This window comes from Neovison vison, chromosome 10 (assembly GCF_020171115.1).
Source record: "Neovison vison isolate M4711 chromosome 10, ASM_NN_V1, whole genome shotgun sequence".
NCBI classification, from domain to species: Eukaryota; Metazoa; Chordata; class Mammalia; order Carnivora; family Mustelidae; genus Neogale; species Neogale vison.
The window spans coordinates 9,493,812-9,637,183 of record NC_058100.1 but is presented as its reverse complement, the minus strand read 5'-3'; the positions used below and the strand labels follow the sequence as shown (position 1 = coordinate 9,637,183).

The following is a 143,372-nucleotide window of genomic DNA, read 5'->3' as shown; positions in this document are numbered from 1 at the left end:
GAGTCTCTAGAAATGGTCCTAAGGGCATAGAGCAAAGAAGCACTTGTTTAAGAAAATCTACTTAATTTTGGTAAAAAAAAAAAATGCAAGAATCTACTCTACACCACTTATGAGACAGCTTGTTCCTTCTCTCCCCTTGCCCCCAGTTCACTGTGATGGAAGTTTCATTTCAGGCAAGTGTGGTCAGGAGGATGAGGTTCTCTCTCCCTTAACCTCCCAATCAAGGGCTTGATATCAACCCAGGAGGAACAAGCTGTGCATTTCACATTCCTGTCCACTACTCTCCCCCAGTCTATATTACAGGGGCTAATCTAGGCAGGTAAAACCAAGAAGTCAGAGACTTCATTTCTCCCCCAGCCTGTACTCAAATGCTGAAGGCTCTACCCTATATGCCGCCAGATGAGAATAATTGAGGACTACCACCCCAGCTCACTTGTTGCGTATAGGTTCTACCAGGAGAGGCAAGCTGAGAAGACCAGAAGCTACCACCTCTGACCAATAGCCTGTTTGTAAAGCAGGAGTCATTCCAAGAGAAGCAGACTACATCCCGGCATCCAGCTCCAAGAAATCAACCCAGAGATCTTGCCCAGAGAAAAAGGTATGTCATAAAAGAGAAAGCTCTGAAGCTCTCCACAAGAGAACTGATATGCAGACTTATAACAAGAAAAGAGATTGCTTTATTAATTGAAAAAAACTTCCCACAAAGAAAAGCCTTGACCCAGAAAGCTTTAATGGTGAATTCTACCAATCATTTAAATAATTCTTTGCAAGCTCTTCCAAAAACTCAAAGAAGAGAGAAACTTTCCCAATTTATTCTATGAGCCTGTATACCAATAGCAGTCAAAGATATCACAAAAATCTATAGACTAATTTATCTTAGGAATATAGATGTAAAAGTTCCCCAACAAAATACTAGCACATCAAATCTAACAACATGTAAAAAGGATCATATACTATGACAAAGTGGGATTTATCCCCAGAATGAAAGGTTAGCTAATATCCAATGTTTAATTAATGTAATACACCATACCAGCAGAATAAAGGACAAAAATCATGTGTTCATCTAAACAGACTTTGAGAAAGGCATTTAAAAATGTCCAACACACATTTATAATTTTAAAAAATCTCAGGAGTGCTTGGGTGGCCCAGTCTTTAAGCCTCTGACTTCGGCTCAAGTCATGATCCCAGGATCCTGGGATTGAGCCCTGCATTGGGCTCCTTGATTGGCAGGAAACCTGCTTCTCCCTCTTCCACTCCCCCTGCTTGTGTTCCCTCTCTCACTGTGTCTCTGTCAAATAAATAAACAAATGAATAAATAAAATCTTTTTTAAAAAATACTCAATGACTTAGGAATAGAAGATAACTTTCTCAGCCTGATAAATGGCACTTATGTAAAATTCACAACTAACATCATATCTAATAGGGAAGGACTAAAAACTTTCTCCCTAAGATCAAGAACAACATAAGGATGCCCATTCTCACCACTTTTATTCAATATGGTACTGGAGGTCCTGGCCAGTGCAATTAAGCAAGAATATAAAATAAAAGGCAACCATCCCGAAAAAGAAGGCATAAAACTATCTCTTTTCACAGGTAATATGATGTTATACATAGAAATTCCTAAAGAATCAAGATACACACACACACACACACACACACACACACACACACCATTAGAGATAATGAGTGAATTCAGCAAAGGTTCAGGATACCAGATAGACCCACAAAAATAATTTGTATGTCTATACACTAGTAATGAGTAATCAAAAAAAATGAAGAAAATAGTTCCACTTTCCACTTTGGAAACAGTTTAGCAGTTCCTGAAACAATTAACATATACTTACCATAGGACCCAACAATGCCACTCCTTGGTGTATGTGATGGTTAATGTTACATGTCAGCTTGACTGGGCTGTCCAGATGACCACTTAAACATTATTGCTGGATACTTCCAGAAAGGGTGTTTCCAGAAAAGATTGGCATTTGAGTTGGTGGACAGAGTGAAGCCGAGGGTCCTTCCCAATGCAGGTGGGTATCACTCAATTCATTGAGGGCCTGAGTAGAATGAAAAAGCCTAAGAAAGTTGACTTTGCTCTGTGCCTGAGTGTTTGAGCTGGGGCATCAGTCTCCTGCCCTTAGTGCCCTTGCTTTTTGGGCCTTCAGACTGAAATCTGTACCATTAGCTCTCTGGCTTAGGTCTTCAATCTACCACTGGTCTACTGGGACTCCAGCTGGCAGAAAGCTGATCGTGGGATTTCTCAGCCTCCATAATTACATAAGCCAACACCATCAGATAAATCTATTCATTTATATCTTGATTCTGTTTCTTTGGAGAAGCTTGACTAACACAGTACGTATCCCAGAGAGTTGAAAACAGAGACTCAAACCAATACATGTACACCATGTACAAAATAGTACTATTTACAGTAGCCAAAATGTGGAAGCAGTCCAAAGGACCACTTAGGGACAAACAGAATGTAGTAGAGCCGTTTAGTTGAATATGATTCAGCCATGGAAAAGAGTAAGGTACTGATACTTCTTATGCCATGGCAGAGCCTTGAAAACTTTATGCTAAGCAAAAGAAGCAAATCATAACAGACCACATACTGCAGAATTCCATTTCTCCAAAATGCTCAGGATTGGGAAATCTATAGTGACAGAAAATAGATTAGTGGTTGCCTAAAGATGGAAGGTTGGTGAGAAGTGAAAAGTGACCACTATTGGGTATGGGGTTTTTTTTTGCAAAGAGATAAAAATGTTCTGATATGGGTTGTGATGACTGCACAGCTCTGTAAATATTCTAACCACCATTGAATTGGTTTCCTCAGAAATACAATTCCCAGGACATAAGAATACACACCCAGGGATTCTTATTGCAACATTATTCATACCAACACTGTATCAATTACAATTAGAATTACAATTAAGGTCATGAAAACAAAGTGACTGTTCATCTATAGGGGGTTGTGTGCATTAATATAATACACTCGTGCCATGAAATATGGTGCAGCCATTACAAAGCATGAATTCTTTCCCTAACAATGGCTCCATTAGTTTTTATGAGCGAACAAGACAAATGGAATAACTGTGTCTATAATGGGATCACATTTCTGTAAAATAAATAATGACCCAAAACCTGTTTCCTATGCATATATTTGTGTACACACACACGCGTGCGCACGCACACACACGCACACACACTGTACCTGATCACCTCAGCAGAAGTGTGATCATGGCAGAAGTGTGCAAAAATGCCCCAGGAGTGGGTGGATCATTGGAGCTATGGAAGAAAATGATATTTCTTGGGTTTCCCAAACAGATACTGAAATCAGCGACATGTCTGGCACCTGAGCTTAAGGACAGGACATTTTGAAACTACTGAAACATAAGATCTGTATAATGACATGCATATTCCACAGGATCCAGTCTCTGCCACTTTCTAGCTGTGTTGTTTTGGGCACATTACTTCTCCTCTCTTGCCTCAGCTTCCTCAGTTAAAGGGGAGATAATCAGGATCTGCTTCAGAGAGTGGGGGTGAGGGCTGAAAAAGTTGGTGTGTATTAACACACACATCCTATTGTTTGCTATTTATTATTATCTGTATGACTTGTTCTTCACTGCAAATTTTGTACAAAACCACAGCCTGTTCCTGCTCAGGAAGTACAATATAGTTGTTTTTCTTCTTGTTGGCTTTTTCTTCCTCTTCTCCCCACCTTCTTCCCGTAATGGAAGGACGCGTACTCATGGCCTGCTCTGTGGTCACTCTGAAGTCATGGCAACACTGAACAGAGAAATAGGCCAAGCGTCAGGCAAGGCCAAGTGATAATATAAATGGACTTAGCAGACTAGAAATATGGACAGCACCCAATGAAAGGAGAGTCATCTTGGGAGGCAAATGCATACTCAGCCTGAAAGGGAAGAAGAGCATCTTCAGGGAGATGGACACAAGGAGCAGGAAGGGAAAGGACTCTGACAGGGCTATGGCAGCATCCCTGCTCTGCACATGATGACCCCAGGGAAAGGAGATAATTCCTTATGAGACACCCCCTGACAAATATGTCCTCATCCTATGGACTGTTTATTTTGCTTCATTTGGATTTTCCAACTCAAATAGAGACCAGTGGTCAAGTGGTTGATGTCATTTGTTCACCAAAAATATTTTTGTCAGTTGCATTAGTCATTCTTTTGGCAGCTTTAACAACCAAATTAGAACCATCGCACATAGTCTGAACCACTGCTGGGCACTGTGCCCTCATGAGAAGCTCAAATACCAAATCTAGTACAGAAGCAGGTCTCCGTTACACTGTATAGACACAGCCTTGGGCTCCAAAGCTAATGCCCCCAAATATACTTGGCACAGAGCTGGTTCTGGGTGCTGGGAGGTCACTGCTGTGGCTGTATCTCCCCATGGATTTCACCTGGAGCCTGCCTCTCTTCTCCCAGTGGGGCATGTCATCTCAGGAGGCTTCGTCTGTAGACAGGAGAAATAGGCTGCTCTTAAGAACTATGAAGCATTAGAGGGCAACTGACTGATTAAGCTGAGAGAGAACCTACTCATTGTCCGTTCAGCAAGTGCTTCTGTAGTTCTCTCCCAAAGCACCAGACACAACGGGGTTGCAAATAAGAGACAGGCATGGTTCCTTGTCTTGATGAGTTTACACACTTTCAGAAGAGACAAAATGGGATGTAAATAAACGCAGGCTTAAATAAAATATAATGAGGAGAGAAAATATGAAGAAATTACTTGCAGCTTGGAAAGCTCTCAGAGAGCTTAGTGAAAGAGAAGTGCCTCTCTCAAGGCCCAGAAAGAGAAGTGCCTTTGTCAACTCCCAGAAGGAGTTCAGTAAATGAACATGTTGGGGAAGCAGGAAAACAGAGATGCCAACATTCCAGGATGAGCAATCACGGGAATAAAGGCTGAGGGAAGAAGGGGGCTTTCCTGGAGAGTGGGGAGTTGTGCTAGAGTGATGAGTCTGGGAGTGGAGAGAGAAATCCCAGAAAGGAAAACATGGAGACAAGGCTTGGTAGATGGAAGCCCAATCCAATGGGGGCTGGCTTACCTGGTTCAGGAATCTGGACTTTGCTTTGCAAGCAAAAGAGAACCAATGAAGGTTTCTGGTCAGAGGAGTGACATGCTAATTGCTGTGCACGAGATAGATTCCTCTGGAAAGAATGGGCAGTAGAAAAGATTAGTATAAGTGGCAGTGAGGAGAACAAGGAGGAAATTGCACAATCCTCAAGTTACAGGTCTCAGCCAGGGCTGTGGCAGTGCGGATAGAAGGGAGGGACTGAATGAGGAGACATCAACTCTGTGTAGGCTGGGAGCTCAGGGGGGTGATAGCTTCTCACACGGGTAAGAATGGATCAGTATCTGTCTGGCCTCTAACTATGACAACTTGGACTAGTTCCCTAGGCTTCTCTGCATTGGTTTTTTTCTTCTGCAAATTGGGGACTATAACTCTGGCGTCTGATACAATCGGCAGAAACTGGAGAAAATAAGACCCATTCAATCTCATGAACTGTTTACAGCTCCCTGGAGTAAAAGGGCCCTAAATCTACAAAAATCTTAGCAAAGAAAGCCAATTGTTTTAGAGTAATAGGATTAATGGGTGGCACTTTTCAGTCCGTACAACCTTCTTGTGGTTGAACTGACTCAATTTCCTTTTTAAAGAAACTTTTTCTTCTCAAGGTTGAAAACAAAAAGATCTGAAGGTCATCATAAACTAAAGTGAACATCAAAACAAGAATGTTTCTGTAACTAATGACATCATCAACACACGTTGGAAATCAGTCACAGGATCTGTCAATAATGGGTTTCATTGTCAAAATCTGCTGATTTCCTTTATGGATGTCAGATTCTTGATTCACTAAAAAAATGTATGAGAGCATAATCTCCATCAGGGAAGCAAACAGCGCTATCTTGTTCACCTGTCAAACCATCATCATCTAGCTCAGGCACCCTATCATCGAAGGAGTGAATGATATGAGCAAGCTACATGGTCACCCCCAGTTAGTACATGGTACGTTCTCCTACCAACGAGAAGTTGCAGAATTATTTCAATCAGACCTCTCTAGCATAGCAGCACAAGGGAAATGTCAATGGATCCAAGCAAACTTTTTCTAGGGGAAAAACTTATATTTAAAAAAATTATATATATATATATATATATATTTCTAACATTATGAACTTTATTTCCTGCAGACTTAATTCTTTCAGTCTCATTCAAATTTTTCTTAAGGATCTCTACACGTATATCATGCTAAGGCAGAAAGTGGTCATCATGAGCATCATCATTTGGGTCAGGGCTCTAAGTTGTAAGTGAGAAATACCTATTTAAACTGGCACATATCTTAGAAGACTTCTTGTCTTCAAGCATGGTTGAATGCACATATTCCAATGATGCCAGTAGGAGTTTGTCTCTCTCCATCTCTTGGTTCTCCTTTCTTCTGTGCTGGCTTAATTCTCAACTGGGTTCTCCTTTGTTAATGGCAAAGAGTCCAGAAACTTCAGGCTTCAAGTTTTACCAGTCTAAAAACCCAGGAGGAAAAAGAAAGACTCTCTTTCTCAGTAATTCTTCCTAAAGTCCCAGAACGGCCTCTCATTGGCTGAGCTTGGGTCTCATGCCCATCCCTCCACCAATCACTGGAATTCTAATTGTTCAAGGCTAGCCCTGGAGCAAGGGAACTGAGATCAGTTCCTTGAACCTCTGCTTGAACCACAGAGACTATAAACAGAGGAGTGGGAAGAGAGGTAGTTTCCCAAAGGAAAATCAGGTGCTGTTAACAAAAAGGGTAAATACATATTTATATGTAGAAATATATACAACAAATATGTAAATATAAATGTAAATATATGTTAACATGTATGTAAATGTATATATCAAGTAGGTTCATGCCACAAAGGCAAAAATGACTTGATATCTTTAAAAAAAATCTATCATGTGATTTCAACATAATGATGAATCAAAGGAGAAAAATCATATGATCATATGAACAGACACAAATCAAGTGTTTGTTAAGTTCAACTCACACATACCAGTATGTTTTTCAAGAGGCAACTTCTTTGCGTGACTTATTTCACTCAGCATAATCTCCTCCAGCCCCGTCCATGTTGATACAAAGTTGGACAATCATCCTTTCTGACGGCTGTGTAGTATTCCATTGTTTATATGGACCACATCTTCTTTATCCATTCGTCTGTTGAAGGGCATCTAAGCCTGGTGCTGGGTATTAAGGAGGGCACGTATTACATGGAGCCCTGAGTGTGGTGCATAAACAATGAATCTTGGGACACTGAAAAAATATATTTTTTAAAAGGATAAATGGATGGTGGGAAGACTGGATTGGCAGGTGTCACATCTCCATCCATCTAGAATGGGGATGAGTAGGGCCACATCTGATGGGCTGTCAGAAAGAAAGTGATGAAGCCCCTCACCACTATGGATGCTATGCATGTGGTTAATGAGAACAAATGAGATCTGGCTCAGCCAGCAGCTGCAGAAAAGGAGCCAGCAGGGTTGGGAGTGGAAACCAAGCAGCAATCCATCTTACAGCCTAAGAGTTCCCTCAAGTCTGTTTTAGTACATGAAATGCCCAGACTGACTCAGGCACTTTTCAAGTTGCAAAACTTGCTCTCATGCTCAGCAGATATATTTGAAGCTGTTTTATGACCAACAGTTAAACAGGAGGAAATTAAGGGAGAGAAATCAAGGATACAGCTTCATGCATAAAACTCAGCCACACAATTAACAGAGCCCATGTTAATCACACGTCAGTTAGGCCTCAGTGGTTTGATGGTTTTTCATTGGCAGAAATACGCAAATCCTGATAGGCAAAGAGGGTTGATGCCAACATAACTGAAAAACCTAAACATGGGGGCTCTATCATTAATTAATCAAGTAATCACTCTTTGTGGTATTTGTGTGATATTTGGTAATTAAGTTTTTTAGTGTTTCTCTCCTTTTAGCCCCAACTCTTTGTCATACCCAGCATTCCTTTATCTAGACGTTCCAGTGGAAGATGAGATGTGTTTTTAATAATAATAAAACCCTTGTATTTGTAGATCACATTGTACTTTATAAAATGGCTCACTAGAGTCTTCCAGCAGCCTTCGAAGATAAGCAAGACAAATATTATTCTCCCAAGTAACTACCAGAGTGTCAGGGTTGGAGTCTGGCTTGAAAAATATCAGCAGAACCCAATTCTCTTGCAAGCAAGTAAGATATCGTCTCGTTCTGCTGGTGGAGTGTTCTGGAACCTTAGTTCAGGGTGAGGCACAGACAGATGGAGCCTCTTAGAACAGAACCACCCTTAGTACTTGTAGTCCAGGGTCCCAAGGAAATGCTACACAAGAGGAAAGGGATGAACTATCCCTGGACTTGAACAGAAATATCTCAGGCCAGAGAGCAACAATTCCATAGACAGGGAAGAAAAACAATCATGTAGAAAATCCAGAGAGATGCATTTCATAAGATAATACAAAGATGCTCTAGCTATCTCCTTACTTCTGGTGTGGTTAAGAATTCTTTGTACTTCCTTGAAATGTACTATCCTGTTAGCTCTCAATCTCTTAGACCAGAAGTATCAGCATCTGCATGTCTTTAGGAAATCTTGAGGAAAGAGTTGAGTTCCTACAGCTAGGGGACTTCTTGGGTCTTTCAGATGCATCCCTCCAAAGCTGATAAAGTAAGAAATGTACTCAGACAGTGGTTCCTTGTTTTAATAAGAAAAATAGAGGCACGTTGAATTAATGTTGGTTACTTTTTTGCATGACCCTAAGGCCCATGCTTGGAACTACTAACCCTAAAAATGATCATTACTAAGATCATTATCTTAGTTCTTCTGGACACCTGCTGTCTTAGGAATCCTCTTCACTGCCTTTCTGAACCCTTTTATAGATCCCATATCTTCCTCTTTTTATTTGTTCTCTTCTTTTACAGGAACACATGCCGGACATCTTCCTGATAAGTTATAGATTTCTAAGTCCTTAAATGACTCAAAATGTTTTAATTTATCCAATATGCTTCATTGATGAGTTGGGTAGATAATAACAAATTCTAGAAGGAAATCATAATACCTCGGAGTTTTGAAAATTTTAATCACTCAAATTGCCTTTTACCATCCATTGCTGCTGATGGGGTATTTGGGTGATCTGGCTTGATTCTGGAAAACAGGATTGCCACATTTAGCAAGTAAAAATACAGAATACCTGATTGAATTTCCATTCCAGATAAACAAGGAAATATTTGGGACATATTTATTCTAAAAAATTATCCTTGTTTATATGACTTCAGATTTAATTGTGTGTCCTGTGTTTTATCTTTTACCCCTGTTGGGAAAGCTTTTAGGACATTCTCATTATCCTTGATGTACTGGAATTTCGTAGTATATTTTATTTTATTTATTTTTTTAAAAAAGATTTTATTTGTTATTTATTTGACAGACAGAGATCACAAGTAGGCAGAGAGGCAGACAGAGAGAGAGGGGGAAGCAGGCTCCCTGCCGAGCAGAGAGCCCAACGTGGGGCTCGATCCCAGGACCCTGGGATCACGACCCGAGCCGAAAGCAGAGGCTTTAACCCACTGAGCCACTCAGGTTCCTCTCGTAGTATATTTTAAAAGATTTTTATCTATTCATTTATTTGAGAGAGTGTGAACAAGGGGGGGAGGGGCTGAGGGATAAGCAGACCCCTTGCTGAGCCGAGAGCCCAACCAGAGCTAGATCCCAGGACCCCAAGATCACAGCCTGAGCCCAAGGCAGATGCTTAACCAGCCGAGCCACCCCTGTTCCCTTCACAGTATTTCTAAGTGTGCGTCTTTAAAAGAAAAAAACTCATCATATTAATCCTAACTGAGCCCCAAGAAAGAGGGTATGGTTTTGATGACTTGTTTAACTGGTGAGTCACGACTGCTTCTATGCTGCAGCTCTCTGTCAGCTTGGGTTTGAGGAAATGGAGCAAGGAAAAAAGTTTCATCAAACATGGAGTTTAAAAATCCTTAGAGAAGGTATTATCAAAAAAAAAGAGGCATAGGAAGACTCCAGTGTACTCTGTACAGGGCCTGGTCATCTAGTTCAATTGTCTGGTTTGCAGCCCAGCCACCCAATCAGCATGTCACACAGCATCAGTATACAATCTTAGGAAAGGACCCAGAATTCAGGCTGAAGAGCCTTGCTTTGTAAAAGTGACTCTTCTGAACACATCCTGAATTTACCATGTAATTGCTCTGCTGTGAACATAGCACAGAGATAGACTATCTCCAACCGAGAAGATGATTTGCTTGTGAGATGCATATTTCCCGGGGTTATCTTGGAGTGAACTAGCCAGAAAGTAAGTGAAGAGGCAGAGAGATAAGAAGTAATCACTTTGGAAAGTAGTCGTAAAATCAGGCAAGGTAAAAACAGGTCAAAGAAATTAGAAGGAGAGCTATAGAGCCAAGAGAGAGGAGATTAAAAAAATAACTTCAGAATCATTGAACTGGGCATGACCTTAGAAATCACCTGGGCCAGCCCCTCCTCTCACCAGGGACAATACCCAGGCTGCGGGAGCAGGAGGAGCTTGCCGAGAGTCGCAGAACCAGACCAGACCAGTTCCCCTGATTCCCAGTCCAGTGTTTGTTGATTCCACTCCATGGACGGTGCCCGTTTGGGACCTCTTGCACAACAGCCCTATTTAATCATCTTGACAGCCCCTGAGAATGATAAACTTACTCCGCAATGATCTGACTCAGCTCAGAGTAGCAGTTTCACCAAAAGCCCCATTAAAATGCAGTCAATTCCATAGGGGTGGTGGATTGCAAGGGGCTTACAGAAGGTTCCCCTGACCAAAAATATTGCCTGCACCCACCTGCCTGTGTGTCTGGAATTAAACGTTGAAAATGTCTGTTGTAATGCAAATGACTACATTTAACATTTTGCTTCTATCTTTGTAACAACTCCTTAACAAAGATGAAGGTCTTGATGGAATGTGACATGGACAAATATGTCTTGATTGGACGGGGGTAGAATGATTAGACGATGGTCTGAAATGTATTAGGACCCATCAGGTACAAATGGCAGCAGGTGCCTACTTCACCATCATCATTTCATATCAGACAAAGCAACAGATTGCTTTGTGCTCTAATCATTTTCCTGTCATCAGATTTCACTTTTGGTGTCTGATGTCACAGTGAGATATTTTAGTAGACCTAGTTTCGTTGATTACTTGAATAATTCACATTTTGTATCTGAATATGGGATGTTTTCAACAGAACAAAGTCCCTTTAAATGGCAATTTTGATTTCAGCAACAGGAATTGCTATGTCTGGACCACATGTGAAGGTCATTTACCTTCTTCTCCTTGTGATCAGAAGTTAAGGAAGATGAAGATTGAAAGATGGCCACTGGTTTTTGCCAACAAAGAGCAGGTGTAATACAATGATATGGACCAAGGATAGATTGCCATGCCTTGTTGAGAAATGAATCCCTGCTGAGCAGAGAGCCTGCTTCCCCCTCTCTCTCTGCCTGACTCTGCCTACTTGTGATCTCTCTCTGTCAAATAAATAAATAAAATCTTTTCTAAAAATTCTTTAAAAAAAAAAGGAAGTAAATTCAGGTGAAAACGTGGGGGAAAATAATGTAGACAGTCTTTAGAGAAGCTTGACTATGCCACCAACAGAAAATGTTTTATTAAAATGTTTGATATTGATTGGTTGGTTAGTTTCAAAGGTGGGAGATCTTGAGCATTTCTACTATCTTAGGAGAATACGGTAGGGCCTCAGCTTCTTCAGCTGCATATTGCAGAAATGCTAGTACCACCATAAAAAAAAAAAAGTCTGTCCACGATCACATAGCCTATTGGCCAAAGCATCAGGATTGAAATTTGGGTCCTTTATCAGCTTGTTCTCTTGAGTCCATGGTGTCTCTCCATTTTGCAAATGTTGGATTTTCAGTGGGTCATGGGAGGATATAGGTGGTTATTTCTGTACAAATACATTTGGAAAGAGCTGTTAGGTCCTCTTGGGCATGGCAGGGACAAAGAAAGCCAATACTTGGCTAAGTAAATGCATTCCATTTGTCAGACACCAGGGTAAGCACTTTACATATAACAAGTTATTCAATCCTCATAGCAACTACACAGAGCAGATGAAGTTACTATCCTTATTTTACAGAGAAAGACACTGAGGCTCAAAGATATTGAGTAGCTTACCCAAGATCACACAGCTAGTGAAGTCCAAATCAAAGAGCCCATGTCCTTAACCACTAGACTATACTGTCTTTCATGGGAATGCAGAGTAATACTGATTTTTAACACAAGCTACCAAATAATATTTTTAAATGTCACAACTCCGTTTTTTCTAGGCACAGTCATATTTATTGCCCTATTTTACTTTATTTTACTTTCAGAGTAACCAGTTGTGAGACAGCTAAGGCAGAGAACACCATCTGCATTTGAAAGTAGGGAGACACTGAAGCATATTCTCTCCCTCTCACTCTCCCCCTTCACCTCACCCCAACCAAACACACACACACACACACACACACACACTTCTATCAGGAAACAATGGAGCCTGGGCTGGCTCAGTGCCCAAAATTGCTGCAGAGTTGCCAGGACCCTTAAGGGAAGAGATTCGGTCCTCTGCTGTTTTTAGCAAGTAACGCCTGGTGTCCAAGGTAGAGAAAATAAACCCATTCCATCAAAATGCCAGAACACAGGCCCTTGAGCTGCTTTATCAAAGAACTAGATGAGAGGATTCATAAGTAATAATCAAGGAAACGATTCCTAGTAATAGAAACTCTTTAAAAAATAAATGTAGCATGTCTTGACCCCTTCTAGACTTCTCCCCCCTTCCAGGTGACCTGCAGTCACTTGGCATCAGGGAGTCTTTGGTGAGATGGTGATTTGCAATTAGCTTTAGGAATAAAAGAGGAAACACATGGAGCACTGGGTGTGGTGAAAAAATAATGAATACTGTTTTTCTGAAAATAAATAAATAAATAATAATTAAAAAAAAAAAAAGAGGAAACACAAGTTCGTCCCACATGCTCTTGACACATAGCAGATTATTTAGAAAGGTAGTATTAATCAGTTATGGAAAGGAATCACTAGTGTGAAGAAGAAAAGTCAGAGTGAGCGCAGGTGTGATTTGTTGATAATTTGAAGGAAGGGCCATGTCTTATTCATCTTTCCACCCCCAGCAGCCAGAACAGTGTTTGGTGCACAGTCAGTGCCCAATAAATTTTGTTTAATGATTGATGAATATTAGCCAGCATATAATGATGGTCATGCCTGCCACCGTGCTTTGATTCTCAAAAACCAATGATTACGCTTGTGAAATCTACTTAGTTGGGCAGAAGGAAAATCAAAATGGCACAAAAAAACTGAAATTCCTGGCCTGAAATTCCTAGGGAATTGTCTCAACTTTTAACTTGCTTGACTGGTAACATTCTGACCTTTATGAAAGCAATTCTATCATTGGTGGGTAAGTTTCTAGACCAACTATAAGATTCTTATATCTATGTTCAACAGCAGCATAGAACCATATTCCCATTGTAATTATGTTTACTTGGCAAGATTTATTTGGACCTCCAATCTGAGATGGCAGAAAGAGGCATTCTTTTGCTGAATCCCAGTTTCAGATTCAGGAACTCCTTTTTAACCCCCTTCCAACTCTGCCTCTCTCCATTACCTGGCGAACCTAGTCATACTGCTCTGTGCCCTGACAGAAGCCTCTCTCTTTCTATTTCCTGAAATCTCAGCCTATTTCCTGAATCTCAGGGACTCTAGTCTGACACTTTGGAATCACCCTTACTCAGTATGCCCCTCACCCTTAACAGGCTACCAGGTACCAGTAATTCTACTTAGCCATTACTTTATTTCAAGACATTATCTTTCTGAACTACTGCAAAATATTTCTGTGTCCCAGGGAGAAGAAAGCTATAAATGCTGTAAGTCTTTTTGCCATTTCTATGCATGGAAAATTAACTGAATTCATAGGTTTATATGTGTACTCAGGTCATTACAACACTGGGGTAATAGATGAGACTGTAGGAAGGGATAAAACTCTCCAAAAAGGGCACACTCATTCTTCAGGACCTTGGAGAGAACCAGCAGAGGCAGCTGATGAATAGATACTGGCAAGTGCGGTCAGAACCAGCTCGTGAACAAGGCCAGTGCAGGAAAGAACTCAAGTTAGATGTCCAGTCACAGATTTTCCTTCTGGTTCTTGAAACTTCGAACCCGTTCCTGTTTCAGGGCTTTTGTGCCAGATGTTTCTCCTGGCTGGAACCCTTTGCTCCTGTATATTTGTATTGCTCTCTGCTCCTCCCCACTCAGGTCTCAGCTCAAATGACTCTGCAGTAAAGCCTTTCTTCAATCATTCTTATCCCATTTCCTCATAACAGTGACCACTATTTGCAACTGTGCTACGTATTCATTTGTCTACCTGACTGTTGTCTCCCTCACCTTCACAGAAAGTAAGCTCCGTGAAAGAACAGACCATGTCTGTCATCCCTGTGGTGTTGAAAACGTACCTGACACCCAGAAGGCACTCTATAAATATTTGACAAATGAGCAAATGAAATAAGACAAGCAGTGAGAGCAGGCAATTAGATTTGAGGCTGAGGAGACTGTTGAGGACCTTGAACCCAACGGTTTGAGCTAATACCAGTCACGTATGGTTGGGTTTGGAAAAGGAGGATCTGAGATGCCATGTGTAGGCTTGTATTAGCATGATTCATGTAGAAACGGGCATCTAGCAGACTCATTGGGTGACCCTGCCAATACTACATTTTCATTTCTAGAATAACCAACACATTTTGAACTAATAAAAGTGAAGCAATTCCATATTCTTCAAAACCAGAAGGGAATGAGGAGTGTTTCCCCATTTACTTCCTCTAATTACATACTTTGATTTTCTCAGTGACATCAAATGGAGACTGACCAGGCAAATCACTGAATGGGTTGTTGAACTACTCCATAGAGGTCAATGAGTAACAATGGTTGCCCCTTGCGCACCTAAATGTTTATAGCAGCAGTGTCCATAATAGCCAAACAATGGAAGGAAACTAGATGTCCATCAACAGATGAATGAATAAAGAAGAAGTGAGATATATATATATATATATATTATATATATATATATATATATATATATATATCGATCTATCTATTTATCTATCTATATACTGGAATACTGTGCAACCATCAAAAGAAATGAACTCTTGCCATTTGCAACAACATGGATGGAACTAGAAGGTTTTATGTTAAGCAAAATAAGTCAATCAGAGAAAAACAGTTATCATATGATCTCTGTGATATGAGGAATTTGAGAGGTCGTGGAGGGACCAGGGAGGGAGAGGAATCATAAGAGACTCTTAATCTCAGGAAACAAACTGAGGGTTGCTGGGGGGGTGGGGGACAGGGGATAGGTGGCTGATGATGGACACTGGGGAGGATATATGCTATGGTGAGTGCTGCCAATTGTGTAAGACTGATGATTCCCTGAAACAAATAATACATTATATGTTAATAAAATTTTTTTAAATGTTGCCCCTGAACACTTACCTTTTTTTTTTTTAAGATTTTATTTATTTGTGAAAGAGAGCACAGATAGGGTAGGGAGAGGGACAAGCAGACTCCCTGTTGACCAGGGAGTCTGATGTGGGGCTTGATCCCAGGACACTGGGATCTTGACCTGAGCTGAAGACACATTTAACCAACTGAGCCAGCCAGGTGCCCCAACCCTTACCTTTTTTAAAGGACTTTATTTATTTGAGAGATTGTATGAGCAGGGGAGGGGGAGGGGCAGAGGAAGAAGCAGGCTTCCCGCTGAGTAGGGAGCCTGATGAGTTACTCAGTTCCAGGACCCTGGGATCATGACCTGTGCGGAAGGTAGACACTTAACTGACTGAGCCACCCAGCGACCTGCTCCTGCACCCTTATTTACAGAATTCTTAGGAAATGGTAGAGTCTTATGGCCAGGAAGCTGGAATCCTGCCATTTCTGCTGATGAAGAAGGAGCACTCCCAGGTGGTGGGACCACCTGTCTGCCCAGAATTTGTATTTGGTTAACAGGTTTTATTTGGCCCACATAGTGGTTTGAAGTTTTTAAAATTAACCACCAGCATTTTATTTTTATTTAATTTTATTTTTATTTTTATTCAAGGAGGTTGCACACTCAGTGTGGAGCCCAACATGGGGCCTGAACTCACAGCTATAAGATCAAGACCTGAGCTGAGATCAAGAGTTGGACATTTAACCAACTGAGCCACCCAGGTGCCCCCGCAGCATTTTAAAAATCTGAAGAGTTCACTTAAAATAAAGATTTCCAGCCTGTCCTAAAAAGGCAGAAGTTCAGGCGCCTGGTGGCTCAGGCCTTGGGCGGCTGCCCTGGACTCAGGGCATAATCCCAGGGTCCTGGGATCAAGCCCCACATGATGATCCCTGCTCAGCAGGGAGCCTGTTTCTTCCTCTCCCCCTCCCCCTGCTTGTGTTCCCTCTCTCTCTGGGTCTCTCTCTGCCGAATAAATAAATAAGGTCTTTAAAAAAAAAAAAAAAGGCAGAAGTTCCGGTAACACCAGCCTTTGAGTTCCCACATGACAAAAGTCGCCGGACACTGAGTAGCAGCCGCACTCTGTAAGCGGGATTCATGGCTTCGATGCCATCAGGGTCCCCAGCACCCTCCCTTTGCACCGCTGAGCCTACTCTGCTCATTGACCTTAACCGCGTGGCCCTTGAAGGCGTCTGAAGTACAAGGATCAGATGGTTTTGGCATTGGGAACATGAGAGTGATTAAGAAGACAAAGTATCTATAAGGAACTAATGTGTCCATTTTTCCAAAAAAGCAACAAATCTGTGATCCATTGCTATGGGCATGGACTTTGTAATACTATGCACTATACAGACATTTATGAGGACACCGTACGCTATTTTGCAGTGTCCCCTTAAGAGAAGATCTGGTGAACTCTGCATATACGGGCACAGAGGCGTGTACGCAGGAGATACTCAACAAATATTAACTGAATAAATTAATGAGGGGCTCAAGAGAGTTCATCAAAATCCTAAACCCTAAGGGCGCTTGTGAGGTTTAGTCAGTTAAGCATCTGCCTTCAGCTCAGCTCATGATTTCAGGGTCTTGGGATCGAGCCCTAAGTCAGGCTCCCTGCTCAGGGTGGAGTCTGCTTCTCCCTCTCCCTCTGCCTCTCCTTCCCTCCCCCTCCCCACCCTTGCTCGTGCTCTTTCTGTCCCTCACAAAATAAATAATCTTTTTAAAAAATCCTAAACCCTAGGGGCGCCTGGGTGGCTCAGTGGGTTAAAGTCTCTGACTTCAGCTCAGGTCATGATCTCGGGGTCCTGTGATCGAGCCCTGCATCAGGATCTCTGCTCAGCAGGGAGCCTGCTTCCTCCCCTCTCTCTGCCTGCTTCTCTGCCTGCTTGTGATCTCTGTCTGTCAAATAAATAAAATCTATTTTTAAAAATCCTAAACCCTAAAAAATATTGTGAACTACTGCTATACATCTTCCAGCTTCTGAATCCACTGTGCTGCTTTTTTTCCCCTCTTATTCCCCTCCCCAGTATTAATCCAGAATTAAGACTAAAGATGTAAGTAAAACCCATTAATTAATTATAAAGAGGCCTCATTGATCAATCATCTATTAGTCTGCTTGCATTCATGTGATGTGGTTTGATAGGGCCTTCATTACATTAGTGAAGCCAGGACTTCTTAGTTGGGAGAAACAAAGTCCTGGCCTGGCTCTACCACTAACTGTTTGGGGTTCTTTGAACAAGTCACTTGGCTCTCTGGCCAAAGTTTGGTCATTCGTGTAATTATGTGATCTCTAGGGCTCCTCTCTGCTTTACCGTCTCTCTTTGCCTGAAAAGCAGACACATACGAGGTAAGAAGCTGGGAAGACAGAGCAAACAGAGTCTAGCAAGGAAAGACCAAGAAGATATTTTTTTTTCTTTCCTGATAATTAAGGCAAGGAGGTCTCCGAATGCCTGGGCAGCAATCCATGGAGGGACAGGAGTGGAACGTGAACTCATTAGCAGGATGTTGAGTAAAACTCAGAGAGGGAAAGAGTAATGGGGAGGGAGTTCAACTGGAGACTGAGAATTCTAAAGAAAGAATGGAAAAGTACTGCTAATTAGGTCATTTAGAAACTGAACAACTGAACGTAATTCTTGCTGAAGCAATAAGAAAACACCGAGGGGATGCACATTAGGAACAGGAATACATGCTAACAGACAAAAACAGGATCCCCAGGATCCCCCAAGTAACTCAGGAAAACAAAGCCCCAGGCAAGCCAATAGATACCAGGTAGAAAATGGCCCGTGAATTTCAGCACAGTTTTCAAAAATATATAAGGAAGCACATAGTAAGTGCTCAGAAAATATTGGCTGAATTATATTATTAAAAGGTCAGATGTGTTTTATTATGTAAGAATTCTGACATGAAAAATTTGAAAAGTCTCAGAGTAATTATTCATTTTTACAAAAGGATTCATTCCTGGGGCACCTGGGTTGCTCAGTGGGCTGAGCTTCTGACTCTTGATTTTGTCTAGAGTCATGATCTCAGGGTTGTGGCATGGAGCCCCATGCTCCAAGTTGAGCTCCATGATCTGTCTGCTTGGGATTCTCTCTCCCCATCTCCCTCCCCCCTGCCCCTCCCCTGCCCCTGCCCCGCGTGCACATGCACGCATGCTCTCTCTCTCTCAAATAAATAAATAAAGTCTTTAATTAAAACAAGGATTCCCCGCATGGATATTTTCTTGAAACAGAAACTTTCACCTTTAAAATGTAAAATTAAAATATTTCTACTTAAGATTTTTCATTAGCAAATAAGAGTTCAGAATCAATGTTTTATTTAATTTAGCATCCATGTTTCCTAACACAGCATCAGGCACAGAGGGAGAGTTAAATAGCTTGCAGTGAATAAACACATGGGTTTTGTTTACCTGCTGCTGCATATCATGCCTCCCTAACTGAATAACTTAAAACAACAGCCTTCTGTCTCACAGTTCTCTAGGTTGACTAGGCTTGGTGAGAAATTCTTCTCGCGGTCTCACTTGGGTTCTCTTGTGTGTTTGCCGTCAGATGGCAATGGAGTTATCTGGAGGCTCCTTGCCTTGTTGGTGTGGTCTCAAGCTTCACCCTCTGCATGCGAGCTCTCCCTGTAGTCTTTGCAGCAGGGCAGCCAGACCTCCTACAGGACGGTGCCTCAGGGATCCCCAAAGTACAAAATCAGAAGCTGCCAAGGCTTCCAAAGACTTGGGTCTGGAGCTAGAAGCATGGTTTCCCTTCTGCCATAGCCTGTGGGTTAAAGCCCATCGCAGAGACAGCCCAGGGTCAGTAAGTGAGGGAACTCAGAAGGATAGGAAAAGGAGGCAGCGCTGCTGGAGGAGTTTTTGTAACCTAGTCACGCAGCTGGCCCTCACTCAGGGCAGTTAGTTCCACTGAGGCAGGAAGCAGGCTTAGAGCCACATAGGGGCAAACATGGGCCGTTCTTATGGAAAAAGGAAGAACGACTCAGAACCAGAGCCCAGAGGATGAAACCAGGAGCCAAGAAGAACCATTCCTAAAAAAGCAAAATTGTGCCTTATCAAGGAATATTCCCTGCCTGGAGTCAGAGAAATCGGGACATGCGCCAGGCTGGATTTTTCAGAATTGTTATAAATCAGTGACTGCTTGTGTCTCCCTTTCTCTCTCTTTTTACACAGGGAAGTCAATTGTAGTTTTTCTCTCTCTTTCATTTTTATATGGTGGGTGGGTGTAGGGCAGATAACCTGCCCCTTGCTGTTCTCTGCACTACAGGAAGTGCACGTAAGAGACTGCCTCAGGGAGCCCCATCCACACCAGCACCTGATTTATGGACGACATCCTGGGTTTCAAACTGATGCCATATTGGGCTGAGATTTGTAGGGGTAAGTGTGTTTTTCACATAAAAGGGACATGAATCAGGGATGCCTGGGTGGCCCAGTTGGTTAACCATCTGTCTTCGGCTCGGGTCATGATCCTGGGGTCCCTGGGTCAGGTTCTCTGATCAAAGGAAAGTCTGTTTGTCCTTCCCATGATCCCCAGATCATGCTCTCTCTCTTTCTCTCTCAAATATATATAATCAGAAAGAAAGAAAGAAAGAAAGAAAGAAAGAAAGAGGGGCACCTGGGTGGCTCAGTCGGTTAAGCCACAGCCTTCAGCTCAGGTCATGATCCGGGGGTCCTGGGATCAAGTCCCACATTGGGCTCCTTCCTCAGCAGGGAGCCTGCTTCTCTATCTGCCTCTGCCTGCTACTCTGCTTGCGTTTGTTCACTCTCTCTCTCTCTGACAAATAAATAAATAAAATCTTGAAAGAAGAAAGAAAGAAAGAAAGAAAGAAAGAAAATGGATCATTAAAAGTCAGAAGATGGTAGCTAGTCTCCCAAATGGCTCCCAATGAACCACACCTCCCTGCATCACACCATTGTATGGACCCTTCCCTCCCTGAAACTGGGCTTCCCCAAGACTTGATTTAATTAACAGAATAAGGCAGAGCTGACACTGTGCCAGCTAGGACTTTAGTTCCATTGGCCTGGAAGCTTCCACAATTTCATTTTTGGAAAGCTTGAGCTTTCAGATAAGAAGTCTGGCTCTCCTTCTGGAAAGACCGCATGGTGAGATGACATGGAGAAGCTACATGGAGAGGGAGAGGTAAGACCACTTAAAGAGAGAAGAGGTCCAGCTATGCCAGCATCCCAGCCAAGCCTCCAAGTAAGTACAACTGCAAGAGAGACCCCAAGATAGACTAGCAAAAGAACTGGGTCTCTGAACCCAGTCAACCTACAGAAATTTGAAAGATAGTAAAATGGTTGCTTTAAGCCACCAAGTTTGAGAGTGGTTCATTCGTGCAGCTATAGGTAACTAAAACAGCATCGATGGATGAATATGGGCAAAGTATACTATCTCAGGAAGTTAAATTTTCATATATTACCCATAAGTTTCTTTTCTCTAAAAAATATTTGTTGAGCCCTGACACTGGTCAACACATTCTTCTTGTGCGCAGAGGAAAATGCTGTCTCCTTTGTCCCACTCATGTGTTCGCTCTTCAGAAACCAAGCTTAGATTTAGATTTAGGGAAACATCTTCAGTTGAAAGTCGAAATGTTTAGTAAAAAATTTTTAAGTCTGTTTGTCACTAGCTAGAGTGTCCTCAGGCCTGAGAGGAGGTGGTTTTGATGCACTAGCAGCAGGAAACCATCACAGATGCTAGGGGGAGCAGTGACATGATGAAGTAGTATTTGGGAAGGTTCATCTGGCAGCAGCATGCAGACAGGTTTCAGGGTGTGCAAGTGGGATAATGAGGCATAAGCACATATGCAAGCTGACCTGCATCCAAACCAGGGTAGATGGGAAAGGAGAAAACTTGATTATAGAACTTAGTGAACAATGGAAAATGAAAGAGATCATGCCAAAGATTACTGAGACTGGGAGAACAATAATGTCATGAAGAAGAAGAAGAAAAGGAAAAGAAGAAGAAGGAGGAGGAGGAGGAGGAGGAGAAGAAGAAGGAAGAGGAGGAGGAGGAGAAGGAGAAGAAGAGGAGGAGAAGGAGGAGGAGGAGAAGGAGAAGAAGGAGGAGGAAGAGGGGAAGGAGGGAAGAAGGGAAGAGAAAAGGAAAGGAAAGGAAAAGAAAAGAAAAAAGAAGGAAGAATGTGGGATAATTGGAATAAGAGTCGTTCATGTATGGGAAGAAAAGATCCATCCAGATTTCGACATACTCATTTGGACAAGAGGACAACTGAACACAGCTATTGTAGAAGCAGTTGATGGTAAAACAAACAAAAAAGGCTGGAGCAGCAGACTATGGGTAAGAAAGAGGAAGATAGGGATTCAGGTCTTATGCTTGCCCCACTTGCAATGAGCATGGCTTTGCCCCACCAGCCAGTCCACGGCTTGGCCCAAGCCACAGTTAATGTCTGGGTCTGAGACCTGGAATTCTGGAGTCCTTTCCAGTCACCCTCCTTTCTGAGAAGATCCTAATACATCAAGGTGCTTGCAGAAACCCCAGTGGAGAGTAGAGTGTTGACAAGGGGAGGTCACCAAAGACCACCTCTGCAGAGGGACCCATGATTAAGCTAGCAAATTTGATTCCAAAGCAGACAATTTTCCAGCTTCCCCACAAATTATCTTCAAAGCAGCACTGTGTCATTACTTACTGTTATGGACCAAATGTTTGTGTCCTACCCCAAATTCATTCATTGGAGCCCTAACCCCAATGTGATGGTATGAGGATGGAGGGCCTTTGGGAGATGATTCAGTTGTAGTAATTTCACCACTATGGAGCCCCCATGATGGGAGCAGTGCTCTTATAAGAAAAGGAAGAGACAGGAGAGCTTCCTTTCTCTGCCATGTAATGATATAGCAAGAAGACAGCTGTCTACAAGCCAGGAAAAGAGCCCTTACCAAGAACCAAATAGTCATCACCTTCACCTTGGATTCTCAGCCTCCAGAACTTTGAAAAATGAATGTCTGCTGTTTAAGCTTCCCAGTCTATGGTATCTTACTATAGCAGCCCAAGCTGACTAAGACACTTACCCTTTATATAGATGCTATCTTCTACATGAAAGTGAACTTGGTGAACTCCCAGTAAACTCACGGTGGTTCAGAATAGTTCAAGCTCTCCTGGAGAGCAGCTTGTGTCTCCAATCTCCATGGTACTAGATATTCCTGCCTTAAAGCCATAAAGTAAAAATTAATAATGCCTATGAAGACAACAAAACAGAACAGTTTTGTCACTCTATGTGACCACTTGGAGTTTTTTATTCATGTTTAAAACTTTTAAACTGTGAAACACAGTTGCTGGAGTGATTATCTGAAAACATGCTTAAGTGAATCTGAAATCTAGATACCTCTATAATATATTCTTTTTTTTTAAAGATTTTATTTATTTATTTGACAGAGAGAGATCACAAGCAGGCAGAGAGGCAGGCAGAGAGAGAGAGGAGGAAGCAGGCTCCCCGCTGAGCAGAGAGCCCGATGCGGGCCTTGATCCCAGGACCCCGAGATCATGACCTGAGCCGAAGGCAGCAGCTTAACCCACTGAGCCACCCAGGCGCCCTATAATATATTCTTAAATCCAAAGTGTGTGAGGGGCTTATGCATTAGGACTCAATCATAGCTATGTATATCATTAAATCTCAATATTAACAGTATTTGTTCTTCCAATCCATGAGCATGACTGTCTTTCCATTTTTTTTTAAAGATTTTATATATTTATTTGACGGAGAGGGAATACAAGCAGAAGGAGTGGGAGAGAGAGAAGCAGGCTTCCAGCTGAGCAGGGAGCCCCATGTGGGGCTTGATCCCAGGACCCTGGGATCATGACCTGAGCTGAAGGCAAACGCTTAAAGATGAAGCCATCCAGGCACCCCTGTTTTTACATTTCTTTGTGTCTCCCTCAATTTCTTTCATAAGTATCCTATACTTTTCAGAGTACAGATCTTTTACCTCTTTGGTTGGGTTTATTCCTTAGTATCCTATGGGTTTTGGGTGCCATTGTAAATGGGATGGATTGAACTGGAAGGTATAATGCTAAATGAAATAAGTCAGTCAGAGAAAGACAAATATCATATGATTTCACTCATATGTGGAATTAAAGAAACAAAACAGATGAATATAGGGGAAGGGAAGGAAAAATGAAATAAGATGAAAACAGAGAGGGAGGAAAAGCATAAGAGATGCTGAACTCTAGGAAACAAACTGAGGGTTGCTGGAGAGGAAGTGGGTGGGGAGATGGGGTAACTGGGTGATGGGCATTAAGGAGGACATGTGATGTAATGAGCACTGGGTGTTCTGTGCAACTGATGAATCACTAAATTCTATTCTTGAAACTAGTAATACAGTATATGCTAAGTAAATAGAATTTACATAAAGAATTTCTTTTTATTTTATTTTAAAATTTTTTATTTATTTATTTGACATCAGAGATCACAAGTAGGCAGAGAGGCAGGCAGAGAGAGAGAGAGAGGAGGAAGCAGGCTCCCTGCTGAGCAGAGAACCTGATGTGGGGCTCGATCCCAGGACCCTGGAATCATGACCTGAGCTGAAGGCAGAGGCTTTAACCCACTGAGCCACTCAGGTGCCCCTACATAAAGAATTTCTTAAAAAATAGTAATGCCACCATTGTTCAGCACTTAGATAACGATTTTTATTTAGGAAGAAGTATTTTATTATTATTGGTGCAACATGATGATAATTCAAAATAGGTTAACTTCCAGTTAATTTTGTAATTTAGAAAAGACTCCACAGAAAATGCACTAAATTATGGGCAGCTGGTGGTTCAGTTGGCTGAGCATCGTACTCTTGGTTTTGGCTCAGGTTGTGATCCTGGGGTCCTAGAATAGAGCCCCACATTGGGTTCTGAGCTCAGTGTGAAGTCTGCTCAAGATTCAATCTCTCCCTCTGCCCACCCCCCACTGTCTGTCTCTCTCTCTCTCTCGCTAAAGATGGGTAAATAAAATTTGGGGGAAAAAAGAACAACTTATTACCTACACCAGGAGGGGACCGTTCCCACTGCCCTGCCATTGGTATGCCAAACAGAGCCTGATTCTGGAAAACAACAGCATAAGGATGTAGCACTCAACGACCTCAGTTCCTCCAGTCTGAATGACCACAGACCAGAATGCAGAGACCCAGATTGGAGCAAGCACCTTCTGCATAAATTGCACAACCCATGTGGAACAAACAGTTTCACAGAAACAAATAGTTTCTGACTTTCAGAGAAGTCAAATAACTGGCCCAAGCACCTAGTTAATGAGTAGCTACATGAGGCAGATTTCTGGAACTCACCAACATCTGTCTTCTTTCTTTCTTTGGCACACTGCTAGATCAGGTTCTCATCCCTTTGTATTTAGGTGGGGTCATGTGACTAGTGCTAGCCAATCGAATAAGGGAGAAAGTGGTCTATGCCCCTTCTGGCCCTGGTCCCTACAACAAGTCCTAACCTCCAGATGCTCCATGCCCTTTCTCTTTTCTTGTCTCCTGGCTGGATGCCAAGGGTCCCATGGAGGGCTCAGATGAAGCACTAGGTGGAAGGAACCTGGGCCCCCAAATCTCTATGTGGACACATGCCAGTGTGATGAAACACAAGCTAGCCTATGAGGGGATGAGACGCCACACAGAGCAGAGACAAGCCATCCCCCCGCAGCCCTCTTAGACTAGCCAACCCCAGCCAGCTCTGCAGATTCTCACATATGTATGAGACACCCTGTATATAAATATATAAATAGGTTATGACATGGGGGAGAAATGCACATTTATGATGTGAAGCTACTGAGATGTTTATGTTTTTACAGCTGTTACACCACAGAGACACAGTGCCATAGTTTGAGTCAAGGCCAGTTTGACAACAAGCCTGTAGTCCCAAAGGGCAAAGAGCATGATTGAAAACAGATCCTACCTCCTATAGCCCAGATTCCCCAAATTAGACCCGGCTGCAGAGAAAACTATCCCTAAAATCCCATCACACACAATTCCATCCGTAGTACTAGACTCCAGGAGAACTCGTAGGAAAATATTGTGGAGCTTTTGCTACATAACAAAGCACTTCAACACCAAGTGGTTTACAGAAACAATGAAAAGAAAAAAACAAAGAAAAACGTAACGGCAGCTCACAGTTTGGAGAGTGTGCAGTCTGGGGCCTCCCACAGCTGAATGGTTCTTCCAATCTGGGCCAGACTGTTAATATCAGCTGGGCACGCATGCCTCTGTCTTCAGCAGCATAGTGGCGCAGCAGCTGGCTAGTCCGTCATGGCTTGGGCGAAATGGCTTACCTCTCCTCCATGCAGTGTCTCTTCCTCCAGCAGGCTAACCTGAGCTCAACAAGGTGGTGGCAGCAGCCAAGGTCACAAGAGCAGCAAGAGGAGAAACCTCAGCACACAGGTATTTCCAGTCAAATCAGGACACGTGGCTATGCCAACAGTGGCATGGGAGGGCATTAGCTAATGCTTGGATACAGGAAGTGGGAGCTAATGTGGTCATCGTCACCATCGATCTACCCCAAGAGGCAAGGATCACTGTTGGGGTACCAGAGCACAAAACAACTGTGTCACCGACTCTCCAGCCCTGACCTCCAAACCTCCACCAATAGTAATACGATCTGGGTGAGGGGGTGGGGGCAGGCAACAACATCAGTTGGCGTTTTTTTGGAGTTTACTGGAAACCAAGCTTGGGAGGAAATGACCAAGTCATTGTTCCTGTGGTTGGTTTGGCAGAATTCTGGAAGCAGAGAGTCGTCTCCATCTGACAGAAGGATGGTTCCACTGGGTGTGAGATATCTTCTTCCTGTAAAAAGTGATTCATGATAAGAATAGAGTGCCAGACCTCCCTCATACTCGTCAGCGTGGCAAAGGAGAATGTGACCAAATCCATGACGAGTGCGCTCCCTTTCCTGGGAGGCAAGGAATACAAGAACCTGGCAGGAGAAAGAAGTGCTCCTGGGGCGGCTGCCCCAATCTGCTCTCTGCTAACGTTTCCTTTTGTCTTGATTTCTATGTTCCAGATCTTCTCCTTGTGCCTTGCTGTTGTTTCTCTAAAAATGTCTTTTACTTGGCAACATCCTAACCAAGAAAAGGAAAATATCTAACAAGAAAAAAACACAGCTTGCCTGTCATTTCAGGGACTTAGGGACAGACCAAGAATTCGTTGTTGAGTTATTACGGGTTGAATTGTAGCCCCTCAAAATTCACGTGTTCAAGTTCGAACTCCCAGGACCTCAGAATGTGACCAATTTGCAAATAGGGTCATTGCAGATGCCATTACTGAAGATGGGGTCATGCACACAGAAAGAAAAAACTTGAGATGATGGAGCAGAGATCGTGGTGATGCAGCAGGAGCTAAGGACCCCAACAATTGCCAGCTAGAAGAGGGGCATGGAACAGCCTTCTGAAGAGCAAACCCCACCAAAGCCTTGATCTCAGACTTCTGGCCTCCAGAACCGAGACGATACATTTCTGTTGCCTAAGCCACTCAGTCTGTGCTAATTTTCGTTACAGTAGCCCTAGCAAAACAACACAGGTGTGAGTAACTACCTATGTCACGGGCCATTTCCACTCATTTTCTGTCCCACTCCCTTGCCCCCAAGACTGTTGGCTCCACTTCCAGATGAGAACACTGAGGCTGAGCCAGCATGGTCAAAAGCCAGGCTCAAGCCCAGGGGTCCTGACCCTGTCCATGCATTTTCTTTTACACAATGTTGCTGCCTACTGGTTGCTGGCAAAAGGCCGATGGCAAGCAATTCTAAAGGTAGCTAACACCCCCATTGTGCCACAGAATGGTTGCTGAAAAAATTAGTTCTTAATTGATTCTTCATAAACTTGATGATATTTTAAGTATTTCCAGGAGTTCCCTATTGAAAGGAGAACCTTTTGTATTGCAAAGGGTCCTTCTGGGTTGTGAATGATAACCTTGCTTCCCTCTTGATTCATTTGCTTTGCAAGTGTAATTCGTTCTCATAAGAGAGGTTTTTGAGAAAGCAGGGCTGCCTTCAGTTCCGCACCTCTGCCTTGGCTGGCGGGGGCTCAGTAAATGCTTGCATTTGCCATTGTGGTATAGCAGTGACGGGCGTCCACCGGTGGCACTGCCTTTTAAATACAGGGCCCGTCTGCAATGATTTCCTCCCATTTCAAGCTGTTTTCAGCATCCTCAACTTAAAATCATTGCTTGGGTAGAAAAAGGAAAAAAACATCATTTTGCTAAATGCCAACATTTACCTATTAATTACTCCCTAACTATTAGTGAGCTTTGTGTTAATTACTATTCCAAATTCCTAGGTGCTGGTAAATTAGCAGGTGCTTCGTTTCCTTTCCTGGGTCTGTCTTTAGGCTGCCAGGGCAGAAAGAGTCCCCTCAGGAGATGCATATGGCCCATCGGAGAGGGGCTGGTGGTCGCGAGAGTGGCTACAATCCTCCTCCTTTAATGACAACCTCTATTTGGGAAATATCGTTTGCCAATGTTTTAGATAACTTTCAAGGTTCTTTCCTGCAATCACTTTCATTATTAGTTAGTTAATTCACAAGCATCAAAGGAGTATCTACTAAGTGCCAGGCACTGTCCTTGGCCCTGAAGATGCAGAGATGAGCAGAGGAACTCCAGCCCTGCCGCTCACTCCTCGCCATCTAGCAGGAAGCCCCGTGGGTAAGTCGGAACCACAGCAATGTGGTGAGTGCTCTGTCAGGAGGCTAGAGAGCACAGAAAAGAAGCGCTACACTTCACGGGAAATGGCAAAAACCATTTCCCAAAGTTGGCGGCATCCTCACTAAATCCGAAGGCTCAGTAGGAGTATGCCAAACGCATAATGTGACAAAGGACATTTCAAGAAGAGAGAGGAGTGTGTGTCAGAGCAGCTCTGAGCCCCTGGTGTTTGGAGACTGGTGGGTGGCTAGACACAGGAGGTGATGAGGGAGGAGCAGGAAGTGAGTTTAAACCAGTTTCCCAGGGGGCAAGATTGCAAGTCCACTAGTAATAAGGAGCCACCGAAGGGTTTTATCCTAGAAGGGGGGACTTGATTAAATTTGGTGGCATGGAAGGTGGTCTGCAAAGTGAAGGGGCTGGAGGCAGGGAACTGAATGGGGAGACAAATACAGTAGACAAAGTCCAATCCGGGGGAGCAGCAGGACTGAGGGAGAGAAGCACCTTTGTAGGCCTAATTGGCCTTATTAAGCAATTCATAACTGGGCAGCATCTCACCCAACAGGCAGAGAGATACTCCAAGGAGTTGTATGAAATGGAAGGTGTTTACAGGCAGGAAGGTGGAGCAGGGAAGTTATTAGGGAAAAAAAAGACAAAACAAAATGAGAGAGAGAGAAAGAAGGGTTTGTTTCAGAACATGACATCTTCTTTTCAGGGAAGGAAGCAGTTTCCTTTTTTTTCTTTTTCTTTCTTTCTTTCTTTTTTTTTTTTTTGCTATGGATAAAAATACGATTTTTAAAATACGTATTTTTTTATTGAAGTATAGTTGACACACAACAGTGGGGTTTTCTATTTTTTTTTCATGCAGGTTACCTCACTAGTGCTGATTGGGAAATTTCTGATTAACTTTTAAAAGGTCACAATTAAAAGTGTAATTAAGTCTTAGTTTGCTACTACCGGGGCAAACACCACCATTCTGAGCTTGTTTCTTTCTCTTTCTTTCCGTCCTTCTTCCCTCCCTTCCTCTCTCTCTTTCTTTCTTTTCTTTCCATCAAATGTACTCAGCTGAATTTTGTTTTTAACAGTATGTTTAGAGTGCAGATGTCACAAGGAAGCTTCCAGAAATGACATTTGTGCTCACTCCTTGCAGGGCGGGTTAGGGTCTGCTCACTCATTCTGACCCAGCTAACCGTGAGGAAGTCACACCTGAGTCGCAGAACAAGTGAGTCCCGTTTGCGTTCACATGAGCAGGAAACGCTGGCCCGAGGTTTTTCAGTCAGGTTTCCAGGTACACATAACGGAACCCCCTTGGGCCACCATAAGCAGGAAACGAATTTATTAAAGGATACCGGGTAACTCAGAAAATGTCCAGGAGGGCGGGAGGGTTAGGCCTGGGAGCCACAACACTGGGGTGGGCCTGGGACCACACTCCGGATGGCTTCTGAGGAGACCCCATTGGGCGGGGGGGAGTTGGGGGGGTGACAGCACACAGTTCACAAGTCCTGACCCTGGAAGCCCCAAACTCTCCTGCCTCCAGCAGCCCAGTGCTCCCTAGTTTCCCTCAGCAGAATGCTGTTTCCAGCACCTGCTTCCTCAGTCCATTGTTTTCCTAAACGAAGTCTCCAGGCAGCATATCTGACCGTCAGAACTTGGGTCTGTGAGTAAACCCCAGCTACAAGGAAGGCTGAAAGCCTTTCTCCTTGAGGAGGGGAGGCTTGTGTTGCAGAAAATACCCCAAACATAAGAGGGGTTTTAGAACACGTGATTAGGAAGCAGACAAATATTAGCTCCAGGAGGCAGCATGTGAAGAAGACACTGGAATTAAGTGGTCTCTTCCTCCCGGGCTTCGTGAATCACTGCTTTTGTAGACATTGCAACTTTTTACTTTGTAGGATAGTTCTTGTCCCCAGACTGGGAAACCCCCCATGGCAGGTGCAGTGTCATTTTTGGCTTTGTGTGCCACTTTGCTGATGCCGTACACTCAGGAGCAGCTCCTAAATGCGTGTCTCCAAGCCCACGATGACCATAGAGCCTCAGGGCTTGCTCATTCAGGGAGGCCCCGCCACGTACCTGCCGTGTCCTGACCTGTGTGGGGCCCCGCAGCTGACTCAGCACCTGGACGGGGCACAGGTGGGCTCGCACCCTGCAGTCACCTTCTGAGCAAGTGCGCAGGGATGGCACCTGGCATGGGTCGTCACGGTGATCACCCGTCATCCTTATAGGAATAATCAGTTTGCCCTGGGAGAGCAGCCTTCCTTCATCATTCAGAGAGGTCAGAGACACCTTTGGCAGGCCACCCCAGCAGCCCCTACTTGGCACTAGTTTCCAAGGATGCAGCCTCAATAAAAAGAAACCCAGAAGGAAGAAGTACTGAGTTCCAAGGCCATGTAAGGAAAGGACCTCGTAGGCCATCTTGTCTTTTGAAATGAGAACTCGAGGCCTGGGGGAGAGGCTTAACCCACTGGTAACTCTGTTCCCATCTGTCTTTCTGAGAGGGAATGCTCAGGGATGCTCAGCGTCCGTGCCACTGATTCTCCTGCAGCCCAGGGCGTTGCCCAACTCTTCTCCTCCCAGCAGAGCCGCTACGCCCGGGAGATTGGAGTCACTGCAGGGAAAGAAAGCCATTCATCACAACTCTGCCACAGACTTGATCATGATCCCAGAGGGGAGAAGTGAGACATTGGGCAGATGGCTTCACTTCTCAGTCTTGAGTTTTAGTGTTGAGGGTCAGGACTCCCCATGGGGTTCTGACCTGTTTCCCTGGAAACACAGGCAGAAAGAGTCTTCGAGGAAGCCAAGCAAATCTACTGTGACCAGGAGCCCAGGCCCAACACCACCCGCACACTTCAGCAACTTCCAGCAGATTGAGGTAAGTGGGTTCAGTAGAATTCAGGGTGAGTCAATGCCCCAGGTCCCAGTGAGAATGGGGGCTTCTATGTCTTGCTTTAGTTAAGCTTTCAGAAGAGTACAGTGTGGACTTCTGATCTGCCTCAGCGTAGAACCGAAGACACAGATTTTAGGCATATTGAGATTAGTCTCTTGCTCCTTACCACACTCCCGGTGTCCATGCTCTAGGTTTTCCTGATCATGGCCCCATTCTTTTGAATCTGAGGTTTCTTAAAAACCAAGCCTTTAAGCAATCTTATTTTAAGTTATTTTATGTCTACTCCCACCCAAACAAGATGAAGTCCACTTTACTGAAGTTACTCTCCCTCCTTAAACAGCTGAAAAGCTGGACAAAAAGTATGGAACAATGGGTTTCAGACACTGGACAACAGGCAGTAAAGGACAAAGTTCCCTGAGAAAGGAAGAACAAGGGAAGCCCAGTGGTGTCCCAAAATGATGTCAGGAAAGAGTTTCCAGGGCACAGAACAGGGAGGAGGAGACCCAGGCAAAGTCTCCCAGAGTTGGGAGATGCCATTGGAAGATTAAGGAACCCAAGGCAGCCCCAGTTCACAGAGCCAGATGTCAGTGAACACAGACCTGTGCAGACAGAAAACTGCAGATGTCTTCAGAGGGTTCCCTTGGAATCTTTGGCCAAATACCGATTAGTGATTGCATGTGAGGAAACTAGCTGAGACAAGAGAAAGACCCACCAGAAAAGAGCAGGAAAAACAACTCCCAAAGCCCACACAGAGCTGGGTATCATTTGCAACAATTAGAGTGGAGAAACCTGAAGTATGTAGGATATCGGAAAGACATCTGAAAGACTACTGTGGGATGGGATTGTCTGGTATCACTCAACAAAGTTCAACAGCAAGCCTCAAAAGGGCCCCACTGTTTTTTTCTTAACTGCATCCCAGGACAAAGCACAAAAGCATGTAAAGGAGTACCAAACATTCAGCACCCAAAAACAAAGAATGTAAAGTGCTTAGCATCCAATGAAAAGCGATCAGGCATACAAACAAGAAAATATGTATGATCTCTCATGAGGAGTCATACATATGTGTAATTGGTGGTCCTCGTGTAAGAAGAAGGAAATAATGCTAACAGTTGAAATCAATAAAATCTTAGAAAGAATAACAATAGAAAAAGGAAACCAAAAGCCAATTCTTTGAGAATGTCGAAGAAATCTATAAACCACTACACATACTGATCATGAATAAAAAAGAGAGAACCTAAATGGCCCACATCAGAATGAGAAAGTGGACATCACAATAGATCCTATAGAATTAAAAGGATAACAAGAGGTACGACAAACAACTTTATGACAGTAAGTTCAGTGATTTAGATGACATGGTACAAATTTCTTAAAAGGCATAATCTACAATGCTCTACCAAAAAGAAGTAGATAATCTGAATTGTTTTAGAGCTATGAAAGGCATTTTTTTTTTTAACTAAAAATTTTTGGATGAAGAAATTGCAGGCCCAGAAAACTTCTCTGGCAAGTTCTACCAAACATTTAAGGAAGAAATGATGCCAAATCTACACAAACTCTCCCCTCAAATTGAAGAAGAGTATTGTAGGCAGAATAGTGGTTTCTACAGATGTCCATGTCCTAATCCCTGAAACCAATGGACGAGTTGCCTCACATGCCAAAAGGGGCTTTATAGATGTGACCAAACTATGGATCTTGAGATGGAGAGATTACCCTGCATTATCCTGGTGGGCCCAGGGTAAGCACAGGAGCGCTTGCAAGTGAAAGACAGAGGCAAGAGAATTGAAATTAGAGATCAGATGATGCTACACTGTTAGCTTTGAAGAAGGAAGACAGGGCTGTGAGCCAAGGAATGCCAACAGTCTCTGGAAGCCAGAAAAGCAAGGAAATTGACCCTCCTAGAACCCCAAGAAGGAAGTCAGCCCTGCCAACACCTTGATTTTAACCCAGTAAGATTCACTGTGGACTTCTGACCTCCAGGACTGTGAGATAATAAATTTTGTTGTTTAAAGCCACTAAATCTGTGTTCATTAGTTCAGCAGCAATAGAAAAATAATACAAACAGGGAACACTTCCAACTCTTCCTATGAAGCCTGCATTATCTTGATACCGAAACCAGACAATGGCATTACAATAAACCACAGAAGAACAACATTAGATGTCATCAGCAAATTTAAGCAAATCTACTCTACCAATATATAACGAAGATAATTCCTCATGCCCAGATAGGGTATAACCCAGGAAAGCTATTATGATTCAATATCCCATTGCTTTTCCAACCTGCTCCAAATCCCTTTAATAGACCTGGCCTCCAGCAACCCACCCTATACCATCTTCCACCTTTCCCCATTCCACTCTTCACTCAGAATTTACCTGCCTCAGCCTTCTCAGCATTTCCTAAATATATAACATATCTCTGAATGCTCATGCCTTTGCTCATGCTCTTCCCCCGCAAACAGTGTCCTCTCTAGCTTTCTCACTAGGGACACTTTCACTCTTCATATCCTAGAACAGATCTCTTCTGGTGCTCTGAGAAGCCTTCTGCTTTTAGTCTCAGGCTCTTCCTCCCCATCTTCTGTCTCTCTCCACAGCACTCCAATGGGACCCGTCTTATAGGACTTCACCTTCTGTTATAATTCTTACTTTCTTCCCAGACTGTGAGTTCCATCAGGGCAAGAATGGTGTCGAATTCATCTTGGAATCCTTAATGCCTAGTACAGTGCCTATTACATGGGAGACTCTTCATAAATTACTGATCAATAGATACGGCACTAGAGAATAGTTGACAGTCACTTGAGATAGAGTCTGGTGTTCTGTGGCACAGAGGGAACTAATCCACAAGGAAGAAATGAGCCTCAGAGGCTGGAAGGGTTCCAAAAAGAAACACATCATCTTTCCACTCAAAATTACATCATCTAATGGACATGCATTTGAAGCCCCACCACGTTGAACCATTTATACATATGATATTCCTTTTGAGGGTAATAAGGAGGATGTAATTAATACCATTTTTTAAGGAGGAAACTGGAGCTGAGGAAGGATAAAGTGTTCACCCAAGATTGTGGAATGAGATAATGGCAGAGCAGTGATATCCACTCCCAGGTGGCTCACAGTACCCTCCGCTGCCTGTTCCTTTCAGCATATGCCAGAATTTCCCACCTCGACCTGAAGGAAGTGAAAATTAGATGCAGGCATCCCCTTTGCAGTTCTGAACCGCATGCCCTCTCGATGATTTTCACTGTAGGCTAAGGTACTGGAGGTCTCCCCAGCCTGGTAGAAACCCTGGCTGCCCTTTGACCTCTACATCTTCTGGCTAGCAGAAGGTCTTATCTCTAGCGAAGCACTTAGAACACTAATAAAAATGAAAAAGAGAACATGTTTGAATGGAGGACAAGTAGGTACAGCCAATAACCCAGTGAGCCTTCCCATTTTACATCTTAGAAACCATGGAATCACCCAGACACAGTCAGCCGTCTCCACAGCCATGGCGTCTTCACCTTGGGGTGTTGGGGGTCACTGGCCAGTCTGACACACTTGAGATTGGTCCCTTTATTCTTGTTTGACAGGTATCTTCTCACACTAATCTCTCTAGTTGGTCTTTTGGTTTTTACCATGTCTGCTCATCTATCTTCAACTTCACCTATTCTGCTCAGTTGTGTCCCCATCCCTGCAAAACTTGGGCAATGTAGATAAAATCTCTTACTTTTGTCTCTACTCCTTCCTCACCTTGGGAATTTCTTTTCCATTCCCCCTTTTCAGATCCCATCACTCTTTATGCAGAAAAGGAGCTGAATTCTTTCCCCTTGATCATTTTTGTCATCTGTATAATGTAGTATTTTAATCTCTTCCTGTATGAGAAGAACATGCTTAGTCTCCTTTTACCTCTCCAGAATTATTTCGTTTGCATTCGTTTTATTTTTTTAAGATTTTATTTATTTATTTATGGGAGAGAGGGAGTGCAAGCACAAGCATGAGCTGGGGGAGAAGGAAGAGAAGAAGAGAAGTAGACTCCCCACTGAGTTGGGAGCCCAATGCAGGACTCAATCCCAGGACCTTAAGACCATGATCTGAGCCGAAGGCAGATGCTTAACCAATTGAGCCACCCAGGTGCCCCTGTTTTGCACTCATTTTAGCTACTACCATAGCATGCTTAGAAAGATGTTCTTCCTAAGGGGGTGGCTCTTGATCTTTGACAACCAAGAAGAACAGACAATAATCCTTGTGTAATGCTTTCCAGATTGAACACTGAGGCACAAAGTTTAGGGACACAAGCAGAGACAGATTTAGGACCCTATGACAGTAGTAGTGGTAACAATACCTGACATTGGTAACGCTTTTCACCTGATGAAAAATGAAAAAGCATTTCTCTGATGGCATTCCTCAACCCTTAACAACTATTTAAGGTGAGCAGGGCAGGGCAGTTTCCATCAGTAATAAAAACAGTTGCTTATTCCAGGGGTAAATATTCACAAAGATTTCTGCCCTTGTGTTGTGTTTTTGCATGTGACCTGGCTTTCTCAGGCCCTCCTTCTTGAGAAAGAAAGACTGGATTAGCTCAAATGCTTAACCCATACCCTCAGAAAGTTCATTTGCTTGTGCAAGATTTCTGCAGTTCCAAGAAGCTGATGTCCTCAAAGAATCCTCTGACTCTGACTTCATGCCACTTTTCAGCTCCTGCTCTCATCCAATTGTCTTATGGAACTCAGCATTACTTTTTAATTTACATAGATACCATACACACACACACACAGAGTCTTCATAAATAAGAAAGACTCTGTTAAAGGTTTGGGGACAAGAAGAGTGAATCTTTTACATGAAAAAAAAAATTAATACAAACCTTTTAAAACTGGACACCAGATTTCCCTGATCTAATGGGTGGATCTCCCTACCCATCTTAGCAGGCCATCCACTCTTTCCTTCCCTGTCTTCTCTTTCCATCCCTCAAATTCATGTTCATTTCTGTGGGAGAACCAAGAACCAACCAACATCTTTTCTACCAGGTCTCAAGTTCCTTGTCATGGAATTCTCACCTTCTGCCCCAAACAGTTTATCAAGGTGTTTCCCAGAACAAACACAGGAGGAAATCTGGAGATATCCACGAAATCTGGAGATATTCCATCTTTTTGAATTCCTAATATAAGCAAGGAAACTGAGTCTCAAAGGCTTTATGTGACCTGCCCACAGTCAGGGAGTTGGTATCACTTCTAATCTTCCATTAATTGCAAGACAAAGCCTGAGACATAACTTTCCAATAAAGCTCCCTGTGCAAGACTGTGGGCTTATTTTTAAGATACAGTCAATTGTACTTTGAACATTTTAAGGAAACAGTATGGTCCTCTTCACCCAGCTCCATGGAGCAGGGGTGGGGGGCTGTGAAATGAAATTGTGATGTGTGGCCTGCTGGATGCTTGTCTCGTGTTGCTACAGGATTGTGGGTGTTGCCAACTGCCTCAGGAAGTGTAAACACTAATGTTACTTCTTCCACTGCGTGTGGTACAAACTGAGTGATACAGATAGAGTTCGTTTCTATTCCAGTAAACACAATGCCCAATTTAAAGAGATTCTCAGATTTTCTCCTTCCTTTCTGTATTGTTTTCATCCTATATTGCTCATTCCCTTTATTATAATGTGATCTGGACTCGCTTCCATTCATAACTCAATATGTTCCAGCAGTAGTAAATGTAAGTACTCATTCCAGGGGTAAATGCTCTGAGAGATTTGTACCCTCGTGTGTGTGTGTTTATTTAGCCTGGACCGAAGCCCAGGCTGAATTTTCCAAGTAAAGACCACACACACTAGAGTTCCTTACACAATCAGTCCCTGGGGACCCTCACACCAGCGCCTCACGTCCTCCTGCTTTATCTCAGATACATGCCCGCACCACAGATCGGATGCGGCAATCCAGGAAGGGTGGGGCATGGAGCTTGACAGGAAAATCCCAAAGCAGGTGCTGAGAGAACCGCACCTGGTCCCCCAGGTACAACATGGTGTCAGGAAAGCCAGACCTCGGCCCCAGAGCTGCTTCTGGAGTGACACATGCGTCCTGGCAAGGGGAAAAAAAAGCCAGGACAACTCCAGGAGCAGTGCCAAGGTGGGCAGCAAGATGGAAGTCAGTGAGCGAGGGTCGGATCCATCCTCTCTCCCACCGCGGGACTGAGGGACTGCTCAGGGGAAAGAGGGCAGCAACTCTAGAAGGACGGGGATAGTGGGCAGGTTAGCAAGATGAGACCCCCAACTCATTCCACAGAGATCAGTGTACAAACATATATGTATGGGACATTGCTCTGACGCCTAGGGAAACCGCCATTAAAAAAGTAAACATAGTCCCCACACCTGTGCAGCTTATCATGGAAAGGAAGAGAGATCGTAATTAAATAATCACAGAAGTGGTTAAGTAATTCCTATGGTGATAAGGGCTGTGAGGAAGAGGTAGAGGGGCTTTGTAAATGCGCGCTAGTGAGCCCTCCCTGGGCCCAGGCGGACAAAAGCACTGCCGAGGGGGTTGAACATGTAGGTTGAGCCCCAAGGGATGAGTTGGCTACGTGAATGGCACCCACAAGAGAGAAAAGGTAAGTGCTGAGCATTTATGCATTCGATAAATATTTATTAGGTGCCTACTGTATACCGGGCACACGCAAAGCATTTGGGATGCATTAGTGAACAAAAAGGCAAAGCTCCCCACCCTCACGGAGCTGGCATGCCTGTGGAATGAGAAGATGGAAAGCCAAAATTGTGCGGGCCTCGGTGTGGCTTCTCCCCACACCGGGGAGAGAGCCGGAGATGATGCTATGCAGTAGGAAGGGGCCAGATTACAAAGTCGTCTTCATCGCTGGGAGGGGCATAAGATCCTGGTACTTTGTATCTCCCGTGTATATATGTGACCACCACGATATGGGAACATTCATTAATACCAGATACATAAAAATAGAAATTTGGGAGCACCTGGGTGGCTCACTGGTTTGAGCGCCCAACTTTTGACTTCAGCTCAGGTCTTGACCTCAGGGCCGTGAGATCGATCCCCACACCTGCTCTGCACCCAGAGCAGAGTCTGCTTGTCCCTCTCCCTCTGCTCCTCCCCCACTCATACTTTCTCTTTCTCAAATAAACACAATAAATAAGATCTTTTTGAAATATAGAAAGGGGATCCTTTGTATATAGAAAGGGGATCCCTTGAAATATAGAAAGGGGATCCCACTTGGGGATGCTATGAAGCCAATACACAGCCTATCCCCCTCCAGTAATGGAGAGGCTATGGCCAGGAGCCCATCCACACCGATGACCCTTCCATTCTGGAAGCTCCCACAGGCAGGGATCGAGATTTACCCTGTGCCCAGGTTGACGCTGGCATCCTCTAGAATGGGGCAAATGCTCACCAGCATTTACTGAACGCCTACCATGCCCTAGGCACCACAGGAGGAGATGTACATTTAATTAATGGTCGCGGCAGCCCCAGAAAGTAGACGTCGTGTTCTCCCTATTCCTATTTGATAGAGAAAATGACGCTAAGGACCACCGAAATTATACAGCTCATTCTTGTCTAAACTGAGATCAGAACCCAGGTATGTCCGACTTCAACGGCGTTAATGTTTCACTCTGCCTCCCTCTACCTCATGAAGACCCAGGGAGCTGCAGGCCCTGGTCCCAGCTCCTTGTTTTGGCTTCCTCGATCCCCACGCCTCCTTCCCCACATGCTATGTCCAGTCGCCTCCTACACACCAAACTCTCCACCAGGCATCATGAACTTGGATCCAATGCTGAAGGTCGTCAGATCCCATTTTGAGGACAGATCTCACAAGGACTTAGAGACTCACACCACAGAAGCAGAGTCTCAGGCCCACCCAGACCTACAGAATCAGAATCTGCATTTTATCAAGCTCATCAGGGGTTCTGTATGTATAATTTGAGGAGCACAGGTCTCAGCCCAAGATGCCCTTTCTCCAGCTACGCTTGACTCAACATCACCTGAGTATTCACAACACACAAGACTGTGCTTACAACTGAGGACACAAAGTTGAATTAAATATAAGACACAAACCCAAGATGATGATAATGTAGTCCTGAGAGAGACATGTAAATAAATAATATTTTTTAAAGTGTGAGTGCTAGGAACAAAGTAAGAACAGGAGAGAGTATTTCATATGCCTCACTGTCTCCAAGCAGCATCATAATACCAGGCACGAAGAAAAGTCTTGGTGATATTTCTGGAAGAAAGTGAAGGAGGGAAGGTAATGCAGAGAAAGGGAAGGAGGGAGAAATGAGAGAAGGAAAGAATAGCACTAAGCTGTAGTTTCTAAAATGACAGCTCAAGCAAGATGTGTCCATCAGTGATTTCCCCAGTCAAACGCTTGGATGCCCTGATATCAAGGTCACTATAGTCCTAACCCACCAGCCTCTCCCCTTCACCTCTTCTCATGTGATTTACTTGGAAAAAGGCCTTATCATTCTCAGCAATTAGTCTAAAAATCTTAGATTTGTCTTTGAATCTTCCTTCTCCTTTGCTCTCTCTTAAAGCTATTATAAAATCTTCCTCTTCTGTTCATTCATGTGTGAGTTACTCAGCGTCCAGTGTGTGTTCTGTGCAGGAGTTCAGGGGTAAAAAAGATCATTTTTGGCTGAAGTGCTCGCAGTTTCTATGAGTCAGAGGGTCACAGTGTGGGGGCAGACAGGGAACTGAATCTTGGCCCAGCCACTTACCAGTCTGACCTGGGGCAGTCCCTTCCTTGCTTTGCACCGTTATCTATAAAGGAGAATAACAGTACCACCTCATAGACTCATGTAAAGACTCAGTGAGACACACACGGCCGCCATCATTATCATCGTCAGGGAGCAGGGTGGGCTTTGAACATGCAGCCGGGGACTGAGCTTACAGAAGGACAGAGAAGTGGAAAGGCTGGAGCCCTGTGGAGGGGATGGCGGGTCGTCTGCTCAGGTTGAGGCCCAGGGTATGCTGGAAGCAGAGGCTACGAAGGCTCAAAAGCCTGCTTGGGGCCCCATCCTGGAGCACTGCAACAACCCATGAGCTCTTTGGCGAATCTGCGACAAGAAGACACTGCAAGTTTCTACAAAAAGAAGGATCATGACCAAAACTTGTTTTCACTGGATGTGTTGGCTGACAGTGGCAAAGATGGGGAGGGAAGAGCCTCCGGCCAGAAGTGGGGTAGTCAGGAGGAGACACTGCCTTGCAACGAGAGAGGTGCCAGTTCACTGACATGAAGAAGACGGCAGGACCTCTGAATGGAAACATCTAGAAGGCAGGTGAACATGCTAGCCTTGAACTGAGGAAATGTTTGGGTTGGAGGGCCCAACTTGGAAGACATCCATGGAAAATAATAATTAAAACCAGTAGCATGGGTACATGCCCTGAAGGAGTTCAGGTAGGGAGGAGAGATCCTTGGGCATACTCTGTGGGAGACGGGGAAGCAAAAGGAGTCAAAGAAGCCAGGAAGAGAATCGTGATTTGCAGAATCATGGGTTTAAAAGAAGAGAATTAAACCCTATGGAGAAGGACCTAGAAAAGGACTCGAATATGGCAGAGACAGGCATGAGTGACCTTCAACAGGACAGCTGAGCAACTAGAGCATCCTTTTTCACAGTCTCTGCAGACTAAGGTAATATGAGGCTGGTGGGAAAGGCTTGATACATACAGACTACGTGAAGCAGCTGTCACATCTTGGGCCAAATGCCTTCTGCAAAGAGACCATGGCCATGGTCCACTTCCTATTGAGCTTAGCTTGATTACTCTGACTTAAAGTGGTGGGAGGGGGAGCTCACGCCAAAAAGTCAAGTTGTTTCTTTAACCCTGAACTCTTGGACCTTGAGGATTCATTTGCTTTCTTGCTTGTCTTCAGGACATCCAAGCTAGGTAGAAATCCATCTCCGTTTTTAACAGCTCCAGAGGCAAAAACTCGTGGTAATCTGTTCTCCAGTTTCTGAATACCCTTGCCAAGGTCAACTAGAAAATAGGCCCTTGTAACCGAGAGTTTCTAAAAAGCACACTTGACAAATTGAGTAATGAGTCAACCAGTAGGAAAAATAAAGTCAGAGATCACCCTGCTTCTGGAAAGACTGAGCATGGGGTCATCGGAGGCTGAGGGAGTGGACTGTAAAGGAGGTGCAAAGGCCAGAATCCCGGAGAGTGTGCTCTGGGGCTCTACTTGGGGAACTGAGGGTCTCTGTCATGCACAAGACCATCAAAAGCACGACATACAAAGGAACATTTGTGCTGTGCCCTGAGAATAAACTCGAATGAGGTTATTCACAAGGAATGATTGTCATCAATGTCTCGTCATTGAAGTCTTTCCCTTTCTTGGTGCCTAGAGTGGATGACCCTTGAGATGGCATATGGTGCTCAGAGACAAAGGGCATCACTTACCATCAAGAAGGCATGTCGTGAGGGAAGAGTGGGAGGACAAAGAAGTACCGTGCAGAAAGAACTAGAATAAAAATATAGTCTTGCTGTAGGTAAGGAGACAAAGCTTCTAGTTAGGTTATGGGAAATAATATTTTATCATATTAAAACATAACTTTAATCATTTTAACATTTACTGAGCAGCTCCTAGGCGGGGAGCCCTGAGCTGGGCAACAAGATACGATGCCACAGTCCCTGGAGGAGTGAACAGCTCACTGAAGGAGACCCGCGTGAGCATTCTACGGCGACACAGCACGAAAGGCGCTAAGAGAGGCGAGTAGGTGAGGCTCACAGGGCAGGGACACTTACTACTCCAAGAGAGAAAGAGGAGCTTATAGAAGAACAGCACAGAGAGACCGTGGCACGTCTGAGGACTTTCATGCGTGCTACATGGATTTAGGAGTCCACTGGCATTTGCAGACTGAATATTCATGGATGAACACCATCTCCATTGCATGATCTGAAAGGTCTCCGCCATGAGGTAACTGCTGAGACACAAATCTGAATGGCTTGCCAGGATGCTAGAGCGAACTCACCAGCTACTTAGCTGGTGAATGGACCACACCCGATGGCTGGCATTCATGTCCCCCCACGGCTCAGCTCTTCTCTTCTCTTTGACATCTATGAAGTCACGCTCCTACTGTAGCTAAGATTTTTTTTAATTTGATTTGCAGAGCCAGGGAAACATGGAGTTAATAAGGTACAGATGTCATGAAGTAAGGAGTTTATTTTAATGGAAAAATTTATTTAAGTCACTTTAGAAATCACCTTGGTCCCCTCTTCATAGAACCATTAAGAGTTTAAAAGGATACCTTACATTTTTCACACTTTACTGCTTTTTATAGTGGAAATGATATGTCATGGTGACATTCATGATTTTGGAGGCTCATGAAGGTCATGGATGAACCCTTTAAGAATGTCAAGGGTCCAGGTCTGTGAATAATGAGTTATATTTCATTGGTACTCTACTGGATATAACAAGGCCTCATTTTAAATTTGGAAAGTAGGTATATTCTCCTTTATATGCTTTATCTACCACTTGGAGAAGGCTGCCATTGCTCTGCCTGGTTTACCAAGGCTTAATATGTGCTACCAGAAGCTCAAGGATGATATTTATCCATGACACTGCAGCCTGACAATTAACTACATTCCGCCCATTGAGTGCTTTTCTCTCCCTCTACTTCCTGGAAGCTCATAACCGCTGGGACTCAAACTCTGGCCCCGCCCCCCAAATACCTCCCCGTACTTCAAACTTAGCATAACAACCCACAATCTCAATCTGCTTCCAATTCGGTCTCCTTGTTTTGACTATTACTAAATCAAATGTATTTATTGCTGAAGCCAGGAAATTCAGAGTTGGCCAGACTCTTTCCCCAACATCTAATCAGGTACCAAGTAAATCGATTTTACCTCTTAAATGACTCTCAAATGCAGCCAGGCCTCTCCAGCTCCATGGCACAGCCCTAGCTCTGGGCCAAATCATCTATCATCACAATACCCTGACCCCCTGCGTTGAAAACATCCTTGCTCTATCCTCCAAAAGGATACTGGGTAATTTTTCTCAAACTGCAAACCTTGCACTCATTGGCTTCCAGTGAAGATCAAGATAGCGTCCTATTGATAACTGGTTCCTGGCCAGTGACTCAGATGCCCTCGGTCTGCATCCAACACTGAGGAGCGCCTTGGCTGTGAGCTCTTTATCTCCCTGAGTACGCTGTATTCTTGCAGACCTCCATGCACTCTGCATTTGCCCAGCTTTTGTCCTACACTGCCTGAAAACTCTTGTGTTCTCTGAGAGCCTCTCACAGTACCTTCAGGATCCAATTCAAATGTCACTACTCCAAGAGAGCCATGGCTATATCTCGTAGGGGCTGGCCCATCTGGCCCCCCACAGTACTGGACACACACCACTATTGTGTATGTGTCACAGCACATGCTAACATCTTGTTAACAGGTCTATCTCCAGTGATCCGTGAGCTCCCGTTCATCTCTGAATCCTAGTGTGTAGCACAATGCTCGGCCCTGCCAGGAGGTCCGTGAGCATCTCCTGAATGAAAGGATTGAATGATTGAGATCTGGGGCGAGGTGGTAAAATGACCGAAGCATGTTATAAAAAGGCAGAAACGGCTTTTTTGTTAACTACAAAGTGAATCAAGGTGCCAGAAAAGTTAAAACAAGATTGAAGAATGCTTTTATCTCAACCAACTTTTAAATTACTCATCACCTCTGTCCTAGCTAAAGACTAACCGTGGTCAGCCCCCTGCGGCCTGGGAGTCACTGTTTCACACTTGGGCACCAGATCCTGCAACATGTTGAACGATCAGAGAAGAAATACTTAAAGAAACGCTCTTGGGCTTTTAAATGTAAAAAGATGCCCAGAAAGAGCATTTGCTAAATATCATTTCCCATCTGGTACCTCGGACCACAATATCCCAGGCATGGCTTGGGTCATACTGCACACAACATCCAATGCCTACAGCGGCAGTTACCGTAGGGCCATGACAGTGAGGTTGCTCCTTCTTTAGTCCCTCATTCATTCACAGACGACAAGCGGGTCAGCCCCTACGTGCTGCGCTCTGGAGAAGCTAGGACAAGGGTGGGCCCCTGAGATTCCAGGCTTACTACAGACCCGTGTCCTGGACTTGTATCATTAAGCCGTTGCTATTTAAATCCAGCCTGGTTCCAAAAATGTTCTCAAGTTCCCCTTGTTCTTAGCAGGTCACAGGGTACCCCGGGTAACCTCAAGAAGGCTGCTCAGCGTTCTAATCCAGCTAGATGGCCCTGCGGGGCACGACCGGGCTCCATCCAGGGACGACCAAAACGCCGTGTTTAGGGTGAGTCCACCGCTGTTCTAATGCCCCAGTGCGGGGGGTTTTGTTGAAAGAGCATTTTCGGAGAAAGAAAAGATTTCGATGAAGGCAGGAGATGAGTAAAAGCTGAGCTCATGCTAGAACCCAAACTCTTGGCATTTTGGTGACGCGGTGTTAGGGCTCGGGGGTGGGGGAGGCGGATCCCTGGGTGCCCTCCCCACGTCTGGTGGCGGAGAGAAAAGCTTCCAGAGCAAATCCAGTCGGGGAAAGACGTAAACCCACCGCATTCGCAGCCGCTCCCGGAGGCTTCCTCAAGGTAGGGTACTGGGGAGCTCAAGCCCAACTCCAACCGAACAAACCACATTACAATAACCCACCAGCCGAAGACGGCCGCTCCCCCAGCCCCCGCGGCCCCAGACGGGCTCCCACCGGACTCGGGAGCGCCGCGCCCACCGCGGCCCCACCCGGGCCCGGCCGGGGACCCCCCCCAACCCGCACGCCCACCCCGGCACCACCTACCGCAGCCCCGCCCCGCGCCGGCCCCACGTGCAGGGCCCCACCCCGGCGCCAGCGGCCCTTTAAACACCCCCCCACCCGTACACACCACCACCCCCCGCCCGCCACCCGGACGGCAGCCGGAGAGGGACAAAACTCATGGCGTACAGCCAGGCTCCTCCGCGGATCACGTCCCGGGCAGCCCGGCCCGAGGGGCCCTCCACCCCCGGCCGCAGCCCCCCGGCGCCCCCCAGCCCCCAGCGGCCGGGCAGGGGAGTGCGGGGCGGGGCCGGCGGCCGCGCGGGTCTCCGCCGCCGCCCTCGCCGCCGCCGCCTCCGCCTGCCGCTCGGGCCGCCCGCTCGCCCGCCGCTGGGTGCGCTGCACGCGGGGGGCAGCCGCGGTGCAGAGGTTCATGCAGCGGCGGCGGCGGCGGCGGCTGCTGCTGCTGCTGCCGCCGCGGAGGCAGACAGACCGGGCGCTGCCGCCGCCGCCGCCCTTCCCCCGGCTCCATGCCGCCGCCGCCGCCGCCGCCGCCGCCTCCTCCTCCTCCTCCTCCTCCTCCTCCTCTCCGGCGAGGGGCGGGGGGCTCCGGCCCCGGGTGGGCACCGCTCCGCGCAGCGCCGCTCCCCCCTCTGCCCTCGGCGGGGGCGCCCGCCGCCTCCTAGGAGCGCACGCTCCGCGCGCCCTGCCGGAGAGAGGGGGCGGGCGTGGGCGGGGGCCGGCGGGCGGGCGTCGGGGCGGCGGGGACCCCGCGCGGCGGCCGGAGGAGGGGGCTTCCCCGGAGGATGCCCGGCGGCGGCTCCCCGCTCCCGGGCGCTAGCTGAGCCGGACCCGGAGCGGGCGGCGCGTCGCCATGCCGGCGTGACGGGCGCCCCCGGCTGCCCGCGCGGGCCCCCGCGCTGCCCCACGCCGCGCCGCGCCGGCGCCGGGCGGCAGGATGGGCTGTATCCAAAGCATCACCTGCAAGGCGCGGATCCGGCGCGAGAACATCGTGGTGTACGATGTGTGCGCCACCATCGACCAGTGCCCCACGCGCATCGAGGAGACCTCGCCCATCGTCCTGCGCTACAAGACCCCCTACTTCAAAGCCTCGGCCCGCGTGGTCATGCCCCCCATCCCCCGCCACGAGACCTGGGTGGTGGGCTGGATCCAGGCGTGCAACCAGATGGAGTTCTTCAACACCTACAGCGACCTGGGCATGTAAGCGACCGGCGGCGCGGAGCCGGAGCGGGGTCCCTGGCCCCGTCTCTGCTCCCCACCCCGACCCTCCTCCTCAGCTCCTTCTTAACGCTCTCCCCATCCTCTTTCTAAACCTTCCTCCCGCCTCCTCTTCCACCTCCCTCCTCCCTGCGCTTTTGTTTCAGTGACAGGGCGGGTGTAGGGAGGCTCCTCGCGAAGGCATTTTCTCGTGGTTTGCTTCTGACTCCCCGTGAACGCCAGGAGGACGGTGCGGGGTGGCGAGAACGCGACAAGGAGGGTTCGAGAGACGGGCGTGGGGGTGGCTGGCGAGTGCCCTGGGAGTTTCGGGGCGCCGTCTCGGCTTGATGGGGCTTCCCGGGAAGAGTTTGGGGGGACCTGTGGAGAGAGGAGTGGCGTGGAGTGCCGGGGGCGCACGGGCTGTGCCGCGCGTCCTTTGGAAAAGCCCGAGAGGGCTTGGAGGAGAAGGTCCCGGGCGTCCGAACCGGACTCGCTGGTTGTGCCCTTGTTCCCTCGACTGTTGAAGTCGAGCCCTTGTGGCCCAGGCCGGGAAGCCTGCGGGCGTCTCCATTCGGAGCCGCAAACCCGGCAGAGCCGCCTGTCTGGCTCGGCGCCCTCTGGACGAGTTGTGCGGCGGTGGGGAGCGGGAAGGCACCTTGTGCGAGCAGCCTGGGGCTGGCGCGGCGCAGGGTTTTCCTTGGGCTCCGGAAAGTACACGTCTGCTGCCTGTCCAGGGTCCTTACTTGCTCCAGAACTTTGCTAATTGCGGCGCCGGGAGGGATTTCCCAGCGCCCACCGGCGAAGCCAGTCGGCGAGCTGGGAGCTCTCCAACTTCGTTCAGCAGCGCCGCTCGGTGCGCGCCGAGGTGGGCGGCTGCGGGCAGACCCCGCACGGCGGCGACTCCGCGGCCGCCGCCGGGAGCCCGCAGCCTGCCCCAGAACCGCAGGCTGCGGGCTGTCGCATCCAGGACTTTTTAGTTACTCATTTGCTGAACTCCCTGCCGGTCTCCTTGCAGAAGCCGGCTCTGAGCAGTTGGCGACCACAGTGGCTAAAAGCTTTGGGGCCTGCATTGTACCTGTGTTAACGGTGTTGGTCTAGAGCACGCTAATTAGCCTGCGGCCTCTAGAGAAACCCTTTTCTGGAAACCCAGCCTCATTTCATGTATTAGCCGAAGACTCTGGAGCTCCCAAGGTTCATGCGTTGAATATATGGGGCAAGAGAGTTTCTATTTTGAAACGCCAAACTATCTTTTGTAATGGCATTTCGCAGGCTTTGTACTGCACTCTGAGAGCCTGGAAGTTAACACTAGTCATAGGTGCTGAAAGAAATTTTGGCGGGTTGTTTTGTTCACCCTGCCTTCCCCACAAAGAGTTTGAACTTTTCTCTTTAAGCATAAAAACTCAGTGCTGGAGGAAGCTCATTCCCTCTGAAGATGGGCAAGAGCCTAGTTTCTTCCTATATGCCTCTGTTCACTCTGTTCTTATCTTTCTGGAAGACAGCCGGATGTAAGCAATGGAGGACATATGATTTTGGGTGATTCATGCCATTTAAAAACAGACACACCCTCCAAAGGATGATTATATCAAAACACAGGGGTCTCTTAAAGCTGTTCTTTTAGAAACCCATTATTTCCAGCCAAGCCAGGGAAAGGCCTTCCGTTTTGTCCTGGCCCTGATGGCAGTGTGCACCTTGCGGGGGCCGGGAAGGGGGCGGTGGGCAGGGGGGCGGTGGGCAGGGAGCAGTCAGTAATTGCAGTCTGGGGCCCCTGCAGAGGAAGCCAGGAAGGACTGAGCCAAAACAGCCTCACTTTTCCCCAGACTACACAGGGAGGCCTCTCTGTTGCTTTGTATCTGTTGTGAATCAGTAAAGCAAAAGCAAACAAATAAATAATTTCTTTCCATAAAAGAAAATTTATTCTACCTCAGGAAAAGCAGAGCTGAGTTATAAACACAGTAGTTGAACTTCTTGAATCTGGGGGAGCGTGTGTCCACAGTGGAACCAGCTTTATCGGGGATGAACCGGTGTTAGGTCTGAGGGGCACTTACTCCCTGACCTTCCCTTGCTGAATTCTTGCCTCTGGGGCTAGGAAAAAAGCTTTGCTTTTAAACTGCCACTGCCAATATTTTAAGATTCTTGGTGTTCATATCAATGGAAGCAAAACAAAACCCAAGAAATTGTGAAGCATATTATTGGAGATCCGGATCCAGAGCCCACCTGTCTTCACACTTGCAATAATTGCTCTGTTTAAGCATACTTTGGAGGCCAAATTTGATTGAACCCACAAAATATTTATGCCCTGAAAACTTAGCCAGTGCAGACTCTTTCATGGGACCTCATATTGCATGAAAGTCTGTACTGTCTGTTATTACACACTTTAGCCAGTATCTTGAGTGGGGCTGAATTTTCACCCCATGCAATGCTCTTGTTACATGAAGCATGATATGATCAGAGGGTATAGGTTAGAAAGCTGCCTTTTCAACATTTTAAAAGGGACTGCCAGAGGAAATCCAAAATTTAAAATGGCAAGAAACTTCTGGGGACAGACTTAAAAGAAAACATGAGCTTTTGTGGTTTAAAGTTTCAGCATTTCCAAGAAGGAGTAGGTTTCTGAAGGAGCATTTGAAATAGTTGATGATCATGATGGCTGGAGCTTAATTTGAACTTGAACTCAAGTGATTTGGAACTTCCTCACATGATTGCATAGAACCCAGGCTGGTGAATACTCACGTCCTCTTATCTAGTTCTCCTTTGGCCCTGGTGAACCCCGCGAGTGGAGCCCTGATCCAAGTCTTCATCTTTTGGGAAGGAAGGGCTCTGGTTTTTTGTCAATCATCCCATCAATAAACAAATATCCATCAAGCACCTCTCAGAAAGCAAAGGACCGAGCAGGCAGCTTCATAGTTCCTCCTGTAGGAGGGAGGGAGGGGCACGTGCAGAACAAGGCTTTGCTCCCAAGTGGTGTAGCAGAAATACTGGGAAGAGGGGCAGGAGGCCAGGCAAGGTCTTCTAGAGGCAGAAGGACTGGAGCTGGATGTGCGCAATGGTTAAGGTTCAGCTGGACAAGGAGGGGCTCGTTCTAGAAGGGAGGAACAGCAAATGCATGGGGACAGGAAAGTCTCAGGTGTCTTAGGAGAGCATAAGGAGGCCAGGGTGGGGCTTTCGAGTAGGAGAGCAGTGGGAGGCGCGGTCCGGAGGCAGGCCAGGGTCTGCTGGGAAAGGCCAGGGTCTGCTGGGAAAGGCAGGCCAGGGTCTGCTGGAAATGACCTGGAAGAGAGAAGGCTGAGTCCCGTCTTCTGAACCAGTGCAGAGAGGCTCTTCATACTTTCTTCCTACCTCCACAGCGTGCAGGGGCTTTCAACAGAGACGTAAAACCTTTGTGATGAAACAATTTAGAAAGCTAAAGTACGCCACCCAAGAGGTTTCCAGAGTGAGGTGTGGACAGAGAATGGGGCTCATGTGTCAAGGATGAACGAGGTGAAGCTGAGGTCAAGGGGAGAACAGACAATGGCTAAAGGCGCTCCCCACTCTGAGCCCGTGTGCGTCATCTTCTAGAGCGGTAAAGGCATTGTGGTCAGCCTGCGGCTGGGAGACCCTTGGCCTGGGTGAAACCTGCAGAGCTCGTAACTCACTCCTGCCCATCTCTACTCCTTCTTCAGAGCCAATGTTGATGAGACTTGGACTCTACCTGCCCATCTTTGCTGCCAAACCAGTCCAAACCAAGCTGGTTTCTATGCATTCCAGAATCGTTTGGGCGCAGTTTGTGATTTCCGTGTTACCAAGCCAGCAGGTGGTTTTGAGAGACTCACTTTTTCAGCAATATTCTGCATAGTTGACAGATCCCTCCATCTTGAATCACTCCCATGTGTTAGCTTTATGCTGTTCTTCTAGCATTTTCTCTGTCTTACCTCAGAGTACAACTCATGAGGATATTCCCCATCTGATCCTTTCCCAGGGGAATTGTATCCATCCCGATGGCGGTAGATGGCCTGTGTGATACGCGGTCACCTGCAGTACAGGTGTGTGTGTCGATGGACCTTTCCCACTTGTCTGTCTCCAAGGCATCTCAGGCTTCATGTATCCAAACCGGAACTCTTGATTGCCGCCATAGCTCCCTCCCCAAATCTGCCTCTCCACCGATCTACCCCCATCTTGGTATAAAGAACACCTCCAGCCCCTGAGCTGCTCAGGCTAAAACCTCTGTGTGTCATCCTAGAATATTTTCCCACACATCCAGTCCATCATCAAAGCCCGCTGGTCCCGTCTGTGGCGTAGCTCTGTAATCCGGCCACCGCTCAAATATCCTCACAGGGCAGGTCACCTGCTTCAGCAGACGATTTCCAGCCGAACTTCCCACCTTCATTCTTGCCCTCCCTCCCGTCTCTTCCCCACACACTGGCCAAGTGAGATTTTCAAAATGTAAATGTCATCACTTTCCTGCTTTAACTCCTTTACTGACTTCTCATTGTAATCGGGAGGCTCTGTGAAGGCCTCTTCCCAGTCCCTGAATTTCTGTTCTTAAGCTATGTCAGCCTGCTTCCGTTTCCAAAATAAATCACTACTTCATCCCAATTCAGAACTTCTCCTTGTGTTGATCTCTGTCTGAAATGCTCTTCTTGCCCACCTTTTTCTAGCACATTCCTACTTCTTATTCAGGTCTGAAGCCTGACCTCGTCAGAGGCCACCCAGATTTCACAGTTTAAATTAAGATTCTTCTGTTCTCTTGAATGAGACGCTCTTCTTTTACTTGTTACAGTTTGTAAGAACGTAACTGTACGTTTACTTAACACCTGACCCTTCTGCTAGAATATAAGCCCCGTGAGAGCAGGTATCGCATCCGTTTTATGCTCTCTGAATGGTGTTAAGCTCCTAGCAGATACTCCATAAACATTTGAAAAATAAATGAGCCACTTTTTCCCACCTCAAGTACTCTGTGTCATCTTCAACAAATTGTCTCTCTTTTCAAAATCAGCTTTTTTTTTTAAGCCTTATTATTTTTTTTAATTAGAGAGAGCGAGAACACAGCAGGGAGGGGCGGGCGAGAGGGAGAACCCGGAGCAAACTGGGCGCTGAGCACAGAGCCCAACGCAGGGCTCGATCTCATGACCCTGAGATCACAACCTGAGCTGAAACCAAGAGTCAGATGCTTAACGGAGGCCCCTGGGCCCCCCTCAGAATCAGCTTTTCCTGTCACACCCAAGGCTAACCAGATCAAGCTCTTGAACTCTAGACACCCCAGCCGTGGCTTAGCGTACACACAGTTTCACGCCCTCTGCTTTCGTGTCGTTTCGTCCTGCGCCGTCCCCAGCAGGTCCGCTGCTGCTCAGCATGGGCTTCCCTCTGTCACGTCCTCTGCCTCCATGCAGATCTGTGCACCAGGAGTGGGGATCACCAAACACCGAAGCCTCACTTTCACGTCACCTGTGATCAAGTGGCATTCGGTGTCTGCCCACAGAGACGGTGTGATAGCACCGTTCGCCCGCGTCACTGCCTTGTGGCCGGAATCTCAGGACTGTGGGTGCTTTAGTACCTCACCCCTTCGGGTCATTTCTCCCAAAGCTAGCACTTCCCTTCTTGTCCGTGGCTGCACGCGGCCTGCGCCTGCGGTGTGGCTTTGAGTGTGGCCCACGCCAATCATAGAGATGGCTCCTTCGGGCATCTGATGAGCCCCCCAGGCCACTTGCACCAATACCCACCCTGTCCCATTCCTGTTGCATCCGCAAAGGGCAGGGCTCATGACCTGGAAGGAGCTAGAGCTGCTCTTCCGCAGAAATGTCGGGGACTCCCAGTCTAGAGCATCAGATGGGAAACAGGATCCCGTTCCCTTCTGAGAGTCCTGAGTGCCCTTGAAGGGGAGCTGGCCTCACCCTTTGCCTCTAATCTTCTCCATCTCGGAGAAGAGGAGCAGGGAGGATTAGCAGGTCTGATCAGGAAGCATTAAGCTCACTGGAGATAAAGCAGGACTCCGGGGCTGGAGGGGGTGGGATGGACCCGAGGAGACCGCTGACTTGGGTTAGGAGGGGAGGTGAAAATGAAGTATGGCTGGTGTCACCCAGATGCTACAATGCAGCCAGGCACTGGGTGGGCAGGGACAGCAGGGCATCGGTGACCTTCTGCCGGGCAGCAAAGGCAAGGGCTGTCTTTGGGGCCACGTCTAGATGCTCCATGTTCCAGACGAAGAGAAAGGCTGGCGATAGGATAGGGAACCGCAGATGCCGGTGTGGGGCACAAGATACCAAATACCCCTTACCCCTCGATTTGTACAGGGCTCTGATCTCGGCTGCCCCTCCTGGAGCTCGATGCTATCAGTGTGCCCATCTTCCTGAGGGGAAGACTGAGGCTCAGGGAGGTTAGAAGACTCAAGGGCACAAGCCCAGCAAGTGGCGGCACGGCAACTGACTTCTGACCCTGTACCCTGCCTTATCTGTATTTGGCCCGGCGAGGCGGGGACCAGCCAGCACCCCGTCCCTGTCAGCACTAGGAAGCCCGGCGGTTACGGCTGCTAAGGCCTGGGGCCTCGCTCCTGCTTCATCGCTCCTCGAGGAGAGGCTCTGGTTTCCCAGAGGCCCCGGGTGGGTGATTCTGGAGTGCCCTTTTCATGCGGCCACTTGGGTCACGGATTCCAGAGGCACCGCTGTTTCTGATGTGTTCACACTACCCAGGCCATGGGAAGTGGCCACCGTTTATGAATGACTGTCCTGAGAAGAGCCAGAACAGGAAGTCAGCAGCAACAGGGCATTCTGGTGGCCACTCCCAGACAGGCAGGGCCCGCGTGGTGCCGGGGTCCCTGGGAGGGGTTGGGGCGCACACACCAGCCGCAGAGAAACCCGCACAGGGTATTGGGGGAGCGGCCTGCTATTCTCACTGGGTCTCCCAAATCAGCGAGATACCCTGGAGTTGTTGCAGTGGGTTTTAGAAAGAAGGGCGCGTGTGTCCAGGTGGCGGGAGGCTCGTTTGCACCCAGGAAAGCCTCCTGAGAATGGGAGATGTGCTACTGAAAGGCCGCGAAGGGAGAGGGAGAAGCCATGGAAGGTCTCTGTGCCGAGTGCTTTCCACTCACGGCCCCCACCCGGGAAATCTCAGCAGCCAGGGGACCCTCCTGTGGCAGCGAGGTTCAGTAGCTGATCCAAGCGGCCCCGCCAGGAGCTCAGGCCCCAGCCACCACTAGCCCCCCCTTTCTTTCTAACCCACTGCCTTCACTGCTACGAAGGAGGCGCTCAGAACTCGCTCTGCAAAACACCGTTGTCCTGCTGCAGTTCCCTAGTCTCTTCCAAAAGCGTCCTGCTGTAGTACATTTCTCTGAATTGTGGGTTTCCTCACCTTTGGAAAAGGAGAGAATTGTTCCGAGGTCAGGGGTGCGGACGTCTCAGAGCTCCCGCTGAGCGGGGCAGTAGATATTAGGAGTGAGAGCCAGCGCTTTCTGGGGGTGCAGGGGGCACAGAAGGCAGCCCCTAGCTCTCAGGGACCCTAAGCCGGCTAGTCTGGGCTGCAGATTGTGGCTCTGGGCTGCCTTCTCAGGACCTTCCTTGACGGTCCCGTGTCAGCCCCGATGGGCAGCGTGGCAGCACCAGCTGATGACTGTCTCCCAGACTGCTCAGTTCCTGGGCTTCAGGGTCTGCTTGTCCCCCAGACTCTCCAGATCATCGCTGTTTGGACAGATGATCAGGAAGAGAAAGAAGACCCCCTTCTGGTGGCAAAAGGACCCTTGGCTCACCGGACCGGCATCCCCCGGCTCCTGGGAATTGTGGTACTACTGCTCCCCTCCCAAGGCCCCCTCAGGCTGCCATGTGAGCCCTGGGGATCCTTCTCCCTCGTTAGGTTCCAGGATGCACGCCGGGGGGAACCAGCAGCTCCCTGTACCCGCTGAGGATGGCGACTCCCCAGTGCCAGGGTTCGGGTCAGAAGGCCTGGGTGCCAGTGCCCGTCACGTGACCTGTGGCAGATGCCTTAACAATTCAGTGTCTGCTCTGCACACGTGTCACTGGGCCATAAGATCTGCCCTGTCTCCGTCACTGGGGGGTAAAGACCATGAAAGAGCTCTCCAAACTGAAATGCGCCGTGCTTGCTTTACTGTTATCATTGTGGAGCGTGACCCTTGTCACTAGAAGATGACTCTCAATCCGCCTCAAGGACCAGGGAGGTTGTGGCTGTGGCCCTGTGGCTTCCGGGCAGGAACCCGTCCTGACTCTGAAGATGGGGGGTCCCAGACAGCTCAGCGGCTACTCCCGGGCCCCGCTCAGAGACGGGGATTGGGGGAGGAGGCTGGCTTTGCTGGCTCCCCCTCATCCCACTCACTCTGATCTGTGGGCTCTGGGCAACATCCAGGACCCTGAGCCCCTCCGGTTCCTGGACGGGTTGCCTGCAAGTCAGCCACGTCCTGGCGGACACTGCCCACCCCATCCCGGCCCTCCTGAGGTAACCGTGTCAGTCCGATGAGGAACCTAGGACTTGGGGACGATTCTAGAGTGAGCCATGCTGTTGCAGCTCTGGAAGGAGCTGTCGCTGCAGATGTCCTAGCCCAGGTGGGCAGGTAGGACCAACACCTGAAATGATTTGCATCCAAATTATCGTTAGTGTGTCTGCTGTCATTAATACGCTTTATTCTCTCCGTATAAAATGACTTTGTCTCTTTGTAAGAAGACCTCCCATAATTAACCTGATGATAAACATGAAACATATTAGGGCAACCATAATTCCCATTTCACACGTGGAAGAGGAAGCCCAGAGATGACAGAGCGCACTCAAGGTCACCCCGGGCAGACATTGGGTGGGGCAGGCCCGGGGCCCAGGCCTCTCAGCTCCGGCCCTAGTGCCTCCCGGTGCCAAATGCACAGTCAGCCAACCCTGGACAGGAGCTGGGAACAAAACAAGTCACCCTTAGAGCCGTGCACATTGGGCACCTCTGGGCCAGTCTGCATTTGTGGCCTCTGAAGACAAGAGGGCAGAGAGAACACTTCAATGTATTCAACAGAAGGAAAGAGAAATGTGCGGGCTGTCAGATTAAAGTGAAATAAATTTAAGACTGTGGTGTCTGATGGCACCTTACTGGGGTTTCTGGGACAGGCCTGCCTCAGAAAGCCTCTGGCTGGTGCTCTCCTGGGGCCTGACCTTTCCAAGCTGGCTTGGGGCCTGTGTCAGGCGGGGGCACTCAGAAGCTGTCAGAGGCCCGGCCAATGGGAAGTAATAAACAGCATCCGAGTTCAGCGTCTTGAAGGGCAGGTGGGCTGAGGAGGTCGGGGCTTCGGGCATGAGTGGGGGCCTAGACACACCTTGGCAAGCTGGGAATGGCCAGAAATAGGCCAATGAGATGTCGCTTTGCTCTAGCCATGGGTAAGGGACCGGGGTCGGGCGCTGGGACATGTGGGGACCATGAGGCTGGAAGGGACTCAGGCTGGTCTGGGACTGGATGCTGCCTTACTTCCTCCTAAGAGCCACCAGCCAGGCCTCCATTCCCAATGGCAGCCTTCACACCAGAGGCTGGGGGGACTCAATTCAAGACCAGATTTTTCTTTGTCTTTTTTTTTTTTTTTTTTTTTTTTTTACGGATTTTATTTATTTAGTTGAGAGAGAGAGAGAGAGGGAGAGCAGAGAGGGAGAAGCAGACCCCCCCCCACCGAGCAGACAGTCCAACGTGGGACTCGATCCCAGGACCCGCTGTCCACGACCCAAGCCAAAGGCAGGCACCCAACGACGGAGCCACCCAGGAACCCCTCAAGACTAGGTTTTTTTTTAAAGCAACTCAGATAATTGAGACTCTGTTTCAAACGTTCATAAATAACCTTCACATTTTTTTAAGTAATTTGTGTCAGAAAACTAAGCCCACACTCCCAAAATTTCTTCGTGGCCTTTAGAGCCAGGGAGCCTGTCTGGTGCTGGGCCACACGTGGACTTTAAGGAAGGGGCCGGCGTTTGCCTGTTGTCTGTCTCCCCGCGAGGCCATAAGCAGCTTACTCAACGACAGTCAGCCGCTTGTTGAAGACGTGTCTCACACTCAGGGTGCCACGTGCGCATCTGTGAGTGAGGCTGTTCCTTTCTCTGTATCAGAGATGAAGAAACTGAGGCCCAGAGAGGTTGACTAACTTGCCTGGCGTTACCCAGCTAATCAGTGACAGCCGGCATTAGAAACCAGATTTCCAGAGACTCTGTGACAAGTGGCTGCCTCTATGAAGAATGAACTAATGAGCGGATCGGGGGCGTTCCGGAGACTGCCTGAGTGCTTGCTTTGGTCCTTCCTGAGCAAACCTGGGGAACAAAGGGTTTCATCAATTCGGAAATAGCCAGCCTCCTCGCCTCCCAGCTGGCCTGCTCAGCTGGTCAGGACGTGACGTTAATGAGGCTGGGGTCTGGGGGTTGGACCCAAGGGACCCGCTCAGCACCTGAGTTTGCATTCTTTACCCTGCCAGCCACTGGCAGGTGACCGCAACCTCCTACCAGTCAGAGCAGAGTCTAGATTCAAGGGAAACACCCAGGAGACTGCAGGTAGCAGGCCAGCAGAATCAGCCACGAGTCAGGAGTGTTAGGGCAACGTGGGGACGCCTCTCGCCTCCGGCTCGTCTTCACATATGGTGACCCTGAAGCCCAGAGACGGGTCGTGGCACAGCCAGTGACCCGAGTCCTTCTGACCCTGGGCACCCCTAGTCCGTGAAGGGGGAACTGGGTCACCACCCCCTATGATTTCATCCCTGCCCTCATCCCCCCGCTCCGTGTTTGCTGAGGGTCCAAGTTTCTGGGCAGAGATCGCCAAGGGAGGGAGCAGCCCAGAGTTCAGGAAGGGCCTGGCCCTCGGCAGCCCAGGGAGGAACGCTCATCAGCCCAAGGGACGTGTGCACAGTTGCCGGAGTGGACAGACCAGCCGACTCCCACCCTCCATAGACAGTCATTAGCAAGCAGGAAAGGAGAGGGTCTCCCCAGAGATGCCCATCACAGATGGCAGGAAGTAGGAGGGTCTGGCAGCCTGAGGGAGGAGGGATGTGTGGAGCATTCGAGATTCTGCCTGGGCGCCCAGCAACTCAGAATCCCTTTCCCCCACCTCGCACCCCCTCGCGCCCATGGGCCGCTACTGTACATGGGCCCCCCGGCCCGCTGCCCACACGCAGGCACGGTAGTTTCATGGCCCCTGGCAGGTCCAGAAGAAACAAGATCCAAGTGGTGTCAAAGGTGACAGATTGGGGGGGGGGCGGCTCTCCCCTGACAGCAGGGCTCAGCTGGGAGGCTCCTGGGGGTCGGAACAGCTGGGGCAGATTTGAGAGGAAAATCCTAGCAGCCAGGAGACTCTGTTCCTGTTGTGGCTTTTAGCTGGGTTTCTCTCCCCCTTTTTTTCCTCTTATTTTTGATCACTTGAGGCCTTTTAGCACGGGGGCATGATCTAAGCATGCAGCCACTTACTCTCAAGAAGGGAAGGGTGGAGGGGAACAGAAGCCAGCCGGTCAAGGTCAACACACCTTGCCCTTGGTGGGATCTAAGGGGGGGATCTAGAGGAAGGACGGCAGAGGGGGCCGCGGGTGCCTCCAAGCAGCCTACCCCCTCGGCCCGCTTGGTGGCTCCAAAGTTCTGTCTTCGTGCCACCGCAGCCTGGCCCTCATGATGCCTCGGGAAGGTCTGAGCCGCCGTCAAGCGGTCTGCCTCCCCCAGCACGCTCCTTCCCTCTCAAAACTTGCACGGGAACCCACCTCCGGCCCTCCCTGGAGGACGAGGCAACCTCAGATCTCCTGGCCTCATTGGGCCCCTCACGGTGGTCCTGTTGGCCTGCATGGCCTTTTCAAGTCCCGGTCCCTCTCCACCACGTGCTCCGTCTCTGTGTCCATGTCAGCATCTCCCTGCCTGGTTTCTGGCCCTCTTCTCCTCTCGGGCCAGTCACCCTGTCAGCCAGGCCTTAGCCAGGTGCCTGCCCCGGACCCCTGTCCTCCTGGGCCCTCTCTGTCAGACTCCCTCTTTCTCTCTCTCAGGACAGCTCGAAGGAGCCATGCTGTCCTCTGTCCTGGGAGGCCGAGAGCCACCCTGTCCCCGTCCACGTGCCCTCTAAGCCTGCACTCTTCCTCTCACGAGGGTGGGTGTCAGGGTTTCAAAAGCCACAGAACAATCTTTATGAAAAAAATTGTTTGTGACCTACAGGGGTAGAACTAGAGTTCTGGAAGTCCGGCAAGGCAGCTGAAACTCAGGCCAGACCAGCAGGCCAGGGACATCGCAGAGAGGGTCGAGTAGGGAGGCGACGGACCGATGCTCCAGGCTCCAGGGCCAGGCTCCTCACAGAAATCTGCTGCAGAGGGAGGGGGTATGAAGGAAGTTGAAGAACATAGTTCACTGCCCTTGTCCTCTTAGTGGCCATCAGAAAGGCCTGGGTGTCAGGAGTAGACCCTAAGATGTGGGAAAGAGGACAACGGATGGGTGCGGACGGGGCCGAGGGAAGCCACAGCCCGCCTGCTCCTGCCCAGTGAGGCCCAGCTCCTGACCTTTTGTCCAGCCCTGCCTTCCTGGGGGTGAACTTGGGAGACCCAAGCCAGGCTGCCACTGATCTCAACCCCACCCCAAGGCCAAAGACCAGCCCCCCAAACTCTTCTCTGCTGAAAGGCCTTAGGGTAGCTGTCTCTGGTCGCGTAGCTGAGCCGACCAGCCCCGACTAAGGGGTGCGTGAGATGAATAGGAAGGTTGGGACTGGGCACCCCGAGAGGCGCCTCCCTCCACAGCAAAGGTGCGTTCCTCCTGCACCGGCTGCCGTCTCTTTCAAATGACCCTGAGAGAGGACATCTTGTCAGAGCCCTGGCCCCCCCGAGCATCACAACACCAGGGGACCCCCATGGGGTTGCAGAAGACTCAGAGAGGGAACTGTTGCATGGAGAAACCAAGGGTCAGACCTGAAGGTTGCCGAGAAGGGGTCACTGTGCAGATTTGGAGCTAAGGGCCCCTTTCTCCTGCAGGAGCTTCCAGGCCCTCGGCCTAGAATGGAAGGGGAGATGCGGCATGGGTCCACCGGATAAGGTTTTTGCAGAAGCCTTAGCTGTCAGCTTTTGACCTTGGGATCTGTGCATACTGTTCCATTTAGCAGCCAATTCTCTTTAGCCAAATGGTCAAAGGGTCGCACGGGCCCAGGACCTGAAGCCCAGACGCTTGGGCACAGCACCCTCGGGGATGGATGTGAGCACTTGGGGCCTCAGATGGTTTTCCCTCTGCTCACATCGCACCACTGTTTCTGTCGTGTGTGGTGGTGGCTTCAGACTCAGGATGGAGGAGTCCCAGGCCAGGGACCCCCACCCTGGAGAAACCACCACCCCTGAGCCGAGAAGACCAGGGATGCTTCTGGATCAGCGGACAGGTGTGCTTAGGTCTTCACGAGGGAAATCCATCCTCCCTTGGATGCCGAGAGGGGTTAGTCTAAGATTTACTCTCAGCATCTGGTGCTTCCTGAAACATCTGGGCATCAGAATTAGGATCTAGAATGTCACCTTACTGTTTATGACTTGCCACACACACAAAAAGGAAAAGCATCTTGGAATGCTTTCATGCTATTCCAAAAGAACAAAGACATTGAAAAAATATTCTATTAGAAACATCTCTGATTAAATGGAAGCAGAGTGGCCGGAGAGACGGAAGTGGGTAGATGGTGAGGCTGTCTTCACTGGGACAGGTCAAGCACTAAGTAGAGCCAGAGTTCAAGAGCGCGGACCTGTTTACAGGGATGCATCGAACTCCTGAGCTGTTACGGCTCTCCCTGCAACCGTTTCCAGTCTCAGTGGTTCGGTTTCTTCTGTCCTGCCATCCCTGATTGTCAACATTTTGACGTATGCATGACCCAGGACGGAACTGAGATGGAGCACCCTGACCCTGAGCTCCTTGGTGAAAATCAGCTCCCAGACAAGCTCAGAACCTCGGCTCTGGGTCCCTCCAACCGGCTTCTGAATATGCACTATTTATGCCCCTGACATCAGATTTGTTCGTTGTGTTGTGCAGATGTTCTGTGTTCCTGCCGAGTTTTATCTGCTCCCTCGGTTCACTACCGAGAAGGTCCGTTGAAACTCCTCTCCAGGCGTGTTCACCCTGCGGGCTGCCCAAGTTTGCTTCATACACTTCAAGGCTGAGCCTGCTTGTTTCTTTGCTTTTGCTTCCTCTTCGTCTTGGAGCTCCAGGGAATCAGTTTTGCAAGCTCAACCACGGATTCCATGAGAGGTCTGCGATGGAGGGGTTTTCGAGATATTTACTTAACTACATTATGACTTCCCTACTAGACTCTTCCATTCCTCAACTATAGGCAAAAGTAAGGCAAAAAAAAATACACTTTTAGAGGCTCCTTTTTCTGGTGGGAAGGAATATCTTTCAGAGCAAGCTGCTAGTTGAGGCGAGGCCCTTCAGTAAGAAGAGCTGAGGTTTCTCAGCTCCCCCAGCATTGGGAGCGGAGAAAGGAACCATGGCATGGTGAGGATCTTGGACTGAGGGAGTCTGGCAAGACCCGTACTGGGCACCGGCCTCAGCCGCCGGAGGCATACTGCTGCCTCAGTGACTCAGTTTCTCTGCGGTGCTGAGGTGACTCTGCTCAGTGGCCGTGGCATTGGTCCCCATCTGTACACACTTCAGGGTCCTAAGTCTACCTTGATGAGCCAGAATGTTCTGGAGAGGAAGCTCTCAAGGCCCTGTCTGAGCACAGCCATCCCCAGGGTCCCTCCAGGGGATCAGAGACTCAGAAGGGTTTGCTGCCGCTTTCTTTGCTCTTCTTCCCTGGGCCTGACCCCGAGGCTCATTCTGCTCTGGCATTCGGCCCTTGGCAGGTGGTGAGCTTGTGTGCCTCCTTCTCTTCCAGATGGCTCCGAGAAGGACCAGCAGGAGGAGGGAGGGGGTAGGGAGGCAACGCTCTCTGCTGTTTGGAAGGCGTAACCAGGGGACCCCGAGAAGGCACCCGTGTCTGGTGCAGCCCAGGCACTCCTCGGGCTGACTCGCTCGGACGTGGGGACAGAGGTGTGGACTCCTGCACCGAGCTGCTCTGGGGTTGGGGGATCCCAAGGCAGTTGGGGGTCACATAAAACTAGAATCTGGTGACGCAAGGCTAGGCTGGAACTTTAGCATCTACCGAAGTGCTTTTCTCTAGGTACTTGCGCTGAGGCTCAGACTTACTGTTCGAACTCGTGCTGTCATTGTCCCTGTAACAAGGGAGAACACCCAGGCTCAGGAAACCTGAGTGATCTGGCAGGTTCACACGGTTAGGAAGGGGCCACACTTGCCACCTGATTCAAAATTGGTTGCTCCCTCTCGGTAGCTGATGGTAGAAAAAGAAAAGGCGGTAGAACTTGAGAAGCTGGAAAGGAATCCCCAACCCGCAACTCCCCACCCCGACTGCTTTCTCTCTCAGGCCCAACAACAGCACAGGTGCGAGAAGAGGTCAAGGGAATCATCCCAGGTTGTACAAACGGCTGAGCGGCAGATCGGCTGAGATCCTCCAAGGATGCAGTTTATTGTAAAACATGTTGGTTTTTTTATAACAATTCAGTGAGTTTAATTTTTTTAAATATTTTATTTATTTATTTGACAGAGATCACAAGTAGGCAGAGAGGCAGGCAGAGAGAGAGGAGGAAGCAGGCTCCCCGCTGAGCAGAGAGCCTGATACAGGACTCGATCCCAGAACCCTGAGATCACTACCTGAGCCAAAGACAGAGGCTTAACCCACTGAACCACCCAGGTGCCCTGAGTTTAATTTTTTATGCGGGCCTTGACCCTCCTCTGAGAAACAGACAACAGTCTGCAGGAATGACCTCGCCCAGATGGACACTGCTTCGGGAACGCACGGATGGAGCCTCCCCTCTCAGCTGGGTCTCCAGGCGGCTCCAAGGGGCAGAATGAGTCACCTCCTCCCTCAGGTGCAGGTGGTGCCCGTCGGAGAGCTGAGCTGCACCTCTCCCATCTGATTGGCATGCCGTCATCCGTTCATCGCTGCCCGATAGACACCGGACGAACAGGGTATGCCGGGAGTTTCACCCAAATGTGTCTCGTTAATACTCGCTGAATCTCCTGTTGCCTCCGTTACACACACAAAGAAACCAAAGCTCTTCAAAGATCACCTGATTCGCCCAAACTCGTGGTGCCAGAGCCAGAATGCAGAGGACTCCAGGTTCGAAGGACTCGAAGCTGTGCCTCTGACCAGCAGGACCCGTAGAGCATCTCCAGTGCTGCTGCCTCGCCCAGGACATGGCAAGCAACTCAAGATGACCAGCAGGGCTTGCGAAGGCTGGGCACAGCAAATGATGAGAACCCCCCATCACGGGACAATGTGAACCTTCCTACCAAACTGTATGTGCGCGAGAGGGAGTTCGTGATTTTTCTGCAAGCCCATAGAGCAGTCTGTAAACACAAATGATGGAAGATTATGCTCTTCATGTTAACAGCCCTTTGCACCTTGCATTCAGGTGGTGTTGGTGCGTGCTAGAGTGGGGAAGAGCCGGAAGTTCGTTGTCACTGTTGTCACTGTGCAGGTGAAGCATTCACTGCGGAGGGTGCCCCTCCCCGGGGGGAGAAGGGCATAGGGTTCAGGGCCACCCGGCTCCTAAAACTCATGGCCCTTAACTCCCCTTTCACTGGAGGCCACAGAGCATGAAAGAGCATGGACTCGGAGCCCCCGTCCACGGGCTATGTGCGCAGCTCCATACGTAGCTGTTATTAGCTGTGTGACTTCAGGCAGTTCAGGGACCTCTCTGTGCCTCTGCTTCCCCAGCCATAAAAGGAGGTACTTAATTCATAAAGTTGTTAGGAAAATGACTCAAGTTAACATTTACAGCATGCTTAGAACAGTGCCTGATGCATTGCAGGCACCTTGTGTTTTGTTAAATGGTTTTAAAAATGGGTGAGGGGTGCCTGGGGGGCTCAGTCAGTTAAGCGTCTGACTCTTGACTTCTGCTCAGGTCATGATCACAGGGTCGGGGGGTGGAGCCCTGCATCAGTTTCCACGCTCAGTAGGGAGTGTGCTCGAGATAGTCTCCCTCTCTCTCTCTCAAAGTAAATAAGTAAGTCTTTAAAAAGATAAATGAAAAATTGGTGAACAAATAACTAAATGGACAAGTATGCATTGAATACCCAGTATGTGCCAGGAGCTATGCTAGGAAATCTTTCATCCTGTGCAGAAAATCCTGTGGTTGTGTACAAGCCCTTCAGACAGCTAAATCAGCCAGCTGCTGTTCTTAAGCACCTGGGTGCTTGGCACTATGTGTGGTCTATTGTGGCTTTTGTAATCAGGGAGGCCTGCCTAGAGGAGGCAGAACCCAATAGACCGGGAGAGACCATTGAAAGACGGCCATAAGTTGCCTTTTCTCCAGGCAGAATTATACCAGTTCCTAAAAGGTCCTTACCAGGTTCTAACTTGCTCATCCTTGGTACTCTGTTCCCAGAGGAGATCTTTACAAACGGGCAGCAGCCGCGGGAGGACTTTCCATGTGGACATTGTTATCCTGACCTATGCCTGCTTTGAGTCTTCAGAACCACAGCGTTCCAGTAAAAGAAGTTAGGTGTTACCTTCAATAGCCCCTAGGACTTTTCCGGCCATCCTCACTTCATACCAAGACCGTCTTCCCCATCCCGGCTGTCAGCAAATTTCCCTTACCTGTGTCCATTGCTGTGCTGACTAGGCTGCACTCGGTTCTTTCCTGACCGCCTCTCCCAGAACTGATTTGCCTGTGCTCATCGCCTCCTGGATCTGCTCTCTCCTGAACCCCAGACCCAGAACTCAAAGCCCCTGGATTTAATTATGAGCTCAGAATTTTTAGGGACCTTGATGGCTTTGTGCGTGTGCTTGGCTGGAGACAAGACCCACAAAGACAGAGTAGAGGATCCTTATCCAAAGTCATCAGCTGAGCCTGAGCCCTGAATACAGAGGAAGGCAAAGGACCTACAGCTTCCAAGGGGAAGCTGAGGATAACTGCAGGCCCTGTGAGCCAGAATGAAACACATGCTAACACTCACGAGCCTGTTTACCTGTGCCCAGGTGGACGGAGATGCCCCGAGACTCATTCTCCACCATTTGTCCACTTTTCCATCCTCCTGGCTTTCTGGGTTCTGAACTAAAATATCAGTTTAATGTGCCACCCTGACCCAACAATCAGTAAGTTTAATTCAGACTTTAAAAAGTGATTCAGACAGGATCCTAAATAAACATAATGCTCTGTGGCCCCAGATGTCATAAAACCCACAGTGGAGAAGGTAGACATTGGCTCTTAAGGTCAAAAGCCTCTTTAACAAAGTGGCCGTCGCAGTAGCTGTGAAACATCCGTCTGTTGAGCTCAAGGCCCAGAGCACTCCCATGAATTGTCCTCAGGGAAGATTCTGGACCTTCCAGGCCATGTTAATAATAACCATCCTTCATCTCGGTAACAGAAATTTACAAAGAGCTTTGGCTCGTAACATTTCCTCTGCTCCTCACCGTAGCTGTACGAGGAAGGCGGGGAGGTATCATCTCTTTTTTGCAAATGAAGAAACCAAGACTCAGCAGAGTTATGTGATATGTCCAAGGCCTGAAGGCAAGGGATATGACTAGACAAGCTTCTTCTAACTCATGATGCAACCTTCGTCCACTCTGCCCCCCCCCTCCAGCCCTCGGGTTCTGCCTTTGCACGTCAGCTTGGTGGGCAGCCAACCAAGGAGAGCCAGTCACCTTTCATTTGGAAAACTTGCAGAGATGGGCTCGTTTTGGTGCCAGGAATGTGTCTGACTTGTGCTTGTCTTTGACAATATGCAGATCCATGGCGGGCATTTCGCTGACTTTTGCTAAGATAATGCTTTGTGGCCTCTCTTGAAGTCACAAAGCAGCTGAAAGGGAATTTGAGAAAACATCAGAGTCATCCATCCCTCTCCCCTAGGAAACCCAGCTGCAGATGGGTGTCTGGTACAACACAGGCCCCTCCACACACACACAGCCCCCACCACCCTTTGCCCATTGAAAACCCTCCTTTCCCTTTGAAAACCTGAGTGAAGCGCTGATGGTGTGATGGCCTCTGGACCCGACCTGCAGAAGGCCCTGGAAAGCAGGACGCCCACACGTGCTCGGGGACAGTTGTTTGCCATTCACACAGCTTAGTGAGACAGATGGAAACACATCCAAAATGTCAAGTCTCACCTTGATTTAGTAGGAGGCGACCCCGATTTGGAAAAAAGAACATGCTGGAAACAGTCTTGATCCAAAATTTGAGAGTCTGAGGCAGGAATGGCCATTGCTGTGGTCCTTGGCCTCCTGAGTCTGGGGCCATCAGACAGGGGTCACCTTCTTTGTCCCAGGGCCCTCCAGGTGTCACCTCCTTTACCTCAACTAACAGATTTCCCCCCAGAGGGCCCCCTTCCTCCTGTCTTCTCTGGCATCACTTGAGAATTGAGGAGCTGGAGTCTGCCGGGGGCCTTTGAAAAGCCAGTCCGTCTCGCAGGTGGTTTTGAGTCCCCCCACTGCTCTCCCCATGTCTGGCCTTTTCAAAGAAACTCAGAACTACTCCTTTTCATAGGTAGGGGGTTGGAAGAGAGGGTTGCTTTTTTTGGGGTGGGGGGCAGATGAATGAGTCACAGAGCAGCCCCTGGTTGAGGCCCCGTGGGGGAGAACAGAGAGGAAGTTTCTTCTGTAAGGAAATGGCAGACCCTGCCTCCGCCTGTGGGCTCTCTATCTTTGATAGATACCTTCAAGGGGTCTCTCCCCTTGAAGCTGAAGATTCCGCCTGGAGGAAAGTTAGTTTACACCTTGTTACTGAAGAAAATAGCTGAGGTTTGAGAGATAAACCCCTGCCCACTCCTTGTCTGTCAAGAGCCTGCAGGAGCTCCGAGGAACGGGAGACCTCTCTCTGCCCCCCTCTTCTTGCCACTTCGGCTTGGTGCTGAGGACAGCCAGCTTCCTCCTCCCCAGGCCTGCCTCCCCGCTCTGGGAGCTGAGCTAATCCTTTAGGAGATATTTAATGTTCATAGGCCTCTCTTGCCTAGAAGCAGTTGAAGGGTTCTTGGGATCCCAGATTTAAATCCATCTCTTTCGTTTGCTACAAATTTATTGCCATCTGTTGATTTCATTCCTGTGACACCCACATCAAGATCATTCATAAAGAGGAGCAGAACCATTCCTAGACCCTTCCCTTACTCAGCACATTCCCGCATCGAAATGCCTGAGCCTGCCTGGGTCCATGAAAACACCTTCATGCCCCGCCTTGGGTCTCTCGGTCGCTCTCTCCATGCACGCACACACGCACACACACACAGTGTGCTCACCACACATCTGAGGGACTGTCAGGCAGTTCTGAGTTTTGGTATTCATTTCCTGAGTAATGAGAAGTTGGCACTCGCCCGTCCCTTTACCCCTCGGGAAGCCTGGTTGCCGGATCCACTAATTTGGGGTCAGGATGTCTCTGCTGCCTTTTGTCAGCTGTTTTGCCTCATCCTTACTCGTTCCTTCATAAAGGCCCTGACCGTCCTTACTCTCATCAAAGGTAAATTAGCAGATTGTGTCTTAGCTGTCCCGCAGCCCCTCCCATCCCACCCACCGCACCCGTGGGAGGCTTGGAGGGTTTGGGGAGAGACGAATGAGGTGGCCCGAGCCCAGTGCTCAGCCCAGGGCCTGACTCTGGTTAAGGGCTCCCCACGAATTATCATGGGTGTTGTTTTAGCGTCTGCCAGTCCTGTCCTTTAGCCTAACCTCTGTCAGATCGGCTCACCCTCTTCTCCCCCTCCTTGACCCCTTGGGCCACTACCACCCACCTCCTCTCCCCTGCACCACTGCCTCCCATCTGGCCTCCCTGTCTTCTATCCCCACGCCCTCCCCTCTGCCCCCATCCTCTGCACCCAGTCCGAGTGGGCATTTCGGCACATACGTCTGATCATGTCATCCTCCGACTTACAAGCCTCCCAAGGTGCTCCATGCCCTCCAAAGCAAGGGTCAGACTCCTTACCAAGTAAGCCGAACGTCTGCAGGGGGAGGGGTGGAGGGCATGTAACTCGCTTCCTCTGCTGGCCCCAGCCGGGGTCCCCCTCCCTTCCGGAAGACACCTGGGTGGAAGACACCAAGTTGGGATGAGCTCTCCCTCCCTCCGCCCACCCCAGCTTCTACCACAGGCTCACAGCCCGATTCCTTTGAGTGACTGCTGTCGTCTGGATCCCAAGTCATGGGATCCTCACAACGATCCCGTGGGCTGTTCTCATGGCGGCCACCTCTGCGTGAGGAGCTCAGGGTGGAGAGAAATGAGATGACTCGTTCAAGATCACACAGCTTTAGCGTTAGGACTGGAACCCTGGATCCGGCTTGAGTCTGCACCGGTCTCGAGTCTGCCGCCAGGCTCTGGGGCCTCCTCTACTGTTGACCGAACCATGGTCTTTTCTGGATTGAGGTCCTTGACCGAAGAAGCCGTGGGCTACACATGTCTGGTCCTGGAAGCGGTCACACTGCCCGGCGCCAGGCCAGAGCACCTCCCCTTCCCGTTAACCCTTCTGCCAGTCCGTCCTCGTAGGCCTGTGGATTTAAAGGCAAACCCTCCTGATGCGGCCGGTTGCCCGCCCATCGCTCCAGGGTAGGCCAGAATGCCTTCTAGGTGTTAGAACCACGGGGTCAGAGACTTAGGAGACAAAACCTCACCATCGGAGAACTTGTGACTTGGTTGAGGAAATAAACAAGATCACACATAAACCTAGAGCCTTGATAATGAGTCCTCAAATCACAAAGCCAGTTTCTTTGATTTATGGTCAGTCCTGACATAGAGTCTTCCTATTGTCCCAGCTGGACCCCAGACCCCCTGAAGAGAGGGACCAAGGGCCTCTCCGTGGGCTCAAGGCTTCCGCGGCCGCCCTGTGTCTTGGGGATGATCACACTCACCTTGTAGAGTTTTTGTGAAGATTCTGCATCGAATCATCTAACCAGCGGCTCTTGAGGAGCTCTCCTGAGCCCAGCTCCCAACACCTAGTAAATATGCAGTCACAACAGCTGTCAGGAAATCTGTCTTAGGGAGTTTCAAAATGACATCCAAAATGTCCAGGTAGAAATATTCCACTGTCTTCCCTTCAGCTGTTTCATGCTCTGAGGGTGTTCAGAGAGGAATATCGGGGCGCCTGGGTGGCTCAGTCCTTACGCGTCTGCCTTCGGCTCAGGTCCTGATCCCAGAGTCCTGGGATTAAGCCCCGCATCGGGCTCCCTGCTCGGCCCCATCAACCATTTGTCTCGCTAGGATGTGATTGCGTGTGGACTTATCCGTGTGGACACCTTGAGGGCAGAGACCCCGTCTCCATGCATGTCATGTGTCCCTGCCCCAGAAGACATCTGTTGGGCCACCACAGGCGAGCCCTTTGTGAGCACTCCGCCTGCGCGCCGGCCCACCCTTGAAGAGGGCGTCCAGTCTGGGAACCCTGTGCTCGTCTAACACAGCTACTTGGCTTACAAGGCAGTGAGGCACTCTGGGCTTTTGTGTCCAGAGACCAGAGAGTAACAAGAGAGCCTAGACGAGCTGGGAAAATTTTGGTTGTCCTGCTTGCTTTGTGATTCTGGAGCACCTTCAGAGGACATCCCAAGGTGGCAAAGGGTCTGGATATTCTTTAGGTAGCGTTCAAGGGACTGTAAAAGTTCAGTCACAGGCAGAAGAGGGCACAGGTGTCTTGGATTATTTGAGGCACCATCCTACAGAAGGCAAAGTTTTAAACTCTTTTGAAAGACCCGAAAGGCTAGAAATAAAGCCAATTATTAATTAATTCAACAAGTATTTGTTGAGCACGGCCAGAGAGCAAGAACTATTCTAGGCAAGGGGATGCAGTAATGAATAAAACAGACCAAAAATCCCCACCCTCACGGAGTTCATATTCTAGCAAGTGGAGACAATCGACAAATAAACGTGGTGGGTAGGTAGGAGCTTCTTGGAACCGCACAGCGGGCTGCCCGGGAGCCAGGAAGGCCTCTGCGTTCAGGGATACTTTCGGGACTTCTGTGGCTGCTGGTTAGACAAGATGACCTTGTGAGTTCCTTCCAGCCCTACAATCCTGTAAGTCTCAGGCTGGTCAAGATGAGTGACCTCTCTCTATTCGGACACCTCCAGACCAGATGTGCCCTCCACCCTCCAGCAACTCCTACTCTGTGAGCCATGTGGTGGATACAGTGACTGGTTTTACGTGTGGTACCAAAACCCACTGCTGAAACCTGTCGGGGGAGGGGCGGAGGTTGCCTTTCCTTGAGGTTGCTGTGCTATTGAGGCGAAAGAAAGAGGACCCCGGAGGATGGGTGATGTGGTTGGACCATGAGGGTGTCGGGAGGAGGGAGAGACGGGATTGCGAGCAATAAAAGGAAGGATGGAGGCTTCGATGGGGAGCGAGCAGAAGCAGGAGACAAAGGGGAGCTCCCAACTCAAAACACAGACCCCCCCCAACCTCCCTCTCCACAGCCCCTACGGCCATCATCCTCTTCTCCGAGCTGCAGCGTCCCAGGTTGCAGTGACACAGCTCATGTGTGATGACTAGGTCTGGGACAGCCACCCTGGAGAGCAGGATGCAAGGGTGGGAGGGATACGAGAGGACATGGCTTCTGCCCCCAGCCATGTGCTCTCCCCTGCCACAGCCCTGGAACAAGCTGCCCTCCTCCCCCGCCGGGAAGGGCTGGGGCTGCCTCCGTTGCCAGCCTGGGTTGTCTTCCATTCTCATTCTTCCTGAGCTCCTGCACGTGGGGCTGAGAGAGAAAGCCGGCAGGTGCGGAGCGGATGCAAGTGAAGCAGAATCTTGGGCTTCAGATGCTTCGTTTCCGTTCCACTGCACTGCGTTCTCTGTGTCTTCACATCTGTTGATAGCATCACGGTGCAGCAGCAGGAACACCGGCCTGTGAGCTCCGAGTTCTAGGATTCTGACATTTCATTTGATTGCCAGTAATTCCTCGAGATAGAGAAAACAGGAATGATCCCCTCTAACCTGCAAGTGAAAAAACGGAATCCGGGTAGAACTCATTCATCTGTGTTCGTGGAGCCATGACTGGTAGTAGGGCCAGGAGAGCATGACATAGTGAAAAAAGTCCTGGACTTGGGAGTTCAGAGTCCTGGATCCAAATTTCAGTTCTGCTATGGTCCGGCTGTGTCACATAGAATGAATTAATTTTCTAATAAACTTTATTTTATTAGCTACAAAATAAATAAGTACTATTATGCAAAATTAATAAGTTCTTGAAGAAGAAAATGTAGCCAATAGGTGACATCATGGTGACATCGTGGTCCCATTAGCCCTTTCTGTGCCTGGGGCAGACATAGCTAATCGATCATAGCACACTCTCCCACCGAGCAGCCCCAGGGACCTCCTGGCTCCTGGAGCCAGCAGCAGCTGCTGAAAATCGGAGCTGGCGCATGAAATGAAATTGTTTGCCATCCCTCCGCTAGATCTCTGCTAGGTTCTCTTCTAATCATCCTGGGCATAGAAATCTGTTCTCCTCTTTTAGCCAGGTCAGCCTGGAACCTCCCTTTCCTGGACATATTAGAGTAACAGAATGAGAAGTTCCGGTTCCGGGGCCCTTCTCTTGTCCTTCGTCGTCTGTGTTGCTCTGGAGTGTAAGAGCCCCTCCCGTGTGCTGGTTGGGAAGAGTGAAGGGGAGAGAGTAAGCAAACACTTTTCTAAACTGTGGAATGCAGGACTAGCGCGTTCAAGGAGCTGACTCTCAGAGCATCTGCTCTGTGCCAGGCACTTCATTAACACGCAGGCGTGAGCCGTGTCTGTATTTGGGTAGGTAAGCATTGGCAGCCCTCCACCACCAGACATCCAGGTTCTCTTCCCATGTGGAGGCCGAGGGGGGAGCCAGGTCTCTGGATCTGGGGCAGACGTACTGCCCCAATTATAGGCAGGGTAGCCTGGAGCCCGGGATAGATGCTCCCTGACCTCATTCTTTTCTTCTTTTCAGCAGATCTGCCAGTGGCCCCTTTCCTCACTTATCTGCTCTTTGAGACTTTTATGTGGGATTATTGCTTATCAGTAAAGCTAGGCTGCTGGGAAGAGAGAGAAGGAAGGGTCACGGTTGGTAGTAACACTGGCAGGGAGAGTTGGCAACAAGGGCGGCGGCAGCCAGAGCAGAAGGACGAGGCGCCTGGATGCAGCTGTCCTGTCCCCCGCACCAGGATCAGCACAGGGTGAGAAGTCTGCCTCCTAGCCCCATGCCTGGCCCCACCTGGGCCTTGGCTTCCCACTCCTGGGCTCTGGCAGATTAACATGCCCTCTGGAAAACACGTGGGGCTTCTTGGAAAAGGCCACGCTGTGAACTCCGACAGTGGTAGAAGATTGAAGTTTCCTCAGATCTCTGCCTCCTTCCGTGCCTTAGGATCCTCACAGCCTCGTTCTGTTACATCCTTCCTGTTCTTTGCTAGTTCCCAGTGGGTCCCGTAGACAAAAGCCCGTCACTGGCAGAGTTTGTCGAAGACACGGTACTTATCCTACCTAAAAATACTGGTGAATGGCACGTCTCCCTCGGAGGGGCTGTTCGAGAAGATTGAGTGCTGATGCTGGCCCTGTTGCTGCGTTTTTCCTGCTCCGTCTTGTGAATGCAGGAACCCCTGCAGGTTTCCATGGTGTGGGGGAGATGACATCTCTCCCTAAAGTATCAAAACCAACTTTTAGAAAATGAGTTTCATATGTATTGAGTCTAAAATACCCTGGATGACTAACCTTTGCATTACCTTTGCAGAAGGCACACAGAATGGGACCCTTCAGGGGAAAGAGAAACTCATTTAAGCACTGACCCCTCCCAGCCCCTAAGTGACAGCTGGCATGGCGTTAAGCGCCGCGTCAGGGCCTTGCTAGAGCTGATCCCAGAAGCCTGGGACCACGATGGACATTGTTCCCTTTGGAATTCTCCCTGGCTTGGGTGCCTCTCCATCTCTCTCCTCGCCTGGCCACAGGAGACTCTGTGCCATCCGTCTGCCCTTTCTTTGAATCTTCAAGGAGGATGGCCTCACCCAGCATGTCTCGTACGATTGGACTGAATAGAAAAGCAATGAAAGCTTATCCCTTATTGAGAGTGAAACAGACAAGGGCTGATGCAGGCTTTCATTATAAATGGGGATCCAGAAGGATTCAGGTAATGTAACCCGAATCTCCATCAGGATGGTGTTTCCTGCTAGCCCATCTCCCAGCCTGAGCGGCTAGGGTCATTCCCAATATACCCTTCGTTCAGAAAGGAATTGTCCTCAGAGTTTTGGACTTGAAGAACAAAAGAATGTGTTTTGAAGATTTCATTGCTGTTACGCTGTCATTAGAGATGATACATTCCTGCCCCACAAGGGACTTTTTTTCGTGTTTCTTCTGGGGCAGACCTCAATCGTGTCCACACAGGTGTCGAAAGAAAAATCCTACAACAAGTAGGTTCTACCTGGAAATCTTCTGGAAAGATAAGCCCCTGCACGTGGACTGAACTCCTTCAGGGCACTTGTAGGAACCTCAAAATTGGCCTAATTAATGTTTTTGCATAGTAATATACCTGTTTTCATTGTAGACTTAATTAGCTTCTTTAAAAATAATTCTTCAGGTGAAAGATGTTAATGACTTCTTGTCCTGCCCTGCTGAGCCAAGCCGGAGAGCTTGATAGTTTTAGGCCAAATAAAAGGAAGTAGTACTTTGCGCTGTAGGTAGTAAATGTGCAAAAATCGTTACTCCGAGAAACAGTATGGGCTGAAATTATAAATAGATTCCAGGAATGAACTCTCAGAGAGTCGTGGATGACAGATATAAATGGGGTTATTAAATGGAAGTTGGGGACATTTCCAAAATACTTAAAGTTAACATTCTAGATGCATCTCCCATATTCTCCCATGGCCCTCTGGGATACCCCGGTCAGGGGTGCCTTGTAAGGTGGGGTGAATGCTGGTCTGACCTACTAAGGTGTTTTAAATTCTCAGTCTCCACTCTTGCTAAGCCCATTTCATCACTTTAATCTCTATTATTATGGTTAATTTTTTGATGTTCTGGTCTCTTTCAATTGGCCGCTTCTCTAGAAGTCTCTGAAATGATTTTGAAAACGTCAGGGGGGGTCTTAGAGCCCAACCCTAAGAGGGAAAACCCCTGAGCTCAGCTCCTGCCTCTACCAACTCAGTGCCCCACCCTGAGCTGTCCCTGAACGTCTCTTGCCTTGTTTTTCCATATCACAAAGAGAGGGAGTTGGATGAAAGCTCCCCTGAGGTCCATGGGTGGGAAAATTCTGGGAACCTATAAATAAATACAATATGCACACAAATGTCATTTGGAGAGTGCCTGGAGTGAAAGAATGGGAGGGGGCAGGGGACTGCTTTGTCTTGGGTTTTTTTTCCCACTTTTTACTTAAATTCAATTAATTAGCATATAATGTATTATTGGTTTCAGAGATGGAGGTACATTAATATAATGTAAAATAATACAGTATATTATTATGTATCAATAAGACATAATATTTTAATTAATACATGATTACAATATACTGATTAGTATTATTAATATTATATCAATACATAATACATAATTATACTAATATTATTAATACATAATAATATAATGTATTATTGGTTTCAGTGATTCACCAGTCTTATGTAACACCAGGTGCTGTTTCCCTCACGTGCCCTCCCCAGTGTCCATCACCCAGGTACCCCATCCCTCCATCTCCCTCCCCTCTAACAACCCTGTTTGTTTTCTGTCATTAAGTCTCTTATGGTTTTTCTCCCTTTCTGTGTTTGTCTTGTTTTATTTTTTTCCTCTCTTCCCCTATGAACCTCTGTTTCATTTCTTAAATTCCGTATGTCAATGAGATCATATAAATTGTCTTTCTCTGATGGACTTATTTTGCTCAGCATAATACCGTCTGGTTCCATCCAGGTCATTGCAAACGGCATGATTTCAATTATTTGGTGTCTGAGTAATACTCCATTGTATATAAACACCACATTTTCTCTATCCAGTCATCTGTCGATGGACATCTGGGCTCTTTCCATAGTTTGGCTGTTGTGGACATTGCTGCTATAAACACTGGGGTACACGTGCCCCTTCGGATCACTACATTTGTATCTCTGGAGTAAATACCCAGTACTGCGATTGCTGGGTCATAGGGTAGCTCTATTTTCAACTTTCTGAGGAACCTCCGTGCTGTTTTCCAGAGTGGGTGCACGAACTTGCATTCCCACAACAGTGTAGGAGGGTTCTCCTTCCTCCTCATCCTCGCCAACATCTGTCGTTTCCTGACTTGTTAATTTTAGCCGTTCTGACTGGTGTGAGGTGGATCTTGTTGTGGTTTTGATTTGTATTTCCCTGATGCCGAGTGACGCTGAGCACTTTTTCATGTGTCCATTGGCCATTTGTGTATCTTGCTTGGAGAAATGTCTGTTCAAGTCTTCTGCCCATTTCTTAATTGATTTATGTGTTCTTTTTCTTTGCCTTATTTTTTCAGGAAGGATAAAGTAGAGGACTTCTCCCTTCAGACAGGAAATGAACATTGTAGGGACATGTCAGGAAAGAACTGTCAGCATTGGGGGAAACCCCGGTATCTTCCTTTTCTTCTAACCTGGTAAAGGCAGTGAGGGACATGCAGGGTAGAGCCCGTGTGTAGGGGTCTGGCGAGTCTGGGTTTGGATGTGGCTCTGTCACCAGCTGAGTCTGTCCCTCACTGGTAAGACAGGGATGATGATGCGGAGCCGTGGGACTGTGATGCGGTGGCAGTGAGCGGCGGGAAGTCTTGTCTGGTTCCTGGTATAAAGTGAGTGCTCAGTACATCGTAGTGTTCACAGGAGGGAGGCAGCGGTTCCAAACCAGCGTGATTACGGTGGCAAGTTTCTCCTCGCCAGTGGCCGGCAGAGAAAGAGCCGCCTGCAGCTGTACAAAACCCACTCCAGTTAGATAGGCGTGAGGTTTGCATTGGGAACCATCTCTAACCAGTAAAAATCAGATTCGGTGTTCCTTGTTACACCCAGGGTTCTTTTTGTTTGTTTGTTTAAGATTTCTCAGTTTGGCAGATTCATATTGCTTTCAAGTTATATTCTACTAAATCTACATTCTACTAAATCCGCGGAAATAGTCGCACACCTGCGGAGTTTGGGGAACCATCCAGCAGGAGGAGGAAGGCGTCTGGGTCACATGGCTGCCACCTGCTGTCAGAACACACAAATTGCAGGTTCTTTTGTTTGATTAACAAAGTTCCTCTAAGGTGCATCTTTGGGAAAGTTCAGAATTCTCTAAACCTAGAATTCCGAAATAACAGGCATTCTCTCCCTAGAGTTCTCATAACCTGCCCTTGTGGAAAACCAAAGGGGGCCTTATTAGGGGTTTCAGGCACTGTGTGCAGCTTCTGGATCAGCAGAGCTCTGCCCTTGCTCCCCGTGCATGAAGCCAAGAGAAGAGCACAGGTGTAGCCTCTAGCAGCTATCTACTCCCGAAGAGAAGAGGGCCACTTGGCCATCTCCAGAGTCAGCAATGCCTCCTGTCCTGCCAAGATCCCACCAGTTTAGCAAACAAACCATCTGTACCTTCCCTCCTTGTTGCAAGTGCAAGATCTCCAACAAATTCCTGGCACCGCTGGTGACCTGACCTGGCCCCAGAGATCGTTTCCATATCCCAGAAGGCTCAAGGAGTCCTGTGGACACCCTACGAACGGCTCTTACAGCTTTCATCGTGGGTCGTGTTGGGAAGCCGGCAGATACCACGACGCCCTGTTTGATGGCACTAATGAGCTGGCGTTGTGTGTGTGTGTGTGTGTATACACACACATATGTGTATATATATAATATGTATAATATGTAATATAATATATAATATATTGATATGCATATCAATATATATCCATATATTATAGTGGTTCTTTTATGGAAAGCGACTGGAAGCAAGACCTTGATGCCTTCATCCTAACAGGAGAGTCTCTGCCTAATTAGGGAGAATGGCTTGGCAAGGGGGCACAACTGTTGAGTGGAGAACCAGGCACTGAAGGGGTGGGGGAACCTCCCGCGGCTGCACCTTATGGTGGTACGAGGGGAAAAGAGATGACATATGGGAAAGCCCTTGTAATGAGGGCTGGCGTTCACCAGCCGCTCGCCGTGCACATTCCCTGTTCCGTGCGCATTACAGAGACCTCATTTCATCCGCGATGATTACCCTGTGACGGTAAGTGGTGGTGGTGGTAGTACTAGTAGTAGTAGAACTAGTAGTAGTCGTAGTACTAGTAGTAGTGGAACTAGTAGTTGTCGTTATCCCCTTTGACCAATGAGAGAGCTGCAATGTTCAATTTCAATGACTTGGCCAAGGTCACACTTCAGTGGCAGTGTGAGATTTTGAATGTCGGTCAACGCCGGTGTCCCTGTCCTGTGAGTGTTGTGGGGAGAGGAGAGGTCTGGAATCCCCCCTCTAAGTAGCAAAGTGGGAACAGAAAAGCCAGGCCCTCCCCAGTTCGGTGTGTGAACTGCGCCCACCCCGCCATGTAACACGGCAGGAACGGTACCACCCAACGTACCATATTCGTTTTGTGAGTTTTGTTTCCTGGCGACGCTACTCCGTGCCCCGTCTTCATGGCCTGTTGCTCTCGCTGTAGAGACATCTGCTAACAAATTTTAAAAAATTGGAGAAACCCATACTTAGAGGAGTTTTTTGGGCCTTCCTGACTTTCAGCCTCGGATCGAGCAGAAACCTTCTAAACTGCAGGCAACGGCTCTGATCCGAGCAAAAGCGAGGCCTGTGTGTCCCTGTCACTGTGAGACGGAGGTCTTCTGCGTCCCGCTGAGCATCTCCTGCTGTGCAGGGCTGGGCTTTTTCAGGTCACGTCTCCCGTCCGGGGCAGCTGTGCTGCCGAGGCCCCAGGCTCAGACCCTGCAGTTAGCACCTAGCCGCCCCCCTGCGTTCTCCTTCATCAAACATTCAGGATTTGGGGGGCGTCCCGTTCGGAGCTTCCTCAACACGCCTGGAGACCACGCCACTTACCCTGGGTCCCGGTGACTTGGAACTTTGCTATTTTATACAGTTGTCCCTTTTCTTCCTCACAGTGTGCCCACATCTGCCAACTGTCACCTTCTCCATGAATCTCAGTTCCACCCCAGAGCCCCCAAGAGCATCTTTTTGCGTGGCCGCCCCGTAGACACTAGTGGAAGTGCTCGCGCCCCCCGAATGCCCTCTGCCCGTCCGTCTTCTTCAGGCTTTTTCTCTCCCACAGATGGCAGCTTCCAGGGCATGGGCCCAGATACTCCGAAGTGGCCTCTGTGTCTCTCGGGCCCCTCCCCACTCTGTGCCAGCCAGCTGCCCTCCTGCTCTCTGGAGTCCAGGAATCCAGTAACCAAGGTGCCGTGTCGGGTTTCCCAGCGCGGCTCACCTTGGGCTGCTTCCCAGGCTGCTTCAGGGCGCTTGGAGCTGAGAAAACCAGCCTTGTGCTCTGGGGCCTCAGCAGAGCCACCATGTCCCCGAGGGCTTAGTTATCCATGGATGGGAGGGGGACGTGTTTTCCTTTCCCTGTCGAGCTTCCCAGCATGGCCCCGGGGCATTGCTGGACCCGCCAAAGGGGATGAGGGTTCCCTGGTTTTGCTTCCCACTGGCTTGTTTAATTTGTTTTGTTTTTTTTTTTGTTTGTTTGTTTTTTTAGATTTTATTTATTTATTTGTCAGAGACAGAGGGAGAGAGCAAGTGAGCACAGGCAGACAGAATGGCAGGCAGAGTCAGAGGGAGAAGCAGGCTCCCTGCCGAGCAAGGAGCCTGATGTGGGACTCGATCCCAGGACCCTGGGATCATGACCTGAGCCGAAGGCAGCTGCTTAACCAACTGAGCCACCCAGGCGTCCCTGGCTTGTTTAATTTGGAGGGACTCTAGGAAAGCATCCCAGCTCAGGAGAGGGGCCGGAAGACCCAATTATTTTACCTTGGCCCACACCCTTGTGGTCATGTGAACGTCCACCAGGCTTGTTAACAGCGATCTCGGCTGGTTTGCTGTTTTCGATTTCTGCCATGCTGGGCGTCTATGCAGGTGGACAGGCACGCTAGGAGAAGGGACGCAGCTGGGAACCGGGGAACCTGGGGGTTGGCCTGTTCCTGCCACAGACATAGCTGTGCTGTCTGGGGAGAGTCACCTGACTTGTTGGTGCCTTGGTTTCCTCTGGCTCAGTCACAGGGTTAATTGTGCCGATTTTACAGTAATTCGGGGCTTCTCTGCAGAATTATTGACACTTTGGCTTGAACAATTCTTTGTGGTGGGGGCTGTCCTGTGAATTGTAAGACGGTTAGCAGCACCCCAGGCCTCTACCCACTAAGAGCTAGCAGCGCCTCCCCATCACAACTGAAAGTGTCTCCAAACATTTGCCAAGTGTTCCCTGGGAGGCAAAATTGCCCCCCAGCTGGGAGCCACGGGACGACAAGGAAACACAGGATTACCATGTGAGCCCCTGCAGGACACGCCGTGGGTACCACCATCAGCATCCTTCAGCATTTTGGTCTTCTCCAATCGGACCAGAATTATGCCGAAGCAGAAAGAAGGAACAGCATATTCTAAGTCAGAGCCCTCTGAGATACAGCAGGAACCGTGATATGTCTGTGCTTTCCTTTCGCGCCATTCAAGTGTCTTTCTTCTAAGGTTTAATATCTACTGTGTGTGAGGGAGAGCCAGAAAGATGAGTAGCGGTACCTGTTTTCATGGGTGAGAACCCCTAGTGGGAGGAATTTTCCGGCACAGAAAGGACTGGAATGCAGAGCGTGCATGCCTGATACCGCCAGGAGGTGGTCAGATGGCCGATGGCCAGGAGGACGCTTCCTGGAAGAGCGAATGTTGGGGAGGGGCTCCAGGGGTTGAGGAGCGTTTCAGCTGTGGGAGCTAGACAGCAGGGCCTGCAGGAGGTCCGAGCGGAGGGAGCAGTGTGACGGCGGGCAGGGACGCCCACAGCTTGAGAGGACAAGGTAGCCGGACATAAGACCTAATGGCCAGTCTCTGAAGGCTCTAATGTCCGCTGGGCCAGTCGTCCTCAAGGTCGGCAATGGGGAGCCATGGGAGGTGTGGGAGCAGTAGAGTGCGTGGTCAGAGCTGTGTTTAAAGGGTTGTTTGGTGGCAGTGTCTGGAGTGGACTGGAGTGAGGGACACAAGGTGAGTGGGGGCCTGAAGGAGAGTGGTGGCCGCGGGACCGGGGAGCACAGGGCGAATGAAGGAAGAGGGGCCAAGAGGCAGCAGGACTGGTGAGGGGCGAAGGGGGCGGGGAGGGGGCGGAGGGACAAAAACGTGGAATCTGGATTCCTGAAAAAGACGCGGCCGTTAATGGGACGGGAAGAGCCGAGGAGAGTCTGGGAATCAGAAACCCTGGGCCCTGGAGGGGGTCCGGGAAAAGCATTAAACGTGCGGGTTTCCCAGAGGCGGCCACGCCCATGCCTGGACAGGCCTCCCACACTTCCTGTGGGAAAAGACACCCGCGGGTTTGCTCAATGCTTTGTTTCTCCAGAGCGGACGGGCTTCTCAGATCTATTTACAATTTTTTTAGGCACGATGTATGTGACCCTCAAAAAATAACATTCAGTGAGAAAAGAGAGAAGCAGCTCAGTCTGGGGCCTTGGTCCCTGAGAATCCGAGTTTGGAATTAACTAAGTTAACAGCAGGAGCAGAACCGCACACGGCGCATAGGCCATATGCTATTTTTTCCGAATATTCTAACAATACACCAGGACGCTTTGAGTCTATGTACGCTGGCGTGTATGCGCGGCGGGAGCTCTGAGCCTGCTCTGGGACCGCTGGGCTTCCTGCCATGGCTCACACCCCCAGCAGAAAGAGAGCCGGGACGCTGGGAGCGGGAGCCGGTAGCCCCTCCAAAGGCTTCTGCCCTCCCCCGGCCACCAGTCACATTGGCCTCGTGTCCTCTCAGCAGGCGACCCAGTGGCTTTCTTTTTCCTCCTTGGATCTTGCTTTACCTCCCCCCAGGCTTTTTATTCTTTCGTTCCAGCTCTCTACAATTATCACGTTGAGATCCTTAAATGCATCCAAGAAGGGACAATGAAAGCGATGGCTCCCGGGACACGCATCCATCTTCCGTCCTACGTACATATTAAGTCATCAGTATTTATCTGCTCACCGGCCAGAGGGATGCTGCGTGCCTCTGTGGGGCCACCGCAGGACAAAGGAGGCGGTCCTGCCTCGGCCCCTCTGGCTGACAGCCCCGTGCCTGGTTTGCTCCCGGTGGAACAGTGGGAGGAGAGGCCCAGGGACCAGGCCCCCCAGGCTCTGGCTTGTGGATGTGGACAGTGAGATCCAGCTTGAAACCTTGTCCGCTTTCTTCTCCAGCTGATGCCTGAAAATAGCGGCTTTCAGGTGTAGAGCTTTTCACAAACGATCCGGCTGGGTCACGCGTAGTGGCCCCGGCAGTGGCCCTGACTGGAAACTACGTGTTTCTGTAGAAGTGGGAAGTTTCCAGTAGGAATATTCAGCCCACATTACAGGGAAGATTGGGCTGCACAGCGGGGCATGACTTGTCCAATACATTCTTGGTGGCAGCAAATGCCATGGTACTGTTAGTCACAACAGGGCGAACAGTTTGTCGAGTCCCTAACGTGTGTCTAATGCTTTAAGTGGAGCTCTGAGCCCCTCCAGCGGGGCCCCAGCCATTGAAAGAGGAACCGTAGAGCCTCAAGGTTGGGGATGCCCGGGGTACCGGATCCTGGCCCCCTGCGTGGAAAGTGGACTTGCCGTGTGTGGGGACAGATGAGGGAGTGACGCTCTACAGTCCCGGGAAAATCCCCAGTCTCCCCCAGATCGGTGGTGATCGGGGCAACGTACTGATCTGCATCCGGTGCCCATCGGGGAGCAGGACTGAGCTCAGAGACGCTTGTCAGTGACTGTGGCTCCAAGAAGCTGGGGAAGGAGGCAGGACAGGAAAAAGGAACTGTCAGTACTCCTCGGGAATTTCTGAGTCTTGGGTCCCATCAGCTCTAACTTGGTTGACATCAGGCGGACATCAGGAAGCTTTGGCATGGAGCTCCTGGGGGGCTCAGTCGGTTAAGTGTCCGACTCTTGATTTCAGCTCAGTCATGATCTCAGGGTTGTCAGGCTCCGTGCTCAGGAAGGAGACAGCTGAGGATTCTCTCCCTCCGCCCCACCCCCCACTCAAGTGCACACTCACGCACTCTCTTTCTCAGATAAATAAATATTAAGGAAAAAAAAAAAAAGGTGGCAGCTTTGGTTTGCGGTGTGTCGGGGGAGGGGCATCCAACCTCAGGATGTACACCTGGGCTCTGCTGTAGACCCCCTGGGCTCAGTCCCGGCTCTGATACTTCCTACCTGCAGGTCACATCACCGTGGGCATCACCTTGCTTTGCCTCAGTTTCCTCTTCTGTAAAGTGATTTTGTGTCGTGACCTGCAAGGGCCTGTGGGATATTAGCCCCTCGCTGCCTCTCCCGCTTGTCTTCTCTGGCCTCACACGTCCCCAGCCTCTCGCGCCTCCTCACCGTTCCCCGAGCACCCCTGGCCCGGTCCCACCTTGAGGCCGGTCCCACTGGCCATTCCCTCCGCCTAGAATGATCTTCTCCTGGATATCCCGACGGCCGACTCCCTCATTTCCGACACACTTTTGCTCAAATAGCATCTTCTCGACGGGGCCCACCTAGACCATGCCCCCAGCACTCGCAGCCCCTCTCCCCTGCTCTACCGTTCGGTCCATCTTGTCCCTAGCCTGCTCTGTGGCTAACCTTGTGGTGTGCTTGTGTGTTACGTCTGCTACTTGCTGTCTGTAGACAAGTCACAGTTCTCTGTCTTCGACTCTGTCCACTGCTGCATCCCAGGGACCCACTCCAGAAAGAGTCTGCCGTGAACGGGTGCTCGTCACACCGTCGAAAGGATTGGCACAGATTTATGAGGATTAAATTAGATAGGAGTTGTTAATAGTGTGGCTCAAAGGCTGACCCATAGGAAGGACTCAGTAAAAGGCTGTCTTATCGTATCTGAGTTTAACATTGATTAATTCGCTGCTGGGGTGTAGTTTGGGCTCAGGTCCCTACTGGAGGGAAACGTGGGCCATGTTTAACTTGCCTTCCTTCTAGAAACAAGTAGTCCCTTCTATTCAGCCCCGTGACCCACTGAGGCCGGTTGTTGAAGCCAGCTTCAATACCCAGCGAGAGAAATCAAGTCAGGGGACGTGTGATAGCTTCTTTAGGAAAGCTGCTGAGTCAGAGGCCTGCCCGTCGCTGGGCCAGCAGCCGAGGGAAAGCAAAGCTAGACCGAGGAATGCCACAACTCCAGGTAAAATGCGTCCCAACGCTGCACACCCCAACGCTGGCTGTATCACGTTATGCTGAAAAAAAAAATGTGTCTCAGCTCAGTGTAGAAGCCTCCTCTTGTGCCACGAGGCAAGACGTCGTTACCCACAGAGAAAGCCAAGTGCGCTTCAAGGAGTGTGGCTGAGTCAGCCAGAGGCATTTCGCAGAAAGGGCCGGTGGGCAGCAGAGCTCTGGCCGGCTCATGTGGTCTGCCAGGGCCCGGGCAGCTCGGCCTCGGACCCACAGGTCTGCAAAGTCCAGCTCAGGGAGTGTTTCCTCCTGCCCTCTCTGTCCTCCTGCTGCCCCCTGGAGAAAGTTCGATTCGATTCTGTCAGACAGTATTTGGTGAGTGCGGGCTCTGTCATCGCCTGGAGCGTGAGGGTGACTGTCACTGTCCCCGCCGTTGACGGCTCACAGCCCAGCAGGGCAGGGGCGGCCCTTCGAGCCAGCTCTAGACACAGGGGTTAGGACCACAGACTCAGAGCCGTGGGTGCAGGGTTTGAACGCGGCTCTGCTGACTGCTAGCTCTGGGGTCTGGCTTCTGTACCTCGGCTTCTTTGCTTCATAAAATGGGGACTAGTAATACACCTGCCTTGTAGGGTCTTGGTGAGGGGCAAATGACTTCAAGTGGGGCTGCTGCCTAGAACAGTGCCTGGCACACGGTAAACGTTGTATGTGTTTGTCTTCATTGTCGTCATTACGACTGGGGGGACGTCGTTCCTGGGAAGTACTGTAAAGATGCCCAGGCGGGCTGGGTGCCAGAAAGGGACATCCGATCTGATCCAAAGCTCTAGGAAGCGTTCCTGGAAGAGGGAACAAGAACTGAATCTAGCAGGATGGGCAGGCCTGACCCAAGCAACCAAGGTATAGACGTCCCTGGAAACGGGTATTGAAGACATGAGCAAGACAAAATGGCATGTGCTGGGAAGTGCAAGGGGACTGGGGCTCCTGGGAGGGAAGGTTCCAGGCAGGACACCGAGTAGTGAGGTGCTAAGTGGACTATGAAATCAGATCACGGTGGGCTTTTGTGTTTACCCTTCTGACTTTAACCCAAATCCCACTCGTCTCCCCACTTTGGTATGCCCCGGAGTGGAGCTCAAGGACCAGTCACCTCCCCCCATTCCACGGGCCACAAAGTGAGCGAGGAGTGGGCATGTGCCCCACGCCGGCCAATCACATGAGCCCTGGGATCCCCGCTGAGCTGGGAGAAGCCAGCTCACCCCCGTGCTGTGTGTGGCGGAGACATGTGGTTCCAGGAGCCTGAAGGACCCACCCTGTGGAGGGATCCTCAGTCCTGGCCCCTGAGATCCCAGGAACTGTCCAGGTTACTGCAGTTCCTCCTTCTGCGTTGTGAACTTCCCAGCGTCCTGCCAATAAGCCCTTAAAAAAAAAAAAAATCCAAGCCTTCTCAAGCTGGTCTGCGACATTTGCAAATGAAACAGGCCTGACTAATAGGCCCTGCTAAAGAGCTGGGATTTCAGTGAGGGAGCCATTGGAGGTGTTAAAGTGGGGCCGACTATGCATTTGAGACATAGAGCGAGGGGACACCCGTTAGGGGCCGCCAGAGTCCGGGAGAGAAGCCTGGGGCCTGGCTGGCTCAGTCAGAAGAGCACGTGGCTCTTGACCTTGGGGTCATGAGTTCGAGTCCCACGTTGGACATAGAGATACCTTGAAGTAGGAACAGAGAAGGCAGACTGATCCCAGAAACACTGAGGTGACCGAGAGCAGCCTGTCCATTGTGTCTCTGCACAGAGAGACAGAGGTCTCCTGGGGTCCCTGGACCAGCCTGGGTTATGTGAGAGGCCTGGCCTCGAATGTCAAGGCCTGAAAGTAGGAAGTGGGCAGCCAGCAGAGACAGTGAGAGGCCCTGTGTCCCACCCCTCCCCCTCCCTGTGCAGCAGACCCTTTGGGCTGTGCTCGCTGTCCCCGTGGTGCTGGGCACCGTCCCCGCGGCTCTGCGGTCATGGCCATGGAGGGATTTCTTTTCAGGGTGTCTGTCTGGTCTCCCACCTTCCTTTAGAGAGGCTCCTGTGGAAAGCAGACCCTCTGCTACTTCTGTCTGTGCCCCGGAATCCTGCACGTAGCAGGGGACAGAGGCTCCCAGGATGGCCTCAAGGGGGAAATGGCATTTTGCCCAAGTACCTTCTATGTCCCAGAGGCCTTACCCGTGTTAGTTCACTGCGTTCTCGCAGTAATCCTGGAAAGTCCTTTGTCACCGTTTTACAGAGGGGAGAATGCCAGGGTTCAGGCAGACGACACACACGGCAGCACATAGCCACTAAGGGAGAGAAGGAGGATTTGAACCCAGATCCGTGATGATTCTCTCTTCTGGATTGATATTTTGACCATCCGTCAGTGGGTCCCAGCTGTGTCTGTTCTGATGTCCGTTACCGCCTCAGACAGGAGCCTGCCGACATCATGCAGGACAACACGCTTTGCAAACATCTGTAAATACCACACTCCTGGGTTTTTCCTTCCCCTTCATTAACTGACTCGGGTAGAGGTGAGTTGCGCTTCTAAGATGCAGTACAGTAGCTTCCTCTCTGGACCTCCCCCAGTACAAGGGCAGCTGCCGTCACCGGCTGCTGGAAACCTCGCTCACGCACGAGCCTCCCGTCTCTCGCGCTTCAGGTAGATCTGGGTCCCCGGCCCAGCGGCCTTCTGCCAGTTCCCAGCTACGGCATCAGCCCACACGTGCCCTCGGACTGGGCTTCTCCTCTCCCTCAGGGATGATTTCTTTCCTTCTTCCTGGCTGAGGCGCACACACAAACCCAGCCCCTGACTCACTTCCCGTGTTCCGCAATGACGCCTCAGCAAACCTACCCCCAGGTCTGGGGATGAATCTGTGATTCAGCAAAGCGGTCAGAGAGAAGGGGCTGCGGCAGAGTCATCCCAAATATTGTGGCTGGGAGCATACAGCAGGCTCTCTACCGTGCCCGACTGGGAGTTGCCTTGAGGGCTCCGGGTCTCTCTAGGGGGCTGCCGTGTGAGCCTTACGTGTGCCACAGGTGAACTCGGCCACGCGAGGGCTCCATCCATCACTCGGGCCCGTGGCTTCCCGCCCTGGGTCGCAGGTTCCTCAGCTGTGGAATGATGACAAGAAGAGTACCTGCTTCCCAGAGTCGTGAGGTTTAAATAAATTAGCCCTTGCAGAATGCTTGGGACACCTGTTAGGAGGTGGCATTCAGTGAGGGTCAGTGGAGATCATTACCACTCTTGGGCCCTGGGCCCCAGGCTTTAAGAGGGCCCCGCGCGCCACGAAGCAGGAGTTCTGAATGGCCAAGGAGACATCTATGTCCGAACTCCTCCTTCTAGGCCATACTTTAGGGACCCAGGACCCCTGAATTCCCTGCTGAAACAGCCGCCAACGGCTCCCAGGGCCCATGGGGAGCTTTTCACCCCAGGTCAGCCTCCTGGGGTGGGGGGGCTCCACAGCCTTGGGAATCCTCAGAGGCCGCTGGTGCCTCAAGGCAGAGCTTGGACCGTGGACTTCACTGTCCCACCACGTGGGTCTGGCCCCTCCCTGACCTTGAGGTCCATGTCCATGGGTGTGTCACCCCTCGCCACCACGGGCCAACACAGAGCTCTGTGGAGTCTGAAAATTCTGAGTTGGAATCTAATCTTCCAGACGGGAAGATGTCCGGTAGCCGAGGTAGCAGAACAGCATCTTTCTTACCTAGCAGTTGGTAGGCTTGATTTGTAACTTTCAAATATTTACTCCTGTGGCGTGTGGGCTGTTTTTAACTCTTGCCCAGACCCTGAACGTTTTTGCGGTGGGCCTCGTGGTGATGATCGCGGTGAGGCGTGAGACCGAGAGCAGTTACTCTGAGCTGAAGCTCTGGGACGTGTCTGTCTCGCTGTATTGATTCTGTCCGCGATCGCTCCCTCCGCTAACTGTGCCCAGATGGATGGAAGGTAGAGGTACTGGGGACTTAGTTGTAAGGAACAAGATCAGAGATGTTTGCCGATGCGACGGGGGGTTCTGGAGCCAGGATGACCCTCTGCCTGGAGCGGGCATCCAGGTTACCTACTTGCTCCTGGGGGAGGTCCTCCGCTCACCGCCGACCCCTCCTCTTGGAAACAGCCATCAGCCCCTGTTTTCACCTGCCCGCCTCACTCCAGGGGCCGCTGGAGTGTTACGTTTTCACTGTCTTCAGCAGCCCTTGCTGTGGCCCTCGGGGACGTCCCCTATTCGTCCGGAGCCCCTGGGGCCTCAGGGAGCACAGTTGTCAGTATGTCAGGCACTCTGGCCAGCCAAGATCAATCGCAATAATTCACACCAACATACACAATTGGATTTCCACACAAATCCCGTTAGTTGTTCCCTCGTTTCCCTCGTCTGCCTCTCCTCTCCCAGTGACCTTCGCCAGTCCAACCTGTCCTTGTTTCCACTCGATATGCAGCCCACCCAAGGCACCTGCGGGTTCCTGCAGCCGCTGGGCTCAGTTGAGGCACCGTGGGCCAGCAGCCGCCGTGAAAGGCAGCCCCCAGACTTGGGAGGTGGCTCGGTGTGATGGAGGGCACCGGGACACACGTGAGTTCAAAGCTCTCTCACTTCCTTCCCGTGCGTTGTCTGGACCAGTTGCTTAGCTTCCCGGAGCTGGGGATGCTGCGTGTGTACAACGCAGATAAGAATGCTGACCTTTTCATTTGGGTGAGGATTTAAATAGGCGGCACAGGCAAAGCCCCAGCACAGTTCTCAAAAAATGTAGAGACGAGGACCTTCTCCGTCTCTGATTGCCAGCCCCGCCCCCGCTGTCTGACATGGTACATGTCAGCTGTGGTCTTCGGTAAGCCAGGAGGAGCTGAGGCCACTGAGAAGGGCAGGCTGAGCTCGGAGCCAGGAGTAACAGGGTTAGCCCCATGCAAAGCTGCCTCTGGTGACTGGCTTCCCTCTGGTCCTGGGCTTTCCTCCCTTGGCTGGGAAAAGTCACCCTTGAAATTCAAGCTTGTGTCTGCCCTAGCCAGGAGCTCTTGGGTCCAGGGAACCATGCCCGTGTGAAATGTATGGCCTTGGCCAGGCCTCGGGGGGGCGGGGGGGTTCTCTCAGGGACCCAGCTTGCACGTTAGTCTCTTGACCACTTACGTTGGGAATGCTGATGCTCTTTAATCTCTCCCGTGAATATTCATCGCTCTCTGTCCAGGAGAGATGTGTGATAGAAGCGGCAATGCAGAAAACATAGAGGCTTGTAAATGGTAGGGAGGAGGAAAACAGCCCTCTGAGGGGCCGCAGTGGGGAGAAAGGGGATGGGGAGGGTCTGCTTCCAGCGGATACTCTCCTAGACTAACGTAGATCCTTCGGGCCGTCGATTGATCTCGTAGGTCTGAGAAATCTCCCACGCAGAACACAGAGGCCCAACGTGGGCCTCCGGTTGGCTGTCTGTTCTTTTAAATATGATTGTGGGCAGATAGGGTGGTTTCCCCCCGTGCATTCTCTTGTTTGGAATCTCTTATTTCAAAAGAAGGTAAATATCAGGTACTCGTGTGTTTTATTCGTAGCCAATGCCACGGAAGGAACTGAAGGCAACTGGGTGTGTTAAAATCATTTTAACCCATCAGGGCCTCTTGGAGTAATTTCCCTGGAAACCTGAGGAAAGGCTTTTCAAGTTGAACTCGAGACTGTTGTAAATGTGTCCTTTTGTTGGCTAATGGAAGGTGAATGCTGATGCTGAGAGGGGATCCAGGAGCCAGAGGAGTTTCTTGTCTTAGAAGCTCTCTCTGCCCGCCAAGGCCTCTGCCTTCTTGCAACAGCCCGTGGGATCAGAACTCAGGGTGTCCGGGTGCCCGGCTGGTGGGAGTGGCCCTGGCCCATCAGTTCACCTCCGCCCTCGGCCTTGTGTCTGTGAAGTGAGCACATGGCACGCTGTCGTGGCTCTTGTCCCCTCTCAGCCACCAGTGCGTTCAGCCTGAAGGAAGTCCCCAAATTCTGTCAGCCTCCGTTTTCCTACCTCTCAGTTGGGGGATTGCACTAGAGAGACGGGTAGCAAACTTTTTCTCTAACGAGCCAGATCATAAATACGTTGGGCTCCACGGGCCATATGGTTGCCGTCGTAACTAGTCAAGTCACCGCTGCGGCACGACGACAGCCAAAGAGGATGTGTAAGTAAATGGGTGTGGCTGTTCCAATAAAACTTTATTTGTAAGAACAGGCCACAGGCCCTGGGTCCTGGATGAGAGAACTAATAAGGTTCTTCTTTTTCTTTTTTTAAATTCACAATATTTTTTCTTAAACTAACAGCTTTATTGAGATATAACTGATAACGTGAAAAACTGCACACATTCAATATTTCATTCGACGAGTCTGGACATCTGCAGGGCCTCCTGAAAACAAGCTACCGCCACAGTCAAGGCAGTGCACAGATCCAATAAGCTTTTTCTTAACTTAATAAAGTTATGTGTTTTATGTAATGAAGGCATAAAGCCCATTAGGAGATAAAATTGTTGCTTCTTTTACTTGCTGTGTGATTAACTGAAATTATATATTAGATGACTATCTTGGGATATACTTGATAAAAATTTCATAGAATGTCAGACTCCTAGAGCTCCAAGGGATGTTCAGGATTACGGAGTGCCCCCGCCCCGCATGCTGGAAGCACCTCTCCCCCTTCCTGCAGCCCTGGTGATCCGCAGCCTGCCTCCTCTTTCTCCCCTCCTCCCCAAGATGAGCTGCAGAGCCCAGCACACTTACCTCGGAGAACCCAGTCAGCTCTGCCTCCTTCCCTCCAGTGCATTCCTGGCCTGGCATCCCTGGGCCCCACAGCCCTCCCTAGCGGCCTCGGTCCAGTCTGCTCAGCCCGGCCAACCTTTGGGAGTGAGTGCTCCCCAGTCTTTAGGAGTGGGTGCTCCCCAGCTTTTGGGAGTGAGTGCTCCCCAGCCTTTGGGAGTGGGTGCTCCCGTGGGCTGCCTGCTGACTCGGGCAGGCTGGCAGCAGTCCTGACTCTCTCAACCCCTGTGCCCTTCCCAGACATCCAGAAACTCTGCCCCCATCCAGCCCTTAGGCCCCATTCATCGAGGAAGAAGCTTTAGAACATAAGAGAACCCTTGTGGTATTTAAAATTCTTTTCCAGACCAGTCAGACCCCCAGAGCCTTCGACCTACCTATTTCCCTATAGTTCAGCCATAAAACCGCTAACCACCTTCTCAACAGAAATCTGGGCTCACGAAAGCAGGTATCCACAGAAAAATCAGTGCCATTAAGACTGGGAGGAAACAGGCCCTCGGAACTGCGCTTCTCAGGTGGGAGTAAATGGCCACTTCTGTTACGAGTACACGGGACAAGCCCCCACTTGGCCGACCAGGACATGTGGTGCGGGGGCTGCTAAGACCACAGGGGCCGACCATCTAAAAGAACGAGGGCCAACTTGCGATTCGGAGTCTGCCATTGTGCCTGTACTAGGGGCCCAGGAGCAAGCTGCAGGCTTCAGAAAATGCAAAATTAGGCACGAATCCTACCCAGGGACATGCGTCTTTCCCTAAACTGGAGAGGGAAGCAGAAGGAGACATGGAAAGGCAGAAGTCAAGATACAATCCAAGGGACACAGTAGAGCCTCGGCCAGAGCGATGACAGGGCGTGTACCTTAGGAACGAAGGGTCATGGGACCTTGGGGTCCACTGTTCTCACCCCCCCTTCCTTGAGATAATCTTAAGGCCCAAGGGGTGCTCAGGGTAATAGAACAAAAGCAGTATTGGACTCCGAAGTCAGGTGTGGGTGAGCCGGGGAGGAGGGAGCTTCCCGGAGGACAACTCGGCAGAAACACACACCAGGGATGACTACATCCAGCTGTGGGCTTAGTGAAAGGACACGCCTCTTCCTCAAGGGACCTGGACACGAGGAGCTCTTTAACTGGGGAACAGGGCATGTGGCATGCACTTCATTCTGCCTTCACTGACGGTTTTCCAAGCACGTCCGCAGTTGGGACCGTGTTTTCTCTGTAGAGGAGGGGTATTGTTTCCGCTTTCTGCCTGAGGGAGTGGAGGCTCGGAGAGGTCAGGGGACCTGACTGAGGTCTGGCGTCCTCTCCTCTGGAAGGCATCCGTGTCCCCACTGCCCCCCTCTCCCCAGCACTGACCGCAGGGTCCTGGGCTCCTCTCTCTCTCTCTCTCATCACTCACTGGATCCTAAACTGTGTGAAATCAAGGGCCACAACCTGTTCACCTTATCATCCCCAGGTCCGAGGACTTGCCTGGCACGTAGAAGATGCATAATAAACACCCAGAGTTCATGGAGCGTGGCCTTCAGGGCCCATGGGATCTGTACCCCCCACCCCCCGCTCTGTGGTGTCTACACCCTCTTGGGCCTCACTTCCACCCACCTCCCCTAAGCCCACCTGAAGTACATGAAGTGCTTTCCCACCCCCAGGGCCTTTGCCCATGCTGGCCTCTCGGCCTCCACGTACCCACGTGGTTCTTTGCCTCACTTCTTGCGGGTATTTGCTTAGGATGACAATGTGACAGCGTTCTCAAAGAGGCCTTCCCTGCACCTGTCTTACAAGGCAGCTCCCACCCCTCATTCCCTCTGTCCTGGGTGTTTGCTGGCTGTTTCCCCAGCCGTGCAAGCTGCCTGAGACCCCAGAGCTTCGAACAGTCTTGGCCACTCAGTAGACCTTTGCAGGGATAAATCAACAAGCCACGTGCATCACGTCAAGGCACCAAAAGCTGCTTTCAGCTATATCTTGAGAGGATGTAGTACCATGTGCCCTTCCTAAACCTCTCACTCCTCATCCTTCCTCCCAGAATTTAAAAATTACCATCTCTGTGCTACCAAGTGAAGAAGGCTGAGGGGAACCATTGGTGCAAAACCGGACGCCCTCCCTGGGAGTCAGGAGCCCTTGGTATACACGTGGGTCAGACACACAGTCTTTTCTGTCAAGATGGTGGCCAACATGGAGCTTGGGGAACGGAACACAAAGAAGCTGCCCTCTACTCAGGAAAGAAGAAGGAATCGCCCTTGTTCTATTCTCCTGGGCAGGCTCCGTGTCCCCTCTTCTGTGTCCTCGGAGGCGACCAGCACAGAGCACAGAGCTGGGGAACGGATGAGCAAAGGTCACCTCCCCACCCGCACCCTGTTGTAATGCAGGATGGACTAGGTTTTTTTCAAGTCCTGCTGGAAATCTCCTGGCTGGACAGCTTCCCAGATACCCAATTTTCTTGCTTGAAGTGCATTTCTTTTCTCCTTGAAAATTAGTGCAGGAGAATTGGTCTCTTGTTAGAAACCCCATCCTGGTGGGAAGTGCAGAGGGCTCCCGCTGCACACAGAGACTGGCTGAGGCTTGGTGTGTGCAGAGCACCGGCTGGGGCTGGGGGCTCCAAGGGAGGGCGTGTGAGGGACTGGGGGAGGGGCACTTCATAGAGAACTTTCCGGGGACGCTCGGAGGACACATGAACTGACTCCTGTCGGTCAAGAGGTTCTCCTCAGGGAACAGAGGGGCCGGAGCTGCCTCCCATTCTGTGTTACCCTCCTCTTCTCCCCTCACTGACCAAGATTACAGGGAGCTCGGGCCCTTCCTGCCGTGAGACCCAAGGGAAAGCAGAATTGGCCCTCTCTCTGGGGACAGTGACTCAGATCTCAGAAATGATTCTTTCTGTTATAATAAATTCCTCAGGCACCTCTTACAGGCCACAGATTTGAAGAACTGAGCTGGACACAGGCCCGCCTTCTGGGTGCTTCCATCATGGAGGAGACAGGTGTATATGTAGGCAGAGTGGGAGAACTTTGTGGGCCTCCCGAGGAGCCCGTGCTTCCTTCTGTCAGTGATAGGGAGCCGCCGAAAGGTTTGGGAAAGAGGTGTGGTTTGGCTGCATTTCCATCTTCAAAAGGGGGTCATTAGGACGTCGCTTGGCTTGAACTCATCACGGAGGTCCCGAGCCTCCCTCGACCCCCGTGCTCCACGGCCCCCTCCTCCCCCAGCTGGGCCAGGTGCGTCTCCCATGCGCTCATGCCACGTGAGGCGCTCACACCCTGCGGAGTAGGGATGCCCGCCCTCCTGTCCTGGTCCTCCCCTGCATGCCAGGCTCTGTGTCCCACTCGTCATTCTTCCCCAGGGCCCAGCACAGAGCCCGGGCCACTACTGGTACCCATGAAATATATACATAGACGCATGTATTTTTAACAAATGTCGAACGGAATGACGGCCGTATTGCATGAGAGAGAAAACTGGGGTCTCGGTGAGCCCGAGCACTGCCAGCAGGAACGTGAGCGGGAGGCAGAGGCCGGACGGTGGGCGGCCCCCGGAGATGGTGGGCAGAGCAGTGGACACAGCAGGACCCAGTAGCCTCCTGTTCCTCTTCTGCTTTTGCCTTCCGTGAGGTGGGAGGTGTCGGTGCCTATAGGAGACTATAACACGGCAGCTCGCTGCCAGGGGGACTGACAGCTGCCAGGTGCCTCAGTTTCCCCGGGGCCCGTGTGATCAGGCCCCAGACTACTAGCTGCAGAGCAGAAGGGAGCAGAACCATTGGAAGGAGGTAAAAGTTCCCTTTTCTACCTTCTGCATCTCCTCCTGTCGAAGGAGCCACTTTCCTGGGGGGCCCACACCTCTCTCAGGCCCTGGACCCTCTGGCTTCAAGGGCCAGACTTTTCTGAAAGGTGGCAGATCTCTACCAAAATCAATTCCAAAAAGTCCCAACCACTCTGTGACTGACTGACCGACGGACCGACGGACCAGCGGCTCGTCACCCTCGCTGTGCCGTCGACACCTTTGCTCCCCGAACTTCGCGTTCCCGAGCACTCGATGGGCACGAGACGGTGTTTGGTACAGGTCCGCTTCACGAGTCCGGTTCAGTCGTGCTGCTGGGAGTGCCTCTCAACTTCTGCAACAGAAATGCCCTTTTGTCAGCATACGTGGTCCCCCCAAAGGTGCCCAGCGTAGAATGTGCACAGAGGAGGCCTGTGGCTAACGTGGAAAGGATGAATGGGGTCTGTCTGATTTTGTCATTGTCCTATAGCTTGTTCTAGAAAGAACTCGTGTGCCAGCAGTACCCATGGCCGGTGGATCCCAGCATGGGCACCGTGTTGCCAACTCCGCTCACGGCCCCCTTTTGGTCCCCATGTGGCCTTCGTGGTTTCACCCCAGTTTGGATCCAGACGCTGCTTCTGCCGGAGATGGCATGTTCCTCCAGCTTCCCCAGCTCGCATGGCAGCGCTGACAGAGGCCTGGCGTGAGGTTTCAGACCTGTGCCCACCTGTACACCGGCCCATCTCCATATCCCCCATGCAGCAGCCCCCTGTGCCAGGAAACAGCAGCCCCTCCCCGTGTCAGGCTATCGAGGGGAAAGCGCCCAAGCGAGCGTGCCAGGGAGACCAGCTAGAGTGGCCGGACAGGGCCAGAGCCTCTGGGGGCCGGGGTGGGGGCTGAGTCCAGTCCCCCACCTGCTGGAAGGAGTTTCTGATGCCACATCAACAAGCCACTCATTTGAGTGCCATTTGTTTTGATCAAATTCCTCTCTTAGAAAATGCAGGAGGTGGGGCACCTGGGTGGCTCAGTGGGTTAAGCCTCTGCCTTCGGCTCAGGTCATGATCTCAGGGTCCTGGGATCGAGCCCCACATCGGGCTCTCTGCTCCTCAGGGAGCCTGCTTCCTCCTCTCTGCCTGCCTCTCTGCCTACTTGTGATCCCTGTCTGTCAAATAAATAAATAAAATCTTAAAAAAAAAAAAGAGAAAATGCAGGAGGGTAGGGACGCCTGGGTGGCTCAGTCGGTTAGGTGTCTGACTCTTTGGCTCAGGTCATGATCTCAGGGTCGCAGGATGGAGCCCGGCCCACACTCATCGGGGCATCTGAGACTCCCTCTCCCCCTCCCCTGGCCCCCACTCAAGCTCTCACTGTCTCTCTCTCAGATAAATATGTAAATCTTTTTTTTTTTTTTAATGCAGAAGAGTAAATCCTAATGGTCCTTCACACCCTGATGAAAATAAATTTAGTTACATACTTAATTGCCAGTGTGTATAAAGCTTGAACACAGCTTTTGTCATCACACATTTAATTTCATCTTCATAACTCTGCGATGTGGTTTCTAGGCCTGTCTCACACTGTGTCGTCATTGGACGTACAGTGACAATAGGGAGGTCTGTTCCCTTGCAGACCAGGTCTCCCTTGGCTGCCCCACCTGGTCTCCCAGGAAGGCTGTAGGGGCAGGACCCCGCTGGGGGAGGGCTGTGAGCTCAGGGCCCACGGTGGGGGCATCCCGCAGCCGAGAGCAAAACAGGGGGCGGGCCACGGTGACAGCCAGCCTGCTCACCGTGGCTCCCACACCTGCACCTTCCTCCCGACCATGGCCGGGACAAGGCATGCAGGTCTGGGGCCACAGACTGGGCATAGCTGAGCCTGGTTCACTACAGGTCGTTTCTGTAGTGTTACTTTTTTAACTAGGAAACATTTTTTTTTTTAATCTCTCATCTCTGTAACTTAGCCAGTTTAACAATGCACTTTAAATGGATTTCCTAGGGGCGCCTGGGTGACTCCGTTGGTTGAGTGTCTGACTCTTGGTTTCAGCTCAGGTCAGGATCTCGGGGTCCTGGCATTGAGCCCTGCATCGGGCTCCCTGCTCAGTGGGGAGTCTGCTTGAGATTCTCTCCCCCTTCTTCTGCCCCTCCCCACGCTTGCATGCACTCTTTCTCTTTTGCAAATAAATAAATCTTAAAGTAAATAAATGAGTGATTAAATAAATAAAAGGATTTCCCAAGAATGCAGACGTGGAGTGCAGTGACTTGGGTTCGAATCTGAGCTCTGGCGCCTCCTAGTGATAGGACTGTGGGGCAACAACAGAGCCTCTCTGGGCCTCAGCGTCCACATCTGTGAAGTGGGAGTAACCCCAGTACTTCTTGATAGTGTCGCTGCGAAGGGAAGCGAGCTTGGCGCTTGGCGTGTGGAAAGCACTCGCGGAACCGAGGGCAGGCCAGGGCCTCAGTGCCGCATCCCTATCCTACTGGGTTTGAGGGCAGGAGCTGGGGGACACCCACCTCTTCGGGGACAGGGAAGCTGGTCTCTTCTACCACCCTTGAGGAGGGGGACATCTGCGGCAGGCAGTGCAGACTAGGGGGTTAGCCGGCACCCTGCTCTGCATCAGTGAGCTCCAGGGCGTACGGCCCCCCTCACAGTCTTTTCTCAGCTCCCTCAGAGGAGGCCATGCCATGAGGACCCCGAGATGGGTCCCGCAGCAGCGGGAGGGTTCTCAGGGAAAAGGGCTCCTTCCAGCTCCATAGTTTTTCTCCTCGGCTAATTCAGACCCTGGGCCAGGAAAACCAGATGCATGCTTTTTTAAAAACCGGGTGAAGTGAGGTGAGGAGGAGAAGCCGAGCCAGAACGCAGCTCTGGGCTCTCGCCTGTATTTTCCCTCGACCTGCCTCTGTTTTGTGTCTGTCTGGGGCCCAGGGTTGTCAATGCTATTATAATAGAAACGTGATCCGTGACTAAGAAAACCAATCCCTCGTAAATGCATTCTGAAGATGGGAATGACTCAGCTCGAAGGGGATTGCAGAGGCAGTGGAGAGAGTCACCCAAGAAGTGAGACAGAAGGAACAGAGCCAGGACGGCCTGGCCACCTCCAGAGACGGAACGGCAGACTTAGAGCCGGGGAAGGCCAGGCCACTGAGCCCTGTCTCTCGATGAAGTCCATGAGAACCTGGATCGCGCAACTTCCCGAACTCAATTTATATTCTCTTAGGCAAGATCTCTAGGACCTGGGTGGAAATTTAGCCAGAGAGCAATAAAGAACGGTAAGCCACAGGTAATGAACCGGCCTCTGGCGGGCCAGGAGCCCTGCTCTCTCGGTTCTATTTTAAATATAAGAGGAAATTAGATAATATTGAACATCCACCGAGTACATATTAGGTGCGCTCCAAACTTTAACGACCTGCATTCACAGGGCACACCCCAAAGCTCTGTGCAGGAGGTTTCCTAGACCAGTGCAGACCAGTACAGGCATCGTCCTAGACCTTGTGAATATGAATTTTCCCCCAACGTAGGTGGCCAAAAAGAAGTGAGAGTCGCTGTTACCTATAAGGAAAGCAAGAGACTTCGTACTTTTCCAGAACAGACGATGGGTACCGCAGGCACCCTGCACATGACTCATGAACCTCCCAGTCAGCGCGTCCTTGCTGGCTACCAGCCATTCGGGCCTCTGTCGCAGGGAGCCCTGGACACGTCTGAGACTTCCGGCCTTCTCACTGCATGGGTGAGACCATTCTCATCAGTGTCTTGACGACAGCCAATGTCTAAAAGCAGATGCCCATGTATTGGGGTGCAGAGAGCAAATGGTGAGCCTATTATAAACCTCTCCTTCCTATCCCTGCCCATCCGTCTTGGAGAGAGTCCTACTTCTAACAGCTTTATAAATGTGCGACCTTCTTGGTGCAGAGAACAGCAGGTGCCCCGAGCAAGGCCCTCCTTGGACAGATCCCAGCCACCTGGACCTCGCAGTTGCTTGATCCAAGGGACGTATGAAAGAGAAGGCTCAGGTCCAGGCCAGCGTCTTGTGGATGGTCAGGAGAACCCTGTCAACAACAACCTGTAACTGGTCTTCCCGCCTTTAACCTTCTGCCCTCCAGGTGTGGTCGTCAAAGAGCTCATGCCGGTCACTTTGTTTCTCTCCACTGCCGGAGAGACCTCTCCACTGCTCAGGGGGGTCCTTGCAGGTTTCTCTGTCATTCCTCACGTTTCAGGGGCACCGGACCTCCCAAAGCAGGACTGCGTGGTGTCAGCGACACTCACCTTACAACCAACGCCCAGTGCTGCGCGCAGAGGCCCTCCGACCTTGCGCCTGTCCCAGGATCGTGTCCCCCCGGCGGGTCGTCTCCGTGTTCCCGAGCCCTGCTCCGCGAGGTGCCCAAAGCCATGTCTCCCATAGTTGGGTCCCCAAACTGGGGACTCCCTCCTTGCTTTTCCTGTGGGACTCGGTTCCAAGTACCATGGAGTCTGCAGTGACCGAGGCCCAGCCAGCCAGCGGCCGATGTGCTTGTGACATCGGCTGACGGCGTGAGTGACTGGCCACCCACGAGGGTGGGGACATTAATGCTGGCCCGAGCAGCGAGTGCTCACCACTTGCCCCGGCCTCGGCCGCAGGAAGAGAGACAATGTGCAGAGCCCGGAACAGCAGCAGGAAGAGAGCAGTTACAGTCGCGACCCCCTCCCCGACTCTTCAGAGAGGCCCCGCTGTGCCGGAGGAGGAGGCGAAGTCAGGATTTCACAACCCCCGGGACCAGGGCCGGTGACCGAGCCCCGCTCTCTTCCTTTTGAAGACCGCTCTTCGTCTCCTCTGGATCCCAGGACTCTGGCCCGGTTTCCCCGGCAACTGGGCTGACCTCCCGTGGCACAGGTCGGCGTGCAGTGGGGTGCAGGCAGACTGCGCACGGTGGTCCTGGGGGGCCCCGGGGCGAGGACAGGAGCGGGAGAACATGAAAGCAGGCCTCTCGGGCGACGTCAGGCCGGTCGGAAATATTCTCCTGAGTCCACATCTGAGATGAGGGAACGGGCCTAAAGCAGGGAAGTGACCCGCCCTGGGTCACGTGGTGCGGACACCTTAGAACCAGGACTTAGGTCTGTGGTGGGGCAGGTCTCCTTCCTTCCAGAGACACTGCTGCCACTGACTAAGCATGGGGAAAGGTAGTGCTTGGAGCTCTTTTCCCCGGAGAGGGGACAGGGGCGCCGTGACCCGCGCACAGGCCGTCGGGGCCTCTGGCCCACAGGTGGGAGCAGGTGAGCTCGCCGCCCCTTCCAGAGCCCCTGCCCGTGTTCCGACGGTGGCCGCCTGTCCCCAGCAGCGGCTCCGGGGTCACCTCGGAGACTCAGAGGCCCAAAGGGCGGCTGGAAGTCGGCACGTGTGCTCCTTCCTACCGGGCGGAGCAACTCGGGAGGAAACCTTGCTGAGAGCAGCAGAGGCTCCCAGGACGACTGGCAATTTGAGCTTCTTAAGAGACAGACATTATGTCGGTACCAGATGTCATCTCAAGCTAAAAACCTATGGTTATGTTACTTAGATGATCTTCTTTATTTACTCTAACCCACAATCCAGAAGCCAGTCTCGGCTGAACGTGGGCCGCTGAGCATTCCTGCGAGAACCGCGGCTCCGTATTTTTAGGCGTTGCCATTCCCTGCTGAGGACCCTCGCTTCGGTGTGCAGCCTCCTGCACTGAGGGTCGGACCATCTCTGTGCTTACTCTGTCACTGGCCCTCAGGAGTGCGTATCTTACTCCTCCCTGCTGGGGGAGTGTCACCCCCCAAAACGGTTCCTAACGTGCTCCCCTGCTCCGTCCCCAGAAACCGTCTCCTACCTGGGAGGGTCTGTGCGTCACTGACTGTGTCCCTCACTTGGGCACTTCCCTGCTCATTTCCCCATGCCCCCTTCTCAGCAGGGGCGAGGAGAGGCATGACTGAGGTGGGCGGGGCCGTGGGGTTTGTCCCTGGGGGTTCAGGAGTACGGGGCCAGGGGCAGGGCAGCCGAGACTGGGTGCATGGGAGTCCAAGCTGTAGAGCTGTGCAGCCCCTCTTCCTGGTGCAGCCCCTCCCACCCCTCCCCTGCTGGCTCCGGCAGCCCAGGCCGTAGCCCTAGGAAGCTAAGAAGAGTGCCCACCCCCCCAGATGTGCCCACATCGCAGGCCAGCACCAGCCCCTGTGATGTCTGGGCGTGCCTCTACCCATGTCCTTCCGGCTTGGTCACCCCAGCTGCCCTGGTCTGCCACCTTTTGTGGGACTGGGATAGTCACAGTCACAGTGCCTATCATGGAGTTGTTTGTGATCAAAGGAAGCTGTCCCCACCCCGGGAAGCCTCCCTGCCCACAGGGCCCGGGCAAGCACTTTGGGAAGGGGGCAGCGTGGCTGTGTTCGGCAGTGCGGGCCTGCCAGCTAGCTCCTGCAGGCCCCCAGCGGCAGGTGCAGGGGGATGGAAAGTGCCGTGCCTAATGAGGACGGATGGACAGGGGGCTCTGGGGGGTCCGAGTGGCCTACCAGTGTGGCCTCCTCTGAGCCGTCACGTCGGACAGGTGGTTTTAGCACTCACGTTCTTATATATTAAACGGTTCTAATAATAGCCACTGTGCAGAAGGGTGACTGTGGGATCAAGAGTATCCAGTGCCCTATACCCTAGGGCAGCTAGTACTGCTGCAGTCACTGCAACAGAAGCTTTGTCTCTCCCTGCACCCGCCGGCCTCTGCCGGCCTCGCCTGGCCTCTGCGACCCTCAGGGTTCCCTCCAGAACACGGAGCCATTTTGATTCACAGCAGCTTCCGTACGGAGCCAACACGTTCCGGACACATTCTGTCCCCACGTCTACAGGACACGCCTGCACTGTCAGCCTTCTAAGGAAGGTACGGGCTGGAGCAGAGGGACATTTGTCCCAAGTGAACGGGCCAGCGTGGGGCCAGGCTCTAGCCTGGTGCAGCACCTCTGAGGGTTCCGCTGGGTCCACCTTGCCCAGAAGATGCCCAGGGCCACACTCTGTCAGGGAGCAGAAGCCCACAGCCACACGATCCTCCAGGAGGAGAGGCTCCCCCCCACCAAGAGCAGGGTGGGGGACTTCTGCTTCTGTCCCCCAGCTCCTGGCTCCCATCGGGGCCCACGTGACTCTAATTCCCAGCACTCCTGTTTCTGGCCTTCGGCGGCCACCGTTCTTCTCTTGGCAATGACCACGGGCAGCATCTTGGCACCGTCCCCCACTCCCAAAAGCAACCTCTCTGGGGATGCATTCAGAGCCTTCTCTGTGAGGTCAGCCCTGATCCCAACCTCCTCCTTGTTCCCCAACCTCCAGCTCCGTGAAGTGTGGCCTCAAGACACACACACACACACACACACACACACACACTCTCATTCACACACACACACCCCGAGGACCTCTCTTCCCAGGTCCCCTGCGCCCCCTCCTCTGTTCCCTGTGCACCCCCCCCCAGTCCCCAGGCTCCCTTCTCCCCTCCCCGGGGAGCTGCCCTTGTCCTCAGGACCAGGTAGTTTCCCTTCCCAGCAGCCCTGTCCTGGGAGCATCCCAGCCAATCAGGAAGCACCAATTCTTCCCCAACAATCAATGCCCACCTCACCTCCAGCGCCTCATCTAGTCAGCTAATTTCGTTGCTTTCTTTAACAAAATAATAAAGAACACTTTCCTTGTGATCCTCTTGCCTGCCGACTCCCGGCCCCTGCAAAGTTTCTGCTGAGCAGGATTGCTCATTTCGCAAAGAATTGCTCTGACGCACTTTCCTCTCCTCCTTGTCCTCCGTTCATTCAGCACAGGCTGGAGGTCTTAGAGCCTTTGCAAGTGACAAGGGACAGAAAGACATTTTATATAAAAGGAAGCAAGACCTTTGCTTGAAAGTGGGGGGGGGGTCTCATAGGGCCTGGCATTTCGTGATATTTTGGTCCCGAACAAAAGGGAACAATTGCACCACTTTTTTTCCTAGGTAAAAGTAAAGGGAAGGGCGGGTGCTTGGAATCAATGCATGAAAATTAGAATTTGCGACCACCCGCATGTTTGCGCGGCCGTGCACGACCACCATGTACAACTAGACTTGTGCCCCCACCTGGCTGTGTGTTCCTACCACCCCGCCCCATCCAGTACCTCTTCCCTCCACCCTGTGTGTTCCTACCAACCCTGTCCCACCCAATACCTCTTCTGGATCTTTCCTTATAAACTGACATGTCCCACTTTAAAAAAAAAGGAGTATCTATTTTTTTTTAAGATTTTATTTATTTATTTATTTATTTGTCAGAGAGATAACACACAAACAGGCAGAGAGAGAAGCAGGCTCCCTGCTGAGCAAGGAGCCCAATGCAGGACTCGATCCTAGGACTCTGGGATCATCACCTGAGCCAAAAGCAGTGGCTTAACCCACTGAGCCACCCAGGCATCCCTTTGGAGTATCTATTTTAAAGAAACTTGTAAAATAGGAAAAATGCATTGGTCCTCATGTATATGTCACAGCAAGAGTTTTTGGTTCCAAAATGCTTCTCGGCAAGACTCCTTTAGTGAGTATCTGTATTTGTTCCTCATCATACCCTTAACTCAGGCTGAAGTTTGCAAGTGGGCTTGAAGGAGGATAGGTTTGAGGCTCGGAGAGGCCTGGCTTTAATCCTAGCCTGGATGCTTAGCGGCAGGTCTGAGATCCAGTGTACTGCTCCGTGACCTGGGCATCGTTGGAAGATTAAAGTTACTTGTTCCTTCATTAGTCAAAACGACGGATTAGAATGACATTTCTTGGGGCCTCTTCACTCTCACCTTAGCACGCAAAAGTCATCAGACAGACGCACCACATTTACGGGAGCATGTTCGGGACGGTTGAGCCTATCATCAAAGCTAGTCTGCAGACACAAAACTCCCTTTGGGGAGCCCGCTCCCCAGGGGCTCCAAGGGCCAGGACTGGATGTCTAGAGGGGCAAGGCTGGCTTGTAGCTGAGGAGCACGGAGTAAAGGAAGACTGAGGTCCGTGTCCTGGATGAGAGGCTTAAGGAAGCTTGAAGCTCGAAGACCAACAGGAAGCAAATGGGCAGAGAACCACACCTGAATCCATGACGGACGGTCTCCAGGAGGGCCAGAGCAGGACTCCCTGGGTGCAAGGACAAAAAGGAGGGGTAGTGGAGAGCACAGACGACCCCAAGGGTCCCAGCCAGCCTGGGGTCCCCTCCTCTAGGAGGAGCGATGCCATGCCCACCATCAGAGGGACAATTTCCCAAAGCTCTTTATTCTCCACACCAGTGCTCGCCTCCACTGGCACAGATAATTAGCACTGATGGCAGCTTATTACCCAATTATTTCTGGCTCATGTTTACTAAGTGTATTACAGGCAGTTTGGACAGAGAGTCTCCCCGAGAGCCAGTTCTGGAAAATTCATCAGAAAAATAGAATCTTGGTACATAGGCTCCCACCCTCTTTGCATTTCAGAAAAAAAATGGCAGCTCAACCATGTGGACCCCAGTGTCTGGGCTCTCTGGCTATCCTGCCTCCGTGAGAGCAGGGGGAGCGTGGCAGACGACACACAGATGGCAGGTGGGGGTCCAAGACCGGTCTCCGTGACCTCCTCACTGTTAGACCTTAAGAAAAACCACCTGACCTTTCTGGGCTTTGGCTTCCTTGGCTCTCACATGGAGGACATACCATCAACCCGAGGGGGTTACTGTGAGAGTTAAGTGGGGTCGTTGAGGAGTACCTTGTGAAGTGTGACGTGCTAAGCCGGGCTTGGGCGCTACTGATTTTCCCACTGGCTCAGTCAGTGAACGTTTGCAGAGCATCTCTGTGGCAGCGAGACGTGGGGGATCCACAAGGAACCGTGTCTGAGAGCCCACCCCCTTGCATCGACCTGACCGCACCGTCATGGGGGCATGGACAAGGCCACCCGCTCCCCTCCCCCCGTGTCTGCCCTCACTCTTTTCTTTTATGGTTGATTTATTTTCTTTTATAGAGAGCGAGAGTGCAAGTTGGTGAAGGGGCAGAGGAAGAGGGAAAGAGAGAATCCCAAGCAGACTCCCCGCTGAAGGCAGAGCCTAGCTCGGGCCTCGATCCCAGGACCCTGAGATCATGATCTGAGCTAAATCCAAGAGTCCAACGCTTAACCGACTGAGCCACCCAGGCGCCCCGGTCTTCCCTCACTCTTGGCCCAGCCCCACGGTCAAGTCATTCAGAAGCTATCCTGTGCCCTCCCTGCCCAGGGCCACGCGGCTCCCTCCTCCGCCACACAGTCTTCATCCGGGATTCCGCATGGGACATGTTCAGACCCCACATTACCCCAGGCCAGGTCATTCACCCCTGCACCGTGGTCCCCTTTAAAGCGGACAGTGTTACTTGCAGCCTCCCTGGGCAGTTGTGAGGATTAACCCGTGAATGTGTGCGAAGCGCGGGGGAGGCTGCCCGTGCAGGGCGGGGCCTCGATCAGCGTGGTCGTCACCACCTGTTCCTCTCCCCAGCTGGCCTCCAGCTTGTCCTGCCTCCCCTAGGAGGACATGGCTTTGTCCTCGGATATCCCACACTGCAGTGAAGCCCGTCCTCCCCAAATACCGTCCACATTGCCTGGGATGTCAACAGCCCTGTCTCGAGCCTTGATGTCCCCTACACCGAGGACAGTGCCAGGCACAGGGCAAGGGCTTGAGACATCATGGAGTTAAATTTAAAATGAGCCGTATCTTTGATGCAGTTTTTCTTTATTATTGATTTTGATAAGGGTGACTTTCCCTTCGGTGAGGCTAGGTGGAGCCGTAGAAGGATGGACTTGACCTATGGTGTGGGGAGGCTCTTCTCCTGTTGTCCTCATTGCCACGGCCGCCTCCTTTGGCTCATGGCACTTACTTCCCGGTGACTTACTTTTCAGCCCATTCTTCCTGTTGAATGGGGTCCATTTCTGCGACTGGGCACTGATGTGGGGGGGCTGGGCTGGTTCCTGTATCCGTGAATGGGTTCTGGGGTCCTGGCCTGGAAAACGGAGTGTCCTCTCCAGGGCTGTGTGCTCAGGAGCCCCAAGCAGTGGCACATGCAGGATAGGATTTTCGGTGCCTTGGGTTTGCACACTGACATCTTCCAACCCACAGGAATGCACAGGGTCAGAAAGGAGGCACTGGGAGTGGGAGGGTCTGGAAGGGACAGGAGGAGCCTTGGATAACTGACCTTGGTAGGAACCTTTGTATTTAAAAAGAGCTCCTTCTGCAAGGCTGCTAGCAGCTTCCTGTTTGGCTTCCCACCGCAGCCTCTACTGTTTGGCTTTATACTTGCTGCCCCGGGGACTCAGAGCCCCAGTGTGACTCAGGACGATGTGGGCCAAGCCTTGCTAAGTCCACGCAGTGCTGCTGACCACAGGGCTCCAGCCCAGGAGGAAAAGCTGCTGTTCAATCCCCACCAAAGTTACGGGCAAGAGCCCCGTGCCTCCCAGGGAGCTCCTTCCCACAGAATTCAAGGGATCACGGTGAAATTCTAAGTACCCCTCAGACGCCTGCAGGGCAGGGCCACCCCCACCACAGGGACGTGGGCAACATGGGCCCCTCCACAGAGCCCTGTCCTCCTGCTGGGTCCATTTCCTAGCTCCCTGGGCACTTGGATACCCTGGAGGCAGCCCCTACCCCTTCCGGGAGCCCTAAAACAGACAACCTTCCCACCGCTCTTCTAAAATCTTATATTCCACCAGCCACTCTCAGGGGTTCCTTCATGTCTTGAACCCTCCACCTTCCCCCTGCCCGCCCCACCAGGCTCCTCCTCCACCCTGCACAGGCAAGACTCTCCACCCTCTCGCCTTCCACAGACGCTCACTACCCCACCTCACGTGCTTCTGCAATCCCACCACGGGCCCGCCTGTGGTGCTTGGTACTTGGTACTTGGTCTGTGGGGGTAACCAGAGTCCGCGTGTTCTAGCCCGCACGAAGACACGGACGTTAAAGCACAAACACGCTTGTGCCTATGTAATTGCCAGCGGTGATACAGTGAACGGTGGTATGTTCTGTGAATCAGAAAAGGCACGGGTTCTGGAAGAGAAACCTAGTTTAGTTCAGCGTGGTGGGAGGGAGGGCGTGGGCGGTTCGGGGAAGGTCCCAGAGAAAGTACCACTGGCACTTGGAGCTAAGGGTTATTCTGAGTTACCCACATCAATAGCAGGGGACCGTGCTTTCCGGATGGCATGTGACAAGGTCCTGGTGCAGGGCAGAGACTGGCATGTTTCAGGACTACAAGGGGAGAGGGTGGGGGCCGAACACTGAGAGCATCGGGCAGCGTGGTCTGAGATGAGGCCAGGGGCAGAGTCCCAGAGGCCGGATTGGGCAGGGTGAGTGACGAAAGTGAGGGGTTTGGGATCTATTCTACCTGCAGTAGGAAAAGTCGCAAGCTGGGGAGGCTGCCTCTCCATCTGGGTGGCTGGGTGCTGTGGGCAAAGGTGACACAGCCTTCCAGAAGTCAGGGGAGCTGGGATGGCCAAGAAGCTCTTCCCAGAGGACCACGGGGTAGAAATGGCTTGGCCACAGCTGGATGTCACTCAGTGAACCCAGGAAATTCTAATGGGCACAAAACCTAGCGTTCCGCAGACTTCCCATGTAAACTGCACGGTGGCTCCTGGCTCTGAGGGGGCGTTATTGTCTGCATTTTACAGCTCAGCAGCTCAGGCCAAAGGGAGCTGGGGTGCAGCGCAGGGGCTTGTGCGGCTGAGGGACAGGCCGGGATGCAGGCCCAGATCTTCTGACGTCGAGACCGACGCATCTGCTCGCTGCCAGGGGGCCTGCGGAGGAGAGGGAAGCTCCCCTGGGAAGAGAGAGCGGCCAGAGGGGAGCACGGAGTGCAGAGGGCTCCATGGCTCCTTCCGGTCCCACAGCTGGGACAGGCTCCCAAAGACAGAAGAAGCATGAAGCTCCGGATTTCAGCTTAACATCTGAAGAGAGTGAGGTGCTGGAGGGTTCCTTCATGAGCCAGCCCTCCAGCCAGCCACTCTCAGGCGGGTGCCGGCATCTTCAGAGCAGAGATGATCCATCCAGGGGCAAAAGCCAGGCCTTCCGGGGGCTGGACGTGATGCCCCACAGCTTGAGCACCATTGGCTCAAAGCATCTGCAGCCTGGACCCCGCACTGGGGGAGGCGGACTGCAGAGCCGCCTTCCCCAGAGCGCAGGACACAAGGGCAGGCACACTTTCCCTGTCAGCTGCGTTTCTTTGTACACAGGAGTATCGAACGCTCTCGAAAGGAAATTAGGAAAACGGTCCATTTTACAAGAGCATCCAAAAGACCGAAGTACGGAGGAGCAGGTGCCCTCCCACATCCCCAGCGCCCCAGAACGTTCTCTGGCCTGAGCGCGCGCCTCACCTTCTTCCTTGCACTGAGGTCATGGTATACAGCTGACACCCGCCAGGAGCCAGACCATAGCCAGCAGTGTGTCCCCCCCCACACACACACACACACGACCATGGATGCAGAAGAACTTCACAAATTAGGCATTAAAGGAGTTAGTCGATTAACAAGGAAAGCAGATGGGGGGCGGGGGGGGGGACAGATAAATAACGTAACTTTTTATTTATTTATTTATTTATTTATTTTGTTAATAAAGTAACTTTTTAAAATCGAAAACACAACATGGTCAAGTGGGAGGCATCCAGGGCAGGGGAAAGAGTGTGGGGTCTCTCCTGGGTTTAAATCCCGGCTCTGCCACTTCCCAACTGGGAGAATCCACAGAAGCTTCTTCTCCGTCTGGGTTGCAGCCTTGGTGAGCCAGGGCTTACCGACGCCTCCTTCACGAGGACGTTATGAAGATGGAATGAGCTGACCCGTAGAGAGTACCGGGCACGGTAGACAGAGCAGGAGCTTGCGAAATGGTAGCTTCCTCCCATCTCTGGAGAGCAGAGTGCTTTAATACGGCCCTTCGAGGTGACCAGGCTGTGAATCCTGGCTCCACGGTTTACCAGCTGCCTTAGCCCAGCGTGACTCCCTCTCCCTGTGGCTCAGTTTCCTCCTTTGCAAAATGAGGTGGTGATAACAGAAGCCCTCTGGGAGCATTGTTCCAGATTAAGTGAGAGCAGCTGTGTGCAGCACCTCCCTCGCCGAGAGCCCCGGGCCGTCCTGCCTGGACCGAGGGCCGAGGGAATGCGTTTCTGGAATGTCTCTGCCGCTCCGGGTCGGTGATACTCTGCAAATTCCTCTCTGCTCACACCTGTGTCCACCTCCACTTCCCGGCAGACAGGCAGCCCTTCTGTGTGCTAAGCAGGACCTGTCTAGAAATCCATTTTCATGGCCCTGTCGCCAGGTCACACACAGAGCCGTCCGCAGCCACATATCGTCTGCCCCCAGCGTCATCGGTGCTGGTGACCCCCCCCATCTGCCGTCCGGCTCAGCGTGCCACGAAATGCGGTGTGTGAAGAACATACAGTGGAAAGTTAATGAAAACGATAAACTCTGATTTGAAGAGTCAGTGCCGTTAGCCCACACCACTTCCGTCCTCAGCCTCGTCCCTTCCGTGTCCGTCTGTCTGCCCCGCTCCTCTGCTCTGCTTCAGGAACTTGTCCTCCCCCCACCCGCCTGCCCCCCCCCTCCCCCCCCTCCCCCCCCCCCCCCCCCCCCCCCGCTTCCAGGATCCCGGCTTGGGTATGATGCAGTGGGAATGGGGATCTCCTTGAAGAAGAAGTGGAAGTGCTGGGCCGCGGGCACATCCCCATTCTCCGCCTTCCCTCCCACAGCCTGCCCGGTGCCCGGTGCTGGGGAGAGATGCGTGCTCCCAGCAGCCAGCCGGTGGCACCCAGCGGAGCTAAGTCCCTCAACCACCATGCCTCCCCTGGGGACACGCTTGCACTGGAGTGTCACCCGTACAGAGAACCAGGGCTTTGGGAGGGAGGGTGGGTGTGAGGGGAGCAGGGTAGGGCGCTCAGGTCAGCACTGGCTGCCAACAGCCTCTGGTTCTGAGCCACAAGTGGGCACAGCTGCTGGGGAGTCAGGCTCATATCAGGTCAGCTGCCTACTTGCTTTGTGACTTTACCAAATGATTTAACCTGAGCCTCAATGCCCTATTTGGCGGGGGGAGGATGTGGAAGGGAGTAACGTGTGCATACTTTGGGGCTGCTGTATCAAGTATCCAGTAGAATGTTCAGCATCCAGGAGGCCCCCAGTTAACATCAGCCATCCTTGTGGGCAACAGCGGTATTACTAACACTGGACTTTTTGGAGTCCCCTCTGTCTGCCTTGATTTCTACTTTGTCACCATAGACACTGTGCTCAGTCTGGTTCCTCTGGTCTTGTTCTTGCTCCAATAAATAGATCTTTGATTTCATTTTCTAGTTTCTACCCTGTAAGCCCCACTAACCACTGAGGCCAAGGAGCCCATGCCCCAGACCCTGCCTGAACACCCCCCATCCCTGGTACGCAGACCCTTGGGTCACTCCTGAGTCCCATCCTTGGCTTGGTGGCCCAGAGCAGGTCTTTCAGCCTCTCGCCTGGTCTGTTGGCCTTTCTATCTACCTCCCCAGTTCTGGTTCCCCAAAGCAGTCTGAGCCCTGTGGGCTGTTCTGTTGGACTGGCTGATACGGTGGACAGGAGGGGGAAGAGGCAACTTCTCCTCTCCAGGCTGGGATCAGAGAGGCTCAGGCACCTCTGGATGCCTCTCAGACACCTGGGCCTGGGAGCCCTGCTCTGGTTCGTTCATTCATTCACTCGTTCAGTTGTAAATATCTAGTGACTTCCTGTTCATCTTGGAGAAGATTTAGCAATCACGTCATTACCAGTATGTCCTTGACCTTGAGGAACTGTCCCCCAGAATGATTCCCGAACCAGATGGGAAGAAACCACAACTACGATCTAGGCCAACAAATATTAAGACTTCGGACTTCTGGCCCCAGCCTCCATCGGCAGCGGGTCCAGATGTCAGCGTGGGATGGCAGAGAGGCGGCCTGCTCCGTGGGCCTGCCTGGGGGCCCCCACCAGCCATCCTCAGGATTCCCCGTCTCTGTCTGCATGTGTCATCATCAGATTCAGCCCCCAGAAAACCAGTTGTTTCTTTGTAAACAACAGTAAAAGCTGCAGATGTTCTGTGCTAAGAGTCAATGAGACCGCAGGGCGTGCGGGGCCAAGCTGGCAGCTCCCCGGACTGGGGAAGTGGGAGGGCCCCAAGGTATCCTCCTCCAGGGACCCACCTGGAGGACCCAGAAGATTCCACACTAGGAATCTCACTTGACTAACACAAGAAGAAGTATGCCTCCTCCCAGTCAGTGATGGAACGAAGGAAAAAATGCAAATAAAAGGTTTGGGTGCTGCAAGGGTCAGAGGCCTGTCATCATCACGGGAGCTGGATTCTGGGGTATAGGAGCTCCCAGGAAGGCTGGCTTGGGGCTGAGACCAGGTGGAGTGATGGAAGCCATGTCTCCTTCCGCCCCAAATGCACAGGCTGGAAAGCATGACAAGCAGGGGCATAGAACCACTCATCGGGAGCCGCACTGGCTCCCCAGCGGCAGGTGGTGCCAGAGACTCAATCAGGAGGCTGCCAGGGTCCTAGAGGGGAGACCAAATGAGGGTCCTAGAGGGGAGATCTCAGGCCCAGCTGAGATCCAGGGCAGCAGCCAGAGTCCCCAGTGTCCTTGGAGTCCTGGGAAAATCAGGTGGGTGGGGCCCTATGTCCTGGGAGGAGCAGCTCATCCCAAGAGAACATCCACAGCGTTTCTTTCCTCTGAAATCAGATTTCTTCCCCTTGAGGCCCTGACAACCCCATCGGCCATCGGCACGTGTGCCTCCATGTGCCAGTGCCACCCTTGAGCACCGCTCCAAGGCGCTGGAAGGCGCTGGAAGAACCCGGAGGGCCCGGGTGGGGGGGTGGGGGGAGGCTGCCCACTGCGGCCATGGCAGTCAACTGGACGGTCTGTTTTCATCCCTAGACACCCGACAAATGATGGACAAGAGGAGAGGGAAGGTGGACCTGTGTTTTCTTCTTCTCATTTTGGGATTTTTACTACTACAGATAGATGCTTTGTTAAAACTGAGAAATCCATATTGCATGGATACACCAGGATGTTAAAAGTAGTTACCTATGATCATAAGATTATGGGTCTTTCCTCTTATTTTTATTTTGTTCTTGTTTTTAAAAATAAGTAATTTGGGGGCACCTGGCTGGCTCAGTTGGAAAAGTATGCAATTCTTGACCTCGGGGCATGAGATCAAACCCAGAGTTCAAACCCACTCTACACCCACACAGGGTGTAGAGACAACTTAAAAAAAAAAAAATGTCTTTATTCTGTAATAGGAAGCGATGGGTGACCTAACAGGATTGCAAATGTGAAGCATTTGGGACCAGAGCTGAGCAGGCTGATGGGTGGCTGGCGTTGACCTGGGGAGGCAGTGCAAGGGCAGGGGGCTCACACTGACCTTTGTGCAGCTCTGGACATTGGCACCTGTGAACCAGCCGGATGGCCTTAGCGCCACAGCACAACTCAGGGCTGTGTCCTTGGAGCCACCTTTGGGTGGGGGAGGCAGAACCCTCATTCCAAGGACAGGAGCAGGAGAGGAGTCTCTGAGTGCAGGCTGAGACCCTGGAGGTTGGGCATGGACCCCCGCCATGCCCAGCACAGTGCCTGTGCCAGGACAGCAGACACTGTGCTCCCTCGGGACACGGCCTGGGCCCGCATACCTGCCCCACAAGCATGAGTGAGGACACTCGCTCTTTCAGCTGCCCTGGCCTGCAGCTGTCTGTGGGGAAGGGTGCTTTGCTCCAAGAAGCTCAGAATTGGAGGCAGAGGTGAACCATCCTCAGACATGACCCAGAAAGCTGGCCACTGACCCGAAACCTCAGGCATGTCAAATATAAACAAGCCAGCAGAGGCCTCTGAGAAACCTACTGGGCGAGGGGGTCCGCTGGAGAAAGTAGTGAAGGATAAATGTGTAGTAAGAAGGTGTCTCTCATGCTAGTGAAACCCAGTGTAGACAGAACATGAGTGTGGCTGCAAGGGAACCCTTTCAGTGAAACATGGAGCCTCTCCCAACATGGAGGGCTCTTTAAAAACACTGGAAATTGTTTTTTCTGCTGTGGGAAAAAATACCTCCCTGTGTGCCAAGAAAAAAGGATGTGGTCAGAAAGGAAGGGGCGGAGGAGGAGGTGGGAGGCTTCTTGGAGTCTGACATAAACAGTGCAGAATGAGGAAAAACCTAATTTTAAAAACTTACTCTGTAATCATGGTGCAAACCATCTGAGAACCGGGAGCCCTGCCAGGACCGGGCTGGGGACTGGTATCTGAACAGGCTGAGAGGCTGCCTAGAGGTGGTGGGCGTCTGGACTCACCAGGTGACACAAGGCAGCGGCCTTGAACTCCCGCTTCCCCACCTTCCACCGCAGCCCTCTCCCCAGCCCTGAGCCCTGCCCCCACATGCTCCTTAAAAGGGGCTTCTCTTCCTCCTCTCTTCTCCCTTCACCCACCAGCCATGGGCTGTTACTTCCAGCAACTCAGGTTGGTGGGGGGAGGGGTGGATTCAGGGACACAAAGGTGCTGGCCCCTGCCTTTGCCAAGTCAGAAGTGATCCTGAGCCACGGACTCTCGGGATGTGGCACTGACTGCTTGTCCCTGCAGTAGATGGAGAAAAGCCTGAATCCTCAGAAAACATGACATTCTCTTTAATTTTCCACACTCCTGAGTGGTAATGCCATAGGTTTGAGCCCTGAAGATGAAGAGAGAAGCCAGGAGCCCCTTCTCACCATCAGAGTGCAGTGAGGTTAACACAGCAGCCAAATTCCTGTAGGAGCAGATCAGAGCGTGGACGGACCACAGACTCTCAGAGCAGTGCCTGTAGTATGATCAGGCCTAATATCGGCCTTGGAGCTGGAGCAGGGTTTCCAAGGTCCCCTGTCCTGCCTGCATTAACTCGTCGGTTGGTAGACTTTGGAGAGATCTGGGGCCCTGGGAGCATTTGGGGAGAGTGGAAAGTGTCTGTTTAGCATTTGCTTAAAAAAAAAAGTTTCAATATTTTAACAACTGGTATGGCGATAGCAAGTGTCTATTGGCTAATATCACCCATGACTATTATCATTATTTTTTCAGAGCCTTTGGACCACTAATTTAGTACCAGGGAGTCACTGTGAGGAAAGCATGTGATTTTGAATCAGATCCTAGATTCGCAACTCAGCTCTGCCCATCACTAACCGTATGACCTTGAGCAAGTTCCCTATTGTGTAATGGAAAGTAGAATGATACCCACTTCATGAGATTGATCTAAGAAGTGTGTGCAAAGCTATTTCTGAGAGCACTCTGTAAATGTTAAGACCGAACAGATGTGAGTGAGTAAAAGCACACAAAGCAAAAGGAAATACTGATTTGGAGCTGTCCAGGGTTCTGAAACTATGGGGCTTGAGATCTCCACCTGTCCCCAACATTTGTAGGGCCCAAGGAAAGAACACAAATGAAGGCCCACATATTAATTTTAATTATTTTCTAAATTTTCTAAATACTAAATTTAATTCTGAGTCAACTAATGGAAAACTACGGGTGTAAGCCACACTAAGTGCTAAATCGCATCAGTTCTGTCCTCCTACCCCGATAGACACAACTTTATAACAACCTAGGAAACAAGGTTCAGATTTAGAATCCTTGGACTCCTCAGAATTCTGTGCTAGAGTGTAGTGGTGCAGGAAGAGCCAACCCCAACTGGCCCCACTCGTCTTCCCACCCTGGCTCATTACCATATTAAGAGATATGGACCATCACACATATGCATGTGAATGCCCAACACACGTGTCCAAACTCCATGTGCACCCCCCCAACAAACAGCCAAGCTGTGGTACCTACAGGTAGAGTAGGCTGCCCTTAGGAAGACAGAACGGGAAAAAGGCCTGCATTGACCATGGAGGCACATTTGGAGCCCTAAGGGCTGGGAATACTGAGATCCCAGATACCCTGGGATCCCAGATACTGTGGTCTAGAAGGAGGGCAACAGGCTTCAGGTGGGCATGTCTCCTTAGCCCCACAGGCCCCTTGCTCAGTGTGGACTGGCAAAGCTACAAGATACCAGAGTGGGTCCCTTACAGCGTAAGGCCAGGCAGGGACTCCTCTCACCTGGGCTGAGGGGCCATGTCATCTTGGATCCCAAAGCCTCCCTTGGAGCTTGAAACAGGCTTGAAACTACACATCCATCGGGGACATCAGTGTCAGCAGTGCTGCTTATCCCTGCCCTTGAGAATGCTGCTGCTGGCCTCCATCCCCGTGGGGACCACAAGGCTTCGTGGGGAGCAAAGTAGGACTTCTTCAGAGAGGTGGCACTGTCCCTCGTGGGCAGTGGGAGAACTGGCTGGAACCTGGACCTCAACCCAGGGACCCCTTATTTGAATGAAATGTTTCACATGAGCTTGTTTAAATGAGATCTGCCTTTTTCTTCTAAAAATGGGATGCAGAAAGCATGAAGGTTGCAATAATCGATGTTTTCATTATTAGCTCCATTGGTGAGTCCATTAGCTGTGAGCTTTGGGTCAATGATTGGTTGTCTAAAATGAAAACACTGTGTTTATTACCATGAGGAGAGGGTTGCAGGAGGAGGGGAAACAGATACTAAGGTCTACCCAGAATGTTACAGTTTACGAAGTGCTCACATTCCATCACTCCAGTTGATCCTTGTAATAGCTCTGAGATGTAAGGAGCCTGTGAGGAGTTATTCTTCCGTTTTACACACGAGGAGCCTGAGGCTGACAGAAGCAGCTTGTCTGAGGCCACCCCGCTGTTACCTTGGGACTGACACCCAAACCACCAAGCACAGTGTGAGTGTTTTCTCCACTCAGCATGGCAAAGACTTCGAAGAGAAAAAATGACATGAAGGACACATTTACAGTTAAGGTTAAGATTAAGGCACTTTCCCACAAGTGTGGTAAAGGAGAGAGAGCAGGGTTTGGGGTCAGAGAGACCTGACTTCAGATCCTGTGCTGCCCTTCCCATTGGAAGGACTTAGCACAGTTCGTTCTGAGCTTCTTTTCCTTGTGTGACCAGCATATCAACATCCCCGCCTCACACGGTTGCTGTCAGCTGCTTGCCCATGGAAGGATCAGTGGCTGTTAGTTTCCTTCCTTCCCAGCCCTCCCCCCATCGCTCTTCCTTACTAATACCTCAAGTCAGATCTCACTTGTACCACATGCAGTGCTACATACTTTGCATTCATTACCTCATTTAATGCTCACACCAAGTACATCAAGTAAATCCTATTACTGTGTCCTATTTTGTAGGTGGGGAAGCTGGTACAGAGAGGGCAAGTGACTTGCCTAACTGACACAGCCAGTAGGTGGTAGCACTTGGTTCACAAGCTGAGGCACTTTGGCTCCAAATATCCTGCTCTTGGCCACTCTGCTCAACCTTCTCCCCACCTCGCTCTCCCGTTTCCTTTGTTGCCCAACTTCTTGAAGGAATTACTTGAACTCCAAGTGTTTTCTTGCGCTTTCTCATTCCCTCTATAACCCCTTACAGGACGGTCTCCACCACATATCCTGACTGCTGTCTTGATAATTAATAATTCTCATGGTTTTTTTCTTAACCCCACTCTCTTTGGTTCATGTGGCTTTTGGCAATGATGGCTTCCTGAAATTCTCTTGACTTTGGAAGTGAGTTTTCCCGTTTGCTGACTCTTCTGCTTCTTAGGCTCCTCTTGTCTCCTGGCCATCTGAACAAACCTCCTAAGGTATCTCTTTTATCCCCAGTCATTCACCATCACCAATCAGCCAATCCTCTCCATGCAGACAGTTGACAAATTTTCACCTCCAGCCCTGACTTTCTCCTAAGCTCTCTATCCAGCTATGCAATTCCACAAAAGCAGGTAATTCTGAACTCCTTCTATGTGCCAGGCACTGTTCTAGGTACTGGAGATATGGCAGTGAATAAAACAGGGAATCCCTACCTTCTTTTGGGTTACCTTTGAGGACCCGGGTGAGGAGACAGAGACCATAAACAAAGTAAGTAATACAGTGTATTAGACAGTGGAGAAAAGTAAAGGAGAGTCAGGAGATGAGGAGTGCCGGGGCAGGAAGCTGTGATTTTAAATACAGTTGGCAAGAAAGTTTGCACAGAGAACATGATACTTGAGCCAGCAATAATGGAACCAAGAGAGCAAGCCTTGAAGATCCTGAGGGAAGAATGCTTAAGATAAAATGAAGAGTCTGTGCAAAGGCCATAATGTGGGAGTCTTCCTGGAATGGTCAGCTGAATGGTCAAGAAGGAAAGAAAAGTTGATGATAGCCAAAAGGAAATGGGGAGCCAGATCCTGTGGGGCCACATAGGTTCTTTCAAGAACTTGGGCTTTTCCTGAGTGGCTTAGGAGCCATAGAATCATTTTGGGTAGAGGAATAACATAATTTCACATTTGTTTCACAAGATCACTGTGACTACCATGTTGAAAATAGACCAGGGCAGCAGAGCAGAGGTTTTAGCAAGGAGGAGACTGGTCAGGAGGCTAGGGCAGCAGTCCAGGAGGAACAGCTCTAGCGTGGATCAGGGTAGGGCAATGGAGGTGATAGATAGACAGGAGTTAAATTCTGGATAGATTTTGATGACATCAACAGGATTTGCTGATAGTACATGGAATGTGAGCTTGTGGTCGAGAGTGACTCCTAAGTTGTTGGCAGGTGGGCAGTTGGGTCTTTGGATCCAGAGCTCAGGGAAGCAATCCAGATTGGAGATAGACATTTGGAAGTTGTCAGGATGTAGATGGTACTTAGTTGTGGGGCTGGATTCACCAAGGGAACGTGAGTAGATAGAAAGGAGAAGAGAACCGAAAACTGAGACCTGGCACTTTCCAAGGGTAAAAGGTTGAGAAATGAAGTAGAATCAGCAAGAGATGGCGAGGAAGAGCTCATGAGACACACGGGGCAACAGGAGTCATGCATGTGCTCGATGTGCCAGCCACTGTGTTCCGGGCAAAGATGCAAAGACAAACGTGACTCCATCCTCACTCCCTCATGGAGGAGTCAGGACTTTGTGTCCTGAAATACCACTGTGGGTGGGTCCAGGGATGGGTGTGGGATATCAGAGGCAGTGAGACCACACCTTGTTACTTCTGAGAATGACTTCACACACACACACACACACACACACACACACAAAACTGTGTGTGGCTCCTCTGAGTGTTTTACTTTATCCCTTCTTTTTGTCTGTGACAAGCAATCAGTTACCAAGGCATAGAGTATCTGCCCCTCCCCTCCGTTCCTTCCAGCCTAGATGGAAGGCTCATTAAAGATCACCTACAATGTTGCAAAAGCTCCTAAACATCCAGGTTCCCTCCTGTTGGCCCTCTAATTCTCCTTCTTACATCACCCTACTTCCTGGCACATTATTCCCTGCTCAAAAATCCTACCACCTCTGGAATGAAGCCCAGTGCCTAAGCCCATTACTAAAGGCTACTTCATAGACTGACTCTGCACTGTCCACTCAGCGTTGTCTCTACTCTTCCTAGATGGTCCTTCTGTTTCCTGGACACTCCATGTTCATGCTTAAGGCCACATGTTTAACCATGGTGGAACCTCCCACTGGGGTGTGCCTTTCTTTGATCCCATATTTCATACCCATTTCCTCGTAAAGCTCTCCCCCTATAGCCTGCATGGGTGTCCATGTCTCCAACATCCTATATCACTCTGAGTCTGTGTCATTCACTTTTGTTTATATACCATTATATATATAATGGTATATAATTTTACCATTTATATGGTATATATATGGTATAATTATATGCCATATTATATGGTGTGTGTATATATATATGGCATATATATGATACACAATTTAGTATATATATGGTATATAATTTAGTGACTGTCACTAAATACATTTATATTCACCAGTTCATTCTTTTTTTTTAAAGATCTTATTTATTTATTTGACAGAGAGAGATAACAAGTAGGCAGAGAGGCAGGCAGAGAGAGAGAGGAGGAAGCAGGCTCCCCGCTGAGCAGAGAGCCTGATGCGGGACTCGATCCTAGGACTCTGAGATCATGACCTGAGCCGAAGGCAGCGGCTTAACCCACTGAGCCACCCAGGCGCCCTCATTCATTTTTTTTTAAAGATTTTATCTATTTATTTGACAGACAAAGATCACAAGTAGGCAGAGAGGCAGGCAGAGAGAGAAGAGGAAGGAGGCTCCCCGCTGAGCAGAGAGCCCAATGCGGGGCTCGATTCCAGGACCCTGGGATCATGACCCGAGCCAAAGGCAGAGCCCTTAACCCACTGAGCCACCCAGGTGCCCCAAGTTCATTCATTTTTATTTGTGTGTGTGCCTTGTCTGTCTCCCCCTCAAGGATAAATAACTTTTAGTGCTAAGCATGGTGCTAATTCTAATAATAGAATACATGAATAGTAGATCTTAGTCTTTTTTTTAAAGGTAAAGGAATATATAAAGGGTAAAACTGTGATAAAGCATTTTGTTGTATACAAGCTCTACCAAGCTCCAGGTAGATAGGCGTGAAAGTGATTCAAATAAGATATTTATTCCTTCAACAAAAATGTATTAAGATCTACTATAAGCCTACAATGTGCTCAATACTAATAATTCAAAAATAAATCACAATCCCAGGTCTCAAGGAAAACAGACACATAAACAAATAATTATAATATAACCTGAGACCTGTAAAGAACTAGGTACATCCATGAGAGCATGGAAGGAAAGGCTTCCTGGAGGAGGTGATGAAGGTGATGGTTCTCAAAGGATGAGTGATTAGATCCAGTGAGACCTTAGCAGGGGAGAGAGTGCTGTAGGCAGAAGGCATGGCATGAGGAAAAAGGAAGAGGTGAAACAGCATGGTGTGTGGAGGTGGGGAGGCCGGACCACAGACGGCCATAGATTAAGAAACTTGATTCTTATCATGTGGGTGATGCCAGTGTTGTCTTTGAAGGGCTCAAGGTATAGAAAGGACAGACTCATGTCTGTGTGTTTGAACACCAGTGCAGCCAAAAGATCATTTTGGAAGAGATCAGGATTAGATGGAGAGCCGCTGGTTATGGACCATTACCTTTAGCCCAGGTGGAAGATGCTAAGGGCTTGGATTTAAATGAGGGCAATGATAGTTGGATGGAGAAAAGGAAATAAATTCAACCATCACTCATGGAGCAAAATTCAGGGACACAGTGGTGCAACAGCTGAGACAGTCTAGGGGAGGGCATAGGAAAAGCCAAAGATGACCCTTACTTCTAGTCTAGAAGACGGGGTGAGCAGTGGATCACCCCTGGCAGAGACAGGGGAAAGGGCCAAGTGCATGCTGGAGGTGGCATGTTCACTTTGGGCAATGTGGAATTTGAAGTCCCTCCAGCACTTCAAAGCAGTCCTCTTAAATGATCAGAGAGTGACTCCAGGGTCCTATCACTCTTGGAGTTTATCAGGGACTTCTTTGAAAACCATTACCAGGGCACCTGGGTGGCTCAGTGTTTAAGCATCTGCCTTCATCTTAGATCATAATCCCAGGGTCCTGGGATTGAGTTCCACATCAGGCTCCCCCTGCTCTGTGGGGAGCCTGCTTCTCCCTCTCCCTCTGCCTGCCTTCCCCCTGCTTATGCTCTCTCGCTCTCTCTCTGTCTCTTTCTCTGTCAGATAAATAAATCTTGAAAAGAAAAGAATACTATTACCAAAGCCAGTTTATCAGCTACATAAACCAGTCATGCACTGTATAGGCATAACTCTTTTGGGGGGGGAAGGACCACTACCTTAGAATGTACCTTAGTATCTATTTTTCATAAACGAAATAAAAGTATGATATTTTTGCAAAAAAGAAACCTATTCACTAGACTTACATCATAATGAATTTTGGCTATTTCCAAAATCAAAACTTCCCTTAATGATGGAGCCCTTCAGTCCCTGGGGCTGTGGGAGAGAACATGCCTCAGACCCAAAGGATTTCCAATAGAGCAGTGTCAGAAGTTATAGCAATGTGAATGGACTGAAAACACAGCCTCCCAAGGTCACCTTGCCCACTGGCTACACTCAGCCAGGTACCTTTGTTTTGATGTGATGAATAAGAAACTTGTTTTATTTCTCTATTCCACAAAATCGTCTAAGAAAAGGGTATCTTCCTTCTCCCCCAAGACAGGCACAAGAGTGCAACTTTACTGTATTATCTCTGTTTGCAGAAAATCTGGGACCAAACTAAGCTTTATAAATTTCCCACATGATTGACGTCTAGAACCCTGGGCTTAAGTCTGCTCACATAGCTCTAGGCAGGAAGGTAAGGCCAAAAATAGGAACTGTAAAGACTCTATAGACAAAGTTTCTCAATCGACCAGCAAGATAGCCAGTCCTGACAAGGACAGTGTTATACCAGAATCAAAAACCAAGAACACACCAGAATGAAAAATTCCCCAACCAATATGCCACAGTTGGCACAGTGTCCAAGACGGAAGAACAAGTACAATTTGGTACTGCCAAGAATGCTTGTCCCCCCGCCGTCCCACAAAGGAACCAAAGGAATCCAAAGCAGGCCTGGTTACTGCCACCTAAATGGAGAACAGAGTTGAGGCAACACAGAAAGTAAATGCCTGGTGACTTAATTATCATCCCCACACTTCAGCTGGGGGCAAGAAGCTGATTTCATAAACCCAACAAGCAGATTGGGTCTCACCTGACCTCTGACGTGTATATGGTCACATCCCACTCAAACGACACTGACGTCCCTCAGCGAGACACGGCTGTAGTATTATTGGGGAGCTACTCATCGGCGCAGCTACAGTGAGCGTGTACAGCAAAGTGGGCTCCCTCTGACTTTCTACTTGAGGTCATTTCCTCTTCTTCATTTCTGCCAGTCATGACACACTGCAGCTATTCCCAGCAGTGACCAGGGGCATGGAGACAAGAGAAAAGGTTCTTGCAATGGTGGGCCCACCTCCTCCCCAGGCAGCCCTGCCATCCCTTCTCTTCAGATTGGGGCTGACTAGTACAGGGGTGCTGTGGGGACCAGCCAGTGGCAGCAATTAGTGTCGCTCAGTCTCTGTGTGACGGTAAAGGATGCTGAGGCATTTTAGCCTCAACTTGATAATGCAACTCTCTCTCAAGCCATTCGTATAAAGCCCTGTAGGATCTCCTGTCACTGCATAAGAGGAAGAACTTTATATCAAACAAGGCAGCCACGTCTTAGCTGATGAGTGGAGCATCTCATTTTTTTAAAATTATTAAATTATTCTGCAATGTCACTGAGAATCACTCCCAGTGTCAGCAGTGGGTATAGAATGCGTAGGCAGCCTCTGCTGACTACTGCTTCTATTTGGGTTCAGTCCAGCTCCCTGGGACTGTTCTGGGACCTGCAATCACATGAGACAGCCTGAGTCCTCTCCACTCTGGCTCTCTCCAGAACCAGGAGGTGGTAAAATAGAGTGGTCAAAAGCATGGACTCTGGAGACAGATAATTCCCAGCCCCACCTCTTACAATCTGTAGAACCCTTGGTGTGGACTTTAACATATTTAAACTTCCATCCTCTTGTGTACAAGATGAAAATAGAAATTCATGTATCTTTTGGGATATTTTGAAGGTTAACTGAGAAATAACATAGTTAAAGTATTTAGCACAGTGGTTGGAATAGAGCAAGTGTTCAATGAGTATCAGCTGTGATGATGATGATGATGATGATGGCGGCAATGATGGCAGTGGTAGTGATGATGAGCAGAGGGGAGAGACATGGGTAAGATCAGGAGCAGTTAGGAGGAGTGGCAAAGTATCCAGAATGACAAGTTTGCTAAGCTAAAAAATTGGACTTCCAGGCTGGACCTGAAGTCAGTGGGATAACATAGTCAGAGACTATGTATGCCAGCCTACGGCACAACATTTGCATTGAGGTGGTTTTCAAGGTGACCATGATTTCCTTTTGTTATCAATTTCTACATCTGTTTGCCAAGTGCTGGATTGGCCAACGACTGGAATTTTAGCAACCTTCTTTGTTGAGTAGAAATTCTACTACTATGATTTCTTGGGAAATTGGTGTAACCCTTTAACTCTGCTCCTTTTGCCCTCCTTTCCACCTGATACTTCCTTCCAAGTACATCAGATTTCACCACCTCTTCCCAACAAACAAACCTTACACACACGCACACTTCCCAAGAAAGGGGTTCTTGCAATGGAATACCTCTAATCAGCTGATGACAGTTCCACCATCTGATTACAATTCCACCATCCCAATGAGTTGATGCCTCCATGGGGCTCACAAATGCCTCTCTGAGCTTTCTATTTCCAGTTGGACCAGCTATGACTTTATTTAACTTGTTTAGTATAGCTTTTTAATCTTTGTGTTGTTCTGATTTGTCCCTATTTAATACCAAAGCATCACAGCATAGAATTTTTCTGACCAGAATTCCCCTCTGAACTTCCCATTTTGCCCAAGTTGACCATATTAGTAAGTGGTGAACATCTCCTCAGTTTTTAAAAAATTCATTCAGCCTCTTCTTTTCTTGTGCATCTCTTCTGCTTTGCCAGGTCAAGCTGGGAACTACCTGACTTGAGGGAAGGGAGAGTAAAAGCCATCAGTGACTCAGATGGGGTGAGCTACCCTTGGTACGGGAACACCACGGAAACTGTGACCCTGGTTGGTCCCACGAACAAGATCTCCAGGTTCTCCGTCAGCATGAATGACAACTTCTACCCAAGTGTGACGTGGGCAGTGCCAGTGAGTGACAGCAATGTACCACTGCTCACAAGGATCAAGAGGGACCAAAGTTTCACTACCTGGCTGGTGGCCATGAATACCACCACGAAGGAGAAGATCATTCTACAGACCATCAAGTGGAGGATGAGGGTGGACATTGAGGTGGACCCTCTTCAGCTCTTGGGGCAACGGGCTCGGCTGGTGGGCAGGACTCAGCAGGAGCAGCCCCGGATCCTGAGCCGGATGGAACCCATCCCCCCTAATGCACTAGTGAAACCCAATGCCAACGATGCCCAGGTCCTCATGTGGAGGCCCAAGCGAGGACCACCTCTGGTTGTGATCCCTCCTAAGTAGACACAGACTTGCCTGACTGTGTGTGGAACACATGGCGCTATGACACGCAGTGAGGTTGCCAGGGGTGGCAGGAGCCAAACTGAGTTTCTGAGCCAAAGCAGACCTCTTGGTTTGCCAGCCTTTGCAGCCACTTAAGAAGAGCAGGCCTGCTTCTGGGGCGGCAGAACCATAATCCTTAGGAAAAGTCCCTTCCTTTTAGGAATAAAGAAATCACTGATTTGACAGACTTGCTGCGATTACCATGCAAGTAGCCATATTTCGGAGCTGACCAGGATGATTCTTTTACCTGAACTATTGACCATTTCTTTCCTGTGAGATGCAGGGGATGGAAACAAAATTAAACAGTGCCTATGGCAAATGCTGCTTTCCAACCAATTAGAAGTGGGAGTGAAAACATCCACACCAGGTGTTTGTAAGACAGACAGTCCCACTGTCTGACTAGAGGGTGCTTGGGGAAAGGCGTGGGATGGAAGTCGGGCGGTGAAGAGAATGGGGAGAAGGAGGAACGAGTTGCTACTACAAAGTAATACCTATGAATTTATTAGTAGACAATCAGATCTTCAACATACTCAGTGGAATGAAAGATACACCTAGAGAATTAGAGATACATTGATATTCGCTCCATTCTGAAGGGGGGGGGGTAACCTCCTGGGAACTGTCCAGAGTTCTGATATAAATAGACAGATGGTGCCTCGATGGTTCCATCTACCCACCTCTTTCCAAAATTTGATTTTTCCGAATATCTTTTTTTTTTAAGATTTTAGTTCCAAATATCCTTAATCACAGTATTTGGATAGACAGTTCCTGTATTCTGCACAAGCTATGATAATTGGGGACTTCACCATGTTCTTTGGTGAAACGTTAATTGTGATTTTGTTTACAGCTGCTTATCCTGTTCCCATTACCAACTCTAAATTTACAAAAAGATAATTGCTTATAAACCATGGGATCCACGTAGGATTTTGAGAACATTTTAACAAATAAGAAGACTATTTTCATTCTTTCAGGGTCTTTTTAGCTTCTGAATGATGTGAACATACAAAATGCATATGCCTATGTACATGCCCACATGCAAGCATACATGCCAGGATGCTGACAGCCTGACCAACGCAGGTGCCAGCAGTCCCTACACATGACCTTGTAGCCCAGGACATACACTTTATATATGTTTATTTTAGCTCGAGTTCACAGAAGCTCAACTTCAACTGCATGAGCTTTTGTGAGGAAGTGCCTCATAATGCTTAACTTCAAAGCTCTTTAATGAAAATCTGAGCTGCTCACGTTGTACAATGGCTGAGATCCAACTAACAAGGATGAGAGACCATATTTCCTTCAGTCAGGCCACCAGCAAACATTTTAAGAGTTTCTAGTCTTTTTTTTAATCTTTTTTTTTCTTAGATTTTATTTATTTATTTCACAGACAGAGATCACAAGTAGGCAGAGAGGCAGGCAGATAGAGAGAGAGAAGGAAGCAGGCTCCATGCTGAGCAGAGAGCCCGATGTGGGGCTCAATCCCAGGACCCTGGGATCATGACCTGAGCCAAAGGCAGAGGCTTTAACACACTAAGACACCCAGGTGCCCCAAAGAGTTTCCAGTCTTTGCCATTAGGATTCTTTCAGCTGTTCTAGCGTACATCACCCAGAAAAGAGCCTTTCTTTTTATTCTCAGTCATGCAAATTGTTGTACACACACAGACACACACATACTCATACACACACAAGGTCTCTTCATTTAAAATCCCCCAAGCAAAATAATTGTAAAACTGTCACAATGTCATTGTAGATTTTATGGATAGATACTGGCAGCCTAATTTCAGAGGTGAAAGAGTTGAAGTTCAGAGTAATTATTACAGTCCTATGGTTGGCTCCAATGATATCTTCTACCAGAGCTTCAGAATGAAGAGGAAAAAACAGGAGGACTTTTTCATTACTTATTAAAAATACAACCAAATCTAATTTCTTTCAGGTTCTAGTCCCAGGGGATGGTGCTTATTTGCAAGAGAGGGTTAACAGATCCACTCGAAATCCTGTAGTGTTAACCTCACACCCCAACCACCAACCACTCTCTTATAGATGAGTTATTGATGGCAAGCTGAGCTGTTTATAACAGCACATTAATGACACATCAGTGACTCACAGAAGACCTAGAGACATTCCATTTAAAAATAATTCAGTTGTTACATTTGGATTCCACTGTCCTTCCCATGCTTCCTTGTTTTTTATGGGAGCTCCAAAGAGCTCCATGGCTGAAATAAACTGCCTATTTTACACCCTGATGTCTGAAACAACAAACTGTCTCTCTGATTGAATTAGACGCCACCTTTATAGAATGCCTGGACACCAATCCCGGAATCCAATCCATGCGGCCCTATGCTAAGAAAACCTGGTATTTAAAAATCCAGAATTGCAACAAACAACTGGTTAACGAGAAATGACCATTGTACAAAATCCTGTACAAGATTTCTGTTTTTAAATTCCCCTCGCCCCTTCATTAAAACAAGACATGACTTCCACAATCACATTTACATTTAGTGTAACTTTTTCAAGGGCAGATCTGTAGAACGTAAGGGGCAGCATACATGGCTAGACTTGTTCCTGCTGAAAATTTGCACTTTGCAGAGTTTGAAAAGAAATGACCTGGCCAGTTTTCTGGAAAATTATGTAATAACAAAATTAGAAAAATAGAGAGGAAAGTGCTTATCAAAGTTAAAAGCCCTTGGACAAATATACATTATGATTATTGTTGTGATACTGTTGCGAGCTGTGCAGTGGGTCTCTCGGTCTGGGAATGCACCGGCAGAATGCTCTATTGCCCTGCAGCCGATAGTGTTCAAGTTGAAGTCACTTTGCAAGGAGACAATCCCTTTTCTTTTCTGAGATCTTTCCATCGTTACCTTTCAGCTTAGTCAAGGTACTGCCAAACGAAAGGCTCTCCAGCAAGAGAGAAGTCACCTTGAAATCTCTATTGGGGTCACCCCATCATCCCATCAGGCTTTTCTTCCCCTGAGAGTCCCCTGAGGTCTGATGCCAGAGGCCATCAGTTTAGAGAAGCTCATTCAGTGCCTTGATCAGGTTTTAGTTGGGTGGTCTCAGGGCTATACTTGGATTCTGAACACACACATAATTGACTGGTGGCGCAAGAGCTTTTAAGTCCATGTAGGAAACAGCATTTTGTCAGGTAATAGATCTTAAATGTAGTCGCCTTTGAGATCTTTTCTTCCACAATCTCAAGGAAATTGAGGTCCAGTTGAAATAGCTCATCTATTCAGGGTCACAGACCTAATTAGCAACAGAGCCAAGAGAGAAGAGCCTGGGTCTCCCAAATGTCATACCACAGCATGCGCACACTTACATGAGACCCAGAGTCCCCTCCAGTGTCTGCCCCTGGACAATTCACCCTCCCAGCACTAGAGACAACTGAATTCCCCCTTTAAAAAATAGGGTGAAATTCATTACCATTATGTCAAAAAATTGAATATTCCAGACTCCCTCTTATCCATGACAGCTGTTTTGAGATTGAACTCTTAATCTGGACCTTTTGCAGCATGGATTTTGAATTCCCGGCTCAGTGCTTTGGTCCACAGCGCACGGGAAGGTTGGAGGCTAGTCCTCTCCACCTCCCATACCATGGGCTTTTTACAACCCCTTGTCTCCTGGTGCTAGGGATGATAGCTCATAGGGCAAAATCACATTCTAAGCAGCAATTCTGTGCAGTAAAGTAAGAGAACTGTGATTTATAGAGTATTTTACCAAAGGCTTATTCTATATGCCTCTTCTCGTCCCCAGACAGTGTTGCAGGGAGTAATTTTATTGTTGATATTACTGTCCCCATTTTAGAGACAATAAATTGAGATCCAGAGGGGCTAAGTGACTTATCCATGGGCGCACAAATGGGAAATGTCAGGAGCTAGGATTCACACTGGGCCATTTGGCTCCAAATCCCACACTAAGACACTGTACTGCACACCCCCTCCCCCCAGGCATTCCCTGCCTCGAGGGCACCAAAGAGAAGGAAGCAAGGGAGAAAGCAATTCACTTTCCTCTCCACAGCCTTGTAGTCCCTACCAGCTACTGAGTGGACATATTAAAATTAAGAGGACAAACCCTGTTTTCTTAGGCAGAGAACCTTGCAATCCCCAGGGAGACTGTCCCCAAAAATGCCTCTTAAGGACTGCAGGCTGGGGGATCTGTTGTCACTTGGCAGCTCTCAGCACAGCCCTGCTCATTAGTAGAGGAGGAAATCTGCTCTCCTGGTCTCAGAGCCCCTTCAATAGCCCATAAGCATGAAAAGAGAAGGAAAGTGTGCATCCCACAGCTGGGGTCCCAGCTGAGCGAGACCCTGCCAGCCACCATCCCTCGATGTGGCAGAAGCAGCCCCCGGGGGCAGAGGCAGTGCACACACAGTGGCTCTCTGAGCTCCGGGTGGCACCTCGAACATTCTTGTTAGAAGGGAGGGCACAGTTAGGCATTACCAGAGCCAGCTCCCAACTGAGCTGCAAAGAAAGATGTAAACACACACACACACACACACACACACGGACCCACTACACTCTCACACTCCTCAAACTGAAAAGAAAATTAATCAAAAACCCAATGAACGCCTGAACTCTGTAATTAAGCCTAAATGATCCTCAGATAGAAGGGAGCTGAGTGAGCAAGCTCAGTGCACACGGATATTTTTACCCCAGAGTCTTGTTGCCATTAATTTCTTTTGAGATCTTGAGTACATCTGGTTCCAGTTTCCCAGTAGGACATCTGCCTCTAGAAGGCCTGCAGGGGACTTGCCAGCTCAGAGGCCAGAGGACAGCCAAGGTTATCTGGCCATCCTCAAACACTCTTATGGGAATACGTCTGGGTTGCTGAGGACCATGGCTGTGCTCTCCCACCACACTTCACCCCTGCCCATGGATCCCACCGCTAACCTCAGCCCTGCTAACCATTCCCTCCGACCGTACCATGCTTCACAGTTAATAAGAGGTTTTTACTGTCCTTTATGTAGAGCTCTGGGGAAGACAGGAAATCTTAGTACTGGCCTAATCTTCCTATCCTTCGTATTAACAACAACCCCCCTTTGGTTAGTATGTTTTACTTGACACTGCACAGTTACAGAGATTCTGTCATTTTGTTCTCAACGATCCTGGAAGAGCTGCCCTATGTCCCCATTTTACTGCTGAAGGATTGGAGGAGAAAGGTCAAGTGACCTGTCCAAGGTCACCCTAATGTTAGTCGTGCGCGGAGGATTTGAGCTTCCGTCGTCTGGCTGCATGCCTGCACTCCATTCTCACAGAACATTCTCTCCTTGTTCAGTGCGAGTATGGTCTGTCCGTCCAGCCGCTGCCCTTCCCTGGGCGGGGCTGACTGACTAGGAGAGGGCGTCCGCAGGAATGCAGGCCTTCATCCTTTGTGATTGGTCCCTGGATGCGGTTTGACAAGACAGAGTCAGCTCTCCTGAAGAGTTTGGGTTCAACTGTCCCAGGCTCCACGCCTTCAGGTGATTTCTCTCCTACTCCTCACTAGAAGGGAGGCCCGTTTGGGGGCTCTGAAGTTGGAGGCCAGAGCCCAGGCCCTCAGCGTGACTCGAGATCCAGCTGGTGAACTAGACCTTCAGCAGATCATTTAATTCACCCGGCCTTCCATTTCCTCTGCTGTTAACTGAGCCACTAATACAACCCAGTCAACATCACAGTCATTCTGAGGCACTGTCACATTGGTAGAATCACAGGACCCAGAGCTAAATGCACGATCTCAAGTTCCACCTCCTGGGAAGCCCAAAACCATTTCAGGGAAACCGACTCTGCCTGCCAAGCCTGCCGGCCTTCAGTGGAGGGTGGTGGGCTTTTACCACCCCCCACCCCACCCCCAAACACTTTGCTGGAGAGGCCTGGACCCTGGCAGTCAGGAAAAGAAAGGAGACTACTATGTAGCCCTATAGAAAGCAACAGTGAGCAGAAGTCGTAGCTGCAACTCCAACAAGCCTTTTGGAAAAGAAAGGGGGCTGAACATCACATCTGGGCCAGACTTGAAATCCCAGCACACTTTGCCTGGGTTAAGCCACCTAGAAGAGCCAGCCAGGGACAGAGGCACCTTTCCTGTTGTGAGCTCAGGCAAGAGATATAGAGGTGGAAAATTATGATAATAATAATTTTACACACACACACACCTTTTTGTGGGTTTCCACTGATACAGAGGTAGAAAATAATTATATATATATACTGTTGGGAGTGAGGCTTTCCCACCGTCCTGTCTCTACACAGTTTCCGATGCCCCAGACCTTGGCTAGGACTCCACAGTTTGGAGGTTGCACTACAGATCGGGTTCTGAGGGTACACAGGAAAGAGGATATACTTCTTCAAATGTTCCACCCCTCAGGCTGCCCCACTGCACGGCAGCCATATTTGGTTATGGCCCCTCTCTCCGCCGACCGTGCCCGCGGTGGCCCCATTCCTGGGCCGGCCACACTGCTTGCCTTAGGACAGCTTCCCAAGGCCCCCTGGCCCCACCGGGACCCAGCACCACAGGCCCTCTGAGGAGAGAGCTACTCTTGCCCAACTGGGGAGTGGTCCTGAAGAGAACCGACCCGCTTTTCTCACCAGGATAAGTGTGAAGCCAGGCCTCTGGGCAGCAGGCCACAGGGCCCCACGCAGGAGCCTGTCCTCCACCTCCAGGCTCCGAGTGGTCCTCAGCTAATCCAGAACATGTGGCTCAGTCCTTCACGCGACTGAGTGTGGGTCAGAAATGCCTGAGAGAAGGGAAAATAGACGCTAGCCTGACAGCCCTGAGGGGAGAAGGCCGAGACCCAGAGCAGTGGCCCGGCTGCTCTCGGACATCCCTGGGGACCATGGGCGGCTCGGGCGGTGCATGCGAAGCATTCGAACAGCAAGACGGCCGCATGGGCAGCTGGTCTCAGGCTGGCCCAGGAGCCCCCAGGGCTCTGGGAACCTGGAGGAGACAGGAAGGAGGACAGAGTAGTTGGCCTCAGGCCAGGCCCAGGAAGAGGCTGAGCCAACCAAGGCACTCAGGGTGCAAAAACTTCAGAAGGCCCTAGATGCGTGTTTGTGCAAACACCGACTCTGCCTTGCTGAGAGGGAGGACCCCACGGTGTCTGCCCCGGACGCCTGGCTTCCCTCAGCCCACTCCCAGCCCTGCGCTGGCGTCGTCCACGCGCTGCCTTCTTCACAGGAAGGGAGGCTGGGGGGCGGCTGCCGTGAGATCCCCCGGGATACTCATTCTTCCAGCAAGTGTTTATTCGGAGCCGCTACTATGTGCCAGACTAAACAGAGGCCCTGCCCAGGGGAGAGACGGGGCTCACAGGAAGCTCTGGGTACTGCTCGCGTCCTCTCTGGCGCCACGCATCACGAGTCACCCCCGTTTAGCGAGCGCTCCCTCCATCTGCCTGGGAGGGAAGACGCCTGTCCGGCCCGAGGACTTGCCGAGGACAGGTGAGGTGACAAGCTGCATTCCATTGTCACATTGTGTGATCTCGTCCAAGGAGAGGCACCAGGGACAGCCGACAGCCGCATCCATACCTCCCGGCTCTGGACAGCCGCATCCATACCTCCCGGGCTCTGGCCACGGGAGAAACAGCTGGTTATCTCTCCGTCTGCTCTGGTCCCTCACCCCACCCTCCAAACCAATTAGAATATTCCACACAGACAGGATCCAATGAAATGTTAATTGGAAAAATAACAGGAAAGATAATACATGCACTTCAGGCTGAGAACTATTTCATTAAACTGAGCTTTGAAAGCAAGACAGCCAATTAAATTATTTCCCACTTCACTCCCTCACGTACCAGAAACTATAGAAAGCGATTACTTCTAATTAATTAGGAAAGAAAGAAGGGCCCTGCGTAGGCATATCAGATGAACGGGGACCGAGGCTCTACGCCACCCCGCCCTCCCTGTGAAGTGCGCGTGTGCATACACACGCACACGTAGGTGCACACACATGCACACACACACGCCTCCGGGAGGAAGACTCGTCTGCTGTCTGACCTGAAAAACTCCATGGGTCTTCCGAAAACAGCACAAAAAACACCTGCTCCCAAAAGTCACTCACAAAATCAAACAAAGGAAAACGCCTTCTTTGGGCACGTTCATCAGAAGGGAGAGAGGGCCTTTGTTGTGAGAGAACACACAGCTAGAAACTCAGCTGGAGTCCAGACTTTTCGCAGCACAGAACGATCTTGTCTCTGGGAGAGAAGTAGGCACTTCCCAAGCCAGCTCCCTCTTTCAAATGCTCAGGAAGGTGCCAGGGACCGGGAGACCGCTCCCTTTGAACGGACGGTAACATGCGGTCTCATGCGAGGCATCTTCATGTTTCCACCTGTGAAGCGGGAAGAAGGCCTGTTCTCAGGGCCGCAGTCACCACCCCCCTCAAAGTTTTTAAGGCTGTGAGAACATACTGGCAGAGTTTCCTTGGGGAAACTGAGCAACAAAATTCAACCATGCAGTTAAAATATTTCCTGTACGAAAATTACACGAACCCAAAGTCACCCTTATTGTAGAGCAAGTCGAGCATGTAAACACGTGTTAACATAACATGAACATTGGAATAATGAATGGAATGGTCCTATAAGGCAGTCGTCACCAGGATGTGACTTTTGCACACAGGCTTCTCTCCAGTATGGTCTATGAGCAGCCACAGCTCTGAGGTTGTCTCAAGGCTTCTGCCCACCTGTGCCTGCCTCATGTCCCGTCTTCTGCCATCATCCCCCACGTCTGTCATTGTGCGCCAAGCAAGATATCAAGGGCCGGCAGAGCCTAGCCCCATCGGTGCCCCTCACTTACTGCAGGACGAGGAACGGGCATTGTAGACAGTAGAGCACAGCAGCTAGTCTAGAGTCTAGGAACGGTTTCTAGAATGGCTTATCGGCTATTAATGGCTTATAGGTTATTGTACATATAATGAGGTTGTTTGCAAACTTCAAACAACTACAAGTTGATTTGACAACCTCTGTAAGAACTGAGGTTCTGTTTTCTTCCTGAAATTGAAACCATGCATACATTCTGAAAATGCAGCCGTGTTCGTTTGTTCTCAGAAAAACTTGCTCTGCCGTTACAGCTTCGCATCCCTGTGAGCAAAGGCAGTGTATCAAAAATCCAAAGACACAAAGCAGAAGAAATGATCAAGGAAGAAAGAGGAGGAGGACTGGTGCTTGGATTTGCCTCGGGGCAGCTCCTCCTTCCATGCATTCAAAAATATTCTTTTTATTTGAAAGATTCAGCTCGCCCCCTTCTTCAGGACCACAGTGATTACATAGAGGGTTACATACAAATACCCTCCCCCACACAAAGATAGTGGTAGCCAATTGTCTTCAAAAGGAAAACAGACTGACAAGTTCAACTGAGTAGTGTAGGCCCACACTCAACAAATTTTAGTGCATTTGGAGCATGCACCCAGGCACAGGAATATGGGGTAAGCCACAGGGTTTTGGTAAATCAGCAAGTCTTGCAAATTTCCTTGTGCCTTGATGCTGAGAATCAAGGCCATGGGGCTGGGCTGGGGCTGGGGGTTCTGGAGTTCCCACCCATTTCTTTAGATCCCTTTGTGGCTTGCTGGTGGGTTATACCTAGGTGTCATCTGGAATCCCTTAATATTCTTTTAGTTTTTAATCATTTTTAAAGACCCACATAGAAGCTATAGACCATCTTTACTGAGAAATGCATATGTAAAGAAGTTCCAATAACTTTGCATAAAATCAAAGGGTCTTCATCCCCTTGACATCTATTTATAAAGCCCAGATTATAAACACCTGCTTTTAAGGAATGACACTCTTTGGTCACTGTCTTAATGCCCATCTTATTTACATGTTTCCATGTCCACATACAGGTCACCTGGTAGGACAAGGCACGTCCGGCAAGCAGAACCACATGGCAGAGACTAAAGAGGAGGAAGGAGCCATGGCTGGTGGTTCTAGAAGTGGAAGACCTGGACAGCTGATTTCCCATGAAAATGAGTGCCATTCTGTCTCCTCGCCGTCCTGTCACCCCATGACCTGTAGCCCCTCCTATCCCACGACGGGTCATGCAGCACTCCCCATGGACTGGCTGGGCTGGCTGCTCAGCCCTCGGTGGGCTGCGCTGAAATGGGAGCTGTGCCTGCCGTATCTTTGTGTGTGAAAAGATTGGGTCCATCCAGATCTCAAGTCCATCCCTGACCCTCTAAGTGAAGCTGCCCAGGGAGAAAGAGCTGGTCAACCTGGACTTCAGACACCTAACATGGCCCAGCCCTGGTTTCCAAACTCTTGCCTTCCTTCCCTACGCTTTTGGGTGGGAAACGGTGGGAAGGCGTGTCTCCCCTTTTCCTCCCTTCTCCATGTCGGGGGGCCAATGTGGATACTCTTCTCGAGATTTCTCTGATCCGTGGAGCCGGGGCCGAAGCAGTCCTGCTCCCCTGGCATGACCAGGCTGGGTGTCTTCAGGGGACCAAGGGCAAAGTGCATGTCAGCAGGACTGATGGGGAAAGGGGAGAGCCACCCTAAGAGGGCAAAACCGTGTGCATTGTTTTATTTATTGGGTTATTGATTGGCTTGCTTTCTGGTTGATTCGTTTAGAAAATATGTATTTATTATACAGCAGAAAATCCACTTCCATCTTTGAGGCATTCAGCCCCAGAATCTGTCTTCTTGGCCCCGTAGAGCACAGTGAGTGACTCCTCTCTGAAGCCACAGAAGAAAGGGCGGGAATTCTCTCTCTCTACCCAAACACTTCCACCCCAACCTGATTTTCAGCCAGAAGTAGGGTTAGAAACCACCAGTTCTAGTCATGGTAAAGCCACACAAATCAGCAAACAGAAGGTCAGCTGTCCAAGTAGAAGCTCCCAGCAGCCCGTCCCCTCTCCCCGGCCCTCTATGCATTGGGGGGGGGGGGCATCTCGGATCTAGACTTCTCCTTCTGCTCTGGGGCTGCCTTCCAAAGGCCGCATGCACATGAGAGATGCCTGAGGAGTTTAAAAACCATCCATACCCGGTCCCCTCCCCAATTCATTACAGCAGAATCTGGGGCTACAGCCTGGACGTGGGCGTTTTTAAAAGTACCCGTATGATCCCAATGTGAAGCTAGGCTTGGGAAGCGCTTCTAGTGTTTTTTCCCTTCATCCCTCCCATCCATTCACATCCTTTATCCTCTACTTCCGAAGCTTTCTGCCTCGCCAAGAATGGGAGCGGCCACTGGGAATGAGAAATCTCTTCCCACTTCTCCAGCCCCTCCTCCTCACTCAACCTACCCGTCCGGTCAACCAGCCTGAGTAGATCCCCAGAGAGTTGGCAGGTCCCAGCATTTTGCACCCCAAGGCTGGTGCCTGCACCCAGCCCAGGGGCTCTCAAACCGTGTCCAGCTTTCCTAGGAACAGAAACCTACTCCCCACCAGATTCTCTCTCCACCTGCCCTGGACTGCCCAACTCCAGAGGTTTAAAGGGCACTTTGGTGACTCCAAATCTCAATCCTGATGGGAAGGCCTGTGCTGAGTGCTGTTAACGCCGGCCGTTTCTGCAGAGCCGCCCGAAGTGAATGAGGGCGACGGTGACAGAGGAAGGAGTCTCATCCCCCCGAGCCAATCCTTCCCCCCAACAACAGCGCGGCATCCAAATCCCAAAGGGCTGAGAAGTGACATCTCCCTCTTTGCACTTACAAGCTCTCCATTGCTGAGTGTGAGTGAATGCGTGTGTGAATGTGTGCATGTGTGTGATGTTCATGTGCTGCATAAAACCATCGAGATCTATAGAGATGTGCCATGTTCACAGTGGGCCCAGGTGAATTCTGTATTAGATATATACACCAGAATTCTGTATTAGGTATAAACAAACTGTTTTACACACACACACACACACACACACACACACACAGCGCCTAGGGAAACCTGGGATGTGGGAGGAGGTGTCTTTAGTACTCCATCTCCCTCATCGGGTAATTTCCTGGGGCGAGTACTAGTCCACACACACCCTCCGCTGCCCAGCCTGTCCACTCCTGTGTCCCACCAAGCCTTCATTCCTCCGATCCCCATTAGACAGAATGTCCCTGCCCTACGTCCCATCTCTCAGGGTCCTCCTCTCTGACAGGTGACAGACGGTTCAGTCGGTGGGTGCTAAAGAGTTGAGTGTTATCCCTTCCAGGTGACATGTATGTTTTAATTGGGGCTACAGGTAATGCCTTAATCCAAAGGAGAGGCTCTCACGGTGGGCATCTCGGGCACAGCAGTGGGCCAGTACGGGAGATTATCTTTTATCAGGGGAGCTTTTTAGAGCACCCCCCAACCCTACCTATCTCTAAGATCAACCCTTCATAAGTACATGAGCACAAGAAAGGACACGGATCTAAGTACAATTTCCAGAATGCTGACACACGTCCCTTGTGTTGGCCCAAAGTTTGCAAATGAAAAAAATTAGAAGAAGGAACAGCTAAATTAATTGAAACCTCACTGGGAAATGTAGCCTCTATTTCACTGGCCGCCAGCCCCTGGCCCACCCCCACCTTTGTTCCATCTCCCTTCTGCTCCTTCTCTTTTCTACGACCACCCCCATCCGTTAATTTACCCGAAAGTTTCCTCTCTGTGTCCCCCTCCCCTTCCCCCTCCAACAAATGTATTTCCTTCCCTCACTGTTTCCTGTTTGGAATTGTGCTGTTTTTCGGTGTTGTCTGGACAAAGAGCAGGTGAAAAGCATGAGCATGTGTGTATCGCTTGGAAGAAAGAGAAACCAGGTATTCTGCTGTAGTTTGGAGAAAAAGCCACCGGAGGAAGAGACGAAAGTTGGCTCTGCAGAGTGCCTTAAAAATGACTTTAATTAGGAAATTCTGAATCGTCAGTCTTTGGATGTTACATAAACTCAAACAGATGTTGCATTTCACGTCTCTGGGATTAAAAAAAGTTAAATACAGTATGTATTCAACAACAAAGTATCTTCTCTCTTTAATTTGGTCATTAAAGATGCAGCGGCTGGGTTTTTTTAAAAAGCCTCAGGGAGGCCTCAGAACAAGTAGCTCTGGGATGTAGGGAGGGCAGGTGCAAGGGTCCTGCCCACTAGGACGACTGGGGGGCTAAGGCCCACTGAGTGCTGCGAAACTGGGGAAAGGAGAACATTCTAGAAATCCAGAGGGAAACCTTGCCTTTCATCCCCTCCCCGCCACTACTCCTCTCTAGGGCACCCTTTGGCCAGTTTCTGCTTTGCCTTTGCTAAATGATTTTCCCTTAGTTCAACACTTGCCTCCTAGGATTCTACTAAAACAAGGTAACGTGAAGAGTCTGAGTTCCCAAAGGCAGTTAAGGCTTCTGGGGTATTGCCTTCTCTCCCTCGAGGCGCGTTTTTTAATAGACAGACCTAGCTCAGCGACAGTGGGAAGTGTAGCTGGGATGGAGGTCGTGGCGTGCATGTGGGTTCGGAACACTCTGCCGGCAGGAAGGAACTGAGGAGCATAGCTCTCCAGCCCGGGCCGGCCACACCACCTCCCAGCCCGCTTCTCCCGCCTCCTCCTTGCCCTGCTCTTCTGCCAGAAGCCAGCACCTGGCTGGCAAGTGCTTGGTGTCACCGGGCTGACAGCCCTTCTTTCTACTGGACCTTCTACTCAGAGCTATCATGGCTGTTTGCCACAAAAGATGGGACCCTTCTGGGGGTGCCTGGGTGGCTCAGTCATTAAGCATCTGCCTTCGGCTCTGGTCATGATCCCAGGGTCCTGGGATTGAGCCCCACATCAGGCTCTCTGCTCAGTGGGAAGCCTGCTTCTCCTTCTCCCGCTCCCCCTGCTTGTGTTCCCTCTCTCGCTGTATGTCTCTCTGTGTCAAATAAATAAATACTTTAAAAAAGAGAGAGAGAGATGGGATCCTCCTGAGGGACCAGCAGTTTTGAGAGGGCTAGGAGTCGAAATTCATATTTGTTCTCTCTTTCATTCTCTCTCTCTCTCTCACACACACACACACACACACATATTCAAAAGAGGAAAAGCAAGGAGACCTGGATACTCAAACAATGGTAAATACTGGTTTCCACTAGTGAAAAAAAAATTTTGTCTATCATGCATCTCCTGGGGCAATGGGGGGGGTACATTTTTAAACATAGGTATTTATAACTAGGACACTCCCCCCAAGTGAGCCACACAGGACATGAGTGATTCCATGGGAAGCAACCTTAAAGGCACATTTCAGAAAAGGGATTCCTGCATCTTCTCCATTAAGAAGCATAATCCCCCTAAATAAATAAATAAATAAATAAATAATAGCATAGTCTGAAGTACATCCTGTGAGAAAGGGCAATTAGCATATTTTTCCTAATTCATTTAAGAAATAAACAATGCCTGGCAATGGCTGAACACACCGTGTGTGTGTGTGTGTGTGTGTGTACACGTATAAAGCTCAAATATACGAATGAGGGTTGGGAACATAGTGACAGTTGAGGCAAACTTGAAAATAAGCAGCATTTCTTTTTCACTAAAAGAAACTGTAAAATTCTATATTAAAATATAATGGTTTAGAAAAGGAAACAATGATGTATTTGGTTTAATGCACACACACACACAGAAACAGACACACACTTAGAGAAGAAATGTGGAAGAACAAAGACAATATTCCAACAATATTTATTGTCAACTATGTGAAGAAATGGTGCAACCTGCCTAATCAACTTATGGTACAAATAGGGTCACATTTCTTTTATTTTTCAAATTAATTACCTGAATTATCTTTGGCCCTGTTAGCAGAGGGCCAATGACCCCTTCTTGAGGCTCCTCAGCCCACCCACTCCTAATTTCTCAGGAACCCTCTGTCCCAAACTCATCCCAAAGAGAGCCGAAACTCCAAACAGGAAGAACACGGCCATGTTGACCCATTCCTGCCTTCCCTGACAGAAGGAGCCCAGGACACAAGTTCTCACCCTGGTACGGCTTTGGACACCATACTTTGCTCACTGTTCTCAAAGAAAAACGATACCAAGAGTGCTGGGACCAGAAGCCCTTCTAAAATCCATCTCATGTTGAGCTGAAACCACCTTCCTTGCAAATTTCCCAGCCTCTATGCTGCACCCAGTTCAACAACCTAACGTCCTGTCCCACCCCGCCAAGCACTGTTTCTGCTCTGAGCCCAGGTATGGGTCCCCTGGAGATCCCCACGAGGGTCCCAACTTCAAACCTGGGAAAAGGGAATTGGCTCTCATTCCCTGTCTTACAGAAAGGCCCGGGTTTCCTCGGCCAGCCGATCAACTTCCGGCCATGCCCCCTCCCTGAAGCCCCTATTTGCGTGCGTAAGGAGACCACCAGCACCATCTGAAGAGCAGGAGATTTATTATTTCAGCCAATACTCAGTAAGTGGCCTGCACAAACCAGACACTATTCTAGATGCTGAGAAATCCTCAGGATCACACAGACAAAAACCCATCCCTCCCAGATCTGCCATCCTAGACGAGGGAGAGAGACGCAATAGACATAATGAATAAGGAAATTACTTGTTATGTGGTGCAAGGTTCAATGGGAGGGGAAAAGAACAGAGAAGGGGGATCAAGAGCTCAGGAAGATCAGCCTCCGGGTGCTTTTCTGTCTGGGCCATGTGCCACGAAGCAGCTGCCAATCACATTTACTAATAACAATAGTAATTATGACCTCTCCCACTGAATCTATGTGTCAGGAGGCGTCCCAGGCCAGGGAAGGCTTGAGATCTACACTTCACACATTCTAGCGCAGTCTCAGGTTGACTGTCTCCTACCTCAGCAACTCATGGGGCCTTCACTGACTGCTGCTGAGAAAGCTGAAGTGGCCCCTGAGGGTCACATGGGTTCTAAGCATCAGGGTGAAGATTCCAAGGACACTGTCCTCATGCATTGTGTGATGTTCCCGACGCACACAGAAACAGCATAAGACATGAAGCTGGAAGATTCAAAACTGAGACCCAGCATTGCCTCTTACTAGGTGTATGGAACCTCGGAATGTTCCCTGCAAAGAAGATAAGACTGGATGTGAAATTACATCATAAATCAGAAGGCCTGGGACAAATGACGCTTTTGGGCAACTCCGCGGGCTGCCTCAACACTCCATGTACCTACTATCGGTGTGATTCATTAAGTAAATAAATATAATTAAAAGGAGTTACTTTTACAGCATGCTGTGCACAGCTCCCAAAGCAATCCTTACTCAAGCTGGAAAAATTAAAACAGTATATATTTTCTGTCTGTAAACTAATTATCTGATTCCAGTTGGATTCAGAGCAAGCCCACCTGTAGGTGTTCCATGAAAGCATGCGAGTGACTACACGGAATGTGTTGAAGCAACGCCGGGACATGGTCCCTGCCAGGAGCTTCTGAGTACCCTGTGTGGAGGAAAAGGCATTCGTGTGACAGATCCCAGGGGTGTGTGTGTGTGGCGATGAACAGCCAGTTGGATGTACTGCCCCATTGCAGGCCTCTGGCTTCCCTCTGTTATCGCAGCCACTGGAGAATGTCCACCACAGAGATGAAAGCAAAGGTCACACTGGCCTGAAAGGCAGCTGGTCCTGAGCCTATCACTCTGAGGTAGGAAGGAAGACTGAATTCACCTTCTGGGAAAGCATAGAAGATAAAAACCACTGGCAGGAAGGCGTTACGTACTGAGCGTGTCCCCCAGAATGCATATGTTGAATGCATATCACCCAAAGAGATGGTATTTGGAGACTGGGAGGTAAGTAGGTTGGGGGGCGGTATTTTAGTCTTGGAGACGAGATCAGGTCATGGATGAGGTCATGGGGAAGGAGCTTCCATGGTGGGCGTGGTGCCCTTATAAAGGGATGGAAAGACCCCAGCTCACTCTCTTGTACATGCTCTCTTGCGTGCTCTCTCTCTCTCTCTTGCTCCCCCATGTGAGGAAACCAGGAAGAACTCCCTCACTAGAATCACACCATCCCACCTCCGTGATCTTGGACTTCCAGCCTCTAGAACTGTGAGAAGGAAATGACTGTTGGTGAAGCAAGCCAGTTTATGGTGTTCTCCTAGCGGTCCAAACTAACTAAGACAAGAGGCATACTCTCTTTTCTGAAATGGTTCATAGAGCTGCCAGATGTCACCTGCTCTCCTCTCCCCACGGTCAGGGTCAGAGACTTTAGAACAATAAGGGAAGACAGCAGGTGGCCTTTTCAGCCATCCTCCAGCCATACCTCCCAGCAGAAGTATCCCTTCCCTGCTTCTGCAGTTCCTCACTGTCAAGATTCTGAGGAAGTGGGACAAAACCACCCAAAGCACAAAGATGCTCGATAAGCCCAGGGTCAACATGAAGTAAGCCGCAAGTCTCATTCTCATGAGGAAGGACAGAGAATGAACCGAGATGGAAGACGAAAGCAACTCCAAAAGGAGCGAGAAGCGGGTGGGAGATGCTAGAATCTCGATGCTCGTAGTTTCTAAATGAAAAAATCATGTGCACAGCCTGGCAAAGACACAAAACAGTTTAATAGACTCTAACTGCAAATCCTGGAGCTTGTCTGTGTCTGCACCTGACAGCGTGGTCTGAACGCAGCAACTGCTCAGTCCGGCGAGATTATCTACATTGAGGATGATGGGAACCAATTATTTTCCTATCACCGAGCAAAGACAGAGAGAAATGGGTTCCAGCCGAAGCTGTAGGGATCTTTTGTTAAGATTCTGAGAGAGTGAAAAATGGACTTCAGTGGGGGCTGTTCTTCCCTTCCTAACACACCTCCCCCCACCACCACCAAACAGAGGGGTCCGCAAGGCAGCAGCAAATGCAGCAGGCAGGAGAATCTGTCCCTGAGCACTTCTGAGTTGACCTGGGCTATTTCTTCTGACTCTCCATGTGGTAAACAGATGGTTATAAGGACCCCCCCAAGTCCCATGGAGGAGAAGTGCCCCTTAGTAGGAAACAGAACTTGGGGGCGGTGGGTCTAGGGTGGTGAGTCGCTCAGCACCCACACAGCCTGGGACCCCAGGGCGGGGAGGCCGCCGCCAAAGCAGCAGGAGAAAGCAACCAAGCTGACTGGGGACCCCGACCCCGCACCGCCTCCTTCCCTTGAAGGAGAGATCTCCCTGCTGGTGTGTGCACAGAGGCAGAACGCAGGGCCTGAGAACAAGGACATTCTTATATTCCGTTTAACACCTCTGTTGCCAAGTCACGCTAGGGAAATACTGCCTGTGATGAGCAGGCCCCTCACAGAACAGGGCGTGGGGGGCCCACTCAGTTGGACACACCTCCCAGCAGCATCTACTATGTGGGGGATGGGAAGAGGAATAGAACACTGCCCGTTAGTACCAAGCCCCCAGATGAGCCCCAGAGGAAGCCTGTGGCCGGAGCCTGGTAGCGGGGTGTGAATCCTCCATGAACGAGGACAGGGGCCCCAGAGTCAATGGAGCAGAGGAGCTGCCCAGCGATTTCTCCTGCAGCCCCCAACCACTATGCAGAGTCCCTCAGTGGAGGTGTAAGATGAACCTCCCTTCAGCCTCATTTTTCAGCCCCCAGAAATACCCAGTCCTTCATTATTTATTCAACGTACACGTTGGGCATACCTGCTTTGTGCCAGGCACTGTTTTAGGGGTAGGAGACCCAGTGGTGAACAAGGCAGGCAAAACTCTGCCTTCGGGAGCTGATGTTCTAGTTGGAGGTTGCAGAGTGATAGATAATAAAGAAAAATCGGTAAGCAAAATAGAGGCTATGTTAGAGAAAAGTGCTTTGGGGAAGAATAAGCAGGAAATGGAAATAAAGACTGATGGGTTTCAAACAGGATGGTCAGGGAAGGTTCACGGAGAAGGTAGCATTTATTTTTTTAAAAAAAGATTTTATTTATTTATTTATTTATTTGAGAGACAGAGATCACAAGTAAGCAGAGAAGCAGGCAGAGAGAGAGAGGAAGGGAAATAGGCTCCCTGCTGAGCAGGCGCCCTGAAGGTAGCATTTAAATACAGACTTGAAAGAAGCAGGTGTCGAGCCAATACCTGGAGAAGGAGCTTATCAGGAAGAGGAACCTGGCAGTGCAAAGGCCCTGAGGCCAGAGCCAGCCGGAAGTGGACAAGGTTGAGGAAATACAGAAGCCCAGTGGGTTAGAGTGGAATGAGCCTTATCTTTCAGACCCAGCTTGCCAGGAGCTCATCTGAGTGTCTTACTGAGTTTGAACTGGCCCTGCCCACTGGTCTTCATCAGAGGTGAGGATACCCTGGCTGGGCAGCCATTTTCCCATGAAAATTCTTCAGGAGTTCCTGGGTCTTTGATGGAGGTGAGTTCATAATGGGAAAAAGAAGGAAGGAAATAGTAAGGAGAAGCATGTATAGGACACGTGGGGTTGTGCAAGACCGTGGACAGAACTGTGAACAGGTCCTGCTAATTTCTCGGTAACTCTGCACGAGCTGCCCCTGGGCAAATGCTGACCCTCCCTTGCCCCACTCCTGCTGCAGGGCTCAGTCGTTCCAGCGGCTGGCACACACCTCTACACTCACGTCGGCAGCTTGGCAGTTCACTTATTATGAGTTTCTTGAGGTCAGGAAGCAATACCATAGCTCTGGGACCTCAGAATAGAGGGTCATGGGCCGAACGGGTAGGAGATTCTAGGATCACTGCTTCCCTTAGAACCAAGTGCTCTGGCGCACTTACTGCAGTCTCGTGGAGGGAGGCTCCAACCAAGCAAAGCCGATCTTCCTCCTCGGAGTGAGTTTCCCACTGCATCTGGGAGCTGGGCCTGGTGCACAGGCCTGCAGAGCCCATTCCCCATCGACCTGGGACATGAGCTCCTTGGGGCGGGGTAGAGTCTCTCCAGAGCTCGAATTCTGGGGACAGAGCCCAGCGCCCAGTCTTCGTGAGGACCCAGCAGGAATCCCAAGGCTTGGCCCTTCCTGGTGGGGGAGGGGCAGGGCTGGGGGGGCTGGAGGGGTCTCGTGACTGGGGCTCAGTGCCTGCGGATAAACCCAGGCAGCAATTGACACCGATGGCATCTTTAGAGGCCCAGAGAGCGAGAGGTCATTTTCGCTGCTTTGCTCGCCTATCTTTTGCCAGAGTGAGACTTCAGCCATGGTAGTTGCTGCTTCAAAAGCCCAGGGTTTACTCATAAACATCCCCATCGCAACAGCCCGCTTCGCAGAGGCCAATGGAGTGAGAAGGGGTAGTGGCCAGGGGTGCAGCCACAGCCTCCTGCCAGCCCCCCGCCTCCACGGGGCATTCGTCCACACCTCGTGCACTGGCTCCTGCCTCTTGGCCATCACAGAGAAACGTGCCAGCAGTCACTCAAGGGGCCAGCAAGGCAGAGGTATTTGTCTGGGGCACCAGGGTGTGAGAAAACAAATCCTCTGTCAAACAAATGTGGGGAACGCTTATTTCTATGTCAGACATTTCAAATCTTGTGTTCTGCAAAACTGGCTCCCGGGCAAGCGAAGCTGCCTAGATCTCGGAGGCTGCGATGGTTGGCGCACAAGGGGGGAGCCAGGGCTCTGAGACATAGCCCTCTCGGCAAGAGGGTGAGCCCTGATAATCCCTTGGGAGAAGGAACCTGGGAACTAAGAAGAGGGAAAGAGGGGAACCTCTTTTGTGCGACATATCCTATCCTTCTGCCCTATTCTGTTTCTATGCGTGTATAACAGCCTTTCAAAAAGTTTTTAATTCATCATATTTAGTATATAGAGACTTTCCCACATTTTTCAGTGATATTCATCCCGTCGCTATGTATTTGGTTTTCAAGAAGCACTGAAAATTACACTCACTGGACTCACCACATGCCAAGTGCTGAAACAGCCCTCACTTCGCCTTCACGACAACCACGCCAAGTAATGGAATGACAGCTTTACCGGTGAGGACGCTGGGGCTTGCTGGCCCAGGGACAGCACCCCAGACTCCCAGCCACCTGACCACGGGGCTGGACTGGGCTGGGCCGCCTTCCTGCCTATTGTCCACGTCCTGAAGGACGGCGGAGAAGGCTCCGGAGGAAGGGTGCTCTGTTGAACCCTGGCTGAGAGGCATGATGAGGAAATGGACCATCTCCTCCATCCTCTGGCCTGGAAACAAGTTTTCTTTCCCCACTTGCCTTTTCTGGGGTGTTGGCCTCTCCTGAGTCTCAGCAATAGCTAGCTCAGGTCCCAGACTGTGTGGGCAAGACGGCAATGAGCTGTTCTCACCTCCTATGAACACTTTGGTGTTCAAGTGTCTCTTAATTCACGCTACAGCCACAATTCCTCTCTCTCTCTCTCTCTCTCTCACACACACACACACACACAGTTTCTATACCCCCTTTGAAATCAACACTCTCACACCTGAATATTGGCTCTACACGGAGATGTAGAGACGGGCATTGGCCCTTGGTCCAATAAGCAGCATGAAGGAACTCGACCACTAGTAAAGACCTCTATCCCCTCAGCTGTGTCCTTGTGTTGGGGGGACACCAGGTGACACTCACGGTCTTCTTTAGGGGCCTCAGGGATCCCCACTGTTAGCATACACACCCACCACAACCCCCCAATCCCTCCTCTATAGATTGAATGTATCTCCCCAAAATTCCTATGTAGAAACCCTAAATCCCAGTTGGATGGTATTAAGAGGGAGAGCAAGGGCACCTGGGTGGCCCAGTTGGTTCAGCATCCGACTCTTGGTTTAGGCTCAGGTGGTGATCTCAGGCTCATCAGATCGAACCCCAAGTGGGGCTCTGTGCTTGGCAGGGCGTCTGCTTGAGATTCTCTCTCTCTCCCTCTGACCCTCCCGCTTGTGCTCTCTCTCGCTCTCAAATAAATAAATAAACAAATCTTTAACAAAAAAAAAAAAAAAAAAAAAAGGAGGTGGGGCCTTTGGGAGGTAATTAGGTCATGTTGTCTTATGAAAGGCCCCGCAGAGCTCCCTGGTCCCTTCCACCATGCGAGGACACAGCAAGTTGGATGTCTACAAAGTAGGAATCAGCCCTCCTCAGATGCCGAGTCTGCCAGCGCCCTGATCTGGCACTTTTCAGTGAAACAAAAGCGAAAATGGGACTTTCCGGCTGCCTGTGAGAAATGAATCCCGTCGTTTGTAAGCCACCCAGTCTGCGGCAATCTGTCAGAGCAACCCAAACAGACTAAGAGACCCCCTAAA

The 143,372-nt window shown here is 50.0% G+C and overlaps 1 protein-coding gene and 1 long non-coding RNA gene across 2 annotated transcripts; one reads left to right on the top strand and one right to left on the bottom strand.

Moving 5' to 3' along the window:
* Positions 1-3,190: 3,190 nt before the first annotated feature.
* Positions 3,191-6,426, bottom strand: LOC122918094. The gene is made up of 3 exons (XR_006386553.1): positions 6,330-6,426; positions 5,060-5,162; positions 3,191-3,780 (listed from the first exon to the last, which is right to left on the bottom strand). It is a non-coding gene; the product is annotated as an uncharacterized LOC122918094 (long non-coding RNA).
* A 39,045-nt stretch (positions 6,427-45,471) lies between these two features.
* Positions 45,472-134,270, top strand: FAM78B (family with sequence similarity 78 member B). The gene is made up of 3 exons (XM_044266785.1): positions 45,472-45,924; positions 120,855-121,785; positions 131,209-134,270. The coding sequence occupies exons 1-2, from the start codon at positions 45,662-45,664 to the stop codon at positions 121,375-121,377; spliced, it is 786 nt and encodes a 261-aa protein (XP_044122720.1). The 5' UTR covers positions 45,472-45,661; the 3' UTR covers positions 121,378-121,785; positions 131,209-134,270.
* The last annotated feature ends 9,102 nt before the right edge of the window (positions 134,271-143,372 follow it).

What these genes read in the sequence shown, in the direction of transcription:
- FAM78B (XM_044266785.1), top strand. Translation starts at nt 45,662, where the DNA reads ATGGGCTGTATCCAAAGCATCACCTGCAAGGCGCGGATCCGGCGCGAG. An exon ending in ACCTACAGCGACCTGGGCAT is followed by an intron (nt 45,925 to 120,854) that starts GTAAGCGACCGG and finishes CTGCTTTGCCAG; the next exon opens with GTCAAGCTGGGAACTACCTG.